This window comes from Schistocerca nitens, chromosome 1 (assembly GCF_023898315.1).
Source record: "Schistocerca nitens isolate TAMUIC-IGC-003100 chromosome 1, iqSchNite1.1, whole genome shotgun sequence".
Classification (NCBI taxonomy): domain Eukaryota; kingdom Metazoa; phylum Arthropoda; class Insecta; order Orthoptera; family Acrididae; genus Schistocerca; species Schistocerca nitens.
Window position 1 is genome coordinate 81,124,581 of NC_064614.1, and position 144,179 is coordinate 81,268,759.

The following is a 144,179-nucleotide window of genomic DNA, read 5'->3' on the forward strand; positions in this document are numbered from 1 at the left end:
ATAAATTAACTCGAGTGACATAAGCCTCTATGATTGCTATTTGCCACATGTGTATGCACTAATTATAAGTAGCGAATATAATTATCATAAATTAACTCTTGAAACAGAGTGACATCTCCAATACAGATCTTTGTGTTTCTCTGTAAGTTATTTCATCATTTTATGAGATATCGTAAGGAAACACCCTAAGCATAATAGGTATAGGTTACATTTTAGCAGCAAGGCTCCATTCCGTCACACAATAAAGTGTGCAAGTGCAAGAACGGATGCCTGACCTAAGTCGAAAGTGGAGTGAAGCATAGCTGTAGGCTTGAGAACGAACGGTGACTGTGATAGGAAGGGGGGGGGGGGGAATGGCTAAAGTAAGGTCAGTGCTTATTGTTATTACTAAGAGGCAATATCTATTTAAGATACAGAGCTCAAACTACATTTGTCAGCCATGCCACAATAATAGAGAAACTTTTGTGTGTTATTGTAAGTAAAACCAACTGCCGTTTCCAAAATGTGACAATCGTTCCCGAACGTACACAAAGATGTATGAACTGTCATTCGAAAAAATGGTTCAAATGGCTCCGAGCACTATGCGACTTGACTTCTGAGGACATCAGTCGCCTAGAACTTAGAACTAATTAAACCTAACTAACCTAAGGACATCACACACATCCATGCCCGAGGCAGGATTCGAACCTGCGAGCGTAGCGGTCGCTCGGTTCCAGACTGTAGCGCCTAGAACCGCACGGCCACTCCGGCCGGTGAACTGTCATTAGAACTTTGAAGTATGTAAGAGGTTATCGGAAGTGGGTCAGAGACGACCTTGTTAAAGCATCCATCTCAGGTTTGTGTGACGGTATTACTCTTTGCATTACCATTGGTAAGTGCGCTATTCGGTTGTCAGCCATACATCAGGGAGAGTTTGTCACAACTACATTAAACTCATATATAAATTTAATGTTCACTATCCTCGTTTAACCAATTCTATGCAAATGTTTCCTTTTATGTAACTGCATGTACTATGTTAAGTGTGTTACTATTTGTCTGAATTGCGTATGAGCAGACCGTGCCCATGCTGTAAAACAAATATTGTGAAAATTCTATAGTGAATCTTCAATGGTTATGTAAATGTATCATAGTTGTGTAATTATCTCTGAACATTTTGAAATTCCACAATCATTTCAATGTCCGATAGCAAGTGACAAAAAATAAGAAAATAAAAAATGGATACTGTAGTGTTACAGACTTTCTCTGATTTTGCTTATTTTATCTCGAAGGTCATTTTCTCCTATATGGAGGCCCATTTGGTATTCCTCCTAAACTCAAACAGGGGGTTTATCAAGTGGGCTAAGACATACAAGGGGCGTTTGAAAAGTCCGTGCAAAATCCGAGACATGGCACCACCGGCGCGTATCGAGGTCATGTTTAGTTAATAGCATCTTTGGAAAGAATGCACACCAAGTTTCACCCATATTGGTCTATTTCTTTGTGTTTGGCATTCGTGTGAATCAAGGAAGTCGGGTGATTGTCAAAAAGTGGACGAAAAAGAATTTCGTGTGGTGATTAAACATTACTTTATGAAAGGCAAAACGCCTCAGAAGACTAAAGAGAAGCTTGATAAACATTACGGTGACTCTGCACCATCGATCAGCACAGTTTATAAGTGGTTTCAAAATTTTCAGAGTAGCCATACGGGCACAAGTGATGTTGAACGTTCTCGACGCCCTGTGGAGGTTACGACCCATGATATGGTGATGGATGACAGAAGAGTTAAGGTGCGTGAGATTGTTAGTGCTGTGGGCGTCTCGAATGAACGGTTACATTATATTTTGCATAAACATCTGGAGATGAGAAAGCTATCCGCAAGATGGGTTCCGTGATTGCTCACGCTTGCACCCGTTCAGGAAGAATCCGCAGGACTTGAAGCGTCGTTTCGTCACTGTGGATGAAACATGGACACATTAATATACTCCTGAGACCAAACAAAAATCTAAACAATCGGTTACCATGGGCGAATCTGTACCAAAAAAGCGAAGACCATATCTTCGTCAGGAAAGGTTATGGCGACTATCTTTTGGGATTCGCAAGGGATAATCCTCATCGACTATCTGGAAAAGGGAAAAACTATTACAGGTGAATATTATTCATCATTATTGGACCGTTTAACAACCGAGCTGCAAGAAAAACGCCGGCCACTGGTCCGCAAAAAAGTCCTTTTCCATCACGACAATGCACCAGCACACACCTCAGCAGTTGTGGTCGCAAAATTAATGGAAGTAGGATTCGAACTCGTTTTACATCCACCCTATTCTCCAGACCTGGCTCCCTTGGACTATTTGTTCCCCAGTTTGAAGAAATGGCTGGCGGTCAAAGATTTTATTCAAACTGCTATTTTGAAGACTTGGACAATTGCTATTATTCAGAAGTGATCAACTATTAGAACAGCGTTGGACGAAGTGTATATGTCTAAAAGGAGACTATTTCTAAAAATAAAAAAGGTTTACCCCAAACATGTAAGTAGTTTTTATTTTTGCATGGACTTTTCAAACGCCCCTCGTAAATGGGAATTTGGATTGAGGAGGGAGGTATGCTGGGGTATTCTGTGCAGTTATGCGAAGCCAGTGTACCAGAATGACGTAGTGGTTAGTGCATCTGCCTAGTAAGCAGAAGACTGGATTCGAGTCTAGGCCTTTGTACAAATTTTCATTCGTCACTTCTGTCTGCACACATACATTGGTGCTATAGAGGGTAAAAACTGTAGAGGGAGGTAGAGATTGGAATATATTCAACAAATAATTCAGCGAATAATTGACGACGTAGGTTACAAGTGCTACTCTGAGATGAAGAGGTTGCTACAGGACAGGAATTCGTGGAGGGCCACATAAAACCAGTCAGAACACTGATGCCTAAAAAATATCCTCGAAGAACCTACAGTCAAATGCGATTTTTAAATAAGGAACACCATGCGTAATCATTTGTTCTCAAAACCGTGTTTGCGTTCTTTGTACTAGTAGAGCTTTGTGAGAAAGTGGGGTTGGACAGAAAGCAACATGTGACTCTTAATATTGGGGTCCTCCTTTTTCCTAAGACATCATTATCACAGTAATTATTGTTTGTGCTCCACGTCTCTCCTTCCGACACGAAAGCGATAAATAAACAGGCGGCGTGCCGACCTGAGCGCATAATTAGGCGCGTGATTCGTTGGGGCGCGTGTGCTGCTATCTGGGGCGGAGATTAATGCGACCGCCTGTACAAAGCTTGCCCTTAGCCCGCTCGGTAAACACGGCAGGAAAAATATACCGCTGTGGCCGGGCTGGGCCCGTGTTGACTCGTTAAATAAGCAGTCGCGTCTCCAGCGTAGCGGAAACCAGACCGCCTCGCCGCCACGACCACCACCCCCCCCCCCCGACGTCCACCCGTCCCCTAACCCCCTCCACCAACCACCATAAGGCAGCGGCCACTGCGTTTTCCATGGTAGAAACTGCAGGTACGCGTCTCCGCCACTAGCGGCGCTACTGTCGTAGTCACGCGACGCCAGCGCCATCTCAGGAGGCTGATTAGTACTAACTGGAGGAAAAGAAAGAATACCGTCAAATAAATAACCTCCTCTAGTCGCCATTTTTATTTCTCCAATGTCCTTACCTTCCCCTTGACAAAACCTATTCCACCTACTATCCAAAACGCACTAGTTCTATCATTTCCAAAAAAGTAGTCACTTATTAAACGTTATGCCACTCCATGATAGGTTGATTTGGACCACAACTGTTTTCTTATTATTATTGTATAAAAAAAGTTACAAATTTATTTTTGTTACAAATAACGCTTTTCGTCTGGTTTATGCTTCATCAAATTTTATCTGAAAAGAAAAGAAAAACAGTGGCTAAGACATAAAAATGTATAACTCTAGGGAAAGGTACTAAGCTGCACAAAAAATAAATTTAATTTTTTTTCTAAAACGACAGAACAAATACTAAAAAGGATTTCATATCACCAGCTAGCAAGGCTGTTGACTATAACGGATGACGAACAAACTATCTAATAGACATTTATGTCGGACTAGGTCAACCGGAACAAGACCATACGTAAGATGGTAATTGGAATGAAATGGGCATTCATATATAAAAGTAAAAGAAAGGTTTTTAGAAAACAGTAGAAGCAATGCGGAATTACTTTAGAAATCATGAACACCACCGAACGTAGTGACGTGTAGAACAACACGTATACCACGTAAACATGATAATCTGGTAAGTAAATCGTCTACAAGGCGGCAACACCGGAACTAAAGTGCAAAATAAACACATGTGCGCCGCGGTAGTAGAACGGAACCACCATAGTGGCCGCAAGTGCCTGAAAATGTTCGACTAAGCTACGCATAAAAAAGTGGCTAAGACAAAGAAGCATTATCATAAAATGACCAATCTGCAGAAAGCGAAAAAGACGTGTGAAATATGTGAGTAGATCGCACCATTTTAAAAGCTAAGACCAAAAAAGAGAAATACGGAGTATAAAAAACGTTGAAATTAACAAATATGAGAAACCAAATGCTAGTTTCAAAAAACAGCGGTAAAGGTCCTAAAAGGTTACAAACTGCGTATACCTGAAAAAAATTATTAAAAAAGGGATGTGGCATAAATCGGCAGAATAACATATTATAAAAATAAGGGAAAGGAACCAGCAGTATCTTATGAGATAGATTATATAACAGACAACAGAAGATCAGGAAAAGCCTCAGTCTTACTGACCAACTGATCATTTAGAAGCCTAACATTATTATAAGTTAAATGAAGGGTAATTTCCATGTCTTCAAATAAGTTCAAGGTTTTCTCCCTCTTTTTCCAAATGAGGTAGTTTCAAATTAGTTATCGCCAGAGGACCGTGGTAGATACATCTCAAATGTTTAGAAAGTGCCGAGTGGTGTATGACCTGACCTCTTTCGTTCAATAAATGTTCGCGGAATCTCGTGTTAAACATCCTACGTGTTGGTCCAGTATACCCTAGAACCGTTAAATTTGTTGGTTGGTGGTGTTAACCATTTCCATGGTAATTCCTCGTTGCTTCAGTCGTTTTATAAAGACTTTCCTTTTACTTTTATACTTTTACCTACATTTTATTCCTATTACAGCCCTATGTATGGCATTGTTTCATGTACCTAGGACGACAGAAATTTCTTTTAGATTGTTTATTCGCTATCAGTTCTCTCCAAGAACCTTTTCTGTCTTTTCTGATTTTGACAGCCTTCCAAGACTGTTCATTCATTCTTTCGTTTTGGAAAATTTTGAGAATAACATTTTAGCTTATCTTATGTTAGAACCATTCCCTAGTGTTACACTTTTGTATGACTATGCCCTCCTTTTTCTTTTCTGTTTAAATAAATTGCTGGTGAAGCCTTAATCAGGCGAAACGCGTGATTTGTACTTTAAAAAGATAATTTTGCGGTTGAGACTGTTTCTTCATCTACAGTCAAATAATTAATTTCATATTCGTTAAATATATGAAGTTTTTTCTGCACCAGCAATGATCAAGAGTTCATCAAGCAGAGCTCAACACGTTTTCGTTCCTACATTAATCCGCAAGATATAGTCAGAAACTTGCTTTCTTTCCAAAAACAGCAGTTCTCTGTGACAAAAATTAAGTGATGCAGCTCTCTTGTAGGGATCAAAATGTTGAGTAAAAGTACACCTCGCGTGGTATTTTGTGCTTTTGTTGCAGCTGTTGATTTGGATCGCCTCCTGGATGGTTACCCCACTCTCCACGGGAACAAACATCGCCTTGTTTACACCAGGCTCGACGGAATGTTTACGAGTATTTCGTGTGAGCGTATCAATTACGAATCGGTAACTACTGATTTAATTTTGTTTTTTAGCCTAAGATGTTTCACTTAAATGTTGCCGATATCTTTAGTGATCTAAAAACGAAAATGATAGTTATGATGATTCTTAAATTACCACAAATATTTTTAAATGGTAGGGAGCCCAGATGTGGGAGTGGTAAGATGCTAGACATGCAATACTCAAACAGTCCTTACATTTATAAATGTACTTTATTTCACTTTCTATTTTCTCAAATTACCGCTAAGGGATTCAAGGCTGTCAACAGTAATTTTGGAAGACATTTTCACTTGAATAACACTCAAAAAAAATTAGAAAACTGAGAAACATTTAAGAAAGTGTAAATTAAAAAAAAAAGCAATCCACCATAGAGCCATCATCATGGAACTTTTAATACAGACGTTCAGTAATCACCAATGCTATTTTTTTTTAAAAAAAGAAACAATTCTACATTTCAAAAATGCACTTAGCTCAGCCAACGCTTTAAAGAAGAGAACAATAGTGATACAGTTGAAAGAGGTTGTAATCGATTAAGTTGCTCGAAAAAGACAAATGCTCTGATTAATACATTCGCAGAGCATTTGAATGGGAGCTAAAATTTACCTAACCGTTCCAAGGATATCGGCTTGAACTCAGACTAGGAATCAAACAGTTGCTTAATTCAACTCAGACGCTGAAATATACAAAAGTTACACATTAAAATTATATAACAGATACAAATTATAAACCTCAAGTGGGTGCCTCCTCTCAAAACAAGGGAAACGTAACCGTTTAGCCCACAAATACCAACAGACAACTGAATCTAAAAAATATTTCGAAACAGTTTGAACACCTGATCGGTTAGAATAAATTGCGGGTATAATTGAAAAGTCTCAACCCACTAGTGCTTTGAATACAAAAAATATTAAAATGTTTCAGCTCCTGAATGGTTAAAAATATGTCGTAGGTACAGAGGTTCAAGAAACAAAGTCCTCACTTAATGAAGTGGTAGCGAAACAAGAGTCGGTCATAATGTGACCACTTACAACTGCGTCAAACATAATTCGGCCATGTTCCAATTACTAATGATGATGATCCACCTAATCCATGCCAGAGAACAGCCACTACCAAAGGCTACACAACGCTGTAGGTGTGAACCCAAAACAAGTCTCAGCAAGAATCAACGAAACTGGGGTTTCCGCAAACCGCATCAACAGTTAGTCACAAGCAAACGTGATGAAATTGTACAGACATACCGTCGATTGACCATCCAACAGACCTCAAAATGGATGACATCCCTGGCGTACAGACACAACTGAAAGAGTTGAAAACAACTAAGTCACCGGATTCCGATCGAATTCCAGTTCGGTTTAACAGAGGGTACTCTACGGTATTGGCTCCTTACGTAGGTTGCATTTGTCACAAATCCCTCGCCTGGAATGAAGTCCCAAGCCACTAGAAAGAAGCGCAGGTGACTCCTGTATGTGAGAAGGGTAAAAGAGCAGACCTGCAAAATTACAGACCAAAATTCTCGACACTTTTTTGCTGCAGAACCCGTTAACTTATTTTCGGTTCTAATACAATAAGTTTACTCGAAAGGCAGAAGTTTTCGTCCACGAATCAGCAAGGTTTCAGAAAGCATGGCTGATGCGAAACTCAGCAGTCCCTTTCCTCACATGATAGACTGCGAACTGTGGATGAAGGGCAACAGTCCGTATTTCTAGATTTCTGGAAATCATTTGACACGATACCGCACTGCAGGCTGTTACGAACGTATGGAATGGGTTCCCAGATATGTGACTGGCTCGAAGGCTTTCGAAGTAAAAGAACTAGCGACTGTTCATAGATACAAGGGTATCATCAGGAGTGTCCCAGAGAAGTGTGATAGGACTTCTATTATTCTCTAGGGTGGGCAGCAATCTGCGGTTTTTTGCTGAGGATGGTGTGCTGTACAGTGAGGTGTTGAACTTGAGTGATCGAGTATCTACATCGATACTCTGCAATCCACCTTTCCTGTTCCACTCGCAAACAGAACGAGGGAAAACGACTGTCTATATGCCTCAGTATGAGGCCTAATTTCTCGTATCTTATCTTCATGATCCTTACGCACAATGTATTTTTGATGCAACAGAATCGTTCTGCAGTCAGCTTCAAATGCCGATTCTCTAAATTTTCTCAGTAGTGTTCCTCTAAGACGACGTCACCTTCTCTCCAGGGATTCCCATTTGTGTTCCCGAAGCATATCCTTAACACTTACGTGGTATTCTAACCTACCAGTAACAGATCTAGCACCCCGCCTCTGAATTGTTTCGATGTCTTACTTTAATCCGTGCTGGTACAGATCCCAAACACTCGAGCAGTACTCAAGAATAAATAGCGTTAGCGTCCTATACGCCGTCTCCTTCACGGATGAATAATGCTTTCCTAAAATTCCGCCAGTAAACCAATGTCTAAGTCAACTCGCATCCTTCTACACTCACTCAACTTCGACACCTTGCAGTACGCCACAGCATAATCAGCAGACCACAGAAAATTGCTGCCAATTCTGTTCGCCAAATAATTTATCTGTATAGAGAACTATAACACTTCCCTGGAGCACTCCTGATGACACTCGTGTCTCTGACGAACACTCGCCGTCAAGAACAACGTACTGGACCGAGCGAGGTGGCGCAGTGGTTAGCACACTGGACTCGCATTCGGAAGGACGACGGTTCAATCCCGCGTCCGGCCATCCTGAATTACGTTTTCCGTGATTTTCCTAAATCGCTCCAGGCAAATGCCGGGATGGTTCATTTGAAAGGGCACGGCCGACTTCCTTCCCCATCCTTCCCTAACCCTATGATACCGATAACCTCGCTGTTTGGTCTCTTCCCCCAAACAACCAACCAACCAACCAACAACGTACTGGGTTTTGTAACTTCAGAAGTCTTCCTGACACTCAAAAATCTGTGAATCTACTCCATATTTTCGTACCTTTCTTAAGGGGCTCCGGAAAGGCTCAAAATCATGAAAAGTTCAATTTTTACTTTTTTGCGTTTTCAGAATCTGCAGACTATTACCTTTTAATAGATATATAATTTATTCAATTCCGAAGACTACACTATTTTAAATTTTTTTTTGAAATGTGTTCTACATGGGCGTGACCCACTGTGGTGCTGTTAAACTGCTGTCAAATGGTGTTATTATTAACGTCCATGTTCATCAGGTACATTTTAGTGATGTGAGATAAAGTATGTGTTGTGGCTAACCTGTGATGGTTCAATATATATCGCTGGTGTGATTGTCGATTGTTTCATGTTTATTTACTCTGTCGTTATCTCGAAAATATTCGTAATTAATTCTGTTTCTTGAGTCTCTGTTTTGTTGAAGTATAATAATGAGTAAAAGTAAAGTTATTAGAAATCCTCTGAAAGCTTTTAAGAAAAGGAGAAATGTTGGAAAGCCAAAGGTATATGTTATTACTGTAAACAATAAAGACGATGAAAATCCCCAACATAGCTTGTGTCCCAAAGAAGAAGACAGTTGGTGTAAATATAACAAAGGATTGCTAACTGGTGAAGTGTACACTCATAAGCATAGTCTGCTTCATGCAATAACGGAGGTGATAAAACCTATTTTCAGAGACTTAGGAGCACCTGAACTGTTGAAAAAGTGTATTCACGGAAAGACTCAAAACCCCAATGAAAGTGTAAATAGTGTTATATGGTCGAGAATCCCCAAGACTGTATTTGTTGGAATAGAAACACTTCACTTTGGTGTGTATGATGCTGTTGCGACTTTCAATGATGGCAACATTGTAAGGCGCAAGGTATTTAGAAATATGGGAATGAAGATAGGTTCTAACATGGTACGAGCGACGCTTGCTTTAGACAAGGAACGCCTTCGGGCTGCAGACAGGGCTGTAAAGAGTCTAGAAATACAAGCAAGAGTAAACAGGAGGAGGAACAAGAGGAAGCTGGAGGAGGAGTTTGCAGAGGATGAAGATAATCCATCCTATGGACCTGGAATGCACTAAAAAGTTAATCCAATCTTTGTCGCTCGATTCCCAAAACTTTTATTTTCTCATACTAATTACATGTTTTCTAAGGATCTTCCAAACATATTTGATTCAAACTCTCAGTAAATGTTACACAGTACCTTCTGCATAATTTAACACAGCCTTTTTCCAAAAAACTGTATATTTTTTAATATATAAATAAAAAATTGCAAAAAAATGTTGTGAATTTTCATTACAGTTGAAAAAAAATCATCTTTAATAACTGAACTAAAATTTTGTAAAATCCCTGTGTTAAGTTGTAGCCCATATTACAATAAATAATCTGTAAAAAGTTCAACTTCCTACCTCAAATACTTTGTGAGGAAAGATGTAATTTATAAGCCTTATTTTAACATTGCAAGTATAGGGCGTTCTGGAGCCCCTTAAGAGCATGCAGTGGGGCACAAGGTCAAACACTTTCCGGAAATCTAGAAATATAGAATTCTAGAAATATGAAATCTACCTATTGCCCTTGACCCACAGTTCGCCGTGTATCATATACAGGGGGACAGAAAGTGACAGATAGATTTTCTAGTTGGTGTGACGAATTTCATCTCGCTCTAATTGAAGAAAAATGGAAGTTAATGAGGATGAGAATGAATGCTAAAACCGTAATGTGCGAATACAGAATTATTAGCGTCCTACTTGACACAGTCACGTTATTTAAATATCTGGACGTAATGTTACAAAGCGATATGAAATGTAACGAGCATGTTAGGATTGAAGTAGCGATGGCAAATGGTCGACTTCAGATTACTGGGAGAATTTTGGGAAAGTGAGGTTCACAAACTTCAATGGGTCGTGAGCAAGACAGGTGTTTTCATTTACATATTCTGACACATACAAAGCCATCTAATGATCAATTTTCACATTATTTTTTTTCTTCTGCCATACTTTTTTCCTCTTCTCCGATTATATTCTGTTGCAATTTGACGTCATTCTGACCAGTGGTGTTATTTCTGCAGCCTTTCGAACGTTTAACTTCAATTATAATCATCCTGTACTTTATTGGGGAAAAAACCACCACCCCTCACATCTCTATCTACATACAAGACAGTTTCACTAACTCTCTCCCTCTCTCTCTCTCTCTCTCTCTCTCTCTCTCTCTCTCACACACACACACACACACACACAGACAAAATCGTTTCATAGGTTGGCAAAACTCATAAAGTGAACGAAAACAAAGGAATAGGCATAAACACTGTAGCAGTGATGAATGAAAAACAGTTAAGAAAGTCAATTGTAAGTAGTGCAGCGCAAGAGATAGCGTAAAATGCGAAAAACTGAAGACGTGAAATGAAGCCTGTCGACATCAATCACTGCTAGCTTGAGAGGAAGGAGCAGACTATGTAAAGAAACACTGTAAGTAGCTTACAGACTAACTTAATAAAGAAAACGCTGTTTTTAACCTAAAAGAGTCAAAAACCAAATGTACATAAATTTACAAACGTATGTATCCATTTTACCGAATGCCACAGAAAATGCTTCATAAATAAAAGCGAAACGCGTCTGGTGTGATTCGTTTTAATCGCATTGCAGTCAGCTCAAGACAGATAACCAATAATAAGAGATGAAAGCTTTGGGTTTATTAACATTTACCTTTACATGATCGAAATCTGAACTGCCAGTGCTCATAAATGCTACCGCCCTTTACGAAATGACAACTTAGCAGACAAAGTGATCAGCACTGGGGTCGAGAGGGTGCCTCTGTGGGAACAAGGGAAGAGAATTTATAAGCTTGTTTGTGATCCAACAGAGATAAGCGTTGCTGACATCAATGAACAAGATACTTCTGTTACTCATTCACAGGGATTCGCGTGATGATAAACTTATAATTTCGTTAAACTATTTGTACTGGTCGAGAGCAGAGGGTGGGAAGGGGGGGGGATATTAATATTGATTAAAATATTAAAGCAAGAGATCGAACACACGGGGAAACCTAAGAAAAGAAGGTGTAACGAATTTACCTTACGACATACGTGGCAAAGATTTCCGCAAATACGAAAGTGTTTGGTTCACGGAATTGTGACTAATAATAAAGTCTGTTCGCCTAATTAACAGTACGGCATCAAATAGTTACATTGCAACTCTCTGTCATTGCCTTATGGTACAGCTGTCCAGTGGTTCCTCACCAGCCAGCAGCATCTCCCACACGTCCAGACTGCAGCTCGTCCCGTTTTCAAGTGCGCACAGTTCTTTCCTCAACACTCCAGAGAGGACGCACTTTTTGCTGCAGATTTCGGCCAATCACAGGCCTAGTGTCCGGGGGCAGTACAGCGGTTCAATAGGCAGGCGTCAGAAGCGCGCCCTACTGATACTTTGTTCACCCGTTTAACTTACAGATTTTCTCGATACGTCTCGAACTTCCAACGCGAACTTCGATCAATCAGTGGAAACTCTCGTCCACGGATTTGGTGGGAAAAATCGTTCTACCTACGCATTCCAAGTCACGTAAGCCAAGACAGAGAGGGCTGAGCTGCTCTGCCATCTTTTCTCTGCTTGTTTCTCGATCCTATCCGTCCCTCTAGCCCCCATCCTCCAACCCTCCACCTCGCTGCTGTCCTGAGCCTTCTAGTTTTCCAGCATTCCGTTTATAACTTTGGAGAGAGCAGAACGTTCGACATAGCCCACAGTGTTCATGGAACAGAAGCTGCTTGTCATAAATAGAAATTTAATGGCTTCAAATGGCTCTGAGCACTATGGGACTCAACTGCTGAGGTCATTAGTCCCCTAGAACGTAGAACTAGTTAAACCTAACTAACCTAAGGACATCACAAACATCCATGCCCGAGGCAGGATTCGAACCTGCGACCGTAGCGGTCTTGCGGTTCCAGACTGCAGCGCCTTTAACCGCACGGCCACTTCGGCCGGCTAAATAGAAATTTAGGATTAAATAAAACACATACCCCAAGGATCACTTCCTACAGCAATTAGTCGGAGTAGAATATGATAAAGACGACTTGTAAAAAGTATATATAGGGTACACTCTAATAATAGATGTACTCAAAATAATGTACACCTTTCATATGTAATAATCGATTCGCCTTTAAGTACTTCCAGAGTCAAAGTGGTGAGATTTGTTCTCCGCTTTCACGGCACTGTTCTCGTCGCACTTCACCTTGCTTCCGGGCTATATGAAGCTTCACGGGAAGCTGCCGATCGTAGTAAGTAGTAGTGGATATGGGATGATATGTTGATGATGGATTGTTTGGTATTGCCTGACAAAAGAAGGAAGGTGGGGCCAAGAAGCGGAATGAAACCTTATGGGTCCAGAGGTTGCTTGATGGCATTTCAGTGTTTACACTAGCGAGTCAAACGTACAAATAAATTGGTAGTATGTGCCGACTTATCAGTATGACGTTGCACCCTTTCTGGCTCGGATGTATAAACTGAGAGGGTTGAGAAACGTCTGATAAAGCCATTGCAATATCTCCTGAGGTAAGCCGACCTACACCTGTTTTAACCGGTCCTTGGTGTCCTGGATACTGAAGCTGGGACGGAGTTGACATTCGACGCTCTATCTGGACAGAGGTGGAGATTTTGATTGCCATCTCTGTGTGATGTCGTCGAAACTCCCAATTCCCGTGATGGATGCACTATCTACATACATAATTAAGTCCATACGAAACCCTCGTAGCGCATTTCCTACATGCAGTTGTCCGTTTTCTTATTTTCATTTTTTTATTTTTGTTAACAAGTTCAACAATCAGCAACGCGTAAACTATGTACTGACCATGTAGTGTCTCGGAAGGCACCACAGAACATATTAGATAAATCTATAAATGAAACGAAGCGCAGAGTAATCATACAGGCGTAGATGAACTGTAAAATCTCAAGTGTGAAATGCTGAGTAATCAAGCACACGCAGGTGGAGATTGTAACGAATCTTTTACGTTGAGATAAATTTATTTTATTTTTTGTTAGATGTTTTCGTTAAATAGCTGAATAAATTGTAATTAGGAATAATTTAATTAAGCAGAGTAGAGAAGGAAAAGTCAAAGAGATGTTCATTGGGTGGACATTGTCGTAATGTAACGCCACTGCGTTGTTCGGTTGTTAAAAAAAGTCGTTTGTGTGACGTTCTGCTGTTCGGTCGTTCGCGTATCTGAAAGGAATTAATTGGGGGACTATAATAAACTTTCACATAATCGTTACGATTCGATGTTCCGACAAAAGGGGTTAACGTCAGTGTTAATTTGAATTGTGGACTAGTTTTGACAGATACGTGAAAACGGACGTAACGAAAGTTGTTCGCATATCATCCTTGAACGTGACTTTTTATTTAATTAACGACTGCGGGCTCATTAAAAGCTATTATCTCATGATTAGGATCAATCCCTCTTTCCTCCAAGATAGTGATCATTCATTAACATTTACGTCATAAGAAAAAGTGATGCCAAACGACAACTACGATTTATTCCGTTAGTGTGGAACCGACGTAATATCTCTGAAATGACATTGATGTATAATTTGTGTTAAATACTGAACTGAGATAGGAAGTAAATTGAAATTAGTGAACATTTGATACTGAGACTGTAGAAGCAGAAGCGCTTAAGGTTTCCCTTCTCTGCCGGCCGCTGTGGCCGTGCGGTTCTAGGCGCTTCAGTCTGGAACCGCGTTACCGCTACGGTCGCAGGTTCGAATCCAGCCTCGGGTATGGATGTGTGTGATGTCCTTAGGTTAGTTATGTTTAAGTAGTTCTAAGTTCTAGGGGACTGATGACCTCAGAAGTTGTCCCATAGTGCTCAGAGCCATTTGATTTGAACCATTTCTCTTCTCTAAAATGGCAAAATAGGTACGAACTTTAACTCAATAGTCGACATTATGTATTGCAAAGACATTAGCATTTCATACTTATTTTGACGACGCGCTATTAAACAAAGGAACGTTGAGTCTCTGTACGAGTAATAAAATTAAATCTAAAAGCATAATTAATAACGGCGAACTCCGCTTTAACAAACTGTATTACGTGTGGTGAAATTAGAAGTCGGGTATATAAAACAAACTTTATTCAAGCTACAGTGGAGTCGGCACAACAGGACGTGGGCAGGTATAAGATGAACTGTTCGGACAGCGAGCACATTTACCATTTGCACTGAGATGCATTAGCGCTACAGCAAATATCACCTCTTCATTTTGGCACAGCTTATGCCTTCCGCATCCTGCACTTCTTTGCCTTCGCAGCGTTCTCAGTTTCCACACAGTACATCAAATTTGGCGAGGTTCGGGTTAAAAATGCCAGATTCTACAGTCTGGTAAGCTGAGGAGGGAAGATGAGGCGCCAGAAAGTGCTCTGGATGAACAAATGGAGATTGGTTCCTCTTGGTTGCCACCTGCTCTGGCGCGGGGTAGAGAGCTGACGTGGGCAGACAGCCACGGCAGCCGCGGGCCACCGCATTAGCGTCGGCTGCGCTCCTGACAGGCCGGCAACCCTCCTGGCAGCGTCGTAAGCCGCATCCCGGCTCCCAATCACTCGGCCCTAAATATTTAATGGGCTAGTCAGCCCTCCCCACGCCCGAACATGACGGCTACCGCAAACTGCATCGCGCGATTCCCGCTTCGGAGCAGCGGCAGGGGGTCGGGGAGCCGAGGTTATAAGACTTTGTTCTTAAGATGAACGCAACTTCCTAAGCTGGTCCAACAAGTCGATGTACATTAGCATCGCTACACTTGTTGCGATTACGACTGACGCTGGAAAAAACTGAGGCAAAGTGCTTCCAGGTCTTGTCAGATACAAGATGAAAGCTCCGGGCTTCGTCTTAACAAGAATAGCCGTATAAAGATTACTTAGCGAAACAAACACTATTATGCGTAATGGGTCATGTACATAGCGTACGAGTTGGCAGCTTAATGTTGTGTAATTACTTACTAATGTCATAAATAAAAAATAAACCGCTGCATACATTTAAACTACTGGCCATTAAAATTGCTACACCACGAAGATGACGTGCTACAGACGCGAAATTTAACCGACAGAAGAAGATGCTGTGATATGCAAATGATTAGCTTTTCAGAGCATTCACACAAGGCTGGCGCCGGTGGCGACACCTGTAACGTGCTGACATCAGGAAAGTTCCCAACCGATTTCTCATACACAAGCAGCAGTAAACGGCGTTGCCTGGTGAAACGTTGTGATGCCCCGTGTAAGGAGGAGAAATGCGTACCATCACGTTTCAGACTTTGATAAATGTCGAATTGTAGCCTATCGCGATTGCGGCTTATCTTATCGCGACATCGCTGCTAGCGTTGGTCGAGATCCAATGACTATTAGCAGAGTATGGAATCGGTGGGTTCAGGAGGGTAATACGGATCGCCGTGCTGGATCCCAACGGCCTCGTATCACTAGCTGTCGAGACGACAGGTATCTTATCCGCATGGCTGTAACGGATCGTGCAGCCACGTCTCGATCCCTGAGTCAACAGATGGGGACGTTTACAAGACAACAACCATCTGCACAAACTGTTCGACAACGTTTGCAGCAGCATGGACTATCAGCTCGGAGACCATGGCTGCGGTTACACTTGACGCTGCATCACAGGCAGGAGCGCCTGCGATGGTGCACTCAACGACGAACCTGGGTGCACGAATGGCAGAACTTCATTTTTTTCGGATGAATTCAGGTTCTGTTTACAGCATCATGATTGTCGCATCCGTGTTTGGCAACATCGCAGTGAACGCACATTCGAAGCGTGTATTCGTCATCGCCATACTGGCGTATCACCCGGCGTGATGGTATGGGGTACCACTGGTTACTCGTCACGGTCACCTCTTGTTCGCATTGGCGGCACTTTGAACAGTAGACGTTACATTTCAGATGCGTTACAACCCGTGGTTCTATCCTTCATTCTATCCCTGCGAAACCCTACATTTCATCAGGCTAATGCACGACCGCATGTTGCAGGTCCTGTACGGACCTTTCTGGATACTGAAAATGCTCGACTGCTGCCCTGGCCAGCACATTCTCCAGATGTCTCACCAATTGAAAACGTCTGGTCAATGGTGGCGGGGCAACTGGCTCGTCACAATACGCCAGTCACTACTCTTGATGAACTGTGGTATCGTGTTGAAGCTGCATGGGCCAAGCTATGTTTGACCCAATGCCCAGGCATATCAAGGCCGTTATTACGGCCAGAGGTGGTTGTTCTGGGTACTGATTTCTCAGGATCTATGCACCCAAATTGCGTGAAAATGTAATCACATGTCAGTTCTAGTATAATATATTTGTCCAATAAATAACCGTTTATCATCTGCAATTCTTCTTGGTGTAGCAATTTTAATGGCCAGTAGTGTATGTAGCAGATTCACAAACACACACACACACACACACACACTCACACACACCGAGCGAGGTGGCGCAGCAGTCAGCAAAGTGGACTTGCGTTCAGAAGGAAGTCTTCAAACCCGTGTCCGACTATCCTGATTTAGGTTTTCCGTGATTTCCCTAAATCGCTTCAGGCATATGCAGCGATGGTTCCTTTGAAAGCCTTCCCTAATAGTAGCTTCTGCTCCGTCTCTAATGACCTCGTTGCCGACGGGACGTTAAACACTCATGTTCTGCTCCTGCTCCTCCTCCTCCTCCTCCTCCCCTCCCCTCTCTCTCTTTCTCTCCCGTCGTAAGAGATACTATTGCCACATCTGTGTTGTAACCTAACAGAGTGGAGGGGGGAGGGGGAGGATATAGCCAAATAGATAAGCTGCCTGTGAATTGTGTAAGCTTTGTTCTCTTATCTCTCGAGTCCTCCGGTTTAATTGTGTGTTCCTCGATTCCTCTCCCTCTGCCAAACTCTTCATCTCACATCTCAAAGTAACATTACACACAACTTCCTCCATTCGTTGTTGGATACTTCCTATCCCTGTCTAGCTCTACAGTTTCTGAAACCAAGACCGTGAAAGTTATGATTAGATGTCTTAAGCTACGTCCAATCATTCTGTCACTTCTGTCAGCGCTTTCCATAGTGCAAGATTCATATCATGCAATGCCGTTCCCCGATGTACATTTTCAGAAATTTCTTTCTCCAATTAAAGACAGTTTTAAACTAGTACACTTGTTTCGGCCAGTTATACGTATGTTAGTATGTTTCTTCTGTCCTCTTTGCTTCGTCCATCATTAGTTATTTTGACACCGAAGTAGTACAAGTCCTTCATTTCTTCTCCTTTGTGGTCTCCAGTTTTGATGTCAAGTTACTCACTAATCTCGTTTCTGCTTGTTCTCATTACTCTTGCTTTCTTTGCTTTGCTCGTAGTACATATTCTGTGCTCATTAGACTTTTCATGCAACATGTCTTGTCATGGCATTATTTTCAGCGAATCTTATGTTGTTCTTTCATTCCGAATGTTAATAACAGTCTTGAACGTAAGTTTCATTTTCGTTGTTGTTTCTTCGATGTGCAGAATGAACAGCAAAGAAGGAAGACTGACTCTTACACCATTTTTTCACCCGACCACTTCGTTCATGGTCTTCCATTATAATTTTTTCTTCTTGTCTTTTGCACATATTTATAATACCCATCTTTACCTACAGCTGACTCCTATCGATCTTGCATCATCTTACGTTCTCGAACGCTTTTCCTAGGTCGAGAAAACTTGTGTCTTGATGTGGTGATTTTCCTTAAGCCCAGCTGACATCATTATGATGCATGTAACCCTCCCATTCATCTTTAAAGTTAATCTGTGCAAATTACTAGTGTGACGTTGGCATCAATGCACAGAAAATATTTGCCTCTTATATGATAAACGAATATCAACGCGATCTGGTTTCTTTCTTATGAGATATTCAGACGAAGTAAAAGCGTGCATAGTACAACTTTAAATACAGTGTATCTGGAACATATGCTCAAGCGATACAAAAAATACGTCGAATATGCTCGTAGTTTACTAACACGATATGAAAGTGTATAGCATCCTCCCTTGTAAAGAGAACACGTATAATGGAGATGCAGACTCCTTCTGGCATAAACTTACGATTAATACCTGAAAAAAGCTTAAGGAAGGCCCAAGACATATATTGCCTTCTTCGACTTAGAAAAAGCATTTGATAGAATGGAATGGCGACAGCTTTTTGATATGGTGAGAGAGAGGCATAAAGTACATGGACAAAAAAATAGTCCAGAGACTGAATATAGGTGTTTGTGATAAGATGTTGACAACATCAAGAAGAAGTTAGACGCAGGCGTCAGGTGGAAAAATCATGGCCACAGTGTTCTGGGACGAAGATGGTGTTATCCATGTTGATTTCCTTCAAAAAACTTGTTCATCGTTGGCAGAAATGTATCCATTTGGCTGGTAATTATGCGAAAAATTGAATATTGGTAATTAAATATGACATTCTTAGCATTATTCCTGCGTTTGATTTATTCAAATATTCCCATCCAAACCCAATTAACAAAGATGGAGGCATTACTTTTCATTCAAACTTCGTATTAAGCAGAATGTACGACAGGGCTGCTCACTCTCTCCTAGCTCGTTCAATGAGTATATTCGGAGAGCAAAATTTGGGGCTAGAAAGAAATTAGAAGCTATAGGAGGAATTCAAATTCATGGTAAAAAAATAGACACGTTAAGGTTTGCTGATGATATCGCAGTGAAGATGCGGAACAATGAGAGGCGATGGTGGCATAGACTGAAACCACCCTTAGCTCTCTTGTTATACGAAAATTAACTAAACCACATCTCAGTGGACGTTGCCCAATGCTCACTTAAAAATGGAGACCGTCAAATCCTTTGCCTGCCTAGGAAGTAAAATTATTTAATACACGAGATCAAGAAAGGATATTACAAGCCGAACCCGGCAGTTACAAGTTGCTTTTGACGAGAGAAGAAACTTATCCATATCCAGCCGCATGGAAGGACTCCTAAGGAAAGGCCTCATCAAGACGTCTGTTTCGAGTGTGTTGCCCTCTGGAAGTAAACATGGACGCCCTGAGAAGCAAAAAACACAAAATAAATACCTTCGATTTGCAGTGCTATCGCAGAATGCTCACGATTTTCTGAGTAGACAAGATAGCAAATAAAGAGGTGCTCCACAGAGTGGAGGAAGTGGATCCATATCATCGTTTAAAGCTTATCCAACACAACAGGCGGATCGGTCATTTGCTGAGACATGACAGTATCATTAAAAGTATCATTGAAGGGTTAGGAGAACGGAAGAATACAAGAGGCAGGCAGACCATTGAGGATACCAGCATCACCACCTATACCGCTCTGAAGAGTAAGGCCGAAGACAGAAATGTATGGCAAGTTGCAACTAACCAGCATGATAGTTAAAGACTTAAGAAGGAGAACATCATTAATCCCAATAGTCATCCTCTACATGTTAAGGATCAGCTTGTGACTCTAGGTTGACTGCAGCTCAGGCGTATTTTATTCTCTGCTGCAATTAGCGTGCAAAGATATTACTGTATAATCTACTGACGGCAGATTGTCTAAATAGCGAAAACCACTGAAAGCAGAATGCATGCAGTCCAGTGCGCTTAATATGCTCACCTCGAGTACCACTTCACAGAAAGAGTAAATGAACACGTTGGAGCCACAGATAATGTTGTTGTTGTTGTCTTCAGTCCTGAGACTGGTTTGATGCAGCTCTCCATGCTACTCTATACTGTGCAAGCTTCTTCATCTCCCAGTACTTACTGCAACCTACATCCTTCTGAATCTGCTTAGTGTATTCATCTCTTGGTCTCCCTCTACCATTTTTACCCTCCACGCTGCCCTCCAATGCTAAATTTGTGATCCCTTGATGCCTCAGAACATGTCCTACCATCCGGTCCCTTCTTCTTGTCAAGTTGTGCCACAAACTCCTCTTATCCCCAATTCTATTCAATACCGCCTCATTAGTTATGTGATCTACCCATCTAATCTTCAGCATTCTTCTGTAGCACCACATTTCGAAAGCTTCTATTCTCTTCTTGTCCAAACTATTTATCGTCCATGTTTCACGTCCATACATGGCTACACACCATACAAATACTTTCAGAAACGACTTCCTGACACCTAAATCTATACTCGATGTTAACAAATTTCTCTTCTTCAGAAACGCTTTCCTTGCCATTGCCAGACTACATTTTATATCCTCTCTACTTCATCATCAGTTATTTTGCTCCCCAAATAGCAAAACTCATTTACTACTTTAAGTGTCTCTTTCCTAATCTAATTCCCTCACCATCACCCAACTTAATTCGACTACATTCCATTATCCTCGTTTTGCTTTTGTTGATGTTCATCTTATATCCTCCTTTCAAGACACTGTCCATTCCGTTCAACTGCTCTTCCAAGTGCTTTGCTGTCTCTGACAGAATTACAATGTCATCGGAGAACCTCAACGTTTTTATCTCTTCTCCATGGACTTTAATACCTACTCTGAATATTTCTTTTGTTTCCTTTATTGGTTGCTCAATATACCGATTGAATAACATCGGGGATAGGCTACAACCCTGTCTCACTCCCTGCTACTCTTTCATGCCATTCGACTCTTATAACTGCCGTCTGGTTTCTGTACAAATTGTAAATAGCCTTTCGCTCCTTGTATTTTAACCCTTAGAATTTGAAAGAGAGTATTCCAGTCAACATTGTCAAAAGCTTTCCCTTAGTCTGCAAATGCTACAAATGTAGGTTTGCCTTTCCTTAATCTATTTTCTAAGATACGTCGTAGGGTCAGTATGGCCTCACGCCTTCCAACATTTCTGCGGAATCCAAACTGATCATCCCCGAGGTCGGCTTCTACCAGTTTTTCCATTCGTCTGTAAAGAATTCGCGTTAGTATTTTGTAGCTGTGACTTATTAAACTGATAGTTCGGTAATTTTCACATCTGTCAACACCTGCTTTCTTTGGGATTTGGATTATTATATTCTTCTTGAAGTCTGAGGGTATTTTGCCTGTCTCATACATCTTGCTCACCTGATGGTAGAGTTTTGTCAGGACTGGCTCTCCCAAGGCCGTCAGTAGCTCCAATGGAATGTTGTCTACTCCCGGGGCCTTGTTTCGACTCAGGTCTTTCAGTGCTCTGTCAAACTCTTCACGCAGTATCGTATCTCCCATTTCATCTTCATCTACCTCCTCTTCCATTTCCATAATATTGTCCTCAAGTACATCGCCCTTGTACAGACGCTCTGTACACTCCTTCCACCTTTCTGCTTTCCCTTCTTTGCTTAGAACTGGGTTTCCATCTGAGCTCTTGATATTCATACAAGTGCCTCTCTTTTCTCCAAAGGTCTCCTTAATTTTGCTGTAGGCAGTATCTATCTTACCCCTAGTGAAATAAGCCGCTACATTCTTACATTTGTCCTCCAGCCATCCCTGATTAGCCATTTTGCACTTCCTGTCGATCTCATTTTTGAGACGTTAGTATTCCCTTTGCCTTCTTCATTTACTGCGTTTTTATATTTTCTCCTTTCATCAATTAAATTCAATATTTCTTCTGTTACCCAAGGATTTCTACTAGCCCTCGTCTTTTTACCTACTTGATCCTCTGCTGCCTTCACTACTTCATCCCTCAGAGCTACCCATTCTTCTTCTACTGTATTTCTTTCCCCCATTCCTGTCAATTGTTCCCTTATGCTCTCCCTGAAACTCTGTACAACCTCTGGTTTAGTCAGTTTATCCAGGTCCCATCTCCTTAAATTCCCACCTTTTTGCTGTTTCTTTAGTTTTAATCTACAGTTCATAACCAATAGATTGTGGTCAGAGTCCACATCTGCCCCTGGAAATATCTTACAAATTAAAACCTGGTTCCTAAATCTCTGTCTTACCATTATATAATCTATCTGATACCTTCTAGTATCTCCAGGATTCTTCCATGTATACCACCTTCTTCTATGATTCTTGAACTAAGTGTTAGCTATGATTAAGTTATGCAAAATTCTAGCTGACGGCTTCCTCTTTCATTTCTCTCCCCCAATCCATATTCACCCACTATGTTTCCTTCTCTCCCTTTTCCTACTTTCGAATTCCAGTCGCCCATGACTAAAATTTTCGTCTCCCTTCACTACCTGAATAATTTCTTTTATCTCATCATATATTTCATCGACTTCTTCAACATCTGCAGAGCTAGTTGGCATACAAACTTGTACTACTGTAGTAGGCATGGCTTCGTGTCTATCTTAGCCACAATAAGGGGTTCACTATGCTGTTTGTAGTAGCTTACCTGCACTCCTATTTTTTTTATTCATAATTAAACCTACTCCTACATTACCCCTATTTGATTTTGTATTTATAACCCTGTATTCACCTGCCACCGAACTTCACTAATTCCCACAATATCTAACTTCAACCTATCCATTTCTCTTTTTAAATTTTCTATTCTACCTGTCCGATTACGGGATCTGACATTCTACGCTCCGATCCGTAGAACGCCAGTTTTCTTTCTTCTGATAACGACGTCCTCTTGAGTAGTCCCCGCCCGGAGAACCGAATGGGGGTCTATTTTACCTCCGGAATATTTTAACCAAGAGGACGCCATCATCATTTAACCATAGAGTAAAGCTGCATGCCCTCGGGAAAAATTACGGCTGCAGTTTCCCCTTGCTTTCAGCCGTTCGCAGTACCAGCACAGCAAGGCCGTTTTGGTTAGTGTTGCAAGGGCAGATCAATCAATCGTCCAGACTGTTGCCCCTGCAACTACTGAAAAGGCTGCTACCCCTCTTCAGGAACCACACGTTTGTCTGGCCTCTCAACAGATACCCCTTTGTTGTGGTTGCACCTACGGTACGGGCATCTGTATCGCTGAGGCACGCAAGCATCCCCACCAACGGCGAGGTCCATGGTTCATGGGGGTAGTAGATAATAAACCTTTACATTTCCGATTAATTAGGATTTCAATTAACCCTGTACCTAAAGTTCTGTATTTTGCGGTAAAGACACCTACTCCGAAGAACAAACGAGTTCTGTGAAATATATGTGCTGCTATAAAACGAATCGCCAATGCTCAGTGCTTTTAGCTATAACAATAAGGAAATGGATTTCTGTTAAAGTAAAATAAATTTAAGAAATGAGTCGAATCACAGTAGTTAGCAAATTTTGAAAACAAAGGTTATGGATGTAGTTAACGAATTAAAGGAAATAACGGCCATCAGATCGCTACATGAGCAAAATTACTGTTTCTATGATTACTGATTTGTATGACTGATAAATGTACGTAAAGATACTTGGTTTTGTTACTAGGTGAAAATAGCAAGAAATTGTTAAATATTACACCAGCAGAGTTTCAAGTGGATATATCACAGTGGCAAAATACTTTTCACTTAAATGGTAAAGCATGGAAATAATTATCTATGTACACAGAACAACAACATTTCATTGCGACCGTGTGGGCTGCAGATGCCTCGACTTGCGCCGAAGTGTGTTTGGGTTTCGGGTTCCGCTGAATAGGTCAGGTGTCCACTATACGGTGGAGGCGGCTAAACGGGTAGCAGGGGCCGTGTGGCTTTTTAAGTTACAGGGTCTCGTGAAAACACAAGAAGGGCTTCAGTCACAAAGGGTACAGGCTGAACACAGGAAAAATGTAGATGCAGGAACCATTGGTATAACAGTTGTAAATTGTCATAGCTGTGTTGGGAAAGTACCAGAGCTCCAAGCGCTAATAGAAAGCACTGATGCTCAAATCGTTACAGGCACTGAAAGCTGGCTAAAGCCTGATATAAACTCAGCCGAAATTTTTGCTAAGAACCTAACGGTGTTCCGAAAGGACAGGCTAAACATGGTTGGCGGTGGCGTGTTGGTTGCTGTCAGAAGTAGTCTAACTTGTCGCGAAATGGATGTAGATACTTCCTGTGAGTTAGTATGGACAGAGGTTATTGTTGGCAACCGGAATAAAATAATAATTCGATCCTTTTACCGACCACTAAATTCAGATGATACAGTTGCTGAAAGATTAAAAAAACTTGCAAACACGTACCCGACTCATACAATAATAGTTGGTGGTGACTTTAATTTAGCCTCGATATGTTGAAGAAAATACATGTTTAATTCCGGAGGTACGCATAAAATATCATCCAAAATTGTGCTAAATGCATTCTCTGAAAACTATTTCGAGCGGTTAGTTCATGCGCCCACGCGAATAGTAAATGGTTGTGAAAACACACTTGACTTCTTAGCAACAAATAATCCTGAGTTAATAACGAGCATAAAAACCGATTCAGGGATTAGTGAACACAGGGTTGTCGTAGTGAGATTGAATACTGTAATCCCCAAGTCCTCGAAAAATAAGAGAAAAATATCCCTATTCTAAAAAGCAGATAAAAATTCACTTGACGCCTTCCTGAGAGACAATATCCACTCATTCCAAATTAATAATATAAGTGTAGACCAGATGTGGCTTTAATTCAAAGAAATAGTAATTGAGAGATTTATACCAAATAAATTAACAAACGACGGAGCTGATCGTCCTTTGTACACAAAAGGGTTAGAACACTTGCAGAAACAACGAAACAAACATGCCAAATTTATACGGACGCAAAATCCCCATGATTGGCGATCTTTTACAGAAGCTCGAAATTTAGCGCGGACTTCAGTGCGAATTGCCTATAACAGTTTCCACAACGAAACTTTGTCTCGAAACCTGGCAGAAAATTCAAAGTGATTCTGGTCGCATGTGAAGTATGTTAGCGGCAATAAACAATGAATGCCTTCTCTGCACGATAGCAATGGAGATACTATCGAAGACAGTGCTGCCAAAGCAGAGTTACTAAACATAGTCTTCCGAAATGCCTTCACAAAAGAAGATGAAGTAAATATTCCAGAATTCGAATCGAGAACGTAGAAGTAAATATCCTGAGAGTAGTGAATCAACTTAAATCACTTGATAAAACCAAGTCTTCTGGTCCAGACTGTATACCAATTAGGTTTTTTTCGGAGTATGCTGATGCATTAGCTCCATACTTAAATCATATACAACCGTTCGCTCGACGAAAGATCCGTACCCAAAGACTGGAAAGCTGCACAGGTCACACCAATATTCAAGGAAGGTTGTAGGAGTAATAAACTAAATTACAGGCCCATATCGTTAACGTCTATATGCATCAGGATTTTAGAACATATATTTTGTTCGAAAATTATGAAGTACCTCGACGAAAACGGTCTATTGACACACAGTCAACATTGGTTTAGGAAACATCGTTCCTGTGAGACACAACTAGCTAGCTCTTTACTCACATGAAGTGTTGAGTGCTATTGACAAGGGATTTCAGATCGATTCCGTATTTCTGGATTTCCGGAAGGCTTTTAACACTGTACCACACAAGCGGCTCGTAGTGAAATTGCGTGCTTATGGAATATCGTCTCAGTTATGTGACTAGATTTGTGATTTCCTGTCAGAGAGGCCACAGTTCGTAGTAATTGACGGAAAGACATCAAGTAAAACAGAAGTGATTTCAGGCGTTCCCCAAGGTAGTGTTATAGGCCCTTTGCTGTTCCTTATCTATATTATTCTTTCCTCTGTGTAGTACTCTTGTCAGCAACTTGGATGCACGAGCTGACTGTGCGATAGTTACCGCATTTATATGCACTTTTTATTTTCGGAATTGAGTGGATAGACGTCTAATTACCATTTCCCCCAGTGATATAAATTTCTAGGGGACATTATTTAGGCTGTGTCTTCTGCCTCGTTCGCTCGCAGCCCCTTTGGAGATCTCGAGCACTGTAACTATAATACCGGATTATGCCATCCAAACCGACTTCCATGTAATGATTCCCGATAAGTTACTACATTTTCTTTGTTCCCTCTTATAGTTAGGCGATAAACTTTTGGACTACAAGTTTAGTAAGGTTAAAGTAGTATTTGGTTCTATTTACGATACTGTGATTGAATTATTGCGTATGTGTCGTCCAGGAGACCTGCTTAGATGGCCTGCATACACTAGGACGAACTGTTTTCGGCGATTTAGAGTACATGCCAGATGAAGACTTTCACTAGGCGTTGGTTTTTTGTGTTTACTGTATATACAGGGTAGTCCATTGCCCGTGACCGGGCCCAATATCTCACGAAATAAGCGTTAAACGAAAACCCAACAAAGAACGAAACTTGCCTAGCTTGAAGGGGGAAACCAGATCGCGTTGTGGTTGGCCCGCTAGATGGCGCTGCCATAGGTCAACAGGATATCAACTGCGTCTTTTTTAATAGCAACCCCCATTTTTTATTACATATTCGTGTAGTATGTAAAGAAATATGAATGTTTTAGTTGGACCACTTTTTTCGCTTCGTGATAGTTGGCGCCGTAATAGTCTCATACATATGGCTCACAATCTTAGACGAACATGTGGTAACAGGTAGGTTTTTTAATTAAAATACAGAACATAGGTACGTTTGAACATTTTATTGAGGTTGTTCCAATGTGATACATGTACCTTTGTGAACTTATCATTTCTGAGAACGCATGCCGTTACAGCGTGATTACCTGTAAATACCACATTAATGCAATAAATGCTCAAAATGATGTCAGTCAACATCAGTGCATTTGGGAATACCTGTAACGACATTCCTCTCAACAGCGAGTAGTTCGCCTTCCGTAATGTTCGCACATGCATTGACAATGCGCTGACGCGTCTTGTCAGGCGTTATCGGTGGATCACAATAGCAAATATCCTTCAACTTCGCCCACAGAAAGAAATCCGGGGACGTCAGATCTGGTGAAAGTGCGGGCCATGGTATGTTGCTTCGACAACAAATCCACCTATCATGAAATATGCTACTCAATACCGCTTCAACCGCATGCGAGCTATGTGCCGGACATCCATCATGTTGGAAGTACATCGCCATTCTGTCATGCAGTGAAACATCTTGTAGTAACATCGGTGGAACATTACGTAGGATATCAGCATACATTGCACCATTTAGATTGCCATCGATAAAATGCGGGCCAATTATCCTCCCTTCCATAATGCCGCACCATACATTAACCCGCCGAGGTCGCTGATGTTACACTTGTCGCAGCCATCGTTGATTTTCCGTTGCCCAGTAGTGCATATCATGCCGGTTTACGTTATCGCTGTTGGTGAATGACGCTTCGTCGCCAAACAGAACGCGTGCAAAAAATCGGTCATCGTCCCGTAATTTCTCTTGTGCCCAGTGGCAGAACTGTACACGACGTCCAAAGTCGTCACCATGCACTTCCTAGTGCATTTTTAATATGGTACGGGTGCAATCGATGTTGATGTAGAATTCTCAAAACCGACTTTTTTGAAATTCCCGATTCTCGCGCAATTTGTCTGCTACTGATGTGCGGATTAGCCGCGACAGCAGTTAAAACACCTACTTGGGCATCATCATTTGTTGCAGGTCTTGGTTGATGTTTCACATGTGGCTGAACACTTCCTGTTTCCTTAAATAACGTAACTATCCGCTAATCGTTCCGGACACGTGGATGATGTCGTCCAGAACACCGAGCAGCATACATAGCTCACGCCCGTTGGGCATTTAGATCACAATATCCATACATCAACACGATATCGACCTTTTTCCCAATTGGTAAACGGTCCATTTATCACGGGTAATGTATCACGAAGCAAATACCGTCCGCTCTGGCGGAATGTTACGTAATACCACGTACTTATACGATTGTGACTATTATAGCGCTATCTATCACAGAGCGAAAAAAGTGGTCCAACTAAAACATTCATATTCCTTTACGTACTATACGAATATGTAATAAAAATGGGGGTCCTATTTTAAAAAACGCAGTTGATATCCGTTTGACCCATGGCAGCGCCATCTAGAGGGCCAACGATAGCGCCATCTGGTTTCCCTCTTCAAGCTAGACGAGTTTCGTTCTTTGTAGTATTTTGGTTTATGCTTATTTCGTGAGATATTTGGCCCGTTATATCAATGGACCACCCTGTATAGTTGCCAACTGTCATAGCGTGTCTTCCGTCTGCCTTTTGTTTGCGTTGTAATGGGTCGGCGTAGTTCGATTTCCGTTTGTTTGTTACATGGTGCGTGTGTGACAGGGAAGTACTGAATTGAAATCTGTTCTAAAAAGCCGAATGTGAGACAGGACAAGTAGGTACAAATCCAGGACAGCACGTATTGAATAACAAGTTCGCAAAATCAGAAGTAGCGTCAAACTTACAAAACTAACGCTGCAAAAAATTTCTATCTTACCTAACAATAACAGAATAATAAAAATCTGTGATATTGCAATTCATTTGTTATAATTATATAACACTATTATTATACACAAAAAAACTTGTATTACAGGCCATTGCTAGTTTGGGATCTGCTGATTTCGTCCCACTGCGCATTTTCAACTTACATTACAGTAAAAAAGTATTTATCATGATATATTTCTTGTCCTTTCATTTCAATACACTAACGTATTGTGTTGTGTTGTATGCTAATACAGTGACAAAACCCGTACACGGGTTTTGTTTCTTCCGTTTTACAACCGGACTTCACGTCTGAGTCATTTATGCTTGTGCGAAACCTTTGTTGTGGATGCCATCATACGGATGTGTGGAAGTTTTTGTACAAAACAGATTATACTGTGAAATAGTGTGATTATGTCCAAGGGGTAGACATTAGCTACCTGTTAAATTAGTTGATAAATACTTTATTTCAAAATGTAAAAACAGCGTACACTGGAAATTGACGTCTCTCAAGAAGTTTCACTTTATTGTGAATGATGCAATACTTTCAAAAGCAAGTCCCACAATGGAATGTAAGCATCAGGAAGATTAACAACCGTAGATCCGTCTGCCCTACAAGTATTCGTGGCAAAAATCTACATCTGCATACATACTCCGCAAACTACCATATGGTGGATGGCGGAGGGTAGCATGTACCACTACAGCTTATTTCGTTTCCTGTTCCACTAGCAAATAGAACAAGAGATAAGTAACTGTCTATGTGTCACACTACGAGCCCTAATTCCTCTTACCTTATTTTCGAAGTGCTCACGCGAAATGTACGTCGTCGGCTGTATTATCGTTCTCTAGTCAGCTTAAAATGCCGATTCTCTAAATTTCCTCGGTATTATTCAATTTATTTCCGTATTTCCCTATTTCTTCTTTGAGGTGAGGTATGTTTCAGTCTCCCGTAATACATTCTTTTATGCCTAACAAGTAATATGTGGCCAGCTACTGTCTTCAGAAATTTCTCTTTTGCGCTTTCCGTCCATTGGATCTACCTTTTGGTAAGTGTCCATTATTTTCACCCATACAGTGACTTCGGTAGAGACATCAACATGATATAATTTAAGCAAAAACTCTCGTGTCTTCCTTTCAAAGTGTCGTTTGAGTCTGCAAATAGGTACTGGAAAGTCTGTGGCTTTCTACTTACATTAACATATTATATGAAATTAATTTTTCATCCTATGTAAAGCAGTTTGTTAACACGTTTACTTGATAATTTGATTCGTTGTTAGTGATTGAGAGCCATCAATTTCATTTTAGATGTGGAGATATTTAATTTATATTCATTTATTACTGTCAGAGGGCGGTGAAACCCACGTTGAATACCATTTAAGATCCTAGCTTAAAGAGCTTTGTATCTGCAGTGGCTTTATTTATTTTAAAATGTTTTCGGAAGATTTCTGCAATTGTTTTATGACAACCAAGACGTATGAATCAAATGAAGTAGGTGTCAGATGACTCCTTACGTAAGTCTTTGGATTATTCTCACTAGTAATGTTTGAAATAATTTAGTTCTGCTTACCTCGTCACGTAAGAATGAAGTATACAAATAGGAAGTGCAGATAAGCTAAACCAAACAGGCAAAACTAAGAATGTGAAGAAATCTTAAAAGAACTGGATGTCAGAAATCAGCAAATAGAAAAATCAAAGCAACCTTTGGTGAAATCGAAAGCAAGGGCGGTAACGTAAGAGTGTAATGGGAATTCCTCTGACGTGATAGAAGAAGAAACAGGCATTTGTAGGGAAGAGATAAGGGATCCAGTATTAGAATGAGAATTTGAAAGAGCTTCGAATAATTCAAGATAAAATAAGGCAAAAGGAATAGCTGGCATTGCATTCTAATTTCTAAAAACATTCGGGGAAGTGACAACGAGACAACAAGTCACGTTGGTCTGTAGAATATATGAGACTGGCGATATACCATCAGACTTTCTCAAAAACATTATCCACAGAACTCCGAGAGAATTATCGCACAATCAGGTTAACACCCCACGTATCTAAGCTACTGGCAAGACTAATATACAGAAGAATGGAAAAAAACTGAGTGTCTGGTGGTTGATGATCTCTTCCTTTAGGAAAGTCAGAGGCACCAGAGGGTCGGTTCTTACGTTGCGACTGATGATGGAAGCCTGAATGAAGTAAAATCAAAGCATGTTCGTAGGATTTGTTGATCTGAAAAAAGCATTCGATAACTTAAAATCGTACAAGATCTTCGAAATTCCAAGAAAAATAGTGGATAGCTACAGGGAAAGACGAAAATGTACAATATGTACTAGAACCAAGAGGGAATAATAAGAATGGAAGACCAAGAACGAAGTGCTCGGATTAGAAAGAGTGTGAGTCAGGGATGTAGTCTTTCGCCCCTACGGTTGAGTCTTCACCACGAAGAAGCAATGACATAAATAAAAGAAAGAGTGAGATTAAAATTCAAGGTGAAGGGTTAACAATGATAGATTAATTTGTGGCAATGCTATCCTCAGTAAAAGTGAAGCAGAATTACAGGATCTGTTTATCGGAACGAACTGTCTAATGAGTACCAAATGTGGATTGCGAGTAAATCGAAGAAAGACGAAAGTAATGGGGAGTAGGCGAAATGAGAACAGCGAGAAACTTAACATCAGAACTGTGGATCACGAAGCAAACGACGTTAAAGAATTCTGCCACCTAGTCAGCAAAACAACTCGTGATGGACGGAGTAATAAGGACACAAAAAGCAGACTAGCGCCGACAAAAAGGGCTTTCTGACCAAGGCAGGTGTACTCGTGTCAAACAGACGTCTTAATTTGAGGAAGAAATTTCTGAAAGTGTACTTTTGGAGCGATAAATGGAACAGATGAGAATCGATACAGTTGAGATGTGGTGCTACAGACGTATATTGAAAATTAGATGCACTGCTAAAGTAAATAATGAATAAACTTTCCGCAGAATCATCGATGGAATATATGGAAAGCAGGGACAAGAAGAAGGCACATAGTGACAGAAGGTATGCTGAGACGTCAGCGACTGACTTTCCTGGAGTTACATGAAGTTACAGAGGGTAAAAACTGGAGAGGGAGGAAGATAATGAATACATCCAGCATACAATTGAGATCATAGGTCGCAAGAGGTTCCCTGAGATAAATAAGCTAGCAAAAGAGAGGAATTGTGGCGGGCCTTTTTATTATAAAACGATCTCTGTTGCATGATACTTGCTTTCCGCACCCTCGGCAGGCCTCCTCATTTTTTATAAATGGCACCTGTACTATAGAAGACGCCGGCGGCCATTTGCAGCAACAAGCATCAATACTCAACTAAAGTTTTATTCGGTGGTTTTGATCAAGTTAGAATTAGAATATTATTATAATGAAGTTTTAATACCACCTTACAGAGTTTATTAAATGAAATATGCCCATGAGTGGGACATAGACAGGTGATTAACTGAAATACGCATACCAAATATTCTGTGAAATGATAAGGGAATATGGTGTGGCTGGGAGAAGTCACTGTAACATATTTATATAATAACACAATCACATTTATTCAATAAACATTACCATCTCAAATATTCCCTCTCACTTATCACTGAATGCTGGCGTGATACAAATAGTATAATATCTACGTAAACTTAGTTAAACATCCGGCTAACATGTGCCGCGAATCGACAATGACTGCCGCCTGCACATTTCTATCATCATTTAGCCACACACATGCACACACACTAACATTCACTCTATTCATTTTATCTAACAGATAAAAGAGGAAGGTTCCCATACACCAAGTGGGACAACATTGGGAGAGAGCACATGGTTCCCACTGTAACTTTAATTCGGGCAAGTCCCGTCTTCACGTTTAACTAACTCCGCGAGTTTTACTGGATATTATGAGGGAACAATTAAATCACACGCGTGAATTTACGTAGAAGATCCAACTCGATCACGAAATGTGATTACGTCGAGCTGAAGCTTCTCACCAAGAAATGCACGGGGTCTGCGGACCACGTGTTACCAATCTCTCCACAATCAGTAGTCAATAAACACATTTAAATATACTTCACACTCACACTGAAATGCAAATTGAGCAATTCTGAGTATTACTCGGCAATGAGAGCCTGTTCACTCCCGAGTGCAGTGAACACAATTCCCATGAAATTACTTGGCAAAAGAAATCATCTCCCTATCTCTCCTAACCGAGATGATTCTAGGAAATACCATAGTGGCTTTCCTCAGCAGGGAAGCTGCTTCCAAGTTTCAAGTGAACATGGAATTCTAAATCTTCGCTAACTATCGGAGCGATAGAGCAGAGCGTGCTTACTCACCCAGGTCTTCCCAGCAACAACCCCGATACGGTCTCCCTCGCCCGGGTCCATACATCGTGGCCGCAAGGACTCAGAGATACCGCACACGGTTATTTGCCAACCTAACGAGCGCTAATGACGCGCGTGGAGCTTATGCCTCTCTGGTCCAGTGCAGTTGCGCTCTACTAGATTCGAGGTTGGCTACACTTCCACTATGCCTATAGCACACCCACAGCCGACATTTCACGCATACCTCATCATACGTTCGCATTCACACTTTGCAGACAATTACCATATCTAATATTAAAATGATCGTCTATATTTAAATAACCCTATCTTACTAATTATCATCAGGCTCTTCCCTGAGTGTCGGAAGGGCACTCAGGCGTCTGAGTGCTAAAGTAATTCCGATGTTTAACTCAGGAGAGAGTGGATGGTCGGAGAACACAGAAGGGCCCTGTGAGTAAAGGAACATTGTGATGATGCGAGTCAATATTGAGGACATAGGGGGTCCAGCAGAGTTTTAGAGTTTCGGAAGACTTTTGAAGATATAAGGCGAAAGCCAAACTTAACGTTCCTTCCGAATTTGTAAGATCAGTGGGAGGAAAGTGGCAATCAAACGACTCTAGCCATTGTTCGTTGTTAAAACGCCTCCCTTCTTGGACTTGAATCTTTCGCCGATCGAGATGTTATCGCCTACAAGACCTGGCATCGTGGAATAGATCTAAAGACCCTAGGTAGACCTAGTTATGTATATAGTAATATGCCATTTACATTGTATACACGCTCTTGTAGAAAAGTTAGTAATGATGAAAAAATACATGTATGGATGAAAGGACTTGGTATACTTGCTGAAAATGTAACTGCAGCTGGAGATACTACTTTGTAGTATAATTATTAATAAAGTGTTATCCTTTACTTCTGTAACCTGTAAGTGTACATTTGGTGAACGGGGCCTCAAGGATGCTGTGATCTGTGAGCTGTATCTGCAACAGCATTGAAGCACTATGCCTCGTCGACGTGTGTATTCTCATCACCGTCATCGCATGCCAGTCTACAAACACATTATTAGCCTCGAGAATAAACTTGGAGGAAATGGGGCTGCCCAAGTAGTTATATTGAATGGACCTATTTTCTTTCGTGGCTGCAGGGTTAATTTTTCTCTCGATGTCTAAATTGAAAGCAGTATTAGGGTTGATACAATGAGTCAATGTCTCACCACAAACTGAATACGGATCGGTAGTTGCCCGCATCTCGTGGTCGTGCGGTAGCGTTCTCGCTTCCCACGCCCGGGTTCCCGGGTTCGATTCCCGGCGGGGTCAGGGATTTTCTCTGCCTCGTGATGGCTGGGTGTTGTGTGATGTCCTTAGGTTAGTTAGGTTTAAGTAGTTCTAAGTTCTAGGGGACTGATGACCATAGATGTTAAGTCCCATAGTGCTCAGAGCCATTTTTTTGGATCGGTAGTTAAAATTTTTATGGAACCCTCCCTGTTAGTGTCACGACCAACTGATCCGCGAGCTCTATCAGGAATCCACCAAGTCCCTAACGTTGTGCACCAAGTCAAGGCACTGAAGTAAATGGCGGTGCACTTCCCCAACTTGAGTGGTAGAAGACCACGAACAGCAATGGTGTCTCGATCACTCAAGTAAGATCTACATCTACATCTACATTTATACTCCGCAAGCCACCCAACGGTGTGTGGCGGAGGGCACTTTACGTGCCACTGTCATTACCTCCCTTTCCCGTTCCAGTCGCGTATGGTTCGCGGGAAGAATGACTGTCTGAAAGCCTCCGTGCGCGCTCTAATCTCTCTAATTTTACATTCGTGATCTCCTCGGGAGGTATAAGTAGGGGGAAGCAATATATTCGATACCTCATCCAGAAACGCACCCTCTCGAAACCTGGCGAGCAAGCTACACCGCGATGCAGAGCGCCTCTCTTGCAGAGTCTGCCACTTGAGTTTATTAAACATCTCCGTAACGCTATCACGCTTACCAAATAACCCTGTGATGAAACGCGCCGCTCTTCTTTGGATCTTCTCTATCTCCTCCGTCAACCCGATCTGGTACGGATCCCACACTGATGAGCAATACTCAAGTATAGGTCGAACGAGTGTTTTGTAAGCCACCTCCTTTGTTGATGGACTACATTTTCTAAGGACTCTCCCAATGAATCTCAACCTGGTACCCGCCTTACCAACAATTAATTTTATATGATCATTCCACTTCAAATCGTTCCGCACGCATACTCCCAGATATTTTACAGAAGTAACTGCTACCAGTGTTTGTTCTGCTATCATATAATCATACAATAAAGGATCCTTCTTTCTATGTATTCACAATACATTACATTTGTCTATGTTAAGGGACAGTTGCCACTCCCTGCACCAAGTGCCTATCCGCTGCAGATCTTCCTGCATTTCGCTACAATTTTCTAATGCTGCAACTTCTCTGTATACTACAGCATCATCCGCGAAAAGCCGCATGGAACTTCCGACACTATCTACTAGGTCATTTATATATATTGTGAAAAGCAATGGTCCCATAACACTCCCCTGTGGCACGCCAGAGATTACTTTAACGTCTGTAGACGTCTCTCCATTGATAACAACATGCTGTGTTCTGTTTGGTAAAAACTCTTCAATCCAGCCACACAGCTGGTCTGATATTCCGTAGGCTCTTACTTTGTTTATCAGGCGACAGTGCGGAACTGTATCGAACGCCTTCCGGAAGTCAAGAAAAACAGCATCTACCTGGGAGCCAGTATCTAATATTTTCTGGGTCTCATGAACAAATAACGCGAGTTGGGTCTCACACGATCGCTGTTTCCGGAATCCATGTTGATTCGTACATAGCAGATTCTGGGTTTCCAAAAACGACATGATACTCGAGCAAAAAACATGTTCTAAAATATCAGGTTTTAATATTTACAATGTCGCTTTGCTGAAACTGACGCTGGTTGGATACATTAAACAAAATCCGTGGCAAGTCATTGATATCTTTGAACCGTATATAACTAGCTTGCTGACCGTATCGATAGCTCTGGCGTGCCGTGAAGTGTGTTAGCCGGCACTTAATGGAATAAGAAAATAATAATGGCATCTCCCTTCGCCGTCCCGTCAGCGCGAACTCCTTCCTAACTCCGCGCAGCTACTTGGTGTAGTCCTCGTTGGCGGTGCAGTGAGGGCGACGTCGAGGGGGGCGGTGAGAGTAACGGGGGGCGGCTGAAGCGGGGGCGGCGGGGTTGGAGGGGGAGGCGTGGGTGGCGGCGGTGGCGGTGACGCCGCGGGCAGGTGGCCGCCGCGGCAGACTGCCTGGCTGAGCCGACTGTCAATAACATATTTCTTGCGGAATTTCACGCTCCGCTTCGGCCCAACTTGTTTATTCAAGTCGAAATTTCAGCGGCGCGCCCACCCCACGGAGGGAGGGTAGGGGTGCTTTACATAACGCCAAGTTAACGTCGCGGAGGCTGGTGTTGCGCCCTCGTTGCCGCTCGGATGCGCCCCTAGACGGCTGTTCGCCAGCCGCGAGGGTATTTTTGCCTCCCATGATGTGTCCGCAAGACGTTCTCTCGCCCTGTCGTACGAGACCACAGCATTCCTCCTGCGAGGGCTGTCTCCCTCCCTCCCTCCCTCTCTCTCTCTCCCTCCCCCCTCTCTCTCTCTCTCTCCTTCCCCCCCTTCTCCCTCTCTCTCTTTCTGTGTGTGTGTGTGTGTGATTTTCTTTTTTTTTTTTTTTGGGGGGGGGGGTGTATGTGTATGTTGGTGTGGATGGGTGTCTACTTAATCGTGTGAACATCTGCTTCTCCATCCTTACACTTCCAACACTGAGAAGTCTGTGTTTGCAATGCGAATGATGTCAGACATAGGAAATATAAACATAAAAAAACTGGCATATTTTGCTTATTTTCACTCCATTATGTCATATGGTATCATATTTTGGGGTAACTTCACAAACAGAGAAAAAACGTTTTAGAGTACAGAAGCGTGTAATAAGAGTAATGAGTAGTGCAAATTAAAGAACATCATGTCCAAACCTAGTCAAAGAATTTGGCATATTAACCACAGCTTCTCAGTATATTTATTCCTTAATGAAGTTTGTTGTAAACAATACATCTCTTTTTCCAGCTAACTGCTTAGTACACAGTATCAATACTAGCAATAAGAACAATATACAAAAAGATTTAAAATCACTCTTGCCCAGAAATGAGTCAAGTATTCAGCAACGCATATTTTCAGTAAGTTACCAGCAACCATTAAGAGTTTAGTTTCAGTTAAGGCACAATTTAAACATAATTTAAAAGAATTTTTGGTGGCCAACTCCTTCTATTCCATCCATGAGTTTCTCTGAACAAGTGCAGTAGACTATTTTAATTAAAATTTATTATACTTCAATTTTTGACAATACTTGGTTGTAACAGCCAAGTAACTACCTACTGTGTGAATGATGGATGTATGGAAAGCAGATGGCAGTCTTAAGTCTGTAAATAGTGGAAGTTTAATTTTAAATCTTGTACACTATCTGACTGTTCTTAACTGAGGATCACTGAAAAGAATAATTTACTTTAATTTTTTACAATACTTGGTTGTAATAGCCAAGAAACTAGCAAATGTCTGAATGATGGATTTAATGAAAGCACATGAAAGTATTAAACCTGTAAATATTAAAAGTTTAAATTTAATTCATGTACATAATTTTACTGTTTACTGACTGAGGATCATTAAAATTAATGAAACTCAAGTTTTTCTAATTACATTTTTGTAATGTGTATATCTGACATGTTCCACACCCAGGAGGATTCCCTCTTTTAGGGTCTATGGAATGAATAATTAATCTAATCTAATCTAACAGAGGGAAAGCCCGTTTGCACCAGGTATTTGAGCTTCCTCTCGTTCCATTCACCAATGGAGCGCGGTATGAATGAATGTGTAAAGGCCTCTGTGCTTGCTGCGTGCTGTAATTAATCAAATCTTTTCTTCATGGTGACACTATAGTACATTCCTAGGTTCACCATTTAAAGTTGGTTGTTGAAACCTTGTAAATAAACTTCCTCGGTGTAGTTTGCTGATAGGAGGGGCGTTCACTAAGTAATACAACTCCTTTTTCTAGGCCAATTTCGATTGAAAAAGTGAGGAATTTGTTGTGGTACATCGGAGAATATTCCAGCTTCTGCATCGATCGTTCCATGAAATTCGTTTCGGTAGGTTTCTGCGCTTTACGTAGCCATCAATAAGGCGTCTGTAACGAATGTCGGTTCCAAACAGAGATACATTATTGAGTTCCTTGATGTCGAAAACGAGAGCATCGTAGCTACTGACAGGCGCTTGCAACAATGTCTTCGGTGATCTGGCAGTGAACAGAAACACGGTGAGACGTTGGGCGAGGCAACAATGTCTCGAAAACCTGCCTGATCGCCCGCGTGACGGCAGGCCACACACAGCTGTGACACCTGCATTGTTGACCTTAACTGTGTTGGTCACCACAAAAATGCAACCAAGCTTCTGCTTCTCCGTGACAAAACAAAGACTCAAATAAGTCTGCGTACACCACAGGAGCTAGCAGAACTACATTGGACTGTTCTTCCTCATCCAGCCAACCCGGATCTTGCACCTTCCGATTTCCATCTGATTGGCCGACTGAAGAATGCATTCCGCAGGAAGCTGCACATGGGTGATGGGGAAGTTATTGATGCAGCAAGAGGTTGACTCCGGCGTCGATTAGTAGACTGTTAGCATGGGAGCAACACGCTCTCCTAGTACAGTGGAGCAAGGTCGCCCCACTGAGCGGAGATTGTGTTTCGTAGGGTTTCGTAGCCCAGAGATAGGGGGAATAATATGGTGTATTGGAATCCCGAATAAAACCAGTTTGTTTTCAGGAAAAAAGAGTAGCATTACTTACGGAAAACCCTTAGTATCTTAAAATGTCTGCCATCGAATTTTCTTAGCGACACCTTCCCTTGGGTCAAACAAATCTGTCACCGTCCATGCTGCCCTTAGTAGTATGTATTTAATAGCTGCTCCCCTTAGTTGCATAGGTTCAGTATCCACTTTTCGTCCTAATTAGGACGGGTCCCCCACATTTGAGCAATATACTGTGATGGATGTCCCGTGTGTTTTGTAAGAAAGTTGCCCTGGAGAGTGATCGCATTTTCTTCGTGTTCTACGAATTAATGTGGGTCCGTAACCTGATTTACCTGTCGTAGCCTACGTGATCGCTCCATTCCATATCTCTCCAAACTGTAACGTCCAGCCACGTATTCGCTGTACACATATTCATCATGTACTCTTCTGCTCAATTACAAGCATATCACGCAAGTTTTATATCGATGGAAGTTTTCTCTGCCTTTAGAAATGTTACAGCACAGCCACTTCTGGTTCCAACGCTACATGTGCAGGATGCTGTTGAATACGTATTTCAGTTTTACGGCGAGTTCGTAGTTAAGAGTGATCACTCAACTGGTACATTATTACTTAATGCCTTACATACCGTATTCCCACGTCTATGTCCCAAGAGCTAGTCGTGAATAATAGGCGGGCCATGACGTCCCCAGCCGAACGCTGAGCCAGGGGTGGCTGCTGACGGGCAGCGACCACGCTGTAAGAAATGCAATACATTTCTTTCTGCAAGAAGGTTCATTTTATTCAGTGTTGCAGTACACTGTATTATTCCCCGCACTTCTGGATACTAAACAATATTTTTCATCATAATTTCCGTTCAATGCGACGGCCTTAAAAATGTTCAAATGTGTGTGAAATCTTATGGGACTTAACTGCTAAGGTCATCAGTCACTAAGCTTACACACTACTTAACCTAAATTATCCTAAGAACAAACACACACACCCATGCCCGAGGGAGGACTCGAACCTCCGCCGGGACCAGCCGCACTGTCCATGACTGCAGCGCCTAAGACCGCTCGGCTAATGCCGCGCGGCGCGACGGCCTTACACCACCTGTATGCAGACACGGTACCTCTCCACTGATTGACGCCGCAGGCAACGTCTTACTGCATCAACTACTTTCGCATCATGCTCGTATTGCTTCCCGCGGAGTGCATCCTTAATTCGGCCAAACATAAGGTAATCGAAAGGTGCGAGATCCGGCCTTTAATGTGGATGAAGGAGAACAGTCAAGTGAAGTGTTGTAAACTCCTCTCGAAAGGCAGATTCAAGTGGGGCCTTGCGTTGTTGCTGAGAAGAAGTTCATTCTCATTTTGTGTTGATTAACACGCTGAATTCATTTCTGCAGTTTCGTGAGGGTAGCAGAGTAAAGTTTAGAGTTCTTCGTTGCACAATGAGAGAGGACATCAAGCAGACTAACGCCTTTAGCATCACAGAGAACCGACTGAGGCAGTCGCTTTGAAAATTTTTTTCAGAGGAGAGGTGGTGTGGCGCCACTGCGTGGACTGTCGTTTCGTTTCCCGCTCGAAGTAATGATCACATGCTTCATCCCCAGTGACGATGGTTGAAAAAAATTGTCACCATCAACCTCCTCTCGGGCGAGCAGTTCCGCACAATTCGACCTTCCATTCACTAATAATAGGCAACCAATGCTGTACAATCGCAATAAAGTCATGAGTCGTTCAATTGACTCTTTTATTAGAACATGTTACGCGTTTCGGGATTACACCAATCTTTAGATATCTGTTACAAAAAAGTACAAAACATAAGTGAACAGCACACTCAATACGTCTCAACGCTACAGAAAATTAGATCGGGTCATATCAGTATTGTAAATTTGTCAGAGACAGCAAAGGACCTGGAAGAGCAGCTGTACGGAATGGACAGTGTCTTGAAAGGAAGATATAAGATGAACATCAACAAAAGCAAAACTAGGATAAAGGAATGTAGTCGATTTAAATCGGGCGATGCTGAGGGAATTAGATTAGGAAATGAGACACTTAACGTAGTAAATGAGTTTTGCTATTTGGGGAGCAAAATAACGAATGTTGGTCGAAGTAGAGAGGATATAAAATGTAGACTGGCAATGGCAAGGAAAGCGTTTCTGAAGAAGAGAAATTTGTTAACATCGAGTATAAATTTAAGTGTCAGGAAGTCGTTTCTGAAAGTATTTGTATGGAGTGTAGCCATGTATGGAAGTGAAACATGGACGATAAATAGTTTGGACAGGAAGAGAATAGAAGCTTTCGAAATGTGGTGCTACAGAAGAATGCTGAAGATTAGATGGGTAGATCACATAACTGATGAGGAGGTATTGAATAGAATTGGGGAGAACATGGGTTTGTGGCACAACTTGACTAGAAGAAGGCATCAAGGGATCACCAATTTAGTACTGGAGGGCAGCATGGAGGGTAAAAATCGTAGAGGAAGACCAAGAGATGAATACACTAAATAGATTCAGAAAGATATAGGTTGCAGTAGGTACTGGGAGATGAAGAAGCTTGCACAGGATAGAGTAGTATGGAGAGCTGCATCAAACCAGTCTTTGGACTAAAGACCACAACAACGACATATGAGTTACATACCACAAACTTCATCTCCTTCGTAACCAACCAGACGTACAGCCTTCACAATTCAAAGAAAGTGTCCAATAACATATGGCTGTAACTGCGACACAAGCAGTCTTGAACCAGAGCGTATACTGACGCTAAACAAATCAACTAGCGGCGAAGCGCCCTCGGCAGGGGGCGCTGCATGGTCATGTGCTCCATGCGTTCACATATAATTTAATGATAATATACTCAGCATAGAACATCTCTTTATGGTTTGTTAGGCAGCGAGGAATCCAGCGGGCACACTCCTTTGTGTACCCCAACTGGTGGACGAGTGGGTCAGCTCTGTCAACAGAGACGTCCAGTTTTGCACCGAGGTGTCTCATTGTGATCCGTTCATCACCTCGAACGAGAGTGTCTGCGCGTTCCGACATTGCACAAGTCAAAGCTGTGTGCGGTCGGCGGGCACGAGTAGATCGCGTCCGCTGGCTCGACGTTTTTACGATCATGACAGACGCCTTACCCAACGACTCTGTGTGCTTTTAATCGCTGGCATGTCTCCGTAGACATTCTGCAAGCGTCTATGAATATCGGCGATGCTCTGGTTTTCCACCAAAAGAAACTCAATGACAGCTCCCTGCTTGGAACCCCTCCGTTACAGACGACATTTTGAACGCTACGTACAGCGCTGCCTCCTATCGGAACTTCATGATACTGAAATTTAATTATTTAAATTTTCTGCTTATATTGCTGACTGAAATTGACTATACTGTATGTTTGCTATTCTTTATCATTTCAACACTGACCTACGGAATTTGCCCTGGCAATCAAAACTCAAACTTTTCCTATTCATTAATTAATCACAATATTCAAGGATAAAGTGATCTGAGTGCTTTAAAATTGATAACCTGATTTCAAATAATTAATACATAAGAATGGCTCTGAATTGGAAGAAATCTTGACAATAACCTATACATTTCATGAGTCACACTTACTCACAAAAATCTTCATTACCCGAACTACAGTAATGCCGCAAGCACCAATACTGCCAGCTCAATAAAAGATTCTAACTACTGAAGGCTTTAACTAGTAATAGGGATACGGTTAGCAAAGGAATGACTTTGCTGCAAAGCAAACGACGTATTTTTACCTTAATAATGTGACATCCAATTCAAAAATATACCGGGTGATCAAAAGTCTGTATGAATTTGAAAACTGAATAAATCACGGAATAATGTAGATAGAGAGGTACAAATTGACGCACATGCTTGGAATGACATGGGGTTTTACAAGAACCAAAAAAAAAAATACAAAAGTGCAAAAAATGACCGACAGATGGCGCTTCATCTGATCAGAATAGCAATAATTAGCATAACAATGTAAGACAAAGCAAATATGATGTTCTTTACAGCAAATGCTAAACAATAGCTGCTGTCGAGGAATAATGTTGTGAACAGCACTGTAAAGCATGTCCAGAGTTATGGTGAGGCATTGGCGTCGGATGTTGTCTTTCAGCATCCCTAGAGATGTCGGTCGATCACGATACACTTGCGACTTCAGGTAACCCCAAAGCCAATAATCGCACGGACTGAGGTCTGGGGACCTGGGAGGCCAAGCATGACGAATGTGGCGGCTGAGCACACGATCATCACCAAACGACGCGCGCAAGAGATCTTTCACGCGTCTAGCAATATGGGGTGGAGCGCCATCCTGCATAAACATCGTACGTTCCAGCAGGTGTTTATCAGCCAGGCTGGGGTTGATGCGGTATATAATCGTCCTCGACATCCAGTTCCAAAAATTATATAATCATGAATAATATTCAATCTCCAAATCGGACACGTCCAGATCGCCCGCTTTCGCTAACACTTCAAACCTCTAACCTCCATCAATGCTAACTACTGACTTTCAACCTCCACCACTGCTGACGATTCACCTCCAACTGCAAGTCCGACCAGCCACGGAGAGTCTCTTACAGAGTGCTCACAGCACAGTCAGAAACTTAATACAGAGCGCCACATAGCTCTGCCAAAATACAAACACATAAACAGCCTGAATGCGATTTTCACTCTTCAGCGGAGTGTGCGCTGATATGAAACTTCCTGGCGGATTAAAACTGTGTGCGCGACAGAGACTCGAACTCGTGACCTTTGCCTTTCGCGGCAAGTGCTCTACAAAATTTTTTATATTTTTATTTTTATCTCATTCTGTTCTATTTTGTGTCGTTGTATATGATCGGGGCGGACGTCTCATGACACCTGTTCAGGTTGTTCGTTGATCCGTTCACTCAGTTTTTTTTATCTGAGCTACCGAAGCACGACTCACGGCCGGTACTCACAGCTTTACTTCTGCCAGTATCTCGTCTCCTACCTTCCAAACTTTACAGAAGCTCTTCTGCAAACCTTGCAGAACTAGCACTCCTGAAAGATAGGATACTTCGGAGACATGGCTTAGCCACAGCCGGGGGATGTTTCCAAAATGATATTTTCACTTTGAAGTGGAGTGTACCATGTCTGCGGAGACATGGCTTAGCCACAGCCTGGGGGATGTTTCCAGAATGAGATTTTCATTCTGCAGCGGAGTGTGCCATGTCTCCGCAATATCCTATCTTTCAGGAGTGCTAGTTCTTCAAGGTTCGCAGAAGAGCTTCTGTAAAGTTTGGAAGGTAGGAGACGAGATACTGGCAGAAGTAAAGCTGTGAGGAGCGGGGCTGAGTCGTGCTTCGGTAGCTCAGATGGTAGAGCACTTGCCCGCGAAAGGCAAAGGTCCCGAGTTCGAGTCTCGGTCGGGCACACAGTTTTAATCTGCCAGGAAGTTTCACATAAACAGCCTGTTTACAATACTAGAGCGGATGAAACGGGAGTATTCCATGACGTCCCACAACAGATTCTGCATTTTTTCAATCGAAATTCGCCGAGAGAAAAATGTGTTGCACTGCTTATTTAACGCCCCTCGTATTAGTCGCCTTGTCAGATTGGTGACTTACGGCGTTCGCGAGAAGTTTTCAGGCCCCACATCGAACCCAGAACAATCGTAGAACAGCTGCAGTGTGAGGTTATCTACATGTGTACACTTACGTGACTACACTACAGTTCACATTAGGCGTCTGGCACATGGTTCATCAAACCACCTTCAAGCTGTTTCTTACCGTTGGGTTCTCGAAAAGCGTGCGGGAAAAAGGCACTCACAAATCTTTTCGTGCGAGCTCTGATTTATTAGAATAATAGTTCTCCTTATGAATGAGGGCGTGCTGAAAAGTAATGTCTCCGAATATTTTTATGTGAAGAGTCTTAAAGCTTTTCTGATAAAACAAACGATTCTTCATGCCTACATATAAGCAACCGTCTGCAGCTAGAGGGCTCACATTGTAGCGTGCAACGTAACTATGGCGGTGCGCTAGAGAAGGTTCGGAGTAGTAGCGTTTCGAATTCGAAGAGTTGGTCCTCTCCTTAAGCGTGACAATGCAAGGCCACAGAGGAGCACTGTGGCATACGCAACAATCGGACGCCTTGGATTCACCGTTATCAAAAAAATTGCTCTAAGCACTATGGGACTTAACATCTGAGGTCATCAGTACCTTAGACTTAGAACTATTTAAACCTAACACAAGGACACTACACACATCCACGCCCGAGGCAGGATTCGAACCTGCGACCGCAGCAGCAGCGCGGTTCTGGACTGAAGCACCTAGAACCGCTAGGCCACAGCGACCGGCCTCCACGGATATCGATCGTCCTCCATACAGTAGCGATTTGCTCACACCAGATTTTCACCTGTTGCCAAAACTTAAAGAACACTTTCGATAACTTCATTTTGATAGTGATGAAGCTGTGAAAGCAGAGGTGACGCTGTGGTTCCGTCACTAACATCAAATGTTTATAGCGTCGGTATCGAAAAACCGGTCGCTCGTTGGGAGAAATGTGTTCGTCGCCAGTATGACAATGTTGAAAATTAAATATGTAGACGTGAATATAAAGAGTTAGAGTGACAAAAAACACTTGTCTTATTGAAAAAGGTTTAAGAGTTTTCACATAACACATTTGGAGGCATTACTTTGCAGCACACCCTCGTAGAATGGTACCAACTAATTTATGGGACAGGTTTAATTTATTCAAGATGGCGGACCACCCACTCCCCATCCATGCTCCCTGCCCCTGGTGTAAATGTAGCAATGTTGCAAAGATGACGTCTTTAGTTTTCCCTGGTCCTCTTCTCTATCCTTCCCATGTCCACACATTCAATATTCCACTACCACCCACCCTTCCCAGAAATAGATTGGCGGGAAGAATCGCTCAGTCTGTTCTCTGCTATTGGGGGGGGGGCGATGGACATGGGGTGGTGTCTTCTTTATGTTGGGTGTTATTCTATTGGAAATTGGAGGGGAAAGCTGACCATTCTCTGCTGCTTATTTAATACTGGAAGGTGCAAGTGTTGTAAAATAACTGGAAAATATTTTCGATCAGTCAAAAAATAATTACATACGCAAATAGATCGCTTTTTCCGATCGTACGTGTAATACAGCCACGAAATCCGCATCAACACCCCCCCCCCCCCCCCCCCATGAACCATGGACCTTGCCGTTGGTGGGGAGGCTTGCGTGCCTCAGCGATAAAGATAGCCGTACCGTAGGTGCAACCACAACGGAGGGGTATCTGTTAGGCCAGACAAACGTGTGGTTCCTGAATAGGGGCAGCAGCCTTTTCAGTAGTTGCAAGGGCAACAGTCTGGATGATTGACTGATGTGGCCTTGTAACATTAACCAACACGGCCTTGCTGTGCTGGTACTGCGAACGGCTGAAAGCAAGGGGAAACTACAGCCGTAATTTTTCCCGAGGGCATGCAGCTTTACTGTATGATTAAATGATGATGGCGTCCTCTTGGGTAAAATATTCCGGAGGTAAAATAGTCCCCCATTCGGATCTCCGGGCGGGGACTACTCAAGAGGATGTCGTTATCAGGAGAAAGAAAACTGGCGTTCTACGGATCGGAGCGTGGAATGTCAGATCCCTTAATCGGGCAGGTAGGTTAGAAAATTTAAAAAGGGAAATGGATAGGTTGAAGTTAGATATAGTGGGAATTAGTGAAGTTCGGTGGCAGGAGGAACACGACTTCTGGTCAGGTAACTACAGGGTTATAAACACAAAATCAAATAGGGGTAATGCAGGAGTAGGTTTAATAATGAATAGGAAAATAGGAATGCGGGTAAGCTACTACAAACAGCATAGTGAACGCATTATTGTGGCCAAGATAGATACGAAGCCCACACCTACTACAGTATTACAAATTTATATGCCAACTAGCTCTGCAGATGACGAAGAAATTGAAGAAATGTATGATGAAATAAAAGAAATTATTCAGATTGTGAAGGGAGACGAAAATTTAATAGTCATGGGTGACTGGAATTCGAGTGTAGGAAAAGGGAGAGAAGGAAACATAGTAGGTGAATATGGATTGGGGCTAAGAAATGAAAGAGGAAGCCGCCTGGTAGAATTTTGCACAGAGCACAACATAATCATAGCTAACACTTGGTTTAAGAATCATGAAAGAAGGTTGTATACATGGAAGAACCCTGGAGATACTAAAAGGCATCACATAGATTATATAATGGTAAGACAGAGATTTAGGAACCAGGTTTTAAATTGTAAGACATTTCCAGGGGCAGATGTGGACTCTGACCACAATCTATTGGTTATGACCTGTAGATTAAAACTGAAGAAACTGCAAAAAGGTGGGAATTTAAGGAGATGGGACCTGGATAAACTGAAAGAACCAGAGGTTGTACAGAGTTTCAGGGAGAGCATAGGGGAACAATTCACAGGAATGGGGGAAAGAACTACAGTAGAAGAAGAATGGGTAGCTTTGAGGGATGAAGTAGTGAAGGCAGCAGAGGATCAAGTAGGTAAAAAGACGAGGGCTAGTAGAAATCCTTGGGTAACGGAAGAAATATTGAATTTAATTGATGAAAGGAGAAAATATAAAAATGCAGTAAATGAAGCAGGCATAAAGGAATACACACGTCTCAAAAATGAGATCGACAGGAAGTGCAAAATGGCTAAGCAGGGATGGCTAGAGGACAAATGTAAGGACGTAGAGGCCTATCTCACTAGGGGGAAGATAGATACTGCCTACAGGAAAATTAAAGAGACCTTTGTAGATAAGAAAACGTATGAATAACAAGAGCTCAGATGGAAACCCAGTTCTAAGCAAAGAAGGGAAAGCAGAAAGGTGGAAGGAGTATATAGAGGGTCTATACAAGGGCGATGTACTTGGGGAAATGAAAGAGGATGTAGATGAAGATGAAATGGGAGATATGATACTGCGTGAAGAGTTTGACAGAGCACTGAAAGACCTGAGTGGACACAAGGCCCCCGGAGTAGACAACATTCCATTGGAACTACTGACGGCCTTGGGAGAGCCAGTGCTGACAAAACTCTACCATCTGGTGAGCAAGATGTATGAAACAAACGAAATACCCTCAGACTTCAAGAAGAATATAATAATTCCAATCCCAAAGAAAGCAGGTGTTGACAGATGTGAAAATTACCGAACTATCAGTTTAATAAGTCACAACTGGAAAATAGTAACGTGAATTCTTTACAGACGAATGCAAAAACTGGTAGAAGCCGACCTCGGCGAAGATCAGTTTGGATTCCGCAGAAATGTTGTAATGCGTGAGGCTATACTGACCCAACGACTTATCTTAGAAAATAGATGAAGGAAAGGCAAACCTACGTTTCTAGCATTTGTAGACTTAAAGAAAGCTTTTGACAATGTTGACTGGAAAACTCTCTTTCAAATTCTAAAGGTGGCAGGGGTAAAATACAGGGAGCGAAAGGCTATTTACAATTTGTACAGAAACCAGATGGCAGTTATAAGAGTCGAGGGGCATGAAAGGGAAGCAGTGGTTGGGAAGGGAGTAAGACAGGGTTGTAGCCTCTCCCCGATGTTGTTCAATCTGTATATTGAGCAAGCAGTAAAGGAATCAAAAGAAAAATTCGGAGTAGGTATTAAAATTCATGGAGAAGAAATAAAAACTTTGAGGTTCGCCGATGACATTGTAATTCTGTCGGAGACAGCAAAGGACTTGGAAGAGCAGTTGAATGGAATTGATAGTGTCTTGGAAGGAGGATATAAGATGAACATCAACAAAAGCAAAACGAGGATAATGGAATGTAGTCGAATTAAGTCGGGTGATGTTGAGGGAATTAGATTAGGAAATGAGACACTTAAAGTAGTAAAGGAGTTTTGCTATTTGGGGAGCAAAATAGCTGATGATGGTCGAAGTAGAAAGGATATAAAATGTAGACTGGCAATGGCAAGGAAAGCGTTTCTGAAGAAGAGAAATTTGTTAACATCGAGTATAGATTTAAGTGTCAGGAAGTCATTTCTGAAAGTATTTGTATGGAGTGTAGCCGTGTATGGAAGTGAAAGATGGACGATAAATAGTTTGGAAAAGAAGAGAATAGAAGCTTTCGAAATGTGGTGCTACAGAAGAATGCTGAAGATTAGATGGGTAGATCACATAACTAATGAGGAAGTATTGAATAGGATTGGGGAGAAGAGAAGTTTGTGGCACAACTTGACCAGAAGAAGGGATCGGTTGGTAGGACATGTTCTGAGGCATCAAGGGATCACCAATCTAGTATTGGAGGGCAGCGTGGAGGGTAAAAAGCGTAGAGGGAGACCAAGAGGTGAATACACTAAGCAGATTCAGAAGGATGTAGGTTGCAGTAGGTACTGGGAGATGAAAAAGCTTGCACAGGATAGAGTAGCATGGAGAGCTGCATCAAACCAGTCTCAGGACTGAAGACCACAACAACAACAACAACCAATATAAACACTCAAGGCACTTAATTACACTCCTACAGATCGCTATCGTAGCACTAAAAATAGTCGGTCCAGATATATCAGGCAAAACAGAGACCCTTTTGACGGTAAATGCTACATATCACAAAAAAACTGGTAGTTAAGAACATAACCACTGGTAAAAATAATCGTGGGAAACCGAACTGACACTCACGATGCATGTAGAAATTGGTGTGAAATCATATATATCACGAAAAAACGTGTACTTAAAAACATCGTTACAGGCAGAAATAATCACAGGAAACTGAACTGACACTGATCATACATGTAGAAATTGGCGGTAAGTCACATACATCGTGGAAAAATGATAGTTAAAAACTTTGCAATACACAGTGCTAAACATGCCTTACATACTGCAACAAAAAACGTCGTGCATTCTGTGTATCGTACACGCGCGTGTGATCCCGTTGATTGTTCTATACTGTGTGTGAGCTGGTGAGCCGAGAGTGCTGCACCTAAGTAAGACTCGTCTCGCCCACTGCCAGCCAGAGACTGACAGAGACGCACAGAGGCAGCGCTGTGGCAGCGTCTCCACCCAGGTGCGGTCATGTCGGAAACTACGGTGGCGTTCGTGTGACGCTTTGCATGCAGACCACAAGTGGCTCCCCTTTGTTGGCCTCTTGTGACCACTGCATGGATCTCACTTTGATCCAGTCCGATAGCTTGCACTGGTTACATCAAAGGAGTGCTCACTTAACAATATACTGCCTGTTGTTCTTTCTCAAGGATGCTCTTAACACTTGACAGTCACCCCCCTCCCCCGCCCCTAAACGCGAAACGTGTTTCAGCCATCAGATCTATGGCGGCAGCTTCAGAGGCTTTCCTAGAAAGACAGACAAAGAATGGTGTACTTCGCTGTCGTCTCTCTCTCTCTCTCTCTCTCTCTCTCTCTCACACACACACACACACACACACACACACATAAGTGGGTGCTTCGAGGTATTTCTCAGCTTATCCTATAGTTCTCAGAAGGAAGGAGACCACCTATGATATCTACAGAAATGAAACGTTTTATGATTAGTGACGTGTCTGGCGCCAATTTATTTGACATCTGAGTTTTAACTCCGCAATCCCGCATTCCGGCAAGAGTCTGACAAGAGCACCAAGCTGTTCCTGGAAGGACAGTACATTCACTGCTTCCACACACTAGCGCTTGCTTTAAAGGCAGCTGGAAGAGTTGCATGGCAAACACCAGGACGTTGACCTCGGCTTCGATGTATCCAACAACCGGTTTTCTGGGGTGGACTGACGAATGCCAACAAAGACATTCCTGCAATGTTGATCTTGGGAAAACCACCTGCCCCATGGATTTTGCGCCAGCTTTGAGGCAGCTGACAGCAACGTTTGTCAGAAGATCTCATTAATCGAGATGGCAGCTGTCAGCTGTGTAAAGCATGGAATCCGATGATTTCTTTAATATCTACAGAAATGAAACGTTTTATGAGTAGTGACGTGTCTGCCGACAATCGATTTGACATCTGGGTTTTAACTCCGCAATCCCGCATTCCGGCAGAAAGCGCGCATGTGGACCACCTTACGCAAACGCCTGCAGGCCACAGATGGAGCAATTTGAAAGAGGGCGCGAAACTCAACACAGGTCCCTCATGTAGCGGATCCCTTTCGGCCTGCATCTCCTGCTTGTTACTGGCATCGAACAACTTTAGATTGTAAAAAGAGGCATTCAGGTGGTACTGTCAACTCTTTACGCAGCCATGCTGTTGACAACAGTAGGTTTGTATCCAGTTATGATGACAAAGCCGATGAATCCTACAGTATATACTACTGTGAGGTAAGTATTGATGTGAATAGCTATATGCTGGGCAATGATGGAACGTCTTCCACTGTTCAACTTTATATGGCTTTCTCCAGGGATTGTTGAAACTTTTCATGTGAAAAATGTACCAAACGATCCTGAAACACGATAATTTTTACAAGGTGAACATGAATATCATGAGAGTATTTAAGATTTTTGTTATGTCCTTAAAAAATTACACCACATTCTCAGCCATAAATCAATGAAATTATTTCTGGTTTTTTTTTTAATCGTAAGATTGGAAATTGATTGTAATGGAACAAACGGTTACAGGAGAATATGGGCTTAGTAGTAGTATTGAGAGAGGAGTAAGACTAATTCAGTTTTGCAATAAATTTCAGCTAGTTTTAGTGAATATTCTGTTCAAGAACCACAGTAGGAGATGGTGTACTTGGAAAATGCAGGAATATAAGGGAAGATTTAAATTAGATTACATTTTGGTCAGTCAGAGACTCCGAAATCTTATATTGGATTGTAAGGTATACCATGGAGCAGATACGGATTGATATCACAGTTTAATAATGATGAAGAGTGGACTGAATTTCAAGAGATTATTCAGGAAGAATCAATGCCCAAAGAAGAAGTGGGATACGGAAGTACTAAGGAATGAAGAGATACACTTGAACTTCCCTGAGGCTATCGATAGTGCGATAATGAATAGTTCAGTAGGCAGTTCAGACAGAGCGGAATGGACATCTCTAAAAATGGCAGTCAGACTAGTTGGAAAGAGAAGCAAAGGTACAAGTAAAGTGACTGAAAAGATACCATGGGTAAAGGAAGAAATACATCAGCTGATCGATAAAAGATGGATGTTCAAAATCGCCCTGGGTAATTTAGTAATGCAGAAATACAAGTCATTTAGAAATAAAATAACTAGAAAGTGCAGGGGAGCTAAGCCGAAATGGATGTGTGAAAATTGCAATAAAATCGAAAGATAAATAGCAGGCAGAAAAGTCCAAACAACCACCGGTGAAATTAAAAGAAAGAACAGTAACACAAAGAGTGTAATGGGAAATCTACTGATGGGGGATGGGAGACTGGATAGTTGGTAAGAGTATCCTGGGGTCCGATCGATGGGGAGGACCTGTCTGATATGGTGACAGAAGAAGAAACAGGAGTCGAGAGGGAAGAATCAGGGAATCTAGTATTAGAACTTAAGAGAGCTCTGGAGGATTTAGTATCGAATAAAGCAGAAGAGATGGACAACAAACCATCGAAATTTCTACAATCAGTGGGGGAATGGCAACAAAATGACTAATCTCGTTGGTGTATGGTATGTTTTTCAACTCTCCTCTTGCATTAGCAAGACCGGTAACAGAATCTATTGGAGACAGGGCATCTGAACTCGGCAAGGTTGCTGATGGGGACATGCACGTCTGTCGTATCTCACTGTTGTTGTTGTTGTTGTTGTTGTGGTCTTCAGTCCTGAGACTGGTTTGATGCAGCTCTCCATGCTACTCTATCCTGTGCAAGCTTTTTCATCTCCCAGTACTTGCTGCAACCTACGTCCTTCTGAATTTGCTTAGTGTATTCATCTCTTGGTCGCCCTCTATGATTTTTACCCTCCACGCTGCCCTCCAATGCTAAATTTGTGATCCCATGATGCCTCAGAACATGTCCTGCCAACCGGTCCCTTCATCTTGTCAAGTTGTTCCACAAACTCCTCTTATCCCCAGTACTATTCAATACCTCCTCATTAGTTGTGTGATCTACCCATCTAATCCTCAGCATTCTTCTGTAGCACCACATTTCGAAAGCTTCTATTCTCTTCTTGTCTAAACTATTTATCGTCCATGTTTCACTTCCATACATGGCTTCACTCCATACAAATACTTTCAGAAACGACTTCCTGACACTTAAACCTATACTCGATGTTAACAAATTTCTCTTCTTCAGAAACGCTTTTCTTGCCATTGCCAGTCTACCTTTTATATCCTCTCTACTTCGACCATCATCAGTTATTTTGCTCTCCAAATAGCAAAACTAAATGGCTCTGAGCACTATTGGACTTAACTTCTATGGTCATCAGTCCCCTAGAACTTACAACTACTTAAACCTAACTAACCTAAGGACATCACACACAACCATGCCCGAGGCAGGATTCGAACCTGCGACCGTAGCGGTCACGCGGTTCCGGACTGAAGCGCCTAGAACCGCACGGCCACCCAGCCTGCAAATAGCAAAACTCCTTTACTACTTTAAGTGTCTCATTTCCTAATCTAATTCCCTTAGCATCACTAGACTTAATTCGATTACATTCCATTATCCTCGTTTTGCTTTTGTTGATGTTCATCTTATGTCCTCCTTTCAAGACACTGTCCATTCCGTTCAACTGCTCTTCCAAGTCCTTCGCTGTCTCTGACAGAATTACAATGTCATCGGCGAACCTCGAAGTTTTTATTTCTTCTCCATGGATTTTAATACCTACCCGAATTTTTCTTTTGTTTCCTTCACTGCTTGCTCAATATACAGATTGAATAACATCGGGGAGAGGCTACAACCCTGTCTCACTCCCTTCCCAACCGCTGCTTCCTTTTCATGTCCCTCGACTCTTATAACTGCCATCTGCTTTCTGTACAAATTGTAAATAGCCTTTCGCTCCCTGTATTTTACCCATGCCACCTTTAGAATTTGAAAGAGAGTATTCCAGTCAACATTGTCAAAAGCTTTCTCTAAGTCTACAAATGCTAGAAATGTAGGTTTGCCTTTCCTTAATCTATTTTCCAAGTTAAGTCGTAGGGTCAGTATTGCCTCACGTGTTCCAGTATTTCTACGGAATCCAAACTGATCTTCCCCGAGCTCGGCTTCTACTAGTTTTTCCATTCGTCTGTAAAGAATTTGCGTTAGTATTTTGCAGCAGTGTCTTATTAAACTGATAGATCGGTAATTTTCACATCTGTCAACACCTGCTTTCTTTGGGATTGGAATTATTATATTCTTCTTGAAGTCTCAGGGTATTTCGCCTGTCTCATAAATCTTGCTCACCAGATGGTAGAGCTTTTTCAGGACTGGCTCTCCCAAGGCTGTCAGTAGTTCTAATGGAATGTTGTCTACTCCCAGGGCCTTGTTTCGACTCTGGTCTTTCAGTGCCCATTTCCATAATATTGTCCTCAAGTACATCGCCCTTGTATAGGCCCTCTATATAATCCTTCCACCTTTCTGCTTTCCCTTCTTTGCTTAGAACTGGGTTTCCATGTGAGCTCTTGATATTCATGCAAGTGGTTCTCTTTTCTCCAAAGGACACTTTAATTTTCCTGTAGGCATTATCTGTCTTACCCCTAGTGAGATAAGCCTCTACATCCTTACGTTTGTCCTCTAGCCATCCCTGCTTGGCCATTTTTCACTTCCTGTCGATCTCATTTTTGAGACGTTTGTATTCCTTTTTTCCTGCTTCATTTACTTCATTTTTATATGATAACTGAAATACGCTGACTCGCGTCTTTCAGAAGACCGTGTGCCCTATTCACAGTGGACACACTGATCGTGGATTGACTGGACTCGGTATATTGATGAATGGGTGTAACGGTGTAGAATGGCTCGAAGTTTGACACGAATTAGTGGTCTGATAATACCACGCAAGTTTTTTAAGGGGATACCATTTTTAAATCTAGTAATTTTCTTTGCGATGGTTTACAATCCACGTTTATAAAATATGACTGAAATTTCTCATTTTAAGAAGACAGAACAGAGATCTGTTTCAATAACTAAAAACTTTCAAAAGCCAAGATCACATAAATATTTGTTTATTTAAAACAACCGGTTTTGACAGACTTTAATGTCATCTTCAGGTCTGAAATTTTTTTTTGTTATGAAACGTCTTCGTTTTAGGAACATTTATATTGTGTTCAAACATTATGAATGACCTCGAAGAAAATTGTCTATTGACACACAGTCACATGGTTTAGAAAACATCGTTCCTGTGAAACACAACTAGCTCTTTATTCACATTAAGTGTTGAGTGCTATTGACAAGGGATTTCAGATCGATTCGTTATTTCTGGATTTCCGGAAGTCTTTTGACACTGTACCACTCAAGTGGCTTGTAGTGAAATTGCGTTCTTATGGAATATCGTCTCAGTTACGTGACTGGATTTGTGATTTCCTGTCAGAGAGGTCACAGTTCGTAGTAATTGACCGGAAGTCATCGAGTAAAACGGAAGTGATTTCTCACGTTCTCCAAGGTAGTGTTATAGGCCCTTTGCTGCTTTGGGAGACAATCTGAGAAGCCGTCTTAGGTTGTTTGCAGATGACGCTGTCGTTTATCGACTAATAAAGTCATCAGAAGATCAAAACATATCGAAAAACGATTTAGAAAAGATATATGAATGATGCGAAAATTGGAAGTTGACCCTAAATAATGAAATGTGTGAGGTCATACACATGAGTGCTAAAAGGAGTTCGTTAAACTTCGGTGGCACGATAAATCAGTCTAATCTAAAAGCCGTAAATTCAACAAAATACCTAGGTATTACAATTACGAACAACTTAAATTGGAAAGAGCACATAGAAAATGTTGTGGGGAAGGCAGGACACTTATAAAATGTAACTGACCTACTAAGGAGATTGCCTACACTACGCTTGTCCGTCCTCTTTTAGAATACTGCTGCGTGGTGTGGCATCCTTACCAGTTAGGACTGACGGAGTACATCGAAAAAGTTCAAAGAAAGGCAGCACGTTTTGTATCATGATGAAATATGGAAGAAGGTGACACAGAAATGATACGGGATATGGGCTGGACAACACTAAAACATAGGCGTTTTTCGTTGCGACGGAATCTTCTCACGAAATTCCATTCACCCACTTTCTCCTCAGAATGCAAAACATTTTGTTGACACCGAACTACACAGGGAGGAACGATCACCACGATCATATAAGGCAAATTAGAGCTCGTACGGAAATATATAGGTGTTCGTTCTTTCCGCGCACTATACGAGATTGGAATAATAGAGAATTGCGAAGGTGGTTCGATGTGAAACGTCCCCTTTGAAAAATTATACAAGACTGTGCTTAAACTGACACACAATATTTTCAGCGCAACGCAATCTGACTATCAAAGATCCCTGCAAAAGAATGGCCCTGAGTAACATTAAACTATACCTTTCACAAATCACTTACCTCACAAAAATCTTCATTACTCGAACTACTGCAATACAGCGAGCGCCACTACTGCCAGCTAAATAAAAGATTCAAACTACGGAAGGCACTAACTACTGATAGGGATAGTTAGCAAATGAAAGATATTAATAGAGAACAAACAATGTATTTACCTTAATAGTCATAATATATATAGCAGTTCATGACAAATTACAAAACTCCGCCAACTCTCTCCCCACATCCACCACTGCTGGCGGCTCACCTCCAACTGAGCAACGCTACGCGCTGTTCACATCCAGCTGACGCTGCCCAACACTACAATGGCAGACAACAATGCAAACCAGCCACAGACTGCACACAGCACAGCCAGTGACTCTCACACAGAGCGCTACGTGGCGTTACCAATAAAAAAACCTAAACAGCCTACTTACATAGCCCCCATGCTCCCCACAAAAAATTTTACAAATTGTTTTGGGCACTGGCCAATACATATTTGTTAAAATTTTTCACAATTACAATAACAAAGAAATCAAATGCACACACTTATTGATACAATGTTGGTCAAAAGCTAAAATTTTCTCACGGTCCATAAAGACAGTCCTGATCGTTCATCACAGTAAAGTAGCAGTGTTTTTCTCAAAGTCTGAGCAGTAAAAGAGAATGCACACGGAAGTAGTGGATTTCCATGCAGTCTTGAAGAAGTAGTGTTGTCCTTCCAACAGAAAGACAGAGCTGACTTTTGACATGCAGACAGGTAATGCGCCACAACAGAGCAAACCCACAGCAGAGTCAGTCGAAGTTTTGAAGAATATTGGTAGGTAGGTCATCACAGAGCAGACCCACTGTAGTCCTGGTAGAGACGGCCAGCAGCCATCTGTTGCGACTGTGTAGGTGCACAATCACCATTGAAGAGTCTTGCGGACAATATAGCAAGTCCATAAACCACCACTTGTGCACTCACAAAGTTTTTGGAATTGTCCTTAGAACCAGCAGTGCTGTTAACCAGTCCCTTGCTGAGTTATTAACACACATCCAAACACTAACAGTCCTCTTTTTTTCACATATTGTGCATATACTATGACCAACAGAAATATGTGCAGTGAAATGAATGCTTACAAGTTACTTAATTGGATGAACTGGTGTCAATTACAATATTATAACATGAGAATACAATAACAAAGGTACAAAATACATCATTAAAGTACATAACAATACAGATAACATTTGTAGTAGTACAGGCTTTACAAAAGATTAGAAATAAACATGTACATCAGTGTTACAAGAATTATGACATAAGTACATACATAAAAGATCAGAATAACTTTTGAAACATCAACTTCACATATGAGAATTAAAACAGAAAAGAATAAATAATGTCTAAACATCTTTACAAAGAAACTAACATATTACTAGAAAAATTCCACAACATAACTCATATCAGCTAAACATATAAAGACAGGATAAACACAAATATACAAGGGTACACAAACACATAGCAGAATAACACAACAGCAAAGGGCAGGGCTTGTTTTCAGTGTGACATTTGGTACTGCAGTCCAACCCAAAACTTCATTCTGTAGATCTTTCCTCTTATTTCAACATTTGTTTCCACCAAAAAAATCCTATCCAAGCATGCTTTCTGTATTCTGTTCACAACCTCTTTCAAAAATAGTTTTTGTCCACTCTACACTGCTTTTTTGGCCAAACCATTATCTTATAGCTTCTCAATGCATTTCTTCCAATTCATCATAGTTAGTTTCTTGTATAGTCTACCCCCTCCTAAGCTAACTTAAATCTACTGAGCTCAGATATATATACCAAGGGACGAGGCAATGCAGCAGCATATAACAAATTAACACAAATAGTAATGACAAAAAATGGAAATTGGCAAAGCAAGCAGCAGTAAATATAAATTAGCAAAGCAATTGCAATATTACAACTAATATAAGCCAATATGCAGCAACAAGAAAAATAAATCTATAGTAAAACTGGCTTAACAGAGTAATACAAAGCGAAATTCAGCAGCACTATGCCTGGCAAACAGCAGCAGCAAATGCTATACTAATACCTAGGCATGGCAAAGTTCAAGCAGAAAAAATATTACACTAAAGACAACAATGCAGAAAAAGGGAAATGTCTATTCACATTTTAATATCTATGTCATTAAAGTGGTGTACCACAAAAACTAATTCTACAAAAAATTACCAAGTACTTGAAAAGAAAATTATAAATGCAGTTATTGTTATCACTCCCTTCTTATTGTTCTTTCCATTCCAAGAGCTCCTTTTTCGAAGAATGTGGATCATAAAATAGTTATTTAATAGATCTGTTGACAGAAAGTGTTCACATTAGCAAATGCATCTAAGTTTATTTTATAAAACTGCTGGAAACCAGATATCAAATGAAATAAGCAACTATGTACAAAGTAAAGCATAAGAACACCATTCAGTAGTCATGAGGCATTTCATAAGTTAGTAGAAAAATCTCTCAACTAGAGAGACAGTAGTCATAATCAGGTGTATAGACATAAAAATATTTCTCGTCATTTCATTGGGCATTTCAGTAAATATCATAAATTAAGAGCTCCACAGTGTAATAGTATGTTTTCAAGTTCGAGCGTGTCGTATTTGCGATGCTTTCTACAAAGGAATGTCAATAGCGAGGATAATAGCCTCCTTTTGCTTTTTTTTTTGCACCTAATGGCTTTCTTTTGTCAGACGTCTACCTCTCAGCTGGGCGCCCAAAACGCATTACGCCAAGGTCACTTACCTTTCTTACTGAAATATTTACGACAGCAGTTTCCGCTACAGTGGCAGTCTCATATAAAAATTTCACAGGTCGAAAATTTGCGTTACAAATGTGTAGAAACAAAATCTTATGAATATAACAGTGTCCAAAAAATTTTCGCTGGCATTGTGATACATTAACGCATTTACACACATTTCATAACTCTTAAAGTATGATTCTTTGTTTCCAACATCCTTTTTCACAAGTCAGAGTCCCTAACTACTATTCATTACTCCTTACCTTATTACACATAAGCATATTCGTCGACACGTCAATCTTGCGACGACACTTCAATATTTCATCATAATAAATGCATAGCATAATCAAATTCCTCATATAGCATCAGCTTATTGATCATAAGCATACCTCAACAGCATAATACACATTGTCATCATAATAATAACATCATAACACCTCAGTCAAATCTCAAAAACGTCGTAGCTTCCTCCAATAATTTCAAAACCTAAAAAAATTCTCTGCTCATGTCAAAAGTGTCATCTGCCTCAAACGCACTTCAAAAATCATGATCCCATACCAAAAATATCATTCAAAGCTCTCATAGTATCACAATGGTTCCAAAAAAATATGAACAGTTCACAAAGTACAGACAAAATACAGTTTCATAAGTGTGAAGTTATCCAACTGTGTAATTGCGTAAACATCTGTCACTGACGTAGTAAAAAAATGTTTGTTTCTCTGTTAAATGATCAGATAGCTGTGCAATTTATGTAACAGAGAAATATGGTACCGATGTGTAAAGTTGTATAAGCAAATTTGTGGAAGGTATAGTTTAATGTTACTCAGGGCCATTCTTTTGCAGGGATCTTTGATAGTCAGATTGCGTTGCGCTAAAAATATTGTGTGTCAGTTTAAGCACAGTCATGTATAATTTTTCAAAGGGGACGTTTCAGATGAACCCTCTGCCAGGCACTTAAATGTGATTTGCAGACTATCCATGTAGATGTAGATGTAGGTTGGACCTCACGCCAAGTCGTCATGTGGGACGAAAAACAGGAAACTGTAAAAGGTTTGGTCATAACTAAAATATTTAAATATTAAATAAATACTAAAAATATTAAATAAATATAAAATAATTATTAAAATATTTAAATATTAAAAGGCTATGTCCATAAATCCCCTTCAGACCCACTGCCTACAGTTGTGCACGTTAATATTAAGTGTGTATTAACTGCAAAAGAAATATTTTTCCTCAATGGAAAGCCCATGCACACATCTGTGCATGTACAATTTTTCCATGTTATGCAAGTGCTCCCACCTCTTGGGTCTAAGTGTAAAAAATCAACAAGTGAATGTATCAGTGCGCAGCAGCTAGTGACCGCCAGAATTCACTTAAGTTATTGGTTGGTTATACTCCAGTGTTTAACTGAGTATTATTGTTATTATTTTGCATGTTAATTATTATATTATCAGTACATTTATTACAACAGTGAATATTTCAGAATTACTTATCTTAGTCAATAAAAAGAAGCCAATTGTTCAAAGTTTATATTGAAAACAGGTACATATATTTGTATAAATGATGTCTCTAAAAATCTTTAAGAAAATCGCCTAAGAGCATTAGGGAATAAAGAAAGAATTTCCTTCCTTCCGAGAAAATTTAGTTCTGAAAGGGTTGAATACCACTCATAGATGATTGTTATGTCACAAAAACACAGTACGCAGTAGCACTCTGTTTACATAAGCTGGACATATTCTAAACACTGAAAATCTACCTTAAATGGCATATACGTATTCACAATTAACTACCATCCATCTGCACCGCATGCAGATCACATTTTTACACTCGCGTATCTCGAAAAAACAATGACAGTTGCATTTAAAAAATTGCAAACACTGCCACAATTTAACTAATAAGACATATTCTCCCATGGTCAGCGGGATCTGCACCCGACAATCATTCCTCTCTGTCGTCCATTCACGACTGCTGTTTTGTTACCTCGACACAGGATAGGAAAGTGCTTCCTTGCATTTTGGGCCAATCAGAGCCCTTCGTTTTGTTGCCTATGTATATGTTACCCTCTGGGGTCCACCAGTTGCTGTCTTCTTACGTGAATGACGTAATGTTACATCACTGGCGACACTATGCAGGGCGCTCTCTGCCCCCAACTTCATTTACTCTCTCTCTCTCACACACAATCCAGTGGCAACATATTGCCCAACACTGCGTAATCTTAGGTATTACTCATTGAGCACTGCTTGTTACATTATGAGACTGGCAATATGCCACCAGACTTCAGGAAAAACGTCATCCACACTATTCCAAAGATAACAGGAGCCGACAAGTACGAGAACTATAGCACAATCAGCTTAACAGCTCCTGCCCGCTAGTTCCTTACAAGAATACTAAACGGAAGAATGGAAAAGAAGACTGAGAATCTGTTACATGAAGAAGAATCTGGTTTTAGTAAAGGTACCAGAGAGGCAGCTCTGACGCTGTAATTGATAATGGAAGCAAGACTGATGAGAAATAAAGACGCGTTCATAGGATTTGTTGATGGGGAAAAACTGTTCGAGAACGTCAAATGGTGCAAGATGTTCGAAATTCTGAGGAAAAGAGTGGTAGTCTATAGGGAGAGACGGGTAATATACAATATGTACAAGAGCCAAGAGGGAATAATAAGAGTGGACGATCAAGAACGAAGTGTTCGGATTAAAAAGGGCGTAAGACAGGTATGTAGTGTTTCGCACCTACTGTTTAGCATGTACATCGAAGAAGCAATGATGGAAATAAAGGAAAGGTTCAGGAGTGGGATAAAAATTAAAGGTGAAAGGATGTCAATGATACGATTCACTGATGACATTACTATCCTGAGTGAAAGTGAAGAAGAATTACATGATCTGGTGCTTTCATTTCCGTGTCCGGTCAGCATTTCCAGAAGGTAACAAGTCCGATGGCCTTGTTGTTTCACTGTATCAGGTCCCGTGTTGTGCAGGGTTGTTCAAGTTGAGGACTGATTAGCAGGTGGACTGGGTCTTGCGTTGTTCCGCACTCGCAGGATGTATCTTCATATGCTGGAAGAAAGCCCCATTTTCGCATGTTGGCCCCGCAAAGAAAAAGGCCCACCCTAAGACGACTGAGCGATCTCCAAATAGTGTAGGTCAATTCATTTCCTGGAACTAGCTCTTCCTTTACAGGGATATCAGGTGGAGCTTGCTCTTCCACCTGGTGATGCGGTTAGTCTCTGGTGTTCCCTCTAGTGGTTGAGTCCTGGCGATGCAGCTCTTTCTCGACTTCAGTCGTCGGACTACAGCCTGATGATCATGTAGTGGATGTCAGGGATCATAAGTTTGCTTAGCCCTCTCTACATCAGCAGCAACAGCCCTTGTAATAGTTTGGGGAGGTATTCCAACAATAAAGTAGATTTTATCGACTTGAGTTGGCTCCCAACAAGATTCGGTCGGTCCCGTTGATTGCAATATCAACCTGTTTGGTGTGAGTGGATGCACTCCACACAGGTGAAGCACACTCTGCAGCGGACGCACACAAAGTAAGAGCCGAAATTCTCAGGACGGGAGGACTTGCTCCCCAGGCGGTGGATGTGAGCTTCCTTAAGATCTTATTCCAAGAACAACCTTTCAGCCTGGTGTTATGACAATCTTCTTGAAGGACAGAGTTCGGTCAAGGGTAACACCCAGATATACTGGTGCTGAACAATTCTCCAGTTGTTTGCCTTGCCATGTAACGTCCAGTTCCCGCCGAGCTTCTATATTGTTCAAGTGAAATGCGCACACCTGAGTCTTATTGGGTTTTCGCTTTAGATGATTAGCTTCGTAGTAGGAGCCTAGCGAATCTAGCGCAGAAGTCAACTTTTCCTCTACTTCTTCAATAGTCTTTCCTTGAGCAGCAACTGCAGTATCGTCAGCATAGATGAAAAGCCTGGAATTTTCTGTTATGGGCTGGTCATTAGAGTAAACATTGAAGAGCACAGGGGCGAGCACACTGCCTTTAGGTAAGCCATTCTTTTGTATGCGCCACTGCTCTTCTTACCATGGAGAGAGACTTGGAATCTTCTTTTCTGCAGGAGAGTACCAATAAGGGATGTTAGTTCGTAATCCTTTGTGAGTTGGTAAATTTTCCTGAGCAACTTCCTTTGGTTGATAGTGTCTTATGCAGCTCCTAGGTCGACAAAGGCAATTCCTGTTATCTTACTCGATTCGAAACCATCTTCAATGTGTTGAGTGAGGTTCAGTATTTGACTGCGGCACGACTTTCCAGGTCGAAAGTCAGCTTGTTGAGAGATGAACTTTTCTTCGAAGATACCTCTAATTCGGTTAAGTATAAAGACGCTCATAGACCCTGAAACAGTGTCATAACAGCAATACTGGGCGAAAAGTTTTAGGGTCGTTTGGTTCCTTACCAGGCTTAAGTAGTGCAACCACACCAGCTTTCCTCCAGAGTCTGGGAATATGTAACATTGATACACATTCAGTAAACATTCTAAGCAGCCATTGCAGAGTGGTACGGCCGAACGTCTTGATCTGTTCTACTTCGATGTCATATATGCCATCTGCTGCATGGTATGAACCGTCTAATGAGTACAGAAAATGGATTGACAGTAGATTGAAGAAAGACGAAAGTAATGAGAAGTAGCAAAAATGAAAATAGCAAGAAAATAAAACTGGGATAGGTATTCATGAAGTAGATGAATTTAAGGAATTCTTCAATGTAGGCAGCAAAAAGCTCACAACGGTCGAAGGAAGGAGGAAATAAGAAGCAGACTAGCGGTGGCAAAAATGGCAATCCTGGCCAAGAGAAGTCAACTAGTATCAAACAACAGCTTTAATTTGAGGAGGAAAAGCAGTAGGTATAATTTCAAAGACCGAAATTATTGGCTTTCGTTATGAATGTATAATGCAAAAGATCCCAGCATAACATAACTGCGTTGCACAGCTAAATTCAGTAGTGATAGCTTAGTTTATGACGTTTAAAACGTCTCATATATACGTTCATTTTAGCAGTGATGTACACATGGGGTTTGATACTTCAGGTTTCCCTGAAAATAACATATATAACAGTTCATAAAAAGTAAAGTCTATAGTGACTTAATGAAAAAGATGATATTACTGAATCTGTCGGTCCAGATGCTAAAATTTATGCACTCGAAATTGGATCAGTATGCGTAACGTGCAGGAACAAGGTACTGAATCAATCATCTGAGCTACCCATTGACGAATATTGGCGATTTGTGTAGAATACTGGAGTTAAAAGAACAGTACAGTATGTTAATCAATTCAAATGACAACGATGTTTTCACTGTTAAACAACACTAGATTAAGTTATCAGCGAAAGATGATCAACATTTTATGCTTACAGTTATTGCGAATATCTAAGCCTAGGGTAATTACCACCAGAAATATTATGATGCTGACGATGCTGACGATGATGATGATAATGATGGATTTTGTAGTGTAAAAACTTTTAAACGTCATTTGTAGTTGATATTAGGGCATGCATGGAACTGTAGAAACTTCAGATGTGATTTTAATACTACTTTTATTTATTTCAAGCGAGTTCCTTCAGTTTAATAGGGAATGGACTCTTAATCTAAGACATTATAGTATTTGTAGCACAGAGAGAGAGAGAGAGAGAGAGAGAGAGAGAGAGAGGTGGGGTGGGGGAGAGAATGTAGAATTTATTGAAAAGGCAGAATTTTTGTTAAATGATGACAATTTACTTAGTTCAGGTGAAGCTTACAAATTTTTAACAAGTAATTCAGGCCGTTTCAATACTTTTGAGCTTGACACCATTTTACACTGCCTTTCATCTTTCTTAAATATTCAGCAGTCTGACATAATGGAAGCCAAGGACGTGCCTTTCGATGTCACATGTGAAGTCTTGCATTCAGGATCAGTAACGTCACTTAACATTAGCAGGGGACAAAAGTGCTCAAACTGAGTCCCATAATCATCCTACTTGTAAGCTGTATAGAAAGATGGGGTAAATCTACTAAAACCAACAAGGATCAACGAGAATGGAAGAGTAAGAACTAAATTATAAGGTGAAACAGAGAATAAAACAGTGGTATAGTCTCTTCTCTACTGTTCAACCTGTGCACTGGACGAGCAATGACAGAAATAAATTAAGTGTAATCGTAACGACACAGCTGATTTGAGCATTGAAATAATTCAACAGCTGCACTTGAAAATTTGTGCCAGACTGGGACTCGAAACTATGCTCTGGTTGTCTAGAACGGTTGCTTAACAGCCTCGGCCATTCAGAAATGCTGCAAGTCGGACCCAAATTCCCAAGAGCTGCCCACCAATGATGTTGTGACCCCGTTCATGTTCGAAACAACAGACAGCCCATACGCGAGTATGATTCTGTAGATTCGCCTCAACAGGCGTACGGTTACTTCAAAGCGAATGCATATCATTGTTTGTCAAGTTTCTAGAACACACTTAAGCTGTGAGCAATGGCGAAAATGAGTGGGGTCACAACATCAGTGGTGAGCAGCACTTGGGAATTTGGTTCTGACCTTTAGCGTGTGCAGACGGTCGACGCAGTTAAGGTAACTGTTATAGAGAAGTGGAGCACCTGGTTTCGAGTCCCATTCCGCCACAAATTTTCAAGTGCAGCTGTTGGATTTCCACCTCCAAGGCAACAACGTCATACCGATTTCTCTTAGGTGACGAATATAATGCTGCATAATTAGAGCACTGTCTGTTCATTCGGACACCACATAAGTAATTGTATAAAATAGCAGATATAAAACATACCTTCAGGAGTGGCAATAGTATTCGGGATGGAAGAAGATCAATGATAAGATACACTGATGGCATAGCTATCGTCAGAGAAAGAGACAGTGAGTTATAATATTTGTTGAACGGAATTAATAGCACATTGAGCACACGCTGTGGTGTGTGCTCAAAGTAAAGACGAGTACAGGAAATGATATTACTGACACACTTAGCATTAATATCAGGAATCCCGAAGTGGAAAAAGTGATCAAACTCTGCTACTTTTGAAGTAAAATAACGCAGGACAGACGGAGCATGTTTCACATATCAAAGAGACTAGCACAGGTAAAGAAAGCATCTCTGGTCATAAGAAGTCTACTCGTATCAAACAATTGCCTGAATCTGATAAAGACGTTTCTGAGAATGTACATTAGGAGCACAGGAATGTGTGGAAGTGAACCACTGACCGCGAGAAAACAAGAAAAGAAGAGACTGTAGCCATTTGAGATGTGTTGTTGTTATTGTTGTTTTCAGTCCTGAGACTGGTTTGATGCAGCTCTCCATGCTACTCGATCCTGTGCAAGCTTCTTCATCTCCCAGATTTTACTGCAACCTACATCCTTCTGAATCTGCTTAATGTATTCATCTCTTGGTCTCCCTATATGATTTTTACCCTCCACGCTGCCCTCCAATGCTAAATTTGTGATCCCTTGATGCCTCAGAACATGTCCTACCATCCGGTCCCTTCTTCTTGTCAAGTTGGGCCACAAACTCCTCTTCTCCCCAATTCTATTCAATACCTCCTCATTAGTTATGTGATCTACCCATCTAATCTTCAGCATTCTTCTGTAGCACCACATTTCGAATGCTTCTATTCTCTTCATCTCCAAACTATTTATCGTCCATGTTTCACTTCCATACATGGCTACACTCCATACAAATACTTTCAGAAAGGACTTCCTGACACTTAAATCTATACTCGATGTTAACAAATTTCTCTTCTTCAGAAACGCTTTCCTTTCGATTGCCAGTCAACATTTTATATCCTCTCTACTTCGACCATCATCAGTTATTTTGCTCCCCAAATAGCAAAACTCCTTTACTACTATAAGAGTCTCATATCCTAATCTAGTTCCCTCAGCATCCCCCGACTTAATTCGACAACATTCCATTATCCTCGTTTTGCTTTCGTTGATGTTCATCTTATATCCTCCTTTCAAGACACTGTTCATTCCGTTCAACAACTCTTCCAAGTCCTTTGCTGTCTCTAACAGAATTACAATGTCATCGGCGAACCTCAACGTTTTTATTTCTTCTCCATAGATTTTAATACCTACTCAGAATTTTTCTTTTGTTTCCTTTACTGTTTGCTCAATATACAGATTGAATAACATAGGGGACAGGCTTCAAACCTGTCTCACTCCCTTCCCAACCGCTGTTTCCCTTTCATGTCCCTCGACTCTTATAACTGCCATCTGGTTTATGTACAAATTGTAAATAGCCTTTCTCTCCTGGTATTTTACCCCTGCCACCTTTATAATTTGAAAGAGAGTATTCCACTCAACATTGTCAAACGCTTTCTCTAAGTCTACAAATGCCAGAAATGTAGGTTTGCCTTCTATTTTCTAAGATAAGTCGTAGAGTCAGCATTGCCTCACGAGTTCCAACATTTCTACGGAATCAAAACCGATCTTCGCCGAGGTCGGCTTCTACCAGCTTTTCCATTCTTCTGTAAAGAATTCGCGTTAGTATTTAGCAGCTGTGGCTTATTAAACTGATAGTTCGGTAATTTTCACATCTGTCAACACCTGCTTTCTTTGGGATTGGAATTATTATATTCTACTTGAAGTCTGATTGTAGTTCGCCTGTCTCATACATCTTGCTCACCAGATGGTAGAGTTTTGTCAGGATCGGCTCTCCCAAGGCCGTCAGTAGTTCTAATGGAATGTTGTCTACTCCCGGGGCCTTGTTTCGACTTAGGTCTTTCAGCGCTCTGTCAAACTCTTCACGCAGTATTATATCTCCCATTTGATCTTCATCTACATCCTCTTCCATTTCCATAATATTGTCCTCAAGTACATCGCCCTTGTACAGACCCTCTATATACTCCTTCCACCTTTCTGCTTTCCTTTCTTTGCTTAGAACTGGGTTTCCATCTGAGCTCTAGATATTCATGCAAGTGGCTCTCTTTTCTCCAAAGGTCTCCTTAATTTTGCTGTAGGCAGTATCTATCTTACCCCTAGTGAAATAAGCCGCTACATTCTTACATTTGTCCTCCAGCCATCCCTGATTAGCCATTTTGCACTTCCTGTCGATCTCATTTTTGAGACGTTTGAATACGTTTTTGCCTGCTTCATTTACTGCGTTTTTATATTTTCTCCTTTCATCAGTTAAATTCAATATTTCTTCTGTTACCCAAGGATTTCTACTAGCCCTCGTCTTTTTACCTACTTGATCCTCTGCTGCCTTCACTACTTCATCCCTCAGAGCTACCTATTCCTCTTCTGCTATATTTCTTTCCCCCATTCTTGTCAATTGTTCCCTTATGCTCTCCCTGAAACTCTGTACAACCTCTGGTTTAGTCAGTTTATCCAGGTCCCATCTCCTTAAATTCCCACCTTTTTGCAGTTTCTTCAGTTTTCATCTACAGGTCATAATCAATATATTGTGGTCAGAGTCCTCATCTACCCCTGGAAATATCTTACAATTTAAAACCAGGTTCCTAAATCTCTGTCTTACCATTATATAATCTATCTGATACCTTCTAATATCTCCAGGATTCTTCCATGTATACAACCTTCTTTTATGATTCTTGAAGCACGTGTTAGCTATGATTAAGTTATGCTCTGTGCAAAATTCTACCAGACGGCTTCCTCTTTCATTTCTCTCCCCCAATCCATATTCACCCACTATGTTTCCTTCTCTCCCTTTTCCTACTCTCGAATTCCAGTCACCCATGACTATTAAATTTTCGTCTCCCTTCACTACCTGAATAAATTATTTTATCTCATCATACATTTCATCAATTTCTTCATCATCTGCAGAGCTAATTGGCATATAAACTTGTACTACTTTAGTAGGAATGGGCTTCGTGTCTATCTTGGCCACAATAATGCGTTCACTATGCTGTTGGTAGTAGCTTCCCCGCACTCCTATTTTTTTTTATTCATTATTAAACCTACTTCTGTATTACCCCTATTTTATTTTGTATTTATAACCCTGTATTCACCTGACCAAAAGTCTCGTTCCTCGTTCCACCGAACTTCACTAATTCCCACTATATATAACTTCAACCTATCCATTTCCCTTTTTAAATTTTCTAACCTACCTGCCCGATTAAGGGATCTGGCATTCCACGCTCCGATCCGTAGAACGCCAGTTTTCTTTCTCCTGATAACGACGTCCTCTTGAGTAGTCCCCGCCCGGAGATCCGAATGGGGGACTATTTTACCTCCGGAATATTTTACCCAAGAGGACGCCGTCATCATTTAACCATACAGTAAAGCTGCATGCCCTCGGGAAAAATTACGGCTGTAGTTTACCCTTGCTTTCAGCCGTTCGCAGTACCAGCACAGCAAGGCCGTTTTAGTTAGTGTTGCAAAGCCAGATCAATCAATCATCCAGACTGTTGCCCCTGCAACTACTGAAAAGGCTGCTGCCCCTCTTCAGGAACCACACGTTTGTCTGGCCTCTCAGCAGATACCCCTCCGTTGTGGTTGCAACTACGGCACAGCCATCTGTATCGCTGAGACACGCAAGGCACGCATTTGAGATGTAGTGGTGCAGAATAATGTTGAAAATTAGATGGACTGATAAGACACTGAATGAAGAAGGTATTCGTAATATCGGCGAAGGAAAGGACTTAAGGCAAACTCTTACCAGAAGGAACATGATGATTACGGCATGTTTTAAGACGTCAGGGAGTATCTTCCACAGATGGAGCTGCAGAAAATAAAAGTTGCAGAGGAAGGTAGAGATTAGAATATACTTCCCAATTAATCATGGTCACTTAGTGTAAGCTGGGAGAGGATGGGGAGTCATGGCAGGTTGGATCACAGGACCGATAACCCCAATAAAATAGTATGCATAGAAATGATTACTATCACTGAATATTTTTCATACTCATTTTGGCGCAGCAGTACATCGTAAATCCAAGCAAAAGAAAATTAAATTACTTTCTTTCGTAGTGATGTTTGAAGAAGTTACGTAATAGCGTTGATCTTTGTTTCATGTGCCCCTGCTGACTTTTCGCCCAGTAGAGAAGAGATTGCAGATGTCTTAGATGTGAAAAAAGGCTATTTGTGGATAAAAAGTTATGCGCCTTACCCTGTGTGCCACGTAAGCTATTGTACAGTGCGTGACGTAGGGCACACAGAACAGTGCAGCTAAGCCACGGATGACTTTCAGATACGCCGCCGGAGCGGAAGGGCCGCTCGCCGCGGTGGCGGGGCTTTTTAATAACTGTAGGGAACGGCCGCTCCTCGCAGGTGGGCGCAGAGGCGCGCGCCGCCACTGTGCAGTGTGGAGACAAAGGTGGGCCAGGCGGGGCGAAGCGCGCCGCTCTCGGCGAGATGAGATGGCCGGGCTGAAGTGGGGGCGGGCGTGCGGGGGTGTGAGATAACTACTGGCGGGTCAAGGGCCGCCCCGGGCTCCACAAGCCAGGCACTTGGCGCGCGCCGCCAAAATAAACTCCGCAGGCCAGCCGGTGAGGGAGGAGCCCTCGCGCGCACCTGAGACGCAGCGCGGCGGAGGAGTGTGCTGTGGCACAAACGTACGCTGCAGCTCCGATCGTATTCGTGTACACCGCGTGCTTTACGTTTGTGTTTAATTTTATTTTTACGTTTATATTAAATGATTCCTCTTTAATTTCTGGAAAACGAAACTGTCTTCGATTTATTTTCAGTTCACGTCTCTCTCTCTGTCTTACTTTCTTTCTTTTTCTCATGTTGCAAATTAGTCGCATGAACAGTGATCTAGGAAGTACATTGTGGTCAGGCTATCGGTTTCGGTTCTTAGTGACCAACTTCAGATCTTCCCCCTACCCAAAAAAAAAAAAAAAAAAAAAAAATACGGAGGAACAATGATTAGTGGGCAAAAACCTGAAAAGAATAAAATGGCCCAGGAATACCAACTCCTCTTTCGGATCAATGAAGACTTAATCAAAAACAATACAGGGAGCTTTTATTAGATTTTTAAACGGTGTAACATCCACGAGATAAATTTCAGCTACAGTGTGAAGAGAGGAAATTATGCCTCTAACAGTTATAAACATTATCTATCCGACACATGGAAAAACAGTGAAATAAAACAAAATGATGATAAATAGTAATTATTTTTATAATATTCTATGATGTAATTGAACATATCGATGTGTATCATACAAAGACAATGATGATTGTAAATTCCTTTTATGATCTGCGTTTGTCTTCCTTTGTTGTAACCTTTTGTTGGTTGGTTTTTGTAGGGTACGGACGCAAGACGATATCAAACTGAGGTCTGTTAAGAAATTGTAATTATTTGTTAATTATTACTTGAGAACAGAGTTCATTATTATTATAAATATCAGTGAATAATTATTTGTAACTTTAATTCCTCTCTCAGTAAGTATTATCTGTGTTAATTATTTCTTTCCGTTGCAAGGAGCGCAGCCATTGGTGATAGCGATTTGTATCGCGTTTTTATCTGTGTTTCTTAGGAAAGTATCAAAGGTTTGCTTGATGAAAATTAGTCTAAGTAGTGCACAATATGAAAGTAAAGTTTAATAAGCATTAGTTCAAATACTTCTCCTGTTAAAAGGAAATTTGCTCTAACAATAGAAAGTCTCTGTCAATTGTCTGCCGCCATCTTAACAATTATCTCAGCGGCAAATTCATATTACGCAATTCTGAAGACATAAATGCCGAAGGTAATAAAAATGTGTAAAAATAAATGTGCACTGGTAGCCCGGAACTCATTTTAATGAAAATAATTCGAATCATATTGGTTCTTTAAAAACAGCGCTCATAGCACGATCCATATAACAAACTTTTCCTTACTGATGTATGGAGCCGAAATTAATTACGCACGAGTTGCGGAGAATATTGTTTCAGGTAACATACGTCAGTGTTGTGCGCGGCTGATATTCGGTGGTTTTAATAATGATTTTGCTGAAGATAACTGTTTCAATCATAGTCAATAGTTGTATAGAATCTGTTGTATGAACTGTAATTTAGTGACACTTACACAACTTGCCGACAACACTTTAACACAACGTTTACTTGGGTTTCTTTAGCAACTTGACCAAATCTTTAGCCGGGAGAAAAAATTATTTTGTAATTACTCACTGTAATGAAGTAACATTATCATTTTCATTTACAAATTAGTTAAATACCAAACAACTGAAAAACACAGAGAACGCCACAACGGAGAATAAACATGTACAGCCCACCAACCCTACAACTATAAGTCAAACATAGAAACATTACCCATAACAACTTGGATAATTGAAAAATTTTGGCAGACGCCCCCTACAGTGAGAATATCCAATAATCCATATCCGATCAAAAAAAAAAAAACTATAGAGCCTCAGGATAAATCCAAATCACAGTTGAGCTTTGTAAGAAGTCAAAAATTACTTGGTGTCTGTCTAAAGCATATTTGAATAAATTTGGATAAATCCCAGATGAATGGAAGTTGGCCCTTAACCACCAGCTCCAAAACAGACGCCTACGACTACAAGGGATCCAACTCCTAGATTTAATGTGCAAGATCCTCTTTTAAGTCTTACTAAACAAAGCAGAACATCTCAGAAACAAAAGACATAATTTATTATTATTATTCACGTTTGGGCCCTACTGGACCACGCGAAGTACAATCACGGGGCATTCAATTATTTTCTTTTAGACTTTCTCTCTGCCCAAATTGTTTTCATTCTCTCGGAATGAGCTCTTTTCCTTTCATCAGACCATGTGGTTCCAGTTTTCTTTGGTTTTTCAGCTTGACCAACTACCCAGTCATGAATTTTTTGCCTAAATAATATTTATATATAATTAAGGTGAGATTGCCAACGATCCATTTAGTGTGGATGCACATGAGGCTCGATCTCTTATGGAAATCGGCGAATTGCCACGAGTAATGAGGGTAGTGGGCAAGGGGCACTACATTCCTAGCGTGTAAGTTGGGAATTTGGGTCTGACAGTGGGAGGGCTAGGGTAGTCTGTGCAGTTGCGATGAACACTGTGTCCGGATGGCACGGTTGTCAGCGTATCTGCCTAGTAAAGCAGAAGACCCGTGTTCAAAAAAAATCCAAGTCCGGGTCAAATTGTTAACTTTCTCTATAGATTTAATAGATTACCGCTCACAGCCAATGTCTGCAATGTCCGAGAGAACAGGCGCCGCATATATACAACAGCACAGAGCTCTGTGTCCACATGCTTCACTCCACAGTCCTTCCTCCAATCCCTTAGTCCATGAAATATACCTTCCACCTCCCATAGAGGCGCGCTTGAGAAACGATGGCCACACAACCCGACAACCGACGATCAAGTGCTTAAAGTGAGCCTCACGGCTAATCCTTGTCTTTTAAAAACCATGGAACCCCTCTTGGCAGAAAGACAGGCAACCTAGACTACACTCCACCCTTAACCTGACACATGAAACATAACTAACTTGCCAGTTCGGTCTTTAGGACCAACAGGCTGACGAGACTGAACTCTCAGATTATCTTGCAAGGACCAACAGGACGAGACCCAAACTTGCATGAAATTGCGAACGAAAACCTAATCGCCCACCAGTATTCTAAAGGTACTCAGCCCCTCATTATCCTACCATACCTACCTCTAGTGTGTGAGCTCTTTATTTTTCTGGGCCAATTTCCAATTCTCCTGAATAACCTTTGGCGTTACCGTCTCGGGAAGATCATTCAGTGAGCGCAAGTTAGCCTAAGGAAAGTTCAAGGTATAGCCCAACAACAAGGATGTTGTCGTAACCTTAGAAGCATCATGAGGGGTACAATAAAGCGCAAAATTCAACCAGAGAGCCAGTGCATCCCATTTATGCAGTGGAAAATAATTTGAGCAAACTTAAAGAGTACAGTTAACGGTTCTTATGAGAAATGGTTGTGGGTAATACGGTATGGTTGTGGAGTGGCGTATCGTATTTCTGAAGCAAAATTTCTGAAATTGTCGTGATCTGCGGAGAACCAAAGATGGAAAATACATAAGGCAAGTGACAGATTGTCAAGCCAGCAGTTACCCCCATGCCAGGCACCAGCCTTACAAATCTCGAGGTTCTTGATAAGGACCATATATAAACAGTAAATACCTTATTCATGGTATCATTCTTCTTATAAAAGTGCAAAAAACCAAGCCCACCTTCCGACAGTCCTAACTGGACTTAGCTGCTTTAGACTGAACCCACTGCTGAACTAATTTCCTGATATCCTTCCATAGTGTAGACCAGGCGAGGCACTCTTTAACCTTCATAATAGTTTTAGCAAGACTGAAATGGACCCCAATCACTAAGCTATGGAAATATCGAAAAGTCACTTGGACCATCTCAGCAGTCCCACAAATCTTGCTTATTTGTTCACTCTTAGCGTGGTAACATTCTCTGTCTTTTTCCATACTATACCTAGGCACTTGTTTACCCATAATGAATTCTTGCTTAATTATCTTCAGCGCACTGTGGTGGCTATGTCTTTCCCCGAGACTGGCAAAAAGCTCTGTAACTTCAATGAACACTACCATAACCCAACTCGGGCTCTCTACTTCATGCTGATCGCAACTGCTCCTGTCACTCTCCTTAATCATGTGGCTCAAGCCATTCGCTATCGAAATTTCGGTGCCTCGTATACATCTCACCATCAAGGAGAAGGCCGAATTACGAAACACGTGACTTTCTGGGGCGGACGATCACCCAACGCTACGCCTGATTATCGGTTTCGAGAGTAAACAGCCTGTGCTGGAGGTAGAATTTAAACTTCTCCAGGGCTAAGATCATCACCAGGGTCTCCCATTCTTAAACAGAATATTTCACATGTGCACAAGAGAGGACCTTCGAGGCATAAGCAATAGGTCGGCGTTCGCTCTGACCTTGTAAGAAAACGACAGCAACACTTGAATTCGAGGAGACGGTCTGCGTCATGAACCGTCTTTCAAAGTCCGGAATGGTGAGACCGGGAGGATTTGCTAAGGCTGTCTTAACTACACCGAAAGATAATTGCTGTGTTTTCCCCAGTGGAAGTTTTCACCCGTCCTGCACGTCTCATTCAAGTGAGCCGCCAACTGGACCAGATTAGGAACGAATCTATCAAAAATTTCATCATTACCACAAACTGAGCCACTCTGTCCTTAGTCTTGGGTGAGGTTAAGTTCTAAAAGCCCCTGGTCCGCTCCTGACCAAACCTCAACCTGCTATCCGAAACCAAATGACCTAGGAAGGAAATGTCCTTCCCAAACAAATTTATTTTTTATGCGTAACGGTCAGACTGGCAACGAAACGGAGTAAGAACTTCCTTGAGATGCTGTAGATGTTCTTCAAAGGTGGCACTATGCACCGTCACATTAACCAAATAGCTACACAATGATTTAAATTTGACGTTCCCAAAAATATTTTCTAGAAGTCTGGACAGTATGGCTGCCTCATTAGACAAGCTGAAAGGAACACATTGAATTCGTATAGGTTCCAATTGGTGCAGAAAGCGCTCACGTGATTAGAATTCTCAGTCAGAGTAATCTAGTAAAACACTTGATTCAGATCAGACATGGTGAAGAAGAGTGCACAAGGTACAGCAATGATGCAAGTCCGGTAATGGAAGCGTTGCTAAGATAACCTTCTGATTCAGAATTCTGTAGTTCACTACCAGATGACTACCCGGTCCCTGAGTCTAAAGGACGAGAAACATCAATAAAGAACAAGGAGAAGTGGAAGGCCTAATAACGCTGTCCCAGTGCATCTGGTTCACTGTCACAATGCTTTCATCTTAGGCGACAACAGACTCTATGGGGGTTGCGAAATATCACCAGTGAGTGGAGTTTTGTACTAAATCTTGTTGGTAACCCCTAATTCACTCGCTAGAATATCCGGCAACCGACTAAGGACCTGCTGTACTGCGTTAGCCTCAGCCTTCCCTAAATAGTTGAATTCAGAATCCACCACCGGAACGTCATGTATCCCTTTGGACCGATAATCATGGACTCAGTCTGAAACGTCTCCCTGGGCAAAACGTAAAGGAGAAAGCTTTATCGGCATACCTTAAAACCAACCCCATACGTTGAATGAATTCCAAAGCATATAATACTTCAACGATAACCTCTTAACCACCACCGACAACAGCCAGTCAGAGGCAACAGCTGCCCATTGATAGTCTGATAAGCTTGTGATGTGGGTTGCAACGGAGTAAACCTACAAATCCCAAAGTTGCTTAGTAAGGGTGAATATTAATAAAATCGACAAACTGCAATGATGGATTCGTAACTGCAAATGGAGGAAAAAGAAACCTGTGAACAAGTCTCTGGAAATGGATAATTAGCCCCAGAACACAGTACAGAGCTGCATGCTTCCACTTCACTACAGATGTTCAAAGTGGCCTCCATGGGATTGCTGGTGATAGGGATAGTAGTCATTGTCATGCAGGATGTACATAATCGTACTTTGGCTTACACATTGTTGGCAGGCCACTTGCCATGAGCTGCTCTGGGGTTGGTCTCAATACCATCTAGAACCTGATCCTCCAAATCCTGTGTATGCAAAGACTCCCACGTTTCTGCACGTCTGAAAGGACTCGTGACCAAACAGACACCCAGAAAGGGCTTGAAAAGTTATGCGATGTGGTTGGTGTCTCTGAGGGTACTTGTTTTGGTATAGCCGTGCTGCCTCTCCACGGTTTCCGTCTTGGCTGTACGTAAATATCATCTCACCTTATTCTCGACGTGAATCCGTACATTTCTGCTACTTACGGCACGCTGCGTCAAGAACAGAGCCGGCAACACCCAAGGAGCACAAAGCACGTGGTCAGAAGAACTGACATTCGTCAGCGCCATCCACTGTGGAAACGATGGATGTCTGGACACGTGTTCATATGATCTTTCTCCATCCGTCCCTTCAGTTTGTCGTTTTGTTAATGTTCACCCTGCATACCACTAATTATCTAACAGACAAATCTCGTGGTTCAAAGCTGCACAAACGAGGGATAGAAACTGATTAACTATTGCCCTGATAAGATTATATCACCTAATGGGTGGTGAGTTCTTATGCGACTTATCCTGCTTCAGGCGTCAATTATTTGGACGTGGATTACGCTGCATGGGCCACCGATGGACGAAATGCTCTGAACTACGGCAACGAAAACATGCCTTTACCATAAGCATACCTGCCTGAAACCCCATCACCTTTCTGTCGCAGCCGAGTGAATGAACTTTAAAGATTCCTATGTTTACAGTGGTTTTAGGTACAGACTTGATCTTTATTACTTATTCCTGACTGAAACACACGTATCCACTGCGTTATGTGAAATTTTTGTGGCTTTCTCAACAATGATAGATAATATGACAGTTACAACGAATATCATAAAAAATTTCCAGTAACTTCTTAAACTGTCCATAAAGCAACTTTAATATTAGATCTTTCTGTGGTGTTTAGCATTTCATGTTTGAGCCCATTTCCAACTTTATTATATCTCAGCATTACGTGAAAATGTAAAACTACTTAATAGACATTGTAAACGAAACTTTCAAATCCATTGTGAACACGACAATAAAATAAAATTAGTTTCTGGTCATAGAACTGAAAATTAACAACATGCAGTATGTTTAAGAGTTCCCTCGTGCTTCATTATGTGGGATATATCTCCATTCGTGCCACTGAACAGTTTTCTCAGTAGCTGAATCCTACTACACGTTCTTAAGTTATGCTGCTACAAAGTTACTAACAAATTGTTTCCTTTCATGTGCAATAAATACTGCGTGATTATGTGTGAAACGGCCCCACCAAATTATTCACTATCACATCAATGATGAGATAGATGAAAAGCAAATTTTTCTAAAACTTTCACTACGAGAATATAATATTACACCTGGAACGTCAGTGAAATTCTATAATATGTGATATGGAATTCTAGTTCTGATCAATATGTACACCTAGGATTTTTGAACAATACATATTAAACATAACCTGTCACCCGTACTGTTTTACTATGACGGGTAGTGGTACATTAAATAGGGAGTTTCGGAAAGAACATCTTAGCACTAGAAGTATTGCTACTCAAGAAGCGTTATGACCGACAGAAAAGTCTGTAAGTAGGCTGTTTATGTTTTCTTATTGGCAACGTTACGTAGCGCTCTGTATGAAAATCACTGGCTGTGCTGTGTGCAGTATGTGGCTAGTTTGCATTGTTGTCTGCCATTGTAGTGTTGGGCAGCGGCAGCTGGATGTGAACAGCGCGTAGCGTTGCGCAGTTGGATGTGAGCCGCCAGCAGTGGTGGATGTGGGTAGAGAGATGGCGGAGTTTTGAAATTTGTAAGACTGGATGTCAATTATGACTATTAAGGTAAATACATTGTTTGTTCTCTATCAAAATCTTTCATTTGCTAACTATGCCTATCAGTAGTTAGTGCCTTCAGTAGTTTGAATATTTTGTTTAGCTGGCAGTAGTGGCGCTCGCTGTATTGCAGTAGCTTGAGTAACGAAGATTTTTGTGAGGTAAGTGATTTGTGAAAGGTATAGGTTAGTGTAGCTACTGTTTATTGCTAGCGCGTAATTATAGAGAGAATTTCCTTTGTAGTTGTAGTTTTTCATTGCTGTACACAGTTGTGGCATGCATGTAGATTTGCACCAAGTATTTCGCAGCTGCGCTTGCAGTTAACTAGACATTATTTTCAATGTTTTGTTAATGTGTTTTGTTATTTTGCTCTTCAAATTGTGCTTTTCTGTGTTGTCGTGTGAAATATTGTGACAATAATGGCGTGTGAAAAACGTAATACTAGGCTTCAAAGTATACTTTGAAATGACAGTGAAGACGAAAGCAGTGTGTTAGCGCCGCGGAGTAATGAATTAAATAATGTTCAAAGTAGTAACTTGGTAATTGTGCATAGGGAAATGGAGCGGGCTGCAAATAATGGTGTAGGCAGTGAAACAGTTAGTGAACAGGGAAGCATTATCGATCGATCGGTCGGCAACAGCTCGCCTCAGGGTTGCGAAATGACAGAACACAATATTGCAAATACTGTAGACTCAGGTTTTGGGTCCTCACCGTTTTCTCAAGTGAGTGAAGACACATTTTCTGCTTGTCAAAACGTGAATGTTGCCGGTGAAAATGCACTGCCAAAAAGCATAGAGAAACACATTCCAGACACTAATACATTATTATTGCAATTAATGCAGCAAATGAAACAAAATCAGAGACAAACACAGCAACAGTTAGACACAATGGAACAAAATCTTCAAAAGTTAGACACAATGGAACAACACCAGAGACAAACACAGCAACAGCTTCAAAAGTTAGACTCATTGGAACAAACTCTTGAACAAACACGTGGTGAAGATTTAACTACTGAGCTACATAAAATCGAATCGAAATGTCAAAAAGTCTGTAATGACGTAAAAACACAAATTTGTAAGCATTTCCAACCTATTTTTTCGCGTCATAAAAATGCATTACAGAATCACGAAGCAGCCATAAAAGAACTGCAAACTATTGTTCATGAAAATCACGACACCTTGCAAGCTAAAATTGACTCAGTTGCATCTACCGATTCGGTTACGCAACTTGCAAAAACTCAGGAAAACTTAAAGGACACAGTAGATACGATTTCAAGACAAATGGACACTCTGAAACTTGGTTCAGAAAAACACACAGAGGAAATAATTTCACTATCGGATAAAGTAGCCGAACTTTCAGATCAGTTCACTATCTACAAAGGTAGATGAAACTTTTGACATGAGCAGAGAATTTTTTTTTTTAGGTTTTGAAATTATTGAAAGAAGCTGCGGCGATTCTGAGATGTGATTGATCTGTTATGATGTTATTATTACGACGATGATGTGTATTATGCTGTTGAGGTATGTTTATGATCAATGAGATGATGCTATATGAGGAATCTGATTATGCTATGTATTTATTATGATGAAATATTGAAAGGGGGTACACGCTTACTTTGTGTACCCTGTGTTTGGCAAGCACAAGGAGCCCAATCTAATATGGTATTTGCTTATACAACTTCACACATCGGTACCATATTTCTCCAACACAGAATTACACAGCTATCTGATTATTTAACAGAGAAACAAAAAAATTTTTTTTATGTCAGTGACAGATGTTTACGCAATTACACACTTGGATAATTTCACACTTATGAAATTGTATTTTGTCTGTACTTTGTGAACTGTTCATATTTTTTCAGAACCATTGTGATACTATGAGCGCTTTGAATGATGTATTTGCGATGAGATCATGATTTTTAAAGTACGTTAGAGGTAGATGACACTATTGAAATGAGCACAGAACTTTTTTTTTTAGGTTTTTAAATTATTGCAGCAAGCTGCGACGTTCTCAAGATTTGACTGAGGTGTTATGATGTTATTATTACGACGACGATGTGTATTATGCTGCTCAGGTATGTTTATGATCAATAAGATGATGCTACCGTATATGAGGAATTTGATTATGCTACGTATTTATTAGGATGAAATATTGAAGAAGTGTCGACGAATACGTATATGAATAATGAGTAGTGGTTAGGGACTCTGATTTGTGAAAAAGGATGTTGGAAACCAAGAATCGTACTTTAAGAGTTATGAAATGTGTGTATATGCATAATGTATCACAATGCCGGCGAAAATTTTTTGGACACTGTTCTATTTATAGGATTTTATTTTCTACAGATTTGTAACGCAAATATTTCGACCTGTGAAATTTTATTTGTATCAAACTGTCACTGTAGTGGAAACTGATGTCGTAAATATTGCGGTAAGGAAGGTAGGTCACTGTAAGCACCCAGCTTCGTGACAGTCGCCTGGAAAAAAACCATTAGTGTGTGCCTTTCAGAGGTACAGGTGGAGAAAAAAAGAGGCCATTGTCATCGCTATTGACATTTCTTTGTAGAAAGCATCGCAATTACGACACACTTGAAAACATATGATTACACTGTGGAGCTCTTAATTTATGATCTTTACTAAATTGCCTAATGAAATGATGAGAAACATTTTTACATCTATTGTCTTTCTAGTTGAGAGACATTTTACTGCTTTTGGAGACGCCATTTGCCTAGTGAATGACGTTTCACTCACTGCTTTGTATATATTTGCTCATTTCGTTTAATATCTAGTTTCTAGCTGCACTGCAGCATTGGTTATTATAAAATTTAATAGATGTACTAATGTCACTATTTTCTGTCTACAGACCCAGTAAAGAAAACGTTTCTCATATACTTCCTTAGAAAAGAGAGTACAAATAGACATTTCCCTTCACAGGAATTGCATAAATAATTTTTTTAATGACTTGGTAACTTACTTGCAGAGTAAGTTTTTGTGATGCATCACTCTAGTGTTAAGATGTGACATGGGTATTAAACATGGCCATTTTTAGTGTAATATTTTTTCTGCTTGAGCTATGTCATGTTTAGATATAAGTTATTGCATTTGCTGCTGCTGTTTGCCAGGCATAGTGCTACTAAATTTCACTTTCTATTACTCTGTTAAGCTAGTTTTACTACTGATTTATTTTTCTTGTTGCTGCACATTGGCTCATATTAGTTGTAATATTGCATTGCCTGGTAATTTAGATTTACTGTAGCTTGCTTTGACAGTTTCCATTTTTTATTGCTGATTGTATTAATTGTTTTGAGCTGCTGCATTGCCTCGTCCTTTAGCATCTGAGCTCAGTAGATTTAAGTTAGCTTAAGAGGTGGTAGACTATATAAGAGAATGAGTTGCGAAGTATTGGAAGAAATGCATTGAGAAGTTATACGAAATAAGTATAGAAAGCAGGTATAGATGGGACTTTTTGGAAATAATGAAGAACGAAGGGAGATCTCCGAGAAGTAAAGAAAGTTTTGTTTGCAAAATACTGCAGTAAAACAAACCCTGTCCTTTCCTTGTGTTATCCCACTATGTGTTTGTGTACCTTTGGGTATTTGTGTTCTTCCTGTCTTGATGTGTTTATCTGATGAGAGTTATGTTGTATAATTTTTCTGATAATATGTTATTTACTTTGTAAAGATGTTTAGACATTATTTATTCTGTTTTGTTTTAATGCTCATGTGTGAAGTTGATGTTTCAAAAGTTATTCTGATCTTTTATGTATTCACTTATGTCATAATTCCTGTAACACTGATGTATATGTTTATTTCTATTCTTTTGTAAAGCCCCTATTACTACAAATGTTATCTATATTGTTATGTTCTTAAATGATGTATTCTGTATCTTTGTAATTGTATTCTTATGTTATAAAATTGTAATGGACACCAGTTCATCAGATTAAGTAACTTGTAAGTTACATTTCACTGCACACATTTCTGTTGATCATAGTATATGGACAATATGTGAGAAGTAGGGACTGATAGTGTTTGCACGTGCGTTAATAATTCAGCAAGGGACTGGATAACAGCATTGCTGGTTCTAAGGACAATTCAAAAACTTTGTGTGTGCACAAGTGGTGGTTTATGGACTTGCTATATTATCCACGAGACTCTTCAATGGTGATTGTGCACCTGCACAGTCACAACAGATGGCTGCTGGCCATCTCTACGAGGACTACAGTGGGTCTGCATCTTTGATGACCATTATTTCTACAAGGACTGCAGTGGGTCCGCACCTCTGGTGGCCCACCAATACCACAATTTCTACCAGGACTACAGTGGGTCTGCACCTCTGGTGGCCCACCAATACCGTAATCTCTACCAGGACTACAGTGGGTCTACTCTGCGATGACCTGCCTACCAATATTCTTCAAAACTTCTAATGACTCTGCTGTGAGTTTGCTCTGTTGTGACCCATTACTTGTCTGCATGTCGAGAGTCAGCACTGTCTTTCCGTTGGAAGGACAACACTACTTCTTCAAGACTGCATGGAAATCCACTATTTCCGTGTGTATTTTCTTTTACTGCTCAGACTTTGAGAAAAACACTGCAATCTTACTGTGATGAATGATCAGGACTGTCTTTATGGACTGTGAGAAAATTTTAGCTTATGACCAACATTGTATCAATAAGTGTGTGCATTTGATATCTTTGTTACTGTAATTATGAAAAATTTTATCAAATCATTATTGGCCACTGCCGAAAACAATTTGTAAATTTTTTTGTGGGGAGCATGGGGGCTATGTAAGTAGGCTGTTTATGTTTTCTTATTGGCAACGTTACGTAGCGCTCTGTATGAAAATCACTAGCTGTGCTGTGTGCAGTATGTGGCTATTTTGAATTGTTGTCTGCCATTGTAGTGTTGGGCAGCGGCAGCTGGATGTGAACAGCGCGTAGTGTTGCGCAGTTGGAGGTGAGCCGCCAGCAGTGGTGGATGTGGGGAGAGAGATGGCGGAGTTTTGAAATTTGTAAGACTGGATATCAATTATGACTATTAAGGTAAATACATTGTTTGTTCTCTATCAAAATCTTTCATTTGCTAACTATGCCTATCAGTAGTTAGTGCCTTCAGTAGTTTGAATATTTTGTTTAGCTGGCAGTAGTGGCGCTCGCTGTATTGCAGTAGCTTGAGTAACGAAGATTTTTGTGAGGTAAGTGATTTGTGAAAGGTATAGGTTAATGTTAGTCAGGGCCATTCTTTTGTAGGGATTTTTGAAAGTCAGATTGCGTTGCGCTAACAATATTGTGTGTCAGTTTAAGCACAGTCATGTACTATTGTTCAAAGGGGACGTTTCAAGTCTACATCAAAGAACATATGTAAAATATGGGTATGATTGAAAGACAATTTGAGTTCTTGGACCAATAAGAGGTAATGGTACCACTGCGATTTCCTGGACGATGAGTGTTCATTAGTGACAAAGTTATCATCACAATTGGACGCTTCAACTGAGATATGACCGCTATGGTTCTCTATACACATAAAGTATCTGATGGATAGGGTCAGCAGAAATCTCTGAGCCGTGTCGGCTCTCAACATATATCGCGCTGTTAAGATTGTTCTGAGTCCTTCCATTCCATCGTTAATTCATTCCTTCATATTTATTGTTATGCTGCGTACGATTCTGTTGAGATTCCCCTCTGGCGGCGTGTCTGGTCTTATCGATCTTCGAGTCGTTGCTTCCTGTTAGCCCTGTGTAAGGGAATAAGATCTTTGGGGGGATGGCCGCTTGGTTACCTAGCGGTGACGAGTCGGTCGGTCGGTTTTTTAAATCGGTAATTAGAGAATGACGTAGGATGTGACAGCGGCGTGGCGTGGCGGTGGAGAGTTGGCTGTTGTTCTGAGAAGCCGAGTGGTCTATCCTGGCGGTGTGAGATGAGTGGGACGGGTTGACGGGACAAGGCTGTAAGCTCTTGCTGTGAACACCCGGGAGCCACGGCTGTGGCTCCGAGTCACTACTTGGTGGGAGCGGCAACGGATGTCTAAATTTTCCGTCTGGAGGCGGGAATGATGGACTAGTAACTCGCCTAACCTGAGGAGTGGTATTTCGTCGCCGTGGGTGCAGAGAAGACGAGTGCTCCGGTGACAGAGCGCGTGGCTGTGTGACTGTGCCCAGTTGGGTACGCTGGCGACGTGGACACGGTCGGGTGTGAGGAAACTTTGCATCGGAGTTCACCTGCTGTTTCTCTGATAAACTGCAAGTTAAGTTGGTTAAAGGTTTAGATGTTGATTGAAGAATTTTTGTCTGTGCAACCAGCGTCTTTTCTGCCTTGTGGCCTCCTGCCTTCGGGTTTCCTGTCCCTGTCGCCAGTGTACTTATAGACAGTGATCTTTTGACTTCTTATTCGTACTGTCTGGGAGGAAGTGTGTTTTTGGGCAGGGATTAATGTTGAAAGGTGGCTACACTGAGTCACAGCGCCAGAGATTGCGTATGTCTGGTTACGAAGTCTCGAAACCGGTTGGCCCTGAGTAATACTAGTACGCAATCTGACTGCAAAGAATAATAACAAAGAATGAAAGGAAACTTCCGTTAACACAATTAATTAATTAAGTCCCCAGCAACTATAAAAGCTACGAAACAACAAAGCACAAGTTCTGTGTGTGGAAGTGTGATTCAACGTACACATCTGGCACGGTTCTTCCTCAATAATACAAGATATTTTAAACACCATTTACACTGAAGTAATTAAAAGAAACAGAAATACTATAATTGCACATAGAAACTAGTATTACAGTCTAATACAAGAACAGGAGCCAGATGCTTTGTTGACTGAACCTGTGACCAAGAGGCATTATTATTTGACATTTGAAATAAATTTTTTTTTTACCTTCATATATATTGACGAAAAATACACTCTGATCATTACAACATCCCCATTCGAAATACATCTGCTGTCTAGCCCATCAAAACAACTGCACACGACATGGCCTCAACTAGTACAGCTATCCACATCCCACAGCAACTTCTGAACAAGCACTGCCAGTGGAGGCGGCGGAATAAAACTCTTTGGCGCAATCTCTGGCGCTGTGACTCAGTGTAGCTACCTTTCAATGTTTTAGATTACTTTTTTTTCTGTCTTGTGGCCTCCTGCGTTCGGATTTCCTGTCCCTGTCGCCGCTGTAATTATAGACAGTGATCTTTTGACTTCTTATTCGTACTGCCTGGGAGGAAGTGCGTTTTTGAGCAGGGATTATGGTTCCTGATTTGATTCCTCCTCCTCCCGTGGCCTCGCGTGAGGTCGATGTGATTGCTGAATGTGAGGCGTTGTGGGTCTGTTAGTCCGCTTCTAGCCTGAGCATCCTTCAGGAGACAATTGTGGCCGCCCTTACACCCGGACGGTTAATTATTTCTATCCCAGGACATTTTTGTGGCAGGACATGGTACTAAAATTGTTAGTTATTGTAAAATGTTAAATGGTTGTATTTTAATCTGATTGTTTTTGGCCACTGTATAAAAACGTTAATTTTGCCTTTCATTGGTGTTTTTTTTAATTATGTGCCTTTAACATTGTTAGTTATTGTAAAAGGTGAATGACTGTATCTTTACTTTGATGGTTTTGATCTACTTGGCTTCCTTGAAAATGCTAGCTAGCTCTGCCTCCCTGTTAGCGAGCCCTTGTAATTTAATATTTTGTTGTGCTAAAGTTTAAAAGAAGTGGCTCCCTACATGTTCGGTAGCGAAATTGTATGCATATTGGTGTTTTGTTTCATTACTTGCAAAGTTTTAATTTTGTTATTAAATGTTTTATCAAAGTCTCTTTTAAGTAAAATGGTTTGGCTATTAATGGTAAAGTTTTTAATTTCATTATTTGTAATACTTTGATTTGTTTTCAAATGTTTTATCAAAGCCGCTTTTAAGTAAAATGGCTTGGCCATTAACTGTAAAGTAAATTGTTTTGAAAAGGCACTCTGCCTGCTGGCTTTTTGGACCTGTTCCTGGTCAAATGATATAGAAAGGACTTTTAATGTTGAAGTAATCAATAAAGAAATTGTAAATTGCAACCCGACAGTAACCAACTAATTTTGGCCCCGTTCTCCAACTGGGGGTTTTCTTTGATTAATCGTAACACCCGTCTGAAACTCCTACTATTTGCTGCTGACCCTATAGCGTATGGGGCCAACGGTTCCTGTCAGATCACCGAAGTTAAGTTCTGTCGGGCTGGGCTAACACTTGGATGGGTGACCATTCTGTCTGCCGAGCGCTGTTGGCAAGCGGGGTGCACTCAGCCCTTGTGAGGCAAACTGAGGAGCTACTTGATTGAGAAGTAGCGGCTCCGGTCTCGGAAACTGACATACGGCCGGGAGAGCGGTGTGCTGACCACATGCCCCTCTATATCCGCATCCAATGACGCCTGTGAGCTGAGGATGTCACGCGACCAATCGGTACGTTTGGGCCTTCGTGGCCTGTGAGGAAGGAGTTTACTTTTATAGCGTACGGGAGATGGTCGACTTCGAATGCTTGAAGGAGAATGCAGGTGACTTGATAGAATTTCTGCAATGATGTGCACAACTTAAGAACGGAAATAACTCGCATGATGCGTCACATGTCATCAGCAAGTAAAGTAAGTCGGTGAAACTTGGACCTTACATAGAAAGAACTAGTACCGTATAGGACAGAAGGTGACTGAATGAAATACACAATTAGGAGAATAGAAATGAAAGTTTTATTCAAATACTATAATTGAACTTATACAGTGAGAGATATGATGATCCCTGGATCTTTTAAATGGTGCGACTTGGTTCTTAAAGGCGGAGGGCAGTGCATACGTTTCAAGAGGCGTCCAGGATAGACACAAGAATGGTTTCTTGAGGTAGGGCGTTCCAGTCCTCCACCAGTGCCGTTTGACAACTGACAAATTGTCGGCAGTACATGTGTTACGTGTACCTGATGCAGTACGCCCCCCCCCCCCCCAACGCATCCCCTCAGTAGCATTTAAGTCAGGGGAACGGGAAGACGATTACATTCGTCGAATATCCTGTCGTTCCAGCGTATTTGGATGTGGTCGCGCATTGTCATCCATAAATATTAAGTCAGGACCGAGCTGCACCCTTGCACATGGGGAAACAGTACAGTGCCACAGTGATTGACAGATTTGGAAGTTGTAATCTTCCCCTTCCTAAGCGGCCTACTGGATTGCGATATAACTGACCGTGATCGCATATGCCTAATGGAATTTTACAGTGAGTAAGGCTATCGTTACCGAAGGGAAATAACGCCGGTCACTTGGAGGAAAGTGTACAACAGACTCTCCTGAAGAAAGAACCTATTCTAAATTTAAACTAAAGTTGGATGATGATTTTGAAATGGGTGGAATATAGTACAATCGCTCACAACCCGCTCAGGGAGAAAGAGTACCACGTAATATACAGGGTGATTCAAAAAGAATACCACAACTTTAAAAATGCGTATTTAATGAAAGAAACATAATATAACCTTATGTTATACATCATTACAAAGAGTATTTAAAAAGGTTTTTTTTTCACTCAAAAACAAGTTCAGAGATGTTCAATATGGCCCCCTCCAGACACTCGAGCAATATCAACCCGATACTCCAACTCGTTTCACACTCTCTGTAGCATATCAGGAGTAACAGTTTGGATAGCTGCTGTTATTTCTCGTTTCAAATCATCAATGGTGGCTGGGAGAGGTGGCCTAAACACCATATCCTTAACATACCCACATAAGAAAAAATCGCAGGGGGTAAGATCAGGGCTTCTTGGAGGCCACTGATGAAGTGCTCTGTCACGGGCTGCCTGGCAGCCGATCCATCGCCTCGGGTAGTTGTCGTTCAGGTAGTTAGTTCGTAGGACTCTCCATACAGTTGATTGTGGAATTTGCAGCTCTCTGCTAGCTCTGCGAGTCGATTTTCCTGGGCTGCGAACAAATGCTTGCTGGATGCGTGCTACATTTTCATCACTCGTTCTCGGCCGTCCAGAACTTTTCCCTTTGCACAAACACCCATTCTCTGTAAACTGTTTATACCAACGTTTAATACACCACCTATCAGGAGGTTTAACACCATACTTCGTTGGAAATGCACGCTGAACAACTGTCGTCGATTAACTTCTGCCGTACTCAATAACACAAAAAGCTTTCTGTTGAGCGGTCGCCATCTTAGCATCAACTGACGCTGACGCCTAGTCAACAGCGCCTCAAGCGAACAAATGTACAACTAAATGAAACTTTATAGCTCCCTTAATTCGCCGACAGATAGTGCTTAGCTCTGCCTTTTGTCGTTGCAGAGTTTTAAATTCCTAAAGTTGTGGTATTCTTTTTGAATCACCCTGTATACTATAAAAATCACTGCTAACACAATGAAAACACTGATTAGCTAAAAAAGGGATACTTAAACGGTCGCCAGCCGGCTAGGGCAATGAATCTCCGGAGTCTTGACAGAGGTCATTGTGAAGAATATGAAGCAAATAATCACAGGCATAGCAACAGAAGGTTGACAAGCTTTTCCACAGCACAACAGTTTACGAGAAAATAAATGAATCAGAAAGCACTGAGTTTGCAGTTACTTATTCTGAACTACTAAATTTTGAAAGTCACATTAAATGAAATTACTGGTTAAATAAATTGTAAGTAAGCTGTATAGGATTTTATGTTGGTAACGCCACGTAGCGCTCTGTATGAAAATCACTGGCTGTGCTGTGTGCAGTCTGTGGCTGGTAGGCATTGTTGGAATATTCACTATTGTAGTGTTGTGCAGTTGACTGTTAACAGGGCGTAGCGTTGCGTAGTTGGAGGTGAGCCGCCAGCAGTGGTGGATGTGGGGAGAGAGATGGCGGAGTTTTGAGAGCAGATGATCTGGACGTGTGTCCATCAGAGAGAGTACATTTGTAAGACTGGATGTCATGAACTGATATATATATATATATATTATGACTTTTGAACACTGTTAAGGTAAATACATTGTTTGTTCTCTATCAAAATCTTTCATTTGATAACTATGCTTATCAGCAGTTAATAACTTCAGTAGTTAGAATCTTCTATTCAGCTGGCAGTATTGGCGCACGCTGTTTTTCAGTAGTTCGAGTAACGAAGATTTTTTTGAGGTAAGTGATCCATGAAAGGTATGGGTTATTGTTAGTCAGGGCCATTCTTTTGTAGGGATTGTATAAAGTCAGATTGTGTTGCGCTAAAAATATTCTGTGTAAGTTTAGTGTTGATCAGGATAAGTAAAGAGAATAACGTCTGAGTACGTTCAGTTTTGCTCAGCTGCTTGAAAATCAAATAACATAGAGGTTTATCAGCACTGTAATTCATAAATTTTTCTAAGGGTAAGTTTTTAAATGACTGGCTTAACTTGAACTTTGTTATGTAAAAAAATAACTTGCAGTAACGTCCGTGTATCTTAATGCAAAATTTAGAAAAGGCAATCAATTAACTTTTGATTAGGGAAAGATTGAACTGAATTTACTTTAAGCAAATGAGCAATTGATTTCACTTTCAAAATAACAACAATAAAATATATGCCAAGCCAGCAGAAGTCACTCACAAAGGTAAATACAGAATAAATTCAATTTCGCACTCTTTAATTTGTGCTGCACCAAAAGTTTTGCCTGTGAAAGTTTACTTTAAGTAGCCTCTGTCATGCAATTCAAGAATGAACAGTTACTGAGGCAGAAAATTTAGACTGAAACTAGTCAGCACGAAACACAAGAAACTGGCAGTAAATACACTCCTGGAAATGGAAAAAAGAACACATTGACACCGGTGTGTCAGACCCCCCATACTTGCTCCGGACACTGCGAGAGGACTGTACAAGCAATGATCACACGCACGGCACAGCGGACACACCAGGAACCGCGGTGTTGGCCGTCGAATGGCGCTAGCTGCGCAGCATTTGTGCACCGCCGCCGTCAGTGTCAGCCAGTTTGCCGTGGCATACGGAGCTCCATCGCAGTCTTTAACACTGGTAGCATGCCGCGACAGCGTGGACGTGAACCGTATGTGCAGTTGACGGACTTTGAGCGAGGGCGTATAGTGGGCATGCGGGAGGCCGGGTGGACGTACCGCCGAATTGCTCAACACGTGGGGCGTGAGGTCTCCACAGTACATCGATGTTGTCGCCAGTGGTCGGCGGAAGGTGCACGTGCCCTTCGACCTGGGACCGGACCGCAGCGACGCACGGATGCACGACAAGACCGTAGGATTCTACGCAGTGTCGTAGGGGACCGCACCGCCACTTCCCAGCAAATTAGGGACACTGTTGGTCCTGGGGTATCGGCGAGGACCATTCGCAACCGTCTCCATGAAGCTGGGCTACGGTCCCGCACACCGTTAGGCCGTCTTCCGCTCACGCCCCAACATCGTGCAGCCCGCCTCCAGCGGTGTCGCGACAGGCGTGAATGGAGGGACGAATGGAAACGTGTCGTCTTCAGCGATGAGAGTCGCTTCTGCCTTGGTGCCAATGATGGTCGTATGCGTGTTTGGCGCCGTGCAGGTCAGCGCCACAATCAGGACTGCATACGACCGAGGCACATAGGACCAACATCCGGCATCATGGTGTGGGGAGCGATCTCCTACACTGGCCGTACACCGCTGGTGATCGTCGAGGGGACACTGAATAGTGCACGGTACATCCAAACCGTCATCGAACCCATCGTTCTACCATTCCTAGACCGGCAAGGGAACTTGCTGTTCCAACAGGACAATGCACGTCCGCATGTATCCCGTGCCACCCAACGTGCTCTAGAAGGTGTAAGTCAACTACCCTGGCCAGCAAGATCTCCGGATCTGTCCCCCATTGAGCATGTTTGGGACTGGATGAAGCGTCGTCTCACGCGGTCTGCACGTCCAGCACGAACGCTGGTCCAACTGAGGCGCCAGGTGGAAATGGCATGGCAAGCCGTTCCACAGGACTACATCCAGCATCTCTACGATCGTCTCCATGGGAGAATAGCAGCCTGCATTGCTGCGAAAGGTGGATATACACTGTACTAGTGCCGACATTGTGCATGCTCTGTTGCCTGTGTCTATGTGCCTGTGGTTCTGTCAGTGGGATCATGTGATGTATCTGACCTCAGGAATGTGTCAATAAAGTTTCCCCTTCCTGGGACAATGAATTCACGGTGTTCTTATTTCAATTTCCAGGAGTGTATTAATTAATTTTGATATCATTACGCCACTTGATGATTGCAGGGAAAGGGATTCTGCCTCGTAATAATGTCTGAGGACAATGACAAGGCAGATGCCCTTCAAGTTTTATCTATTGCAAGGTATTATTCAAGTTACTCATACTTTCTGAAAGGAATGTTGCTGGGCAAAGACTCTACATTACTATGTTTGTCAGTCAACAGTCTTACGATGTTGTAGCTCTGCGGGCGACGCAGAATGTAGCCGACGACAATGCTGAGCTGCCGTTTTTGTTGTTGTTGCTGCTACTGCTCTATGAGAAGAACCCCGAGTCGTCTCCAGAGCCTTGGATAATTATGGGACAAGCAATAGTTGGAATTGCAGCTTCCTCCACCCGTCCACTTCTACCGTGCTCTCAATACTTGTGGGGTACCAAATCAGGCACGCCTACATTGGCGCGAGCATAGCTGCACACCGCATCGGCGGGAGCACCCAACAAACACTTCCGCTGTCTTACATAACTCAAGCTGCTCTGCCTCCTCTCTGTTCACAACGCGAGAGACTTTCCACGCCCAAAAATAAACAACGCCACAGCCACTATCATTTCGTCGTTGCTATCGATACATTTCAATAAAGTTACCTTGACTATTACACAGCAGTTTACAATATTTTCATTATAATGACAATCAGTTATATACAGTCAAAATTAAATACCCTTATACATCGATTACGTATTAAATACAGTTTCTGCAATACAGCTTGCAGCTGCAGAATCAAAAGTACAGTGCAAGTTAACAACGGATATTAAACGGCGAAAATTTTGGATGGTGCAGAAGGTATTTTATTTGCATTTTCGGTGTTACAAGGTCAGAACGGCCTTGCAGCATTTATTTATTTATTTTCTGCTACCATTTACAAATTACCTGCCCACCCAGTTACTAAGACAGGTCATATTTCACAATATGAAATGTATACGTAGACAATGTGGAACTTATCTGATATTTCTAGCTTGTAATAGGGATTAATAATATTGCAGCTTTAAATATTTATAGATTTAAAAGTAATTAAGAAAAAAATGTTAAAATTAATTTACGAATAGAGGACAGAGATTTAAGAAGCTGGAAAGAAATTTTGACATACTACCACGTAACACATTTTAATAATTCGGAAAAAATTTCTAAAATAACAAGAATTTTGCATTTAAGAAGGTAAGTACATAGATTTAAGTTAGAGATCCCTCAACCAAGTTATCTCAGATGTGAGGGCTCGGCAAGTCATCAAGCCGTCACATTCGAGGTTATGTACAAAATATGTCTTTAATTCTCATTTGATAATTTATGTGTACAGACATGAATTTAATTACTCTTATATTACATCGTGACACGGTTTTCATTACAAGTATTAATTTACCTAAGCTTAATAAACAATAATATCACTTAATTTTAGTTTTTACTCAAGACGTTTCTACATGTATTAAATGACAGTTGATCCATTTCTGTGTTCCTTAATTTAGTCTCATCTTACATCCAGGACTGCATATAATCCCACTGTTAGCATTTCTTTCGGCGTCTGAATGTATTACGGTGTATGTGTCTGTTTCCAAGTACCCTCTTCCTGTGATTGTTCTTGTCTGTATAAATCGGATCGCCCTACCACAAGAACACATTACCAACCTTGTACTCACCTTGGGAGCATGCATTGCCATCACTACCCATCACATGCCCAAGGGACCATCGCCTCTAGGGATGACTTCAGTGTAATTATTGCCTTTCAATGACAGTATCAGTTCGTCCCATTGCATATTTATTTCAATTACCTTCTGTACTACATTGTAGCAATTCTTTCTGTGTATGGTCCAAGTTCCATCGAGCTGTGTTACTTGTCAGTTATTTTCGTCCTTCAGTTTTGCTCATGAGTGTATTTGGTGTGACGGAAAGCAGCTTGCTTTAAATGTGAGAAACTGCGAGTTTATGACGATGAATACGAGAAACAATCCTGCATTGTTCGAATACAGTATTATTGACGTGCTGCTCGACGCAGTGTTGGTTTATTAAATATCTTGGCGTAACGTTACCAAGCGACTTGAGATGGAATGGTCAAGAAGAGTCGGCTGTAGGGAAAGTGAATGCTCGAGTTTGTTTTATTAGGAAATTCGGGCAAAGTGTTGCTCATCTACTGATGACACAGCGCACAGAACTCTTGTGCGACCTATTCAAGAGTACTGCTTGTGTGTCTGGGATCCCCATCAGATTGGATTATACAAACATCGAAGCAGTTCAGAGGCGTGCTGCTATTTTTGTTACTGGTAGGTTTAAAAAAAAATGTGTGTCTTACGGAAATGATCCGTCATCTCAAATGCGACCCCCAGGAGAGAAGAGGACGTTCTTATGTGAAATACTATTAAGAAGATTGGAAAGTAGCTCGAGGTCTTGCGGTAGCGTCCTCGCTTCCTCCGCACGGGACCCGGGTTCCATTCCCAGCGGGGTCAAGGATTTTCCCTGCCTCGAGATGACTGGGTGTTGCTGTGTTGTCTTCATCATCATCATCATCATTCATCCCCATTAAGGTCGGAGGAAGGCAATGACAAGCCATCTCCGCTACGTTGCCTAGTCGGCGGTGCGGGTCTCCCGCATCGTTCCCTACGCTCCTCAGAGTATGGGACCTCATCATCGTCATTATCATTGAGAAAATTAAGAGAAACGGCGCTTGCGATGGACTGTCACCTGTACATATCTCGCGTAAGTACCGTGAAGACAAGGTAAGAGAAATCAGGCCTCCGTTTGCGAGTGGGACAGGAAAGGGAGTGATTGTTAGTGTTATAAGGTGTCCTCCGACATGAACCGGATGTTGGCTTGCGGAGTCCTTATGCACATGTATTGAGCAAGTGTTCACCTTCGTTACTATGTAACTGTGTACTTTTCTGGAGCGAACTTGAAAGCAGTTTCGGGGCAGCAGAAACTGTCGCAGCTGCTGGAGTGGATTCCGGCCCGGATATCGGACGGGACGGGAAAGCGCTGTGCGCATGCGCCGTGGCGGCCAGAGGCTCCGGGTCCCGGCAGCACTCAGCGTGCGACATCTGCCGGCTGTCTGCGTAATTGCATTAGCGTCGCAGGGCCTCCCACCGCTGCGGCCGACTCCGTTTCCCCCGCCACGTCCCCGCCACTCACGTACTTCCCGCGTTCTCGTATACTTTCCTGTCGCATTGGGAAATATCGCACCTTACTGACATCGTAAGAAAACACCTAAGGGCTTTACTGAAATAATGAAAGGCAAGAAGTGCGATGAAAAAGCAAGGAAAGTGTCTGACGATATCGAGAGTCAGGTAGAAAAAATAAGTGCGTTACGGTAGTCGAAGAAAATAGTAACAATGGGAGGGTAAATGTGGTTGTTGTAGAGCAAGTTTCAGAATGCAGTAATTTCTTATTATATGAATCACTGTGACTTTTTAAGCAACAAGTGGAAGTCCTCCATACGAAATATCGTAGCAGTGATGTGATACAAGCACACTATCTGACGTCATCATAACAACAGAACTATGATGCTGCACTCTCAGTGTCGGTTCGAGTAAATTTTTCCCATAAGAGCGATATGTCATTACACGCCCATTATCCCCCTCCGCACTTTCCCTCGTACACTTTCAAAAGCAATTTTTGCTGCTAATGTGATAAGCGCTGTTTACGAATCTTGCACTAGGGCTCCTCTGGCGACCCTCTCAGCCTGGCACAAAATGGCAGCTTCGGTCGCTTAGCCCTTAAGCCGGTCCTGTGTACACTTAAACACATACTATATACGATGCTTGTGACGTTAATGAACGATCATCGTTGTATCATAAAAGGAACGCTCTCCATTACGCATTCGCTTCGGGAAAAATTTTGTAATACACGTATAAAAAAGCGTTTTGCATCAACCCAGTTCCCAGAACTCGGGAGGATAGATGTTGACTGTGGATACCGTATCACAGACACAGTCCCTTTGACTGTTCGGAGATGTCACTAAACCCGTTCAAAGATGTAGTCAACCATGCAGAAGCAGCTCCTATAGACGGAAGGGTCCGACAGCCGATCAGTCCCAGTCATTCCACCAGGAAGGAGGTAAACGGCTCTTGTTGTCTGTATTTCAACCATGCCTAAACGGTCAATATCTCGGTTCGATGGCGACCGCATTGTTACTTAGTGCCAGGAAGGGCTCTCAACGAGCGAAGTGTCCAGGCGCTTCGGAATGAACCAAAGAAATGTTGTTCGGACATGGAGGAGATACAGAGAGACAGGAACTGTCGACGACATGCCTCGCTCAAGCCACCCAAGGGCTACGACTGCAGTGGATGACCGCTACCTACGGATTATGGCTCGGAGGAACCCTGACAGCCACGCCACCATGTTGAATAATACTTTTCGTGCAGCCACAGGACGTCGTATTACAGCTCAAACCGTGCGCAGTAGGCCGAATGATGCGCAACTTCACTCCCGACTACCAAGGCGAGATCCATCTTTGCGACCACGACACCATGCCGCACGGTACAGATGGGCCCAAAAACATGCCGAATGGGTCGCTCAGGATTGGCATCACGTTCTCTTCACCGATGAGTGTCGCATATGCCTTCAACCAGACACTCGTCAGAGACGTGTTTGAACGCCTTAGACACGCTGTCCAGCGAGTACAGCAAGAAGGAGGTTCCCTTCTGTTCTGGGGTGGCATTATGTGGGGTCATGGAAGGCGCCGTAACGGCTGTAAAATACGTGAATGCCATCCTCCGACTGATAGTGCAACCATATCGGCAGCATACTACTGAGAAATTTGTCTTCATGGACGACAATTCGCGCCCCCATCGTGCACATCTTGTGAATGACTTACTTCAGTATAACGACATCGCTCGACTAGAGCAGCCAGCATGTTCTCCCGACACGAGTCCTATCGAATATGCCTGGGATAGATTGAAAAGGGCTGTTTATGAACGACGTAACCCTTCAATCACTCTGAGGGACCTACGCCGTATCGCCGTTGAGGAGTGGGACAATCTGGACCAACAGTGCCTTGATGAACTGATGGATAGTATGCCACGACGAATATAGGCATGCATCAATCCAAGAGGAGTGCTACTGGGAGTCAGAGGTACCGGTGTGTACAGCAATCTGGACCACCACCTCTGAAGGTCTCGCTGTATGGTGCTACAATATGCAATGTGTGATTTTCATGAGAAATAAAAACGGCGGAAATGATGTTTATGTTGATCTCTATTCCAGTTTTCTGTACAGGTTCTGGAAATCTCGGAAACGAGATGATGCAAAACTTTTTTTGATATGTTTATCAATAATATGAAAGAAATCTTAGGAATCAAGCACAGAAGTATACGGACTGTTGTGGATGAGAGAGTGTGTGTGTGTGTGTGTGTGGGGGGGGGGGGGGGGGGTGAATGCAACATTTTCAAGATCTTTGTTCAGCGACGCATACGGAGGATCTGTGGTGTTAGTGATTCATTAGCCACAGCCATCAGCAATTCAGCAATCAGTTAGTGCTTACGAGGCCTGTCTGTGAACCCTCTGTTTTGCTTCTACAGGAAGTAAGTTTGCTGATTTAGAGGTGGTGTTTATAACATCCACTCTACGGTACAACCGTATCCGACCGAAGAGTATGGACTCCTGCTGAACAGCAGATTGTCATATATTGCACTGTTGTTCTATGAAGGCGGAATTGGACGCGTCGGACGCGTCGGATATGGAGGCCACGGAAGAAGTTATTTGCCTTTCGTCGGATGAGGAATTACCGCAGGTTTCGCGCTGCACGCCCCAGGCGTTGGATACGCCGACGGACGATTCTGAGTAGACCTTACTTCGGCCGTATGTGCAGATGGCGTACAGAGTATACACAGGCAGACGGTGTTAGGTTCGAATATGGAAAAATGGGGGCCGTCGAAAAACATGATGAAAATGCTATTAATTTCTCTAAATTACAACATTATGACATTACAGATGAGTTTAAGTTTTTCGCTAACAAGTATGCATCAGTAATAATTAATAAAGTTGTTACGTATGTCTATAGGATTAATGTAAGAGTAGAACGTTTGACTTTGGATTATAGAGCTAATAAAAAAATATTTGAAGACCAAGGTGCTTTGGAGAAAATGCGTATAGCGTGTAGTAATAAAATTGGTGCATTTAGTCTTAGTCCTGAACGATCCTCTGGTGTACCATGGCGTAAATATAGTAGAAGAAATAGATTTAAGTTTGTAACATATTCCAAACCCGAGACAAGTGCAGATATATCAAAAGTAAAATCATGGACTGGTTTGGAAAATCAATGTCGAGCAAAAAATAAGATATTTCAAGGTATTAATCCCTTTTATATCGGACTTCAAATTGCAGGTGATGAACCTGCGAGGAATGATGTAGTGCAAAGTGAAGTTAAATATGTTACATTTGTTGTTAGAAATAGAGTGTATATGACTTTTTGTAAAAGGAAGGGTACCGTTACGTTCTGAATAAAGCTTGTTGTTTACAGCTAATGTCTGCGTTGGATTTTTTTTATCGCAACTGGGACCATATCAGAAATTACCCGGACGACCTGCGCCTCGCCTTCCTTGTTCCTACCAATCAAGAAATGATTGACGATTTAGCTATTACATTCTATGGAAACAAAATAAATTATTCAGCTGCTGTCATTGTACTTGAAGAACTTTGGTATTATAAGCCAAATCTTAATGATTTAATTCGTCAATTTAGGGATGCATATAGAGAGTTTGTGTTTATGCCTAATGGAATAAGATGTGCACATAGGTACTACGATTTCAGACAAGGACGTTATAGGCCTTTGTGGTATAATTATTAGAGCCTCAATAAATAAAACCTCAGAAGTCATACCTGCTGAACGGTGTCGCATTGTAGGCCTGCAGAAAGGTGGATGGACTTATCGACGCATTGCTGCACATGTTAGGCACAATGTGTAGTGGCTTGTCGTTGTTTCAAAAAATGGTGTAAGTAACTTTCAGGCACTTGTAGACCAAGCTCCAGACGTCTGCGTTGTACAGACGTACGTCACCTCGTCCTATAGTGGGAGCAGCAGTGGCCGACTGGACTCACCCAGAGACGAAATCTGACCACATGTTGGACCCGCTGTGGCATCAGAGCTCATTGCTTGAAGCCGAATTTAGATCACGTGTGCCTCTGGCCAGGCTACCGCTGACACCGGGATAACTCCAAGCGTCCTTGCCGAAGTTGCATTCATTGCAGTGTATATAAAATCCGATATTACTTAATGATGGAAAAGGCTACAGGTTAAAGATATGCTAAGAAGTACATGAAACGGTTGACTAGGGTGTGGATGGCGCTCTGTTGTCTTCTATGACTAGAGCAGGGTCTATGTATATGCAAATGATGGGCGTAACTTTATATGGCGTATACTTGGTGAGCTGCATATCTGAGAGTGCATTCGCCCACGACACGCAGTTCCCATTCCAAGCTTCACGGTGTGAGCAGGCCATCTGTTACTACTTGCGGTCGCACTTGATGTTCGTGTAGTGTAACCAGTACCCGCTACACTGCACAGCCTGTTATCCCTGTGCTGCTACCATTTTTCCGAAAGAAAGGTGATGTGCGTTTTCAGCAGGACAATGCACGTCCGCATTATGCCGCTGCAACGCAAAGAGCTACTCATGGTGTGCAATTACAGCCCTATCCAGCAAGATAACCAGATCTCTCGCCATTTGGATACGTATGGGACAAGATGATGTGAGAACTTACTTGATCTTCAAGGCCTGCGAGAACGATTGCCGAACTGCCACAATGCTTGGGGCAATCTATTGCAGGACACCATTCGGCACCTTCATGATCATTTACATGCGTGAAAACGAGTCTGCGTTGCTGCCAGAGGGAAGTACTACTCGTAGTGATGCGGCTGTTTGGGGAGTCTTTACAGTGACATGTGCGTTTCATTTGGTCGGGATTTGCTATCGTATATTCCTGCAATGATCTAGTACTGTCACCTCACTTGTCGGTAAAATGACCTTGTCCTGAAAATGTTGCTTGTAGGGTATAGAAAAATTTCCGTTATCAGCCATAATAAAAGGTTATTTATTCATCACAGATCGGTTTCGGGCTTGTGGCCTATCTTCAGGTCCATAAACACCTGAGGAAGGGCACAAGCCCGAAATCGGTCGTATGACGAATAGATAATCTTTCATTGTGACTGGTAGCGGCCGGCCGAGGTTGCCGAGCGGTTCTAGGTGCTTCAGTCCGGAACCGAGCGGCTGCTACGGTCGCAGGCTCGAATCCTGCCTCGGGCATGGATGTGTCTGATGTCCTTAGGTTAGTCAGGTTTAATTAGTTCTAAGTTCTAGACGACTGATGACCTCAGATGTTAAGTCCCATAGTGCTCAGAGCCATTTGAACCATTCTTTGACGAAGCAGAAATTTTCCTTTAGGAACAGCACGAAGTTCAACAGCATCCACTATGGATAAAATACACTGAACGTTGCTTGCTTTTCCGGCAGTGTATATATATGACACGAGAATCAAATATTACTTAAAGATGAAAAAGAATACACGTTACAGGTATGCTAAGAAGAATATGGAATGGAACAGCACATAGAAGGGAAAAGTACTCACGATAGAGATGTTATAAGAATAACGTTTGCTGATATGGTGAGTAATTATGAGGTATTAAAAGTAAGAGGTGAGGGAAGGAGGGTAAAAAAATTGTAAAATCATCGCGTCTCTCTGTTTGTCTGCTTGAAGATCTCCAAAACTATTAAGCGAATTTTCATGAGCTTTTCACAGGTAACTTGATCGTAGCTTGCGGAGACTTTAGGCTTGTTTTCATCAAAATCGGATCACAGAAAATAAGGTAAGTTTAACGCGACATTGGAGAACATATTTAATCGTTGAAAAAGTTGTTTACTCTTCCACATTTGAATTGTATCATACGAGGGCCGTTCAGAAAGTAACCTCCGGTTGATTTAAAAAAATACACCAAGTTAAATAAAAATATTTTAATATATACATCTTACAACTACATCTTTGCACTATTTTTCTACATAGTCTCCATAGCGATTGAGGCACTTATCGTATCTCTTCACAAGCTTTGAAATTCCTTCTGCATAAAAATCACCCGCTTGTGCCTGGAGCCAGCCTGTGACCGCATCTTTGAGCTCTTCGTCACGTATTTGTGAAAATGCTAGGATGATATGTTCTACGTAAAACGATTCAATGTAATGGACGTAGTGCTTATACAAACCTCAATATGTTGGTGGCGGTAATTTTCTACGTGACGAAACTGCTGAGGTCATCGGTCCCTAGGCTTACACACTACTTAATCTAAAATTAACTTACGCTAAGGGCAACACACACATCCATGCCCGAGGGAGGGCTCGAACCTCCGATGGGGGGAGCCGCGCGAACTGTGGCAAGACGCCCTTATCACGTTGAATCGACATCCCACTAATGTTATTAAATGCGAAAGTAGCTCCGTCTGTTACGTTTTCATGACTAAGCTGCTGAATCGATTTCGATTATATGAATCAGATTTGGATCATGAGTTGGACACAGGCAACTTCAGTAGTAAAAAAAAAATAAAAAAAAGGTCAACCCATAAGTCTATGGAGTAGGGCATGGAACATCTTTTGTACATCATAAATGGTTCAAATGACTCTGAGCACTATGGGATATAACATCTGAGGTCATCAGTCCCCTAGAACTTAGAACTAATTAAACCTAACTTAACCTAAGGACATCACACAGTCCATGCACAGCTTTTCCCCCTCCCCTCAACCAACATTCCACTGTCCCAATGCATGACACGGTGACACATGCAGCGTGCCACCAAGTGGTGCATGTGGAGGGATAAGAGCAGGAGAGCACATACATGCGTCATGCTACTGAAGTAACTATACATCATGCAACGTCGACATAATGCGCAAAATGTAATTATTTTTAACGAATATTCCGTTCACTGTGGCCGAGTGGTTCTAGGGGCTTCAGTCTGGAACCGAGCGACCGCTACGGTCGCAGGTTCACATCCTGCCTCGGGCATGGATGTGTGTGATGTCCTTAGGTTAGTTAGGTTTAAGTAGTTCTAAGTTCCAGGGGACTGATGACTACAGAAGTTGAGTCCAATAGTGCTCAGAGCCATTTGAACCATTTGAAAAAGCAAAGGGAAGAGAATGTACAGTTGATGTTGGCTGCATCGGGACTTCATGCGATATCAGCTGCACGAGTCAAACTGCGTGCCATTTGCGTTAACCACAGTGCAATCCGGGCACAGAGTTGATCGCACTTTCGCGGACTATGTCGACACACCTCCCAGCCGACCTAAATTCTCATCCATCACCGCCCATTCACATTCCCTGTCCATATCCTCAATGCCCGCTTCTCTGAGATTCAGAAAGAACAGACACCACGCATTCATATAACTGATTCGTCTCGATGGTTAATGAATCTACCATCTTCAGTGAAATGCTCAAGTACGTTCGACCTCCTGCGGGAATCTGAAAGTAGCGTGCATTGTTAACATGGACGTGGTTATGCGGCGCTTGGTGGGTGTTTCGATCGGCCGGGAGGCATGCCGGGATAGTCCGCCCAACTACCATAATGATTATGTCTGGGTGGCACAGTGATTAAGGCTACTGTCTAGTGAACAGAATATCTTGGGTTCGAATCCCTGCGCGACACATATTTTTACTCGTCGTCGCTGATTTTGCGTGAAGTTTCTCAAACTTCACCCTTCCGTTCATCATTACTAAATTGCGATGTGAGTCTATATGTGCTTTTGGGTACCTTTTACAGTCCGGTATCTTACTTCGGTATCTCTGCCGGGCTATGATGTAATCTTACTGGAATGTTCCCGTAAATCCCAACCTTCTGAAAATATACCTTCTCCCCTTGAGATTCTTGAACAGAGTATTCTCTTGTACTAGCTGAAATTTATTGCAGAACTTAGTTAGCCTTCCCCTCCCCCCTCCCCCCCCCTCTTATTCCAATTAATAAGCCGATATCCTCTGGTAAGCTTTCCTTCCACTCCTTTCCCCTGCTATCGAATTCCATTCCCTCATGAGCATTGTAATTTCTTCATCTCTTATATACTGAGTAACTTATTCAATAGCGTCTTATACTTCCTCTTCGAAAAGTAACGTCGGCATGTATATCTAAATGATTTTTGTCGTCCTTGGTTTACTGTTGATTCTGATGAGAATAATGCTATTACTGAACCTTTCACAGTAATTCAACGATTTTGCCCTACCTTCCCATTAATGACCAACCATACTCTAGTTACATCATTTTCTGCTGCTACTCACCTGATCAGAAATTCCTGTCTTCCTTCAATTTCACTGATACCCACTACATATAGAAAGAGCTTTTTCATTTACATTTTCAAATTTTCTAGCTTCCCTACCACGTTGAAATTTCTGAAATTTCTGACATTCCATGCTCCAGTTCGTAGTACGTTGGTTATGCAATAATTTTTTCTCATACTTACCCGCAGCAGTCCCCTCCTGGAGATCCGAATGGCGGACAGTGAGATCATTATAACACTTTTTGAATTACAGGTCACACGTCCTGTGGATATACGTCTTGTTTCTTTAATTCAGTAGTTTTCATTGCCTTCTGCGTACTCATGCCGTTGATCATAGCTGATTCTTCCGCCTTTTCCCCAGCTCTAGTTAAAGAGAGTGCCCTGAACACCTGTCCGCTCCCCTGCACTCGTTGACCCCCTCCAACATTTATATCGGTTAACTAATTTCTTACACAGTTGGGCAAACATTTGGTATGTGCCTTTTTCCGAAAGAAAATACATTTGTGAACAGAGAGATTTGCACTTTGGCTGACAGTTAAATTGGCTTGATGGACATTATAAAATAAAACTGGCAGCACTTCTTCATTAGAGGGCAGTTTTGAACATTTCATTAGATGTTTGACGGCAGCTATTAGAAATATACGCTTTTGTAGAACTACTACGTAATTCCACTTACATGTTTACTGACTGACAACAACACATTTACTAATAGTGTTACAAACACATCGACGTGGGAACGAGCGTTCTCGTTATTTAACAAGTACCGCCAATATGATATGTTTCAAATACAAGACGGCACGACTTTTGAGGTATTACGTTTCTGAAATTTTATACATGATTGTATCGACATCGTAGAAGTACAAAATGAGATTACGCATTAGTAAAAGACTTCGATTTTTTGGGACACCCTAATGGAGAATCTCAGCACATTCTACAACCGCCTGCCAATCTATGCTGTCGCATTACAATTTGATAATTCTCGTATGAATATTATCCTGGCCTAGAGGCGTCATTTGTATGAAAACCACCGGGGCTAAATTAATAACACTCCGCGCGGATGCTGCATAGAATCTCAGCTCCGTGCTCAGCTTGGTAAACCGGTTGTTGTTTAGGATTCTCTATGTCTTAAGCGTACTGCAAGTTCACAAGCGCTTCGTTGCAGACGTTTTTCACTTTTATTGAGAAAGCATCGTAAGTGGTAATATTGTAAGCATTACATGCAGATTATTTTTGTTATTCTTTAGCTTCCCCCCCCCCCCCCGCCACCCGTCCCAAGAACCATGGAGCTTGCCGTTGGTGGGGAGGCTTGCGTGCCTCAGCGATACAGATAGCCGTACCGTAGGTGCAACCACAACGGAGGGGTATCTGTTGAGAGGCCAGACAAACGTGTGGTTCCTGAAGAGGGGCAGCAGCCTTTTCAGTAGCTGCAGGGGCAACAGTCTGGATGATTGACTGATCTGGCCTTGTAACACTAACCAAAAACAGCCTTGCTGTGCTGGTACTGCGAACGGCTGAAAGCAAGGGGAAACTACGGTCGTAATTTTTCCCGAGGGCATGCAGCTCTACTGTATGGTTAAATGATGATGGCGTCCTTTTGGGTAAAATATTCCGGAGGTAAAATGGTCCCCCATTCGGATCTCCGGGCGGGGACTACTCAAGAGGACGTCGTTATCCGGAGAAAGAAAACTGGCGTTCTACGGATCGGAGCGTGGAATGTCAGATCCCTTAATCGGGCATGTAGGTTAGAAAATTTAAAAAGGGAAATGGATAGGTTAAAGTTAGATATAGTGGGAATTAGTAAAGTTCGGTGGAAGGAGGAACAAGACTTTTAGTCAGGTGATTACAGGAATATAAATACAAAATCAAATAGGGGTAATGCAGGAGTTGGTTTAATAATGAATAAAAAAAATAGGAGTGCGGGTAAGCTATTACAAACAGCATAGTGAACGCATTATTGTGGCCAAGATAGACACGAAGCCCATGCCTACTACAGTAGTAAAAGTTTTATGCCAACTAGCTCTGATGATGACGAAGTAATTGAAGATATGTATGATGAATTAAAAGAAATTATTCAGATAGTGAAGGGAGACGAAAATTTAATAGTCATGGGTGACTGGAGTTCGGTAGTAGGAAAAGGGAGAGAAGGAAACGTAGTAGGTGAATATGGATTGGGGCTAAGAAATGAAAGAGGAAGCCGCCTGATAGAATTTTGCACAGAGCACAAATTAATCATAGCTAACACTTGGTTCAAAAATCATAAAAGGAGGTTGTATACATGGAAGAAGCCTGGATATACTGACATGTTTCAGATAGATTACATAATGATAAGACAGAGATTTGAGAACCAGGTTTTAAATTGTAAGACATTTCCAGGGGCAGATGTTGACTCTGATCACAATCTATTGGTTATGAACTGTAGATTAAAACTGAAGAAACTGCAAAAAGGTGGGAATTTAAGGAGATGGGACCTGGATAAACTGACTAAACCAGAGGTTGTACAGAATTTCAGGGAGAGCATAAGGGAACAATTGACAGGAATGGGGGAAAGAAATACAGTAGAAGAAGAATGGGTAACTTCGACAGATGAAGTAGTGAAGGCAGCAGAGGACGTAGTAGGCAAAAAGACGAGGGCTAGTAGAAATGCTTGGCTAACAGAAGAAATACTAAATTTAATTGATGAAAGGAGAAAAAATAAAAATGAAGCAGGCAAAAAGGAATACAAAAGTCTCAAAATCAAGATCGACAGGAAGTGCAAAATGGCTAAGCAGGGATGGCTAGAGGACAAATTTAAGGATGTAGAGGGTTATCTCACTAGCGGTAAGATAGATACTGCCTACAGTAAAATTAAAGACACCTTTGGAGAACAGAGAACCACTTGTATGCATATCATGCAAGTCAGGTGGAAACCCAGTTCTATGGAAAGAAGGGAAAGCAGAAAGGTGGAAGGAGTATATAGAGGGTCTATACAAGGGCGATGTACTTGAGGAAAATATTATGGAAATGGAAGAGGATGTAGCTGTAGATGAAATGGGAAATACGATACTGCGTGAAGAGTTTGACAGAGCACTGAAAGCCCTGAGTCGAAACAAGGCCCCGGGAGTAGACAACATTCCATTAGAACTACTGACGGCCTTGGGAAAGCCAGTCCTGACAAAACTCTACCATCTGGTGAGCAAGATGTATGAGACAGGCGAAATACCCTCAGACTTCAAGAAGCATATAATAACTCCAGTCCCAAAGAAAGCAGGTGTTCATAGATGTGAAAAGAACCGAACAATTAGTTTAATAAGTTACGGATGCAAAATACTAACGCGTATTCTCTACAGACGAATGGAAAAACTGGTAGGAGCTGACCTCGGGGAAGATCAGTTTGGATTCCGTAGAAATGGTGGAAAACGTGAGGCAATACTGACCCTACAACTTATCTTAGAAAATAGATTAAGGAATGGCAAACCCACGTTTCTAGCATTTGTAGACTTAGAGAATGCTTTTGATAATGTTGACTGGAATACTCTCTTTCAAATTCTGAAGGTGGCAGGGGTAAAATACAGGGAGAGAAAGGCTATTTACAATTTGTACACAAACCAGATGGCAGTTATAAGAGTCGAGGGGCACGAAAGGGAACCAGTGGTTGGGAAGGGAGTGAGACACGGTTGTAGCCTATCACCGATGTTATTCAATCTGTATATTGAGCAAGCAGTGAAGGAAACAAAAGAAAAATTCGGAGTAGGTATTAAAATCCATGGAGAAGAAATAAAGCCCGCATCTCGTGGTCGTGCGGTAGCGTTCTCGCTTCCCACGCCCGGGTTCCCGGGTTCGATTCCCGGCGGGGTCAGGGATTTTCTCTGCCTCGTGATGGCTGGGTGTTGTGTGATGTCCTTAGGTTAGTTAGGTTTAAGTAGTTCTACGTTCTAGGGGACTGATGACCATAGCTGTTAAGTCCCATAGTGCTCAGAGCCATTTGAACCATTTTTTGAAGAAATAAAAACTTTGAGGTTCGCCGATGACATTGTAATTCTGTCAGAGACAGCAAAGGACTTGGAAGAGCAGTTGAACGAATGGACAGTGTCATGAAAGGAGGGTATAAGATGAACATCAACAAAAGCAAAACAAGGCTAATGGAATGTAGTCTAAGTCGGGTGATGCTGAGGGAATTAGATTAGGAAATGAGACACTTAAAGTAGTAAAGGAGTTTTGCTATTTGGGGAGCAAAATAACAGATGATGGTCGAAGTAGAGAGGATATAAAATGTAGACTGGCAATGGCAAGGAAAGCGTTTCTGAAGAAGAGAAATGTCTTAACATCAAGTATTGATTTAAGTGTCAGGAAGTCGTTTCTGAAAGTATTTGTATGGAGTGTAGCCATGTATGGAAGTGAAACATGGACGAGAACTAGTTTGGACAAGAAGAGAATAGAATGTATCGAAATGTGGTGCTACAGAAGAATGCTGAAGATTATATGGGTGGATCATATAACTATTGAGGAGGTATTGAATAGGATTGGTGAGAAGAGATATTTGTGCCACAACTTAACTAGAAGAACGGATCGGTTGGTAGGACATGTTCTGAGGCATAAAGGGATCACCAATTTAGTACTGGAGGGCAGCGTGGAGGGTAAAAACCGTAGAGGGAGGACCAAGAGATGAATACACTAAATAGATTCAGAAGGATGTAGGTTGCAGTAGGTACTGGGAGATGAAGAAGCTTGCACAGGATAGAGTAGCATGGAGAGCTGCATCAAACCAGTCTTAGGACTGAAGACCACAACAATAACAACATTCTTTTGCTTAGGGATGGCTAATTCTAGACATAACTGCCAGTCTTCTGTGTTGAAATGGTTCAAATGGCTCTGAGCACTATGGGACTTAACATCTGAGGTCATCAACCCCATAGAACTACTTCAACCTAACTAATCTAAGGACATCACACATATCCATACCCGAAGCAGGATTCGAACCTAAGACCGTAGCAGTCGCGCGGTTCCGGACTGAAGTGCCTAGAACCGCTCGGTCACTGCAGCCATCTAGAGATAAACAATCAGTCATTCGAAAGAGGTTGCTATTTTAGCATAATACAGCGTACTGTAAATACATTCTACACTCCTGGAAATTGAAATAAGAACACCGTGAATTCATTGTCCCAGGAAGGGGAAACTCTATTGACACATTCCTGGGGTCAGATACATCACATGATCACACTGACAGAACCACAGGCACATAGAAACAGGCAACAGAGCATGCACAATGTCGGCACTAGTACAGTGTATATCCACCTTTCGCAGCAATGCAGGCTGCTATTCTCCCATGGAGACGATCGTAGAGATGCTGGATGTAGTCCTGTGGAACGGCTTGCCATGCCATTTCCACCTGGCGCCTCAGTTGGACCACCGTTCGTGCTGGACGTGCAGACCGCGTGAGACGACGCTTCATCCAGTCCCAAACATGCTCAATGGGGGACAGATCCGGAGATTTTGCTGGCCAGGGTAGTTGACTTACACCTTCTAGAGCACGTTGGGTGGCACGGGATACATGCGGACGTGCATTGTCCTGTTGGAACAGCAAGTTCCCTTGCCGGTCTAGGAATGGTAGAACGATGGGTTCGATGACGGTTTGGATGTACCGTGCACTATTCAGTGTCCCCTCGACGATCACCAGTGGTGTACGGCCAGTGTAGGAGATCGCTCCCCACACCATGATGCCGGGTGTTGGCCCTGTGTGCCTCGGTCGTATGCAGTCCTGATTGTGGCGCTGACCTGCACGGCGCCAAACACGCATACGACCATCATTGGCACCAAGGCAGAAGCGACTCTCATCGCTGAAGACGACACGTCTCCATTCGTCCCTCCATTCACGCCTGTCGCGACACCACTGGAGGCGGGCTGCACGATGTTGGGGCGTGAGCGGAAGACGGCCTAACGGTGTGCGGGACCGTAGCCCAGCTTCATGGAGACGGTTGCGAATGGTCCTCGCCGATACCCCAGGACCAACAGTGTCCCTAATTTTCTGGGAAGTGGCGGTGCGGTCCCCTACGGCACTGCGTAGGATCCTACGGTCTTGGCGTGCATCCGTGCGTCGCTGCGGTCCGGTCCCAGGTCGACGGGCACGTGCACTTTCCGCCGACCACTGGCGACAACATCGATGTACTGTGGAGACCTCACGCCCCACGTGTTGAGCAATTCGGCGGTACGTCCACCCGGCCTCCCGCATGCCCACTATACGCCCTCGCTCAAAGTCCGTCAACTGCACATACGGTTCACGTCCACGCTGTCGCGGCATGCTACCAGTGTTAAAGACTGCGATGGAGCTCCGTATGCCACGGCAAACTGGCTGACACTGACGGCGGCGGTGCACAAATGCTGCGCAGCTAGCGCCATTCGACGGCCAACACCGCGGTTCCTGGTGTGTCCGCTGTGCCGTGCGTGTGATCATTGCTTGTACAGCCCTCTCGCAGTGTCCGGAGCAAGTATGGTGGGTCTGACACACCGGTGTCAATGTGTTCTTTTTTCCATTTCCAGGAGTGTAGTTACAAAGTCATGACAACGATCGGAAATTACCCTTATTTTTAGACCTTTCTTCAAGCAGATGTTGAAGCCTGCTGGGAGAATCGAAAGTAAGTGATGAGTAGAAAGCAAATGGTGTATAAACAGTACACTACAAACAGGCATGGCTAGTTTAGTTAATTCCCTGGGCTTGCAGAAAAGTAGAAGTTGATTGTGGAATATACGAGGTGTGGCTAGAAAAAAACCGGACTAGTACTGGTGAAACAATAAAACGAATGCAATAAGGCTGAAAGTCGCGTGACCTGTCACGTGACTCTCGCTCCGCCTACTGCTCTAGTTTCATCTGCCTCCTGCACTCAGTCTGCCCGTGGCGTCTGTTTTAAGTAGTTGACGTTTTGTCTGTGCGTCGGAAAATGTTGAGTGTACAGAAAGAACAGCGTGTTAACATCAAATTTTGTTGCAAACTAGGAAAATCTGCAAGTGAAACGTTTGTAATGTTACAACAAGTGTACGGCGATGATTGTTTATCGCGAACACAAGTGTTTGAGTGGTTTAAACGATTTAAAGATGGCCGCGAAGACACCAGTGATGACACTCGCACTGGCAGACCATTGTCAGCAAAAACTGATGCAAACATTGAAAAAATCGGTAAACTTGTTCGACAAGATCGCCGTTTAACAATCAGAGCAGTGTCTGAGTTAACAGGAGTTGACAAGGAAAGTGTTAGGCAGATTCTTCATGAAAGTTTCAACATGAACAAAGTGTGTTCAAAAATGTTTCCAAAATGTCTCACAATTGAACAGAAGGAACGCCGAAGAATGATTTGTTCTGACATCCTGGAAAACATTGAAAGTGATCCCACCTTCTTACAAAATGTTATTACTTGCGATAAATCGTGGTTTTTTACTTACGATCCCGAAACTAAACGCCAATCAATGCATTGGGAAACTCCTGGTTCTCCACGACAAAAAAAAAAGCACGAATGTCAAAATCGAAATTCAGGGCAATGATGATTGTTTTTTTTTTTTTTGACATCAAAGGGATTGTGCACATTGATTGGGTACCAGAGGGACAAACAGTGAATCAGCATTACTACTTTAGCGTCCTGGCTACCCTACGTGAGCGAGTACGGAGAAAACGGAACGATTTGTGGAGAAAAAAGTCATGAATCCTTCACCAAGACAATGCCCCAGCTCACAGTGCGTTGTCAGTGAAGACGTTTTTGGCAAAACACAACATTCCCATCTTAGATCATCCACCCTACTCACCTGATTTGGCCCCCTGTGACTTTTTTCTTTTCCCTAAAGTCAAGTCAGCTTTGAAAGGAACTAGATTTGAGACTGTTGAAGCAGTAAAAGAAAAAGCGACGGAAGTAATGTATGGACTTACCGAAAATGATCTGCAGCATTGCTATGAACAGTGGAAAATTTGTATGGAGCGGTGTAGAGACCGAGGAGGAGAGTACATTGAAGGAGGTAACTTGAAATCGTAAATAATTGTAAATAAATGTTTTTTCCAGCATCAGTCCGGTTTTTTTCTAGCCGCACCTCGTATAACTCGTAGTGACTTGTCGTCCTCCTGAAAAATTCTAATCATCTTTTCGTGTCACGCAAGTTAAGAAACAAGAAAAATATATTTGATTTAGTTAATTGATGAATAAAGACCCACAAGTTTAACAAAACAGGCCTTGCAATTACGAAGAGCAATGCACCAGATTAGGTAGTTCACTATTCTGTGCGTGTAACGTGGAGCATAAGTAAGGACACTTGGCAGATAATTTAAAAATGTTAGGATAACACCAAATAAAAAAGAGAACATGATACTGTTACTAGTAGTTTAGAATATTTATAACGAGATTACGAATAACAGCATAATCAAAATTTGTTTTCATCTTCTGTGTTTAATTAAGGAAATTCGCATCAAAAAAATGTGTATATTTATGTATATGGCAAATGAACATGCTGGGCGAAATAAGAATTAAATGACACTGAACACATTTTGCTTCACTGGGTAAACTGACTGCCTAGACCACGCTATACTTTTCTGTAAGTTAAAAACACTTTTTAATTTCGTTAGAGTTCATCAGTGATGATGCTAGTCAGTGTGTCATTTATTACGTACGAACTGGAAAGTTTGTCAACATTAAAAGCGACATTGGATAAAATTAGATAACTGGTAGTAACGTCAATTATCCAACACGCAGAGCACACAGTTTATGAAAGAACTCTTCTAATGTAGATATTTTATTTCAGCAGATAGTGAAATAATCTGCCTAGACGAAAGTTCAAAATCTCTGAATCAAAATGGTGAATTGTTACCGTATTCCACTTTATCCGTCAAAATACTGTTTTTTGCCACTAAGCATGGCGATATGTTAGACTGTTTATTATTTTAATGTTTCTTACAGTTACTGAAAGGACAAATTCGACAATAAACGTAACCAAAATGCTACAATAATAATTTGGCTGTTACGAATTTATATCAGTTGACATCATGTCAGCCTTTCATAAATGTTTTCTTTGACTGTTTTCACTTCTATGGTATCAGATATGGGATAATGTTTATGCACACTTGAAAAAAAGAACTGTCACGGTCATTTGCCCCGTGTGATTTCTTGGAAATATCGTTCATGGGTCTCGCAACTGTCATACTTCCATTCCAACATAAATGTACCATTGTATTTTTAGTTAGTATGGAAACAATTTGTGGGATCCATTCTGTGAAAATTATAATATACAAATCTACACGTTGATATTTGACTAATCTAGCAGTACGTCGGGGAAGTTCGAAATAAACGAAAATGAAATTTTTAATCCACTGGTTTTCAGATCTGATAGAACAGCACTGACAGTGATGAGGTAATAACAAATTTAATAGAACTATTACTGTGGCAGATAAACCTGATGAAAGACATCCAAATAATCAACTTCGTTCTTGATAAACATGATGTGGCGTTCGCTGTGTTATTCAGTGGTTTGGTATTTAACAAATTTGTAAATGAAAATGATAATCTTATTTTAATACATTGAGTAATTACTAAATAATTTTTCTCCCGGCTAAAGATTTGGTCAAGTTGCTAAAGAACTCCAAGTTAACGTTGTGTTAAAGTGTTGTCTGTAAGTTGTGTGTCACTAAATCACAGTTCAAACAACAGATTCTATACAACTATTGATTATGACGGAAAGAGTTATACTCAGCAAAATGATCGTTAAATCCACCGAATATTAGCCGTGCACAATACTGACGTATGTTTCCTGAAACAATATTCTTCGCAACTCGTGCGTAATTAATTTCGGCTCCATACATCAGCTAGAAAAGTTTGTTATATGGATCGTGCTATGAGCACTGTTTTTAAAGAACCAATCTGATTCGAATAATTTTCATTAAAATGAGTTCGGGACCACCGGTGCACATTTATTTTTACACATTTTTATCACCTTCGGCATTTATGTCTGCATAGTTGCGTAATTTGAATTTGCCGCTGAGATAATCGTTAATATGGCGGCAGACAATTCATAGAGACTTTCTATTGTTAGAGCAAATAGGATGAGTATTTGAAATGCTTATTAAACTTTACTTTCGTATTGTGCACTATTTAGACTTCATCAAGCAAACATTTGATTTATTTTCTAAGGAAAACACCGACAAAAACGGGATACAAATCGCTATCATCAATGGCTGCGCTCGTTGCAGCGGAAAGAAATAAGTAACGCAGATAATGCTTACTGAGAGAGGAATTAAAGTTACCAACAATTATTCACTCATATTAATAATAATAATGAACTCTATTCTGAAGTAATAATTAACAAATAATTAAAATTTCTTAACAGACCTCAGTTTGATACGCGTCTTGCGTCCGCAACCTAGGAAAGCCAACCAACAAAAGGTAAAAACAAAGGAAGACAAAAGCAGATCATTAAAGGAATTTACAATTATCATTGTCTTTGTATGACACATATCGATATGTCCAATTACATCGTAAAATATTATATAAATAATTAATATCTATCATCGTTTTCGCTGTTTTTTCATAGCTCGAATAGATAATGTTTATAACTGTTAGAGGCATAATTTCATCTCGTCGCACTGCAGCTAAAATTTATCTCGTGGATGTTACAATGATCTCCATCACCACTTTAGCCTTTGCTTCAGTGTCACATGTTCCTGAACACAAAAATAGATTTCCAGCCTTATGATATAATATCAAAGCATTTTCACGTAGGTAGGCGGAAGCATACCCACTACATATTTAGCTCAAATTATATCTCTGTCGAATAATTTTCGAAACTATTAAATCGCGAAGCTATAGTATTGATTTTGCTGAAGTAAAAGGCTAACACAGAAACACGTAACTTACCAAGGCAAGTTCGGTTTTTTGTCTCTATTATTTGTTTGCTGCAGAAAAGTATTCGTTAAACGAAGTCACAAGAACGGAACTGATTTAATGAGATGCTTAGTGTGTTAAAAAAAATAGAAAAAAGTGAAAGAAAATGTGAAAAGGAATGATGACGTACGAGAATAATAACTTTCCGATGACTAACATTATAAAACTCCGTTGGTACAATGATAGAACCACTTCGTTAATGCGTTGGAGTTTTGCGAGACTTTCCGTGTCGGAAGGGAAAGGATTTCGTTACCACTGGGATTGAGTATCTGCCGCCTGAGATTAGCTGACTTCGCTGTTCTGGCCTGTCGATGTAATATCTCTGGCTCTGCTTGTCCTCAGAATACGGTAATGAGAAAACTTTTCCGCTGATTGGGCAACTTACTTTTTCCGCTCTTGTACAGCTCCCAGATAGTTCGTCCTCCACTGACTTCCCTCTCTGTTCTGCCACGCTATAGGCTCCCGTTGCTTTTCTTAAAGCATTCCATTCATCAGCACTGAAGATACTGTAACGGTCCGTCAGTTCCCGCCTGATCTATTGAGATTCCGTTATACACGAAAACACAGAGGGTAGTGTACGTATTTAAAGTTTATTGTTTAGATGTGATGGCTGCAGGAATGATCCCTGCTTGCACCAGTGAGGCAGGCAAGGATTTGCGGCAATATTCTGCTTAACCTTCCCAACTCCCTCCTCTTCTTTTCGTATTTACAGTTTCTTGTTTAGTTGCGACGGCTGCACAAATGATCGCCGCTTGCGCCAGTGAGGCAGGCAATGATTTGCCGCTTATTTTCTGCGTAACCCCCGCCCCCCTTTCCTTTCCACGCAGTCCCCCTGTTGGTGGTACACGTCTGGTCGCCTCATATTGAATTCCAGTGGGACGGCCCACAGGACACTACTTCGGTATGCCAGTGGAATGTTTGAGGGCAATCGGTTATCGACAGGGGAGGTTCCGTGGAGACATATTTGCCCCCGATTTTCATATGTCTGGAATTTACTTTACTGTTATTTGAGGAATTGCAATACCTCAATATTCGAATACCTTGCGGTAGGTCCACATTTTCCGAAAAATATCGTAATGAGTACGTAACATGCAAAATATCCGCGATTGATGTAAGACCTGAATGTGAAATAGCGTTTTATTCGAAGTTATTAAATTACTTATATATGCATCAGCTTAGTTTCACTGAGTTTGACATACAACTGTACATGTTTGTCCTTAAAACTACTAAGCATTAGCTAAATACTTCACAGAATAGTGACGTATCTCGAAGGGGAAATTAAGATCTTTCAGCTTTGACGTAAGTCCGGAAAGCTACGTTATCTGACTGAAGGCATCCTGACACACTTACTTAAATGGAAATGACAATTACACGTCAAAAGAGGCTGACCCGCCAGTAAAACAGGAGTCAATAAGTACCGTGTGTTGTCAGCAGAGATGCGGTCAGAACAGAAATGGTCGGTCAGAAGATCAGTCACTTCGGAAGTTGAGTAGTCATTGTAGCCGGCCGGAGTGGCCATGCGGTTCTAGGCGCTACAGTCTGGAACCGCGCGACCGCTACGGTCGCAGGTTCGAATCCTGCCTCGGGCATGGATGTGTGTGATGTCCTTAGGTTAGTTAGGTTTAAGTAGTTCTAAGTTTTAGGGGACTGATGACCACAGCAGTTAAGTCCCATAGTGCTCAGAGCCACTAGTCATTGTATGTCATCGGAGTAACAAGCCTCCCGAATATTCCACTCCTTCCAAAGCTGCCCAAGTCAACTGTTGGTAATCTGATTGTGAAGTGGAAACGCGAAACAGCAAACACACATGAACGAAGACCTAGTAGACCTCATTTACTGACAGAAATGGACCGTCGATCATTGGGTTATGTGGTTGTAAAAAAGTCATGAAGTCAGCCGAAGGAATCACTTGGGCGATCAAATGTGCAACCACCATTAAAGGTAGCAGAATGACTGTCCGTAGGGGGTTAAAAAGAATTGTGTACAGTGGTTGGCCAGCTCTTCATCAGCCACACATTTCTGTAGTGAATGCTGAGCGAATCTTGGGGCGGTGTGGAAAGCGACCCTAATGTACGCTGAAGAGCCAAAGAAACTGATACACTTGCCGAATATCGTGTACGGCCCCCGCTAGAACGCAGAAGTGCCGCAATACGACGTGGCATGGACTCGACTAATGTCTGAAGTAGTGCTGGAAGGAACTGACACCAGGAATCCTGCGGGGCTGTCCATAAATCCGTAACAGTACGAAGGGGTGGAGAGCTCTTCTGAACAGCAAGTTGCAAGGCATTCCAGATAGACTCAATAATGTTCACATCTGGGGAGTTTGGTGGCCAGCGGAAGTGTTTAAACTCAGAAGAGTGTTCCTAGAGACAGTCTGTAGCAATTCTGGATGCGTGGGGTGTCGAATTGTGCTGCTGGAATTGCCCAAGTCCGTCGGAATGCACAGTGAACACGAATGGATGCAGCTGATGCTTACGTACCTGTCGGTGACGTATCTACACGTATCAGGCGTCCCATGTAACTGAGTGATATGGAGTGATATGGGACCCCTGATACGTCTGAATACGACTCTGACAAGTACGTAAGCATTCTGTCTGATCACTTGCATCCATTCATGTCTGTCGTGCATTCCGACGGACTTTGGCAATTTCCAGCAGGACAATGCGACATCCCACACGTCCGTAATAGCTACAGAGTGGTTACAGGAACACTCCACTGAGTTTAAATACGCCCCACACCATTTCAGAGTCTCCACCAGCTTCAACAGTTCCCGGCTGACATGCAGGGTCCGTGGATTCATGTGGTTGTCTCCATACCAGTACGCGTACATCCGCTCGATACAATTTGAAGTGAGACTCGTCCTGCCAAGCAACGTGTTTCCAGTCATCAACAATCCAGTGTCGGTGTTGACGGGCCCAGGCGAGGCATAAAGCATTGTGTCGTGCAGTTATCAAGGGTACACGAGTGGACCTTCGGCTCCGAAAGCCCATGTCGTTGATGTTTCGTTGAATGGTTCGCACACTGACATTTGTTGATGGCCCATCACTGAAATCTGCAGCAATTAAGGAAGAGTTGCATGCCTGTCACGTTGAACGATTCTCTTCAGTCGTCGTTGGTGCCGTTCTTGCAGCATCTTTTCTGGCCGAAGCGATGTCATAGATTTGATGTTTTATCGGATCGCTGACATTGACGGTACACTCGTGAAATGGTCAAACGGGAAAATCCCCACTTCATCATTACCTCGGAAATGCTGTGCCCCATCGCTCGTGCGTGGACTGTAACAGTACCTTCAAATCAAATGGTTCAAATGGCTCTGAGCACTATGGGACTTAACATCTGAGGTCGTCAGTCCCCTAGAACTGCTTAAACCTAAGGACATCACACACATCCATGCGCGAGGCAGGACTAGAACCTGCGACCGTAGCGGTAGCGCGGTTCCACAGAGAAGTGCCTAAAATCGCTCGGCCACACCGGCCGGCTTGAGAAGGTGGTTTTTATCACAAAGCCACCTGATTTTCTACCGTTGTAAGTGAACGACCTTCAGGAAATGTAGAAAAATATTTTTTCTATACCGTCATTTTATCTTTAATTGAATAAATAGTATAAAAGTAAATGTACTAGTTGATTTGATTTGTATTCTAATCTATGCCTAAACGGAAAAGAGAAGGTGGTCTTGCAAGTTCTGAAGAAAGCGGCGAAAACAAACAGAACAACGAAAAAACGAAATAGACAAAGAGTGGGAAGTGCGTTTAAGTTCCCAACGAACGACAATGAGCACCGTGAGAAGCATAAAAACCGGAGACAACGGGATGAGCGGATAGAAGAATAAAGAATTGTGCGGCCATTACACCACGATTCGCCGGGTACGAGTGATGGAAAATGTGCCAAAACATACCCAGAATTATACTTGGACGACACAAAAACTGGAGTTGATGGCTATCCCAAATACAAAAATCACCAAAATACGATGGCTTTACAGCAAAAACACGAATACGAGGCAACGATGAACTGGAAATGAGTACTATCGTATAACACTTTACTTTCCAAAATATTTCAAGCACATAGAAACGTAGAATACTCCAATTCAGTGGAATCCATCAAATATGTCTCTAAATATGTGAAAAGAAAAAGAGAAATGATCATATGGCATTGTTGACGGTAGGCCCCATTCGGAGAGTTCGGCCGCCGTATTGCAAGTCCTTTTTAGTTGACGCCACTTCGGCGACTTGCGAGTCAGTGATGATGAAAATGATGATGGAGAACACACAACACCCAGTCCCTTGACAGTAATCGAACCGGGCCCCCTGCGTGCTAGACGACAATGATACCGCTACGCTACGAAGTATATGAACAAAGGCAGTGACATGGCTGTATTTTTGACAGCCAAAGACAGCGAAGAACAAAACAGAAGCGACGAGATCCTCGTGTGCCAAAATGGGATGATACATCAACAGTAATGAAACAGTGTGGCGGTGTGTAACATCTAGCAGTACATTTGGATAATGGACAGAGAGGTTACTTCACAAAAGACAGCCAGAAAAATTGCAAGCGAACCACCTCAGAACACAACATTAACAGCTTTTTACCAACTGTTCCAAACTGATTCATTCGCGAAAACATTACTATAAGTCCACGTCCCTACCTATTACACGTGGAACACAAAAAGAAAAAGCTTTGAACCATGAAATAAAAGGAATCCCAGTAGAAGATCGTCCAGGAATCATGAAAAGTGGCGCACTAAGCCGAGTGTACAACGTACATCCGATACATCCGAACAACGCTGAATGTTTCTATCTCCGGATATTCCTACATGAAATACGGGGACCAACAAGTTTCACAGATCTCAGGACTGCTAACGGTTACCTATGCCGGACATACAGAGTAACATGACAACGCTTAGGACTACTGGTAAACGGCAACCACTGGGAATTAACATTACATGAAGCCGAACTCGCAGCCTCCGCCGAACAAATGAGGCACTTATTCGCAACAATTGTAAGAAGGTGTAACCCATCTAATCCAGAACCGCTGTGGGATTCCTTCAAAGGGAGTATGAGTGATGACATACTGTACCAAATCCTACAAGCCCACCCTGCAATGACCATCGAATTCATCGACGGCATCTTCAATGAAACACTCATTCGCCTAGAAGATAAACGTTTAGCGATAGAAAATCAGACCTGCGTACAACTAGGAGTGCAAGCATCACGATAAGATGCTGTCGTTGTGCTAATCTTCGAATTTACAAAGAAAAGAACCTACAGCATCAACGAACTATTCCAATATTTGCTCACAACAAAGCACTCTCCGATGATAATGAAAAGCAAATTTACAGTGTTATCATGGATCGAATCGGCAACAACACTGGCGTAATTATTTACTTAGATGCACAAGGCGACACCGGGAAAACGTTTCTAATGGATCTATCTGTGGTGGAAATATGTGCTAAACAACGCATCGCATTTGCACTGGCATATTATTCGGCATTGCAGCCATACTTACGGAAGAAGGACGAACTGCCCTTTCCGCCCTACAACTACCGTTGAATATAGCCGAAGAACAATTCCCTGTATGTAAAATCTCAAGAGCATATGGACGGCGTGAATTGTAAAGTAAGCTAAAATTATCTTCTGGGACTAATGCACAATGGCACATAAAACTCGAAACCATGGACAGAACGTTACAAGGCTTTCGAGATATCTCTGAAGTGATGGGAGGGGTTCTGCTCATACTCTTAGGAGAATTTCCACAAACACTTCCAGTTATCCCCAAGTCAACACCAGCAGATAAGATCAAGCAAACATTAAAAAAAATCACATCTCTGGCTGCTCATATAAATACTGTGATTAACAAAAAATATGAGAGTTGAACTATCGAAATACGAAGCAACAGCACAGTTTGCTCAACAACTTTTACAGATTCAAAGATTAAAAACAGTCTTGATCGCTACTTTTTATTTCTATTGGAGTGACCGATTTCGATTCTATTTAAGAACCATCTTCAGGCTCCAGAACGGTGGGTGGACTCCGTGGAGCAAGTTGCGCCGACCCTCGACGCTGTAATAACTGTTGGCAGTATCGTAATAAATCCGTTTTTGGCCAACATTCGAAAGACTACGATCATTCAGAAGGATCAGTTCAAAATAATTTAAAAATTCTCAATATTGCCCCAAAAAGACCTTTATTAAATTCATTGGAAGAAATATAAATTTATGCACATTATAAAAACAAGCCTCCAGCCTTACTCAACGAGCAGCTCGACTTCAGAGAAGAATTTTTCTTTGATCTTTTTGAAGACTTATTATAAGTAACATTGCTCTTTCGTTCCTAAATACGTTGTGTCCTTGCTCTTTTTACAAATCATGTTGACTCTTGATTTCATTATTAGCACTTTTATGATCAAGGACATAATTTTGTTTTTACACTTTTTACATATTCCATACATTATATCTTGACATCACCGTTGCTGTTGTCTCATTACGTTCATGATAAAACTTGGATTAATTTAAAAAAAAAATAAAAGAAAGAAATTGAAATAAAATTTTACAGATATGCCAAGGCATTTAACCTATTGACCAGACGACCGGCCTCATTAAACTCTACAGCAATTTCTGCAACTGGCCACTGCTGAAAACGAACTCATCAACCAAATTTGTCAAAACATTGTTCACAATTATACAAATCCGGACTGGCTCCTGAAAGGGCAGTTCTGGCAACTAAAAACAATATTGTCGACGATATTAACTTCAATATTCGAAAGATAGTTCCTGGTGAAGAGGGAATACAGAAATCGACCGACACAGCGATAAACGTTCTTCCTCGACCTAAAATTGGATCTCGGATGATACCACACAGAATTCTCAGATAACGAAAACTGTGTAATGCAGCAAGGAAGATCGATAAACAGATATTGAATAACGTAATCGAAGCCGAACTTATGAGTTGAAAGTACAAAGGACACACTATTTATTCCCAGAATGCCACAGATCTCTGCTGAACTACCATTCTAATTTAAAAGACTGCAATATCCAATCAAATTACACTACAATTTTACAATAAAAAAGTGCAAGAACAAAGTTTAAAATACTGCGGCATCAACGTCAGAGACTCCTGCTTCTCTCACGGTCAACTATACGTAGCTTGCTATCGAATAGTAAATTCGAAAAATTTGTACATATACACCCTGGATAATGAAAACTATTGTTTATAAAAAAGTATTGTAAATAGGTAGAATATGGTTTCAATAAAAAAAAATTTAACCTCTTTGACTGTAAAGTTTATCCTTTTATTCCTCCTACCACACAATCTCATATCAACTGCCTCAGCGAAGTCGGGTACCCTAGTTAGTTCAAATATAAATATATAGATATACAGGTATGTTCCTAAACAATAGAAGCTGGACCTCACGTTAAACAGTGTAATGTTACTATATCTTTGAATATCTCCTTTGTGTGGAACTAAAAGCACATGTAATCTAACCTAACATCAACTGCTGATCGGAGCTCAGGTGCCTGCTGGTTTATTATAGGCCTTCGTATAAGTTATCGAAAGAATCGAATACCTTTTTTTTTCTGGCATGTTACAAATCGCAGACAAACTCCCCTATTTTGGTCTATGGAACAGATGTCTAAAAAGATCTGACACATTTTATGCGTTTAAATGACCTGATCTGACGCAAAGACATAACTCTTCGCAAATACTGTTTGTACCAATACACTTGTGATAATCGTGCTCCGAAGCATGCGTTGCTCTGCGTCTTCTCATGGGCAGTAGCTACTACGTACCACGTGGAGATTTACGGCGGAAGTGCTTAGCTGTAAATTCTCAGCGTGCCAGAAGGGCTTAATGGACTATTTCCGCTTTGCAGAGGCTTCTCCTACCAGGTTCCCGAAGGGCGATGCAACTAACATTGAATACAGAATTTCAGTCTTTAGGTAGAAGAGTTTTCTTGGCTGGTTTAAATTTTATTGAGCTATTCTACAAAGATATATTTTCTACAGTCCTGAAAATAAAGACAGCACTTTATAATCATCTCAGAGAGGCAATTTATAGTAATTCCTTAACTTGTATTACCTTTATTTATCAAAATTTATTGGTGCGACGGGACTTGGAGCAAGCTGCAGCATCTGTAAACTGCAGTTTATATGAAGTACGAACACGTTTCGTTCTTGAGTGAGCCGGTCTCATTGTGTAACACGGTATTCTTGTTGCCCATGTTGTGGGACTGTACCCTTCTTTGGCACACGCGTCACAAAAACAGACACACTACCATCGCTACACTCTAATCTGGAATCAACACTTGATATTCTGGTAAAAGGTAGGCACCTGCTAACGGCAGCCTGTTGCCAAACGCTGTATATTAATAAATACTGGAATATAAACGTGACTGAAGCTAAGACATTGTAATTTTCAAATTTCACAATACGGTCGCTGACCACAAGGAAGTCCATGCTACGCTTGAGGTCTTCAAAAAAATTCTTCTCTCTGATTTAAATTTTACCTGTCCAAGACTTAAAATTCGTCTCAGATCTTATTTTATGTAATTGTCGACTTTTAGTTAGCAAGTTTTAAATTGACCTCACTTTAAGTGTGTCCCTTTAATGCTATTGCTGTTAGCTATTAGCTGGCATAATATTTTTTGACAGTTGGGACTCTAAGGTTTTACTACCTTCTACTTGTTTCAATAGCGGGAAGCTTTGAAATAGGATTGCCACATGTGTCTGTTCTTTTAACTGATGACTTTGGCTCGTTGTTGGAGTCGTCATAAACATCTCCACTAAATTAAAAACTTGCGTGCCACTCGTGGAAAGGGAAAAGTTTCATTGAGTTTGTAAGTAGGCTGTTTAGGTTATTATGTTGGTAACGCCATGTAGCGCTCTATATGAAAATCACTTACTGTGCTGTGTGCAGTCTGTGCCTGGTTTGCATTGCTGGAATTGGCTATTCTAGTGTTGGGCAGTTGGCTGTTAACAGCGCGTAGCGTTGCGCAGTTGGAGGTGAGCCGCCAGCAGTGGTGGATGTGGCGAGAGAGATGGTGGAGTTTTGAGAGGGGATGATCTGGACGTGTGTCCATCAGAGACAGTAAATTTGTGAGACTGGATGTCAGGAACTGATATATATATATATATATATATATATATATATATATATATATATATATGACTTTTGAACACTATGCCGACAGATTCTAGATGTACCCTTGTCCGGTTCTCAGCTACGCTACAGATCAATTTATTTATGAAAATACAAAGTACAATCACCAACAAACTTTACATATTCACATACACCTTTACCTTCAACCCAAATGAATACAGACTCATTTACAGATATTTTTCTCCTGTTACGTGTATACAATGACAATGCTGAACTAGACATAAATGCAGATTTACCAAAGTCTTTATTTGCAAGTTCTGCCATGTGGTAAGTACGGTAAGCAATAATGTCTCTATCAACAAAACTTTCAAGTCCACCGGTATCTTCTAGTACCGTCGTCGTGCAAAACAAACTGTCTATAAAACCATTGAAAACATTGAATTTGCCGCAACTGCTGGAGACAAAAAGAACCGTATACCAATAGAGTCTGTTGCTGCCCAAGCCTTGCTGGATGGATCTTCTGTCTTCTGTGGATGTCGTCTTAATTTTAGTGTAGATATTAATGATAGTTTTTCACATGGTAATGGTTGGTTAACTGTAGCTATTGTACGTGGAGGTACAGGTGTTCCTAGCGTTGGTGGACTTGAAAGTTTTGTTGATAGAGACATTATTGCTTACCGTACCTACCACATGGCAGAACTTGTAAATACATAGTTTTTTCTCTATCAAAATCTTTCGTTTGCTAACCATGCCTATCAGTAGTTAGTGCCTTCACTAGTTTGAATCTTTTATTTAGCTGGCAGTAGTGGCGCTCGCTGTATTGCAGTAGTTCGAGTAACGAAGATTTTTGTGAGGTAAGTGATTCATGAAAGGTATAGGTTATTGTTAGTCAGGGCCATTCTTTTGTAGGAATTTTTGAAAGTCAGACTGCGTTGCGCTAAAAATATTGTGTGTCAGTTTAGTGTTGATTAGAATAAGTAAAGAGCGAAATGTCTGAGTACGTTCAGTTCTGCTCAGCTGTTTGAAAATCAAATAACGTAAGGCGTTTACCAGCACAGTAATTCAACAATTTTTCTAAGGGGACGTTTCAAGTTTTACGATTCGTGCATAAATTTTATGTCGCCGGCTACCACTCAATTTTACTAGAGTTATGTACCGCCCTGTTCAATTTTTTCGTTTACCACGTTTTTCACGTAATTCTATGTAATGTTTTCTTTCATTTTGAATGTAAATCACTGTTAAAACTGTGAACGCTTTCTTCTTCCCGTTGACAGATGGCAATACTTTTCGACATTATGGTTTACCAGTTTGTTTCCCCCTTCGCATACGCCACTTCGTGCTCTGCAGTCACTGGTAACACATGGCGTCCTGTACCAGTCCACCGTGGCGCACGGGGCACAGCACGAACTGTAAGTGTCCTGGTATTCATTGCATATTTTTCTACCCAGACAGCCGTCCGTAGTACTGTATGGTGCCACTTTGCCAATGTTTTACAGCACCCAACCCCACCGGTGTTTCTAAATTTTTTTATTGACCTTTTTGTTTTTTCTTGTTTTTTTTTATTAGATTACTGCGTGTAAAAACTATTATTATCTCGCGTCTCTTGCTATTTTCAGAATAACACCTGGAGACGGGCTTATAGGAGTCCGAAACCGGTTCTAAATAGAAGAACCTTACAACTGTAGCGATGTTTTCAACCTCTGCTGTAATGCTCAGTTGCGGATGCTCCTCCGACAGGACATTTTAGAAATTAGACCTAATAACATGATGTCATTAAACCACCCTGACCAGTGCTATAACTGTAGAAAAATAATTGTTAGCTAAGCAGGCAAATAGGCAGACTAAATATAGCTAATCATGCTTACTCACAACAAACCCTCAAAGCATGTATTTCCGTACTTTTAAATAGTTCCCAACCACCAATTTAGGAGTGACAAAGATAAATCATCGTGTTATTTACTAAAAAACATAAACAGTGTTATTGATTTCCAGTTGTTGCTATTCCTGCAAATGAAAATGAAATGATACAGTTTCACTGACTGTACTGGTCTCGTACATATATGATGTTATGTAGACAGACTGAAGGGGTCAGTTAGAATTTGTGCGAAAGCTGCCTTACTAGGCACGTATTCTAGCCAATAAACCACCTTGGAAAAGCTGTTTGCACAACTTCATGCATTACCATGGCACGCCTACCTCCTGTATTCTTATTCTCACTGCCGCCACGTCTACTTTATTTTCCCCTTACATATGAACAGAATAGCCGAGTCTCTCCATGTTCTGGAACAGCACCTCGGTATCGAACGTAAATGGGGGATCCAGACTGAAATCCAACGAAATTACGCGATTTCAGACTCTCTATTGGTCTCATAAACATATGATTTTATGGCAGGGTATTCCGTGCAGTAATGCGAACCGTTGTATCTAGTTGACTTAGTGACTAGCACACTTGCCTAGTTAGCAGGAGAGCCGGCTTCGATTCCCGCCTTTGGTGAAAGTTTTCACACTCCAGTCTCTATACATGAAATCATGTCTGTATGAGACCAGTGAAGTCTCTGAAATTGTGTCATTTAATTTTTAAATGTACCTGCATCTGGGTTTCAGGCTGGATCCCCCATTTACGTTCGATGCTCGGTAACTCTGTTCGTGTGTAAGGCGGAAGTTAAAGTAGGTTGGGGCGACGGTAAGAATCTGGATCGAGGAGGGAGCTGTGCCAGAGTAATCCGTGCAGTTGTGCGAACTGCTGAGCCAAGATGGCTTGGTGGCTAACGCACCTACCTAGAGAGTATGAGACCAGGCCTTGGTACAAATTTTCACTCACTGCTTCTGTTTGTCTATATACATACTGCAAATGACAAGAGCCTACTGCAGGCTAGGTACAATAACATCAGTTTGCTGTCAGAAGGTTCCCTAAAAGCTTTACAGACTGCGTTTGTCTCGTATAATTCGCGTATCACGCTCACAGTATTCTAGAAAATACGTCAACAGCGGGGAAATAGCGATGTTCATGTGGCAGTGGTATCTAAATACGAAAAATAATTATTCAGACTGAGCAATTGCGTTTCTGGAAACTACAGCACACGATAACGAAACCTGTAATCAACTACACCACTACAAACACATATAGATTGCACTGACTTAGAAGCTTAAATATTTTTACGCCCCCACCAAAAGGGTCCATAGACTTCAGTATTTGACATAAATATGAACTTGATACGCCAAACTCTTCCAGAGAAAAAAGACGGACAGAAGTCAGAAAGATAAAAATGACAATAAATTATTAAAGCAATGTAAAATCCAAGATGACAGTATTATGGAAAGGATAGCTTCATACTCACCATATAGCGGAGAAGGTGAGTCGCAGACAGACACAACGAAAAAACTACTACACACGAATGCTCTCCGCCAGAAGGTCTTCTTCTGAAACAGAAAACACACACGCACGCACGCACGCACTCACATACACACACACACACACACACACACACACACAGTTACGCAAACGTAGATCACAGACACATATGACCATTGTCTCTGGCAGTTAAGGCCATTTTTACCACTGACAGAAGCTATTTTTATTACAACATTATGTTTCATTATTTGTTATTGATATCATAGTTTGGTAATAAATACATAATTCAACTGAAAGTAAATAAGAATAATTGGCCTAGAGAAAATCATACATGCAACATCCCCAGTTCTCTCTTTTTTTTGTTATTATTACAGATAAAGAGGGAAACATATCAATGTCATGTTGCACAGTTGGTTGCCTGTGCTAAGAAAATAAAAGCGACACATTGTACAGTAACGAAAACTGCAAACAGACCGCTCTCTTTGCGTTTTTTGAAACAAAAACGCCCCACACCTCCTTTTGCTGCATTCTAATGGTTACAAGGTGATCGACTCATCCAGCAGACGACGGCCGGGTACGTCATCTCGATCAATAGTGCCATATGTCCCTGTCACTGTTTCTCTGCTGAGAATTAGACATTCACTGTGAAGTTACTTTCTCATGCCCAGCACACCCTAGATGTAGGGAGGGTTCAAGACCATATTGACGATAACACAATTGGTGCTGTAGACGAGTAAGGCGTTCCACGAAAATGTAAATATAGAGTTCGATTGGAAGTTAAAAAAAATAATTTTGTGTCTAGCGAGAGTCGAACAGGGTACCCTGCGATTTGAAGACTTATTATTGTTATAGATAAAGAGGGAAACATATCAATGTTATGTTGCGCAATTGCTTCCTTATGGTAAGAAAACAAAAACGACACATTGTACAATAATGATAATCAGCAATACACCGTTCTCCCTACGTAACAAACAAGAAGGCCGTACCCCAACTGCTAAACGATATTGTTTTACGAGGTGACCACCTTGCCTTGCAGACGAGGTCCGAGCACGATGACTAGAAGAAAAATGCCGTATGTCCCTGTCACTGTCCCTGTGCTGCCAATTAGACATTTACTTTGAAGTTACCTTCTCATGCCCGGCACATCCCAGCTGCGGGGATGGTCCCAGAACACACTGCCAAAAAAACTGGCATGGTAACGCCTATAGAGCGAGTGGTGCTGAAGACGAGTAAAACTTTCGTGTAGAAATGTCCAAAAATCAAGAATGGTCTTGTCACTATCGTGGAACAGATGAGATATCGATATTCCTTTGACTCGCATCACAGCATTAGTCTCTTGAGAAGGAAATACGCCTCATGCGGGAATAAAATGGACTTTTGGTCCGCTGGGGGCGGGGGTAGGAGCATTTTTCTTATTAATTGCCACACTGGCCTACTTCTGTTGTCGGTTAAGGTACGGGCTTATATGAGTTTAGCATTTCCTACATTTCGACTCTGTTCCACTTCTACTTGTAAGCAATATGATTTTCAGTTGTAAGGCGTAGTTGGTACGCCTGATGTACAGCGTCTCTGAGATTCAAGAGCGTTTTAGTTCATCAGTTACACAAGAATGATTTATCGAAAGTTCAGAGCGCTAAAAACTTATCTGGTATCAGCATGAGTGAACATAGAAACCTAGATGAAGTTTTAACTTTTACATTATATATTTTTAACTTACACAATTTTCCTTTAACCTATCCATACGATATCTGCCCACCTTTCCTGTTGTCCCTTATCTTATCACTCAGGGCAAGGAACCTGGCCGGAGTGGCCGAGCGGTTCTAGGCGCTACAGTCTGGAACCGCTTGACTGCTACGGTCGCAGGTTCGAATCCTGCCTCGGGCATGGATGTGTGTGATGTCCTTAGGTTAGTTAGGTTTAAGTAGTTCTAAGTTCTAGGGGACTGATGTCCGCAGATGTTAAGTCACATAGTACTCAGAGCCATTTGAACCATTCTTTTTTTTTTTAGGCCAAAGACGTTTAGCTACTGACGAATACAGGGGGGGTGTTCGGAAACTGCCGGCCGAAGTGGCCGCGCGGTTCTGGCGCTGCAGTCTGGAACCGCGAGACCGCTACGGTCGCAGGTTCGAATCCTGCCTCGGGCATGGATGTGTGTGGTGTCCTTAGGTTACTTAGGTTTAACTAGTTCTAAGTTCTAGGGGACTAATGACCTCAGCAGTTGAGTCCCATAGTGCTCAGAGCCATTTGAACCATTTGTTCGGAAATTCCCGTTACAAACATCAGTATATAATATTATGAATAGGATTCCATGTCCGGAAATGTCATCCATAGACGTTACAGATAGTGAAAGTTATAAGTGATGCCGCCTGTAAATGTATTATATACGGGGTGGTTCTAAGATGATGTTAGAAACTTGACTTGATGATAGATAATGATAGATGTATGTAACTTTCAGGAGGACCAAAACAAGAAAAAGAAAGGCAGTAAACGTATGCATTAACATGCGCGATTGAGGAAATATGAGCATTTGTTCATCTTCGCTAGTGTGAAACACATTTCCTCTATCGAACAAGTGCTCATAGCTCTTAAGGCATGCATTTTAGAGCCCATGTTTAGTAGACAACTTTTCTTGCTTTTCTGCACACTACGCTCTCTGAAAGTTTGCTACCCTACAATCTTAGAAACAAGAGTTCGTTACATGCATTCCACTGTCCCAGGTATCAGAACAATTTCCACTTATAACCTTCGACTCGTTCGCTTCCGTCACAGTGACCCTTATCTCAAATTGATACATTTATCAGTCGACATTATCCTCGAAAGTTTGTAACAACATTACGGAGTCACCCTGTATGTACATTAATTTACAGGCTCCGGGCCTTTAGCGTCGTTGGATGATGTTTCCGGACTTGGATTCCTATCCAAAATATTATGTATTCACCATCTCGAGAAGTCGTAGCAGACTGTGACGAGAATTTCCAGTCACCCTGTATATTCATTCCTTATTCCCTCCTGTCTTGCACATCCGTTTACTGGTCTTAAAGTTTTTTTGTATGTGTTATTGTTCTTTTTTTCCCTGTCACCCATTCTTCGCTACCATGGTTTAAACTAAGGTCTGCCACTATTGTATAAAACATAACACTATCACTTAATCCTTCATATTTCTAAAGCGCTCCTTGGTCTGCTCCTTAACTCAGTCACTAAGGAACTTATTTCCCTCTATTCCAAACTTATAAGCTAAAGTGAATCTAGTATTCTTAATACTATTCCTTTGTGCGTTCAGCGTCCTTCTGCTGCTTTAATGCTTGAGGTATCCAACCCGCTGGAATCACAAAAATGGCTGGGTCCAAGCTCAGTCTTGTGCTTCGTATTATACGTACCAAAACAAGGACTACACTGAGTAGATCAGATGTCGCTACTGTGGTTGATATCGCGATAGTCAACGATGTCTCTTTCCAGAACTGATTTTCCTGATATAGATTTACATGCTGCACTGAGACGAGTCCCTTTTGCTGGTTCAGAAGCGTGTTTATAGACTGCATTAAGTCCGGTCCTAGAGTTTGATTTAAGCTGGTTAGGTATGCGGCAGGTAGCAGTTCCATAGACTCTTCTGGCCAATACAAACGAGGCTGCGATATATTCAGGTGAGTTATCCCTGAAATCACCCCCGGCAGATGGAATGTAGGTCTCATTATCTAGCTCCGTGTTCCATTTAATAACAAATCACTCCAGTTTAATTATAGCCCCTTTGCTGACGTAAGCTTCCCTTGCTCGAAACAACTAGCCACCACTACCATCTTGTTAAAGGTAAAGTACAACCAATGTGCCTCGACATGCTGGCACGACAGTTCCGGCTCGATCATTTTGTCACTGCATTCTATTATCTCCTGCTGTCCCATTAGCAATTTCACTGTGGAGAAGTCCCGTCCCTCTCTTATTACCATATTCGGACACAATGTGATTTCCCCTCGGTAGCATTTTTGTAAGTATGCTCCCTCAGTTTCTACATATATACCCTTTTCGATTGCAATTAATAACAGACGTTGCATTTTTATTCTTACCAATTTTTCCCATTTCTCCCACTTGACAGGAAATGCATGAAATATGTAGCACTCATAACGCTCGTTTCCATGCTACAGGTACAGAAAGAGAAATGTAAACATTCGCTCCATCAGATACTGTAATTACCTTGAAATAAGTAAATAAATTTTTGTTCTCGGGTTCTAATACCAAGCCAAAACCCCGCCGGTAGTTCCTTCTGTACTTTCCTTACACCCTCTAATTACTGCTCTGGCGACAATGAGTTAACCATTAGTTGACCTGTTACTGCCTGCAGCATAACTTGTAGTTCTCTCACTTTCCCTCGCGCTTCCCAGACACTATCTTACTGCAACAATTTTCTAATTACTACTTCCCTATCTAAGACATCTACGTCGGTTTGCACTTCCCTGATGTTCTTGTTAACTGCCTCTTCTGTGGCTCTGGCATACTGCATTACTTCTCCAGTCAGTTGCTGTAGTAGTCTTGTGTTATTCAATACGTCCTTCTGTAAACTTGTATCCTGAATAGGTTGTCAGTCGCTCTCGGCTTTGTTCCCTTTTGTCCACTGCTTAACCTCTTCTACGGTGTCGTTAACCCTTCGAACGTCTTCCTCTTGGGCAGTGCCAAATATTGTTCCTATCTGTTGAGAGGCCAGACAAACGTGTGGTTCCTGAAGAGGGGCAGCAGCCTTTTCAGTAGTTGCAGGGGCAACAGTCTGGATGATTGACTGATCTGGCCTTGTAACACTAACCAAAACGGCCTTGCTGTGCTGGTACTGCGAACGGCTGAAAGCAAGGGGAAACTACAGCCGTAATTTTTCCCGAGGACATGCAGCTTTACTGTATGATTAAATGATGATGGCGTCCTCTTGGGTACAATATTCCGGAGGTAAAATAGTCCCCCATTCGGATCTCCGGGCAGGGACTACTAAAGAGGACGTCGTTATCAGGAGAAAGAAAACTGGCATTCTACGGATCGGAGCGTGGAATGTCAGATCCCTTAATCGGGCAGGTAGGTTAGAAAATTTAAAAAGGGAAATGGATAGGTTAAAGTTAGACATAGTGGGAATTAGTGAAGTTCGGTGGCAGCAGGAACAAGACTTTTAGTCAGGTGATTACAGAGTTATAAATACAAAATCAAATAGGGGTAATGCAGGAGTAGGTTTAAAAATGAATAAAAAAATAGGAGTGCGGGTTAGCTACTACAAACAGCATAGTGAACGCATTATTGTGGCCAAGATAGACACAAAGCCCATGCCTACTACAGTAGTACAAGTTTATATGCCAACTGGCTCTGCAGATGATGAAGAAATTGATGAAATGTATGACGAGATAAAAGAAATTATTCATGAAGTGAAGGGAGACGAAAATTTAATAGTCATCGGTGACTGGAATTCGTCAGTAGGAAAAGGGAGAGAAGGAAACATAGTAGGTGAATATGGATTGGGGGGAAGAAATGAAAGAGGAAGCCGCCTTGTAGAATTTTGCACAGAGCATAACTTAATCATAGCTAACACTTGGTTCAAGAATCATAAAAGTAGGTTGTATACCTGGAAGAATCCTGGAGATACTAATAGGTATCAGATAGATTATATAATTAAGACAGAGATTTAGGAACCAGGTTTTAAATTGTAAGACATTTCCAGGGGCAGATGTGGATTCTGACCACAATCTATTGGTTATGAACTGCAGATTGAAACTGAAGAAACTGCAAAAAGGTTGGAATTTAAGGAGATGGGACCTGGATAAACTGAAAGAACCAGAGGTTGTAGAGAGTTTCAGGGTGAGCATAAGGGAACAATTGACACAAATTGGGGAAAGAAATACAGTAGAACAAGAATGGGTAGCTCTGAGGGATGAAGTAGTGAAGGCAGCAGAGGATCAAGTAGGTAAAAAGACGAGGGCTAATAGAAATCCTTGGGTAACAGAAGAAATATTGAATTTAATTGATGAAAGGAGGAAATATAAAAATGCAGTAAATGAAGCAGGCAAAAGGGAATACAAACGTCTCAAAAATGAGATCGACAGAAAGTGCAAAATGGCTAAGCAGGGATGGCTAGAGGACAAATGTAAGGATGTAGAGGCTTATCTCACTAGGGGTAAGATAGATACTGCCTACAGGAAAATTAAAGAGACCTTTGGAGAGAAGAAAACCACTTGTATGAATATCAAGAGCTCAGATGGCAACCCAGTTCTAAGCAAAGAAGGGAAAGCAGAAAGGTGGAAGGAGTATATAGAGGGTTTATACAAGGGCGATGTACTTGAGGACAATATTATGGAAATGGAAGAGGATGTAGATGTAGATGAAATGGGAAATACGATACTGCGTGAAGAGTTTGACAGAGCACTGAAAGCCCTGAGTCGAAACAAGGCCCCTGGAGTAGACAACATTCCATTAGAACTACAGACGGCCTTGGGAAAGCCAGTCCTGACAAAACTCTACCATCTGGTGAGCAAGATGTATGAGACAGGCGAAATACCCTCAGACTTCAAGAAGCATATAATAACTCCAGTCCCAAAGAAGCAGGTGTTCACAGATGTGAAAATTACCGAACAATTAGTTTAATAAGTTACGGATGCAAAATACTAACGCGTATTCTCTACAGACGAATGGAAAAACTGGTAGGAGCTGACCTCGGGGAAGATCAGTTTGGATTCCGTAGAAATGGTGGAAAACGTGAGGCAATACTGACCCTACAACTTATCTTAGAAAATAGATTAAGGAATGGCAAACCTACGTTTCTAGCATTTGTAGACTTAGAGAAAGCTTTTGACAACGTTAACTGGAATACTCTCTTTCAAATTCTGAAGGTGTCAGGGGTAAAATACAGGGAGCGAAAGGCTATTTACAATTTGTACAGAAACCAGATGGCAGTTATAAGAGTCGAGGGGCATGAAAGGGAAGCAGTGGTTGGGCTAGGAGTGAGACAGGGTTGTAGCCTCTCCCCGATGTTATTCAATCTGTATATTGAGCAAGCAGTAAAGGAAACAAAAGAAAAAATTCGGAGTAGGTATTAAATTTCATGGAGAAGAAGTAAAAACTTTGAGGTTCGCCGATGACATTGTAATTCTGTCAGAGACAGCAAAGGACTTGGAAGAGCAGTTGAACGGAATGGACAGTGTCTTGAAAGGAGGGTATAAGATGAACATCAACAAAAGCAAAACGAGGATAATGGAATGTAGTCAAATTAAATCGGGTGATGCTGAGGGGATTAGATTAGGAAATGAGACACTTAAAGTAGTAAAGGAGTTTTGCTATTTAGGGAGTAAAATAACTGATGGTCGAAGTAGAGAGGATATCAAATGTAGACTGGCATTGGCAAGGAAATCGTTTCTGAAGAAGAGAAATTTGTTAACATCGTTTATAGATTTAAGTGTCAGGAAGTCGTTTCTGAAAGTATTTGTATGGAGTGTAGCCATGTATGGAACTTAAACATGGACGATAACCAGTTTGGACAAGAGGAGAATAGAAGCTTTCGAAATGTGGTGCTACAGAAGAATGCTGAAGATAAGGTGGGTAGATCACGTAACTAATGAGGAGGTATTGAATAGGATTGGGGAGAAGAGAAGTTTGTGGCACAACTTGACTAGAAGAAGGGATCGGTTGGTAGGACATGTTTTGAGGCATCAAGGGATCACAAATTTAGCATTGGAGGGCAGCGTGGAGGGTAAAAATCGTAGAGGGAGACCAAGAGATCAATACCCTAAGCAGATTCAGAAGGATGTAGGTTGCAGTAGGTACTGGGAGATGAAGAAGCTTGCACAGGATAGAGTAGCATGGAGAGCTGCATCAAACCAGTCTCAGGACTGAAGACCACAAAACAACCAGCCGAGTTCCAGCGTCGATCGAATCCTTCTTCTTCGTATGTATGAAATAACCCCCAGTACCTCGCTCATCTCACTCCTTAATTTCTCTTACGCTCGATGTACTTTCTCTTCATTTGATTAACCCGTGTCTATCCATTCCCTGGGGAAATTTGTCGAATATGTCTTCCAGTCTTTTCACCACTTAACGCATCTCCCATTCACTGATACCACCTGTATCACGCATCACTGCTGATAGCTACGTCTTTCTGCTTGACGAACAGCACTCTCGAGATGCTTGTACCGTAACGCTTCCACCCTGACGAAGATCAGTAATCCCGTTGTGAAGCGCCTTCTCTGCACGTCGCCTACGGGTAGGTATGCCTATCAATTTCCTCGGCTTTAAATTCAACGCTGCTCTGCAGTTGCTTATACTAATTTCACAAAATCTGTACCTACCCTAAAAAAATATTAAATGACTATCTCGTAGGCTTTAATCCATATTGGTTCCTCGTTACCGTTACATTCACAACCTCGTGTTTATCTTCCGATACCTTTCTCCTCACTCTCTGTTTCCGGTACGCATCTTCGGTCCCTGGAATAACTTACGGACACTCGTGAAAAGGTTGTCGTTCTCATCGGCAATTGATTCTTGGCATTTTAGTCTAGTCAAATAGTAGATATACCTTGCAAAAGGTGGGGTAGAAGAGTTTATTTTTTCAACTCGTTCATATGGTTGTAAAGATTAGAAAACCGAGTTTTGCCAACAAAATTGCGCTTGGGAAAACTTTCTGCAGTCAAAAAACTTCGAGAATTTCGGACTTTTTTCAGTTTTTCAAAATATCTCAGTTTCATTTGCTCCTATCGCTTTAACGTCTATTTTCTTTTTTAAAGTGCACAAAATTCTCTACAAATTTGATTCTTGCCATATTTTTCTACTCCCAATATCTAAGACGCTACAGCGCCTCAAAAAATACCAATTATTCAAATTTTGAGCATAGTGGCAAGATACCTTATTTTTGGACACTATTTTTTCAGTTTCTGTTTGTGTAGTATAAATACATTATACATCATGTTATAAGTTGGAATTTACCACCTCACTTTCAGGTATTCAATTTCTCTGTATGCAACATGAGGATTGCTGGGCACCCAGCTATTGTGATTCTTACATCACTACCTGAAGTTCACTATGGGCCACCTCAGCCCTGGTATTTGTAAAACTATAAATATAAAAATACATCATTAAGAGACATAAACACACGCCCGCATCTTGAGGTCGTGCGGTAGCGTTCTCGCTTCCCACGCCCGGGTTCCCGGGTTCGATTCCCGGCGGGGTCAGGGATTTTCTCTGCCTCGTGATGGCTGGGTGTTGTGTGCTGTCCTTAGGTTAGTTAGGTTTAAGTAGTTCTAAGTTCTAGGGGACTGATGACCATAGATGTTAAGTCCCATAGTGCTCAGAGCCATTTGAACCATTTAGACATAAACACACGCACACGCACACACACGCACACACACGCACACACACATACACACGCACACAAAATAAATTGTCTCAGGAAACTGAACTGTTATTAGCTGCAATAGGCAACCTAATTAGGTAGGTAATTATTCTTGTGTATAAAAGCCACACAGTTGACATTAAAAATAAGTAGCTTTATTACAATTAAAATGCATTGTCAGTTACTAAAAAATGTTGACAGTTCTGGGTGTGTAATACTTGTAATACTGCACTTAAGCGCACTTGAGACAGATATGAGCATCACTTCCAACGTTTTGATGGGCCAGGTTCCTCAGTGTCACCAGAAATACCTTGAGGTACGGATTCAGGGTCCCAGATTGACCTCTTCTTTAAACAGCGAGTCAGCCTCAGCAAGTTCGTTGGTTTTGTCAGCGGTTTCCTCAACATCCCCCATAACATCTTCTTCACTGTCTTCATATAAACATTTTGGCACGTTTTCACAGTTGACCCCAATACATTTCTTGCAAATTGAAGAAAATTTCAAACACACTTTTCTGCAGGAGCACGCTCGGGCACAGTTCAGCTTGCATGAGCATGAAACAATGTGAAGAAGTGCTTCAGGTGCTGGATCTTGGCTCATTATAACGGGTATTGGACCGTGGTCACTGATTCCAGCCCCATTTCTCAGGAGGTACCCAGTTTCCCATCCAACTTTGGACTTGTTGATAAGTCCGCAACGAATGATGTTGTGCAGCATCTTGTGTAGGTGACAACCGTGCAAGATTCAGTTTCCTTTTTGTGGCAGACATGGCGAATAGCTGGTACCGCAAATGGTCTAGTGTGTGGGAACTGCTGACACCTCCACTATACAATGCGATAGTAATCTGTTCTCCTGCAGTTATTATTTCTTCACGAGTAGCATGTGGTCTATTGAACATGAAAAGCGCTGAGGTTTTTCTTTTTTTTTTTGGTCATCAGTCTACTGACTGGTTTGATGCGGCCCGCCACGAATTCCTTTCTTGTGCTAACCTCTTCATCTCAGAGTAGCACTTGCAACCTACGTCCTCAATTATTTGCAGTACCATGGAAGTCATTCCCTCATGTCTTAGCGGATGGCCGGCCGGGGTGACCAAGCGGTTAAAGGCGCTACAGTCTGGAGCCGCGTGACCGCTACGGTCGCAGGTTCGAATCCTGCCTCGGGCAAGGATGTGTGTGATGTCCTTAGGTTAGTTAGGTTTAAGTAGTTCTAAGTTCTAGGGGACTGATGACCTTAGAAGTTAAGTCCCATAGTGCTCAGAGCCATTTGAACCATTTCTTAGCGGATGTCCTATCATCCTGTCCCTTCTCCTTATCAGTGTTTTCCACATATTCCTTTCCTCTCCGATTCTGCGTAGAACCTCCTCATTCCTAACCTTATCAGTCCACCTAATTTTCAACATTCGTCTATAGCACCACATATCAAATGCTTCGATTCTCTTCTCTTCCGGTTTTCCCACAGTCCATGTTTCACTACCATACAATGCTGTACTCCAGATGTACATCCCCAGAAATTTCTTCCTCAAATTAAGGCCAGTATTTGATATTAGTAGACTTCTCTTGGCCAGAAATGCCTTTTTTGCCATAGCGAGTCTCCTTTTGATGTCCTCCTTGCTCCGTCCGTCACTGGTTATTTTACTGCCTAGGTAGCAGAATTCCTTAACTTCATTGACTTCGTGACCATCAATCCTGATGTTAAGTTTCTCGCTGTTCTCATTTCTACTACTTCTCATTACCTTCGTCTTTCTCCGATTTACTCTCAAACCATACTGTGCTGAGGTTAGGTGTTCATTTTTCGCAACAATATTGCAGCACTTAATTTTTCCTTGACCAAAAAAGCAGATGTTGTATCACATCCGCTAAAGGCGTGAGTGAACAGCATACATTCACTGTCAAACTTGTAAGATGCAGTGGTAAACCACTTGTCTTCTGCATTATCTCTTCCTGGCTTCAAGAAAAATAAGTTTTCAATGCCTTGTCCCAAACCGGTCATGAGCACAAGCAGGTCAACATCATTCTCCTACAATGACAACACTTCCAAAATCTTTGGTTCTTGAAATGGCAGATGTTACAATTATAGCGTCAGCATCTTCTTGTGCCTGGTGCACTTCAATGCTACACTCCAGAAATTCCATTTTAAGAAGTGTGATCAAACGCATCTTGTTTCGTTCGTTGTACAAGAACTTGTCCTGAGGGACTTGGTTCACCATCTCTGATTCAACCATAATGTCAACTGAAGAATGTTGTTTGGACCTACGAATCCTCTCAGCACTCTTTGTGTTACATTTGTCTCCCTCACATGGATACCCATCAAATACAATAGCAAATTGAGATCCAAAATGACGTTGCAGGTAGGAAACATAGCTTTGGGCTATTGACTTGAAGCAAACATTTCGAGTCCAAGTCACTTTGTGGTTAAGGTACCCTCCATCAATGACAAAAAATTTACTCGTTCCACCTGACTTCACATCTTCCACTGGAACGAAGGCATTGTAGAATGAAGATTTTGTTCCTTTTCCCATGTCTTTTTCTGAGAATAGAGACATGGGGTAAGGAGCAAGTTCATATTTCAGAAAGGCTTTTAACTCTTCTTCACTTTGTTTCATTAAACAAATCCTTTGGAAAAGAGTTAAAGGATCAACAGGAGTAATTTTAGTGCTCCCAGCTTTTACAGAATTGAACGCAGAAAGGAGAGTCACAACTTTATCTTTTCTACGGAAATTTTACATCCTGGAAATTGTCACCAACTATTCTTTGCTCGAAATTTGAAAAAATTGTATTTTTTGACGCGCTGTAGCGCCTTAGAGACTGGGAGTAGTAAAAAATGGTAAGAATCAAATTTGAAGAAAATTTTGTGCTCTTTAAAAAATAAAATAGACGTCAAAGCGATAGGAGCAAATGAAACTGAGATATTTTGAAAAAACTGAAAAGAGTCCGAAATTTTAGAAGTTTTTTGACTGCAGAAAGTTCTCCCAAGAGAAATTTTGTTGCCAAAACTTGGTTTTCTAACCTTTACAACAATATGAATGAATTAAAATAATAAAATCTTCTACCCCACCTTTTGGAAGGTACAGACTTTTTCTGACAGTTTCACTAGACTATGTACTGCTGACGTCGTCACTACCACTTGGTATGGTCCCTGATACTTCGCAAAAAACTTCTTTGTCTTTCCCTTCGGCGTATACGAAGTTGATAGCATCGCCCACTGGCTAACCTCATACTGCGGCATTGTTGCCGTGTGGTCCACTGCTTCTTCCTTGCTCTCCGCACACTATTCCAAATTTCCCTAATCACTCTGCAAATTCCAAGCATCTTCCCAATTGCCCTATGCTCCCTTTCAGTTCTTCTATTGGATTGTGGATGGAGAAAACTCGTCCTTGACTTCTTCATACACAATTACTTACACAATTCCTTGCATGTATCACATGAAGTTCATTCCCTGGTCTGTTACTACTGCTTCAGGCACTCCAAAGTTCAGCACCCAATTATATATGTGTGTGCAAGATGCAAAACACGTTTTCTTTTGAACCACTGTAATTTATATACAGCTGCGGCGAAAATGGCCAGCAAAAGAAACTTGGTATTCACCAGCGCTTGTGCCACTGTTGCTGCCTGATGGTATGGCATAGCGACCATTCCTACATGTCTTGAAAAATGATCTATGTTTATGACTATGTTCTCTTGTTCGACACAAATCCACTCTCTGTGGGCACCGTATGCAGTTCTGCACATACTGGTATATGTACGTCTGCCTATTCCTCCAACAGTACCTTCCGACACTACTTTTCTATTGGTAGATCTGCAACCTCCGTAAGACGCTAATATGTGATCAGGAGGTTCTTGTAGCACTCTGTCCATTAGCTTCACTGGTACCACTGCCTGTGATCCCTACTAGGTTTCTCTGCACAGCAACCAACCCTGCATAAAAAATTGGCTTCTTAAAACAATGTTTACATTCGTCACCCGCTCTGTGCAGTCTGCCATTCCTTACGCTCATTACAACCAATGTATAATACTGCTACTTTTCTACTTAAGCGATCTGCATTTCTGTGCTTCTTCCCGGGTTTAAGAGTGACTTCGAAACCAAATTCACTTAGTATTACTGTCCCTCACCCTCCAAGAATGATCCTTTACCGCCAATAACTATTTTAATACCGTATGATCTGTTATTACTCTATACTTTTTACCGTGCAGATAACATCTGAAATTCGTGAGTCCGTAAATAAAGCTTAAAACCCCTTTGTCAGTTGTGGAACAATCTCTTTCTGCAGAATTCAGTTGTCTTGACGCATAAGCTACCTGATGTTCTACACCTTTCTGATTCTTGTGACAACACACAGCCAAGTGCATGGTTTGATGTATCACATGATAAAACAAATTCTCTATTAAAATCCGCAAATACCAGCATCAGACTCGACGTTAAAGCTTCTTTTAGCTCCTCAAAAGCGTGGTGGTACTCTTCTGGTCACACAAATTTAGAATCCTTTTTTTAACAACTGTGCCAACGGTCTGCCAATACCCACAAATCATTTTACGAACTGGCGGCAACAGTTAGCGACTCCTAAGAGCGGTTACAAATTCTGGTACTGGACATTCGCGTACAGCCCTAATTAATCTTGGGTCAGTCTTAGCCCCACATTTACTGATTATATGAACTGTTCCTTCAAAAAATTACGCTTTTCGGTATTTAATGTTAACGTCGTTGCTTTTAACCTTAGGAAAACTTCCCTTGATCACTGCACATACTGCTCCATACCACTCCTATAGACGATTATGTCATCCAGAAACATAAGCATTGATTGGTTTTATACCTCCTAGTACTCCGTCCAATGGTCTCTGAAACGTTGCAGGTGAATTTTTCAATCAAAATGGCATTGCTGTACCCTCGCTGGCTTGGAACGTAATCTCGGCCATATGTTGGAAAATGTGCCCAACAAGACTCATACGACCAAATGACATCCTTCCTCTATTCCATAGTACAAGTTTATCGGTTTTGACACCACGTATAGTGGCCATTTGTATCACTGGTGAGTGGTCTGGAATTCTACCTCGCGGTGCAATTCTCTGCTTAAGCAGTTCTCTTCGTGTTGTTTTGGCGCTGATCGGGTTCGCGAGTGCGACATTCGGTTCTGCAGTGATTTTGCACATTTGTCCTCCTGTTTTCCGTCATAATCCTCTTCAATGAACGTCTGTCATGATCACTCAAAAAATGCTTTCGTCCGCGCTGTGACGTAGATTGATGTTTCTTCGTTTTCCCTGATCGTCGTGTAAACATTCGGTTGGTGCCTCTCAAACACTTCGGCTCACCTGGTTACGGAATCATCCCCCATATGAGCAATTTGTCCACTTTAGAATTCATGTAAATCCGTTCTCTACCACAACTATACAGAATACTGTTGTGACAAGGACTGACAGGACATTTTACACGTGTCGTTCACGGTCAGTTACAACAGCGCAATTGGCAGGTTAGGCCAGTATCTTTATGGCTAAGCATCTATATCTCACGATGTTTCAGTATCTTTGTCCAACCCCTTATATGATGGAAATACCGAAGTACCAATTTGATAACTTGCTGCCCAGGAGTTCGTAGTGTAACACACCCCATTCTCCTCTGTGTAAGTTCACCTCAACCGCCTACACCGTCTGCTCGCAACTGCAGCAGTCGGCAGTTTTTTTTTTTTGCTGTTGTGTTGGGTCGTCCCCGCACGACTACACGCGGGAAGTGCCGTTAATACCGACAGAAAGGCTCGAAAATGAAAACGAATGTTGTTCCCTGATTTAGGTTTGTGGAGGGGAGCAGTTTATCCCGTCGCATCGTATATCAGCAAAGTCCCCCGAGGGGAAGCTTCGTTTGGCAGTCACGTAAGGAATCGGCGCCGAGCGCGTGCCTGGAGTCCTGAGTGGAATTTAAAGCACCTTACATTTCAAAGTTAGATTACGGCAGCACGCAGCTGCAAAACGCCCTTGGACTGGCCGGCAAGTTGTGAGGAAGCAAACACAAGTGTCCAGCACGACAGAAAAAGTCGTTAGTTTCCCAAACTCGATTGTCTCTATGTGATTTTACATTGGACGTAAAACACACAACACAGTAATGGAGTACAACAATATTATAAATTTAGCGCTAAGCAAAATATCGTATTTCATTTGGCTGACACTCCAAATATGTGACTGCTCGATTATTTGAAAACAAGCTGTCGTTTGCTGCAGCCGCCAGAAAAAAACTAAAAGACAAATATCTTCAGATTTTGTTGGTATACAGGACAAGAAACGATACAGCCGTATGTATGGCTCAGTGATGGTAAGGTTTTGGTTTCCTACATACCGAGTGAGACTAGAAGTATGATTCTTGTATCTTCGCTTAATAATACGGATTTCATTGATTGTGAACATGGTGAAAAAACACTACAGAGATAGCCAGTTGCAGAGCAACAAAACATGGCGTTGGTACTGGAGATCTAATGAGTTATACAGCGTGAGACAGAATCCTAAACTCTCTCCAGAAATCGTCATAACTATGTTTAATGTGTGTGATATCAGTTCCCAGGCTATCCTCCTCTGAAATCAACTGGAGGAATTGCTTAAAAGGTTATACCTAAAAGGGTTGTCCCGTCGACTGGTTCTTGGACAGATACACCGAAGAACTATGAAAGGATGTACACAACATTCAGGGAAAGCGAAAAAACATCAACCAACGTCACAACGCGGACGAAAGCATTTTTTGAGTGATCATGACAGTTAGCATCTTTATGGCTAAACACGCATTTCTGACGATGTTCCAGTATTTTTATCCAACCCCTTTTGTGATGGAAATACTGAAGTATCAATTTGATAATTTGATGCCCATGAGTTCTTAGTGAAACACACCTCATTCCCCTCTGTGTAAGTTCACCTCAACCGCCTACACCATCTGCTCGCAACTGCAGCAGTCCAAAGCAGGCTGATATCTCCCCATAAAAAATTGAGAGAAATCACACATTCCCAAAATCCCAAAAGATTTCGAAGCACCACCTTCATCACAGAAACGGATGTCAAACCAAATTGCAAAAAATAACCAACGCCACTCCGTGTCCCATGCACATACATTATCTGACCAAAAGTATCTGAACATCTTCATGTAATGCGGAACTGACTACTAAATGTCACTAGAGGAGAAACCGCCACTATCAAACGCGATGGGCTACAGGGTATTGGGTGTAAAGAGGAAATAATAGCAGAATGGGTCATTGACTTCTGGTGCACATTCGTCACTGGATGACATCCAGGTAACAAATCCATCAGGTACATTTCAGCACTTCTAAAGCTTGATTCTTTCTTCTTTCTTTCTGACACTGGTGGCTTGTCCGGCAGTTGCGCAGGGTCAGCATGGTTAGGAACAGATTTCGAAAGGTCAGTTTTTAAGGGGTGGCCAGATGCCCTGTCTGATGCCAGCCCGTACCCCCTGGAATGGAATTAGTGTACCCCACCTGTCTGCATCTATTGTAATCTATTGAATAGTGCGAACGTGTACAGATGTCTGCGAGTCGTGTAAGTGAGGCGGTACGTGGAGACCAGCCCAGTATTCACCTAGTGGGATGTGGAAAACCACCTAAAAACCGCATCCACACTGGCCCGCACACCAGCCGACATCGGTAATCCACCAGGTGGATTCGGTCAGGGGCCTGCGCGCCTACCCGAGTCCAGGAAGCAGCGCATCAGCGCTCTCGGCTAACCTGGCGGGTCCTTCTAAAGCTAGATTATGATATGTAAATTATGATTTGGTACAGACTAATTGAGCAAGTGTAGATTGTGAGGTATGTTTTATGTGCACTGCTTGCTCGTTTGCGTGTAGTTATACTGCCTTTGTAAAATGGAAGGTTTTAATGGTATTTTTCTTTATTGGTCTTGGTTACTTAATTTATTTTTGAGACAAGAGTAACAGAAATTATCGGTTCACATGGCTTGCTCTCAGAGGTTATAGATTTTACCGCTCTTTTATCAGTTCAGTAATTAATCACTTGACAGTGTAAATTTTGTTATAAGAGATCAATTTTGTAAAGATGTTTGTGATAATAGGACAATGGGTTTCAGTTTCTGCAATAGAGCCTTTTAAAGGTTAATTTTCCTTGAGTCGTTTAGCGAGTTGAAATTCCACCGCCGTCTGCTCACGAAAGAATTTCATGTTTTCTGACTGTGTGTCTCGCCACATTGTACTCTGCGGAACAGTCATTGAAACTGAACCGTTATCTACTTAGAAAAGTTGTATTCCCTCGCACTGCACTGCACAACGTTTTCTTTCCTATTTATCTTGCTGGCTGTTGCGCTGCATATTTTATGCTTATCACTTCTGACAGTACCGAGTTTCCATTGTCACAGGTAAGCCACAAAAATTTGTTAGGCATAATTACAGTACAGTCAGGACACTGTGACACCGAGCGAGGTGGCCCAGTGGTTAGCACACTGGACTCTCATTCTGGAGGACGACGGTTCAATCCTGCGCACGACCATCCTGATGTAGGTTTTCCGTGATTTCCCTAAATCCCTTCAGGCAAAAGCTAGGATGGTTCCTTTGAAAGAGCACGGCTGAATTCCTTCCCCATCCTTCCCTAATCCAATGAGACCGATGACGGTGGTGTTTGGTCTCTTCCCCCAAAACAACCCCGCAACACAATGAAATCGTTCATACACTCATGCTCAT